Here is a 122153-nt window from a genome sequence, read left to right as displayed (position 1 = left end):
GAGCAGGTCACTCAGAGGTGGCCTGGCCAGAAGGAGGAGGACTATGCCTCCGTGGGACCCAGGTCCCTCCTGGGACGGCCTTTGAAGCCCAGTGTCACAGGATGGTCCGTTGTTACCTGGGCGTCTACATTTCACCTCAACGAACTCTTCTAAACACAGAACGTCAGGAAGTTTCCTGGGGCTTCCATAGCCGGGGCACAGGCCCCTTAGAGAGGATCCCGGTGCCCCTGGAGCACCGCTGACCCAGGAGCCTAAGACCAGAGTGGGCCTGCTGGGGACCGACCCTGCCCCTCAAAGCTGCAACCATGCAGGCTTCAGCCCAGGCTGGATCGTCCATCCTGGGAGAGGGCATCTGGGAGAGGCAGGCAAGGTCACTCTAGCTGGTCGGTCCTGTGGGGCAGGAGGAGGCACACTGCTGAGGGTGGGGGCACCAACCTGCTCTCCACACACCTCATGTACAGCTGGCCCTGGCCAGCCCCCCCGGGGCTCCCCAGCCTGGGCCCCCTGCCATGCCTTCCAGATGCCCAAGCATTGCCTGTCCTCAGGTGCCCCAGCCCCTGCTCCCCAATAGCTTCCTGCCTCCCCTTAGACCCCCTCCCCTTCGGACAGGAGGGAGGGGTGGCTGGGTCACCTTTGGAGAGAAGAGCAACTTTCTCCAAGGCCTCTGCCGTCTCTAGGCTGCGTGGGCCCTGCATGCGACTCAGACATTCTAGCTGCTCCCTGCAGTGCGGGAGGCCACAGAAAGCACCTCCTTGGGCAGAGGCACCGGCAACGTCCTCCCCCGCCTTGAACGTGGCCTGGCTCCTGGGCCACGTGGCATGGCAGAGAGCAGGGCACCGGCAACAGCCCGGTGTTCTCTGTGGAGTCTGTCCGTGTTCCGCCTCGACGTGGGGCGTGGGATCAAACGTGAGCAGTCCCAGGGCAGGACCTTGTGCTTGGCCAAGTGGGAGGGCAGTGGGAAAGAGGAAGGCCCTCCATGAGGCGGGTGGACAGAGTGGCCGCCACTATGGGCCCAAACATTAGCACAACACGGAGGCTGGCGTGGGACGGGCGGTGTTCCCTGCTGCCTGCGACTCGGGTGCTGGGCTCAGAGCTGACGGGGCCCCCAAAAAACGTCCTGGGGTGGACGGTTTATTACCGTCCAGTGGAAGCTGGCAGAGCAGATTCGGCTTCCGTCCCGTGGGCTGGGCGAGTTGTCTTTCTGGATGCAGGGCAGCAGCGCCCTTGCGGCTGCCCGAGGTCCCGTGTCCCTCGCACCTGCCCCGCAGGGCTCGGAGGTGGCGGTGGCGGCTTAGTGGTAGGTTCTCTCCTCCCATGTAGGAGATAAGCGCAGCCAGAGCGCTGCTTGGAGGCCAGGACGGTGACTTCATGTCGTGGACTTTGGGCTTCTGTCAGGAGAGGCCAGTCCCCGGAGCGGGACATCCTGCGTGGTAAAGTGGAGGGGCAGCAAAAAGAGGAAGGCCCTCGGGGAGATGCACGGACACCGTGGCTCCAACTACGAGCTCAGGCCTGGGAATGAGGGTGAGGCTGGCGCAGGGCCGGGCGGAGTCTCCTGCCGCTCTGGGTGGGAACTGACTTGGCACCTAGCAACGGCAGACAGAGACCCCAGGAGCCCTGCCTGGAGAACGCCTTGGACTGTTAGCCACAAGGTTGGCGGTTCAAAGACTCAACCCCGCCGACCGCCCCCTCCGAGGGAGAAAGAGGAGGCTGTCTGCACCCTTGAAAGACAGACAGCCTTGGTCTCCGGGCAGGGCTTGGCTGTGGGTGGGCTTTTCTGGTCTGTGCAGGAGACCCGAGTTTGCCTTCCACGGCCCACTCCCGGGTCAGGGGTGTTTTTCAACAGGCCTCCATGGGGCTGCGTGGGGGCCTGTGTCTGGCAGCAGGTGAGGGTGGGGCTGCTGTGGGCAGGGGGCAGTCCGTTCAGCAGCATAGTGTTAGTCCGTTTGGGCATTTCTTCACTGAAAAAAAATAAGCCAAGTCTTAGGAAAGACCTCTTTCCTGTGGACCAGCCAGGAGAAATCGGGGCTCACGGTAAGGGAGCTGGCATGGTGGGCAGGGCCCCTCACAGAGCCCCCCTCCCCCCCAGCAGGCCCCAGCCCCGCAGGGCTCTGGGGCTGGGATGAGACTGGGGACAGACTTTGGAGGAGCCAGGCCAGCGGCCGGCAGGGCGCCGAGCAGTTCTCTGCCTCCCCCTGCTGGCAGCAGCTGCCAGTGCCCCCATGCGCTCCTTCAGCGGGGTCCCTGCCAGGTAGCGCTCTCATTCCCCATGGGGCTCCTCCCGCTGTACAGAGCAGGAGCCTGGGCTCAAAGGCTGCACCTTCCCAACGCCAGAGCCCGATCCCACGGCACAGCCGCCATCAGGCAAGGTGGAAACCTCGCTCCTCCGCTGCAGAGGGCGGGTCATCGGTGGGCATCAGGAGACCAGCAAAGGAGGGCAGAGGGGACCCCAGATGGGGAAGGTCAAGGACTGTCCCCCAGGGTCTGCAGGAAATCTCAACCAGACACAACAACAATCCTGTCAAAAACGGGCAGGTGGCATGGACACATTGGTCGTCGAAGAGGACACGGGGCGGTCAGCAGGCCCAGGAAGAAATGCTCACCTTCAGTAGCCGTAGGAGAACCGCAGTGCAAAACAACCCCAGCCCACCTCACGGAGGACCACTGGCATAACTGGACCCCCCCATACATGCACATACACACGCACGCACAAACACGTGTACAACAGACATGCACACGCACACATGCACACAGACGCACACACAGAGACACGCACGCACACACAGAGACACGCACGCACAGGCACACATGCACGCACAGACACACAGACACACACACACAGTAAAAGGTAGAAAGGGTGTGGGGAGAGTGGGGTCCTCACACATTGCTAGGGAGGTGACGGTCGGGCCGTTGGGGGAAGCGGTGTGGAGCTTCCTCAACCAGCCAGGACCAGGAGCCTCTGGGCAGCCGTGTCTGCCCGCAGATGCCCTACAGCAGTGGTTCTCACCCTTTCATAGTTCCTCATGTGGTGCTGACCTCCCCCAACCATAACATTATTTTCGTTGCTACTTCATCACTGTCGATTTGCTACTGTGATGAATCGGGCGACCCCTGTGAAAGGGTCGTTTGACCCCCAAAGGGGTCAGGACCCACAGGTGGAGAACAGCTGCCCTACAGAAATAGGGAGCAAATAGGAGTGGGTGGGGCATGCCCCAGTGGGGGAGCCACGGGCGCACTCAGGATGCACCCACATCCCGTGGATGCGGGTGAAACAGTCAGGCAGCGTGTGACGTGGCAGTGTGTGACGTGGCTGCTGAGTGAAGGCAGCCACTGCCACAGGGACAGTGGCCGTAAAAGGAAGCCATCGAGAATGGTTTCCACCCCACAGGAGGCTGGTCTGCATGGTGGTGGGCGCAGTGGAGCGCGGGGCAGGGGAGTGGAGGGGAGGGAAGAAATGGGTAAGACTCGCACCCGGGTCCACGGAAGCACTGACACACAGGTGAACGGAGAGGTGACCACATCAACGGAAAGAAGCAAAGGCGATTTCTGCAAGCCCAGGGGTGGATTCACAGCCAGCGAGCCTAGGGCGGTACTGTGTGTGAGTGCGGGGCTGGGTGTGGGGAGAAGCCCTTTCTGACTCACGGCGACCCTATAGGACAGGGCAGAACTGCCTCCGTGGGCTCCCGAGACGGAGACTTCAGGCTGGGGCCCAAAGCCTCCTCTTTCTCTGGCTCAGAGCAGGTGGTGCTGGGACTGCAGGCCTGCAGGTAACAGTCCAATGTGTAGTCGGTAAAAACAGGCCGATAAGAAATGTATGAACAGACACGCAGATCATTAGCTGATACAGAAAAAATTTAATTAAAAAACCCAGAACTTTTCTGGGGGTTACGGGACTCTTAAACAACAGGTTTCCGCGCTTAGAGGGCAGGGAGCAGGCAGGGCAGGGCTCCCTCCACGGGCCCTGGGGGCTCCTTGCCTGGTGGCAGCCTGGCCCCCATCTCTGCCTGGGTGTGCCCTCTCTTTGAAAGTCTCCACTCCGATGGGATCAGAACCCAGCCCGCTCCAGGCTGATGACCCCTGCCGAAGCCGTGTCCACAGGAGGTCATGTTCATAGGTACTGGAGGCTAAGATGCCAACATATCTTTGGGGAGGATGCAGTTCAGCTCATAACAGCGCTACCCTACCTACTTCTCCCCTAAAATTCAAGTCCTTCCCACATATAAAACGGGGCCACCTTCATCCCAACACCCCCAAAGTCAGATCTATTCCCACATCATGAACTTCAAGTCCAAAGTCTCATCCAAGCAACAGCCTCGCATCCATCAAGCCCACGCTGACCCCGGGGCTGTCAGTCTCTGCGGGAGTAGACAGCCTCATCGTTCTCCCACCGAGCAGCTGGTGGGTTTGAACTGCCGGCCTGGAGGGCAGCAGCCCAAAGTCCAGCCCCTCTCCTTGTGGTAGGTGCCATCGAGTTGGTTCCAACCCACGGCCGCCCTAGGTGCCCCGCCTCCTCACAACTGTTCCTGTTTGGGCCTTCCTCTTTGCCCCTTTATGTAGACAAGCATGTTGTCCTCCCCCAGGGCCTGCTCCCGGCAGGCCACCTCGAAAGTGAGCTCTTCTAAACTGGGCTCCGTCCCTCATGGGACAAAGCGCTCGGGAGATGGGGCCACTCAAGAATGATGTCCCGTCTGGGCAGGGGAAGGGGCTTGGAGGTGGGCCCTGAGGACCAGGAGGTGTGTGTGCTCTGCCACCAGCTTCCCTCTGCCTACTCTCAGCTTGTCACACCATCCTTGCTGCCCTCCCAAGTCATGTGGGCCGGGAGCCGTGGCTGTCCAGGGGAAGACTGCCCAGCCAGGCCAAGGCCTCACATTGGCCAGCAGTGACAGGTATTCTCCACCAGACTGGGAGACCTGGACAGACTGGACAGACCAGACAGATGTGGTGCTGGCCCCCAGCCCCGGCACGGGGCCTCAGCACTAGCTGACCTGCTAGAGCAGTGGCCACGTGGTGGTGTCTGTCTGCGGGTGTGGCTGAAAGGCCAGTGGACAATGAGTGCCCGCCTCCTGCCCAGCAGGCCCCGGGCTGGCTAGTACACTCACCACTGGTACCCCAACCTGCAGGGGTGGGCTCCTCCCTTCCTCCACCCAGGGACCCTCTACAGCCCCACCACCCAGGGCCTCCCAAGGCCCCAGCTTCAGGGGCACAGCCCCCCTCTCCACTCGGGTCCGACTCCTCCCACCTCTTAACTCAGCTGACTGGCACTGTGCCTGAGGTGGGGTGGGTGGGTGCTCAGAGTTTCTCCCTCAACAGTCTGCAGGTTTCTGCTCCAACCCTGGTGGGACCCTCAACAGGACAGCATGCATCCTGCCTCTCCCCACGCCCAGAGCAGCAGTCCTCCTGCCCCTCCTCCCTCCGTCTGGGTCTCTCAGCCTGATTGCTGTGCCGAGGACGCCCCTCAGGTGTGGCTGCCCACGCGTGGCCTGCCACTTGGCAGGAGCATACTCGGGTGGCCTCAGTTCCTGACTTGAGGGGTGCCTAGGGTCCGCCGGCTCAGGGTCTCCAGTTAGACCGGTAGGTCAGGCTGGTCTTTTGCACGTTGTTGATGTGGGCACTGCATTTCCCTCCGCCCGCCCAGGCCCTGCTGTGCTCCCATCCGAGAGCTGGTGGGGCGCAGGGGAGTGAGGCGTGAGGCGCAGTCCAATCTGCAGGGTTTGTTCCCACCCCCTCCATCCCGTGCCCCAGTCCACAGCAGACCCTCAGGTCACAAGGCAATTCTAAGTGTCCTCCTGGTGGGGACAGCCCCCGCCCACCCACAGGGGTAACGGGGTGCAGGTGAGCCAGGGAGAACCATGGTGGCCTGTTGTAGCCTTGATCTCCGCCCCCCCAAAGTCCCACCCAGGGCCACAGACCACATGCCCATCAGGCGAAGTGAGCTCATGGGGAATCGTGTATTTTACTGACCCTAATGTCTCCCAGCCCCGGTGTCCTGCGGTTTACACACTGGGCTGTTAACTGCAAGGTCAGCAGTTGGAAACCACCAGTTGCTTCGAGGGAGAAAGACGGGGCTTTCTGCTCCTGTCGAGAGTGACCGTCTGGGGAACCCGCAGGGGCAGCTCCACTCTGTCCTGGAGGGGCACTGTGAGCCGGCATCGGCATGATTTTGAGTCGAATGTATCCAGCATATCACAACATGGGATTTAAAAAACCTAGCCTGTCCCGGGATGGTTGTGTATTGTTCTTTTGTGCGGAGGCTGGTCCGACGTGGGCTGCACATGGAGAATCTCCGTTCCTTGGAGAACCACCTCAAGGACAGAGCAGCACTGGCCATGGGCCCCGAGGCTGTCCGCTTGGCAGACACTGATCGCCCAGGCTTCCTCCCACGGGGCCGCTGTGGGCTGGAACCACCAACCTTCTAGTGGGCGTGGATGCTCCAGGCACCGAGTCAGCCGGCTCCTCCTCTCAAAACCCACCTCAGTGCCCCCGCCACACCCTACTCTCGAAGGCCTCGCCTTGCTCTGGTCCAGGGCTGCTCAGCCTCCTGCTCCAGCACTGACGTGGCTGGTGCCAGCACATGCACCCAGACTCCTCCCAAGTCTCGTGTCCCACAAGCTTTGGAAAACGTGACCACATGGCATCTGAGCCTCACTGCCCAGGACAGAGTCCCCTGGGGAAGACCTTCCCCACAGGCGTTCCAAGAGGGTCTCACCCTCTGCACCACCTGGGCTCCTTAAAGATAGGAGAGGGGAGGGGCAGTGAGGAACCAGCTCCTTCTAGGCAAAGGCCCTCTGATCCACGGTGGGCCCCACCCTGTGTCCCAGCATAGTCCCAGTCCATGTTTGTTGCTGGAGTATAGATCCATCTCCTAGCCTGCCACCCCCAGATAAGGGTCCCCAGCCGGAAACCCAGGGGGTGCCTCGTGTGTCTCACAGTGAGCCCTTGAGGCTCAGAGAGGTTGATGAAGCTCATGGGCACATAGCCCTGAGCTGCAGCTTCATAACCAAAGCCCTGAGCTCCAGGCACCCAGGACACCCCCCCACCCCTCCCCCTCCACACACACAGCCAGGGCACTGCTGAGAGGGCGGACTGGGCCTGGGGAATTGACGGGAGGTGGGAGAGGCAAAGGGAGAGTCCTCAGCCCCCCCACCCTCCCCTCCCGAAGGGGGTGTGTGGCTGGTCCATGCTTTCCCTGAGAGTCCCTCCAGTGGCATGGGACACAGAGTGCATGCTTCGCAACGCTGCCAGGCCTGCAAGGGGGCTGCGCCAGGCCTGTCTTGGGAGAGAAGAGGGACACCTACAGGTCACACCCAGGGCATGGCAGCAGGGCTCCTGGGCGGGAAGCCGAGGAAGGCCACCCTCCCTGCTCTTGGGCCCTGAGTACCTGGAGCAGAAAGGAGCTAGGTGGAGGCTGAGCGGGTCAGGCTTTGTCTCTGTTTCTCACCAAGCTCCCTGTCTGGACCAGGACACTTACTGGGACGAAGCCAGCGGACCCAGTGCCGACTGTTCACTAGGAGACATAGACCAGGGGCGGCCAGCTCGCCCCGATTGCTGCGGGAACAAGGGGGAACCGGTATCTGAAGGTGTCAGCTTAGCACTGGCCAGCTGCCATGCCACATGCCAAGGGCCGGAACTCCGGTCCCTCCTGGGGCTCTGACTGCGTGGCCGCAAACAGCAAGGCTTGCCCCTCCCTCTGCCCCTCTCCAGAGCCAGAGGCAGCCTGGGCTCAGACCTCCTTCTGGTCTCAACCCACATCAACTGCCCAGGGTTGGTTCCTGCAGATCCCCCTCTGCACGCTGACCATTCCTGAAAACCCTTTCTGCACCCCCTGGCCACTCCTGAAGACCCCACTCGGCACCCTGACTGCTCCTGCAGCCCCCTCTCCATAGCCCTCTGACTGCTTCTTACACCAATGGCCCAGCGGCCCCAGCTTTCACACCCTCTTTTCTGCTGGGTGAGAGATACAGATACCCGAACTATAGATACCCCAAACCAGGGGGTTATTTGTTAGGGAGGGGACAGGTTACAACCCACAGCCACGAATGGCTGGATATTCTCCTGTCAAAACAGCTCCCCAGCAGTGCCTGCATGACGGTCCCTGCTTGGTCCTTGGCCTCTGAGCCCTCAGCCCTGGCTTCTACCCTGCTCAGGCAAGTGCCACAACGCCCTGTAGCTCTGCCAGGGCATTCGTTTCTGGGGCCACCGCAGCCCGCCAGCAAGCCTCCTCCCCTAAAGGCTGGCCTCAGCTCTCTGACTCCATGAGCCGTCCTGCCCCTGCCCATCCCCACCTTGCTCCTCGTGGTGGGAAGCCCACGCTCTATCTCATGGGTCTCCTGGTTCCACCGCTCCCTGCTGCTGACTTGCTGGTGACAGCTCTCTGCCTCCTGGCCTAGGAGGTCCTCCAAGCAGGGGTCCCAGGCCTGACTCTGCTCCTGTCTCGTGTCTGGGTGGCTGTCAGGACCCCTCTGAGGTAGCTCCCTTAAGGGCTGGCTGGACAGCAGGACTGACCTCCCCCACCAGGGCATGGTTGTTGCTAGGGTCCATCCAGTCAGTTCCAGCTCACAGTGACCCGATGTCCAACGGAGCGACTGGCCTCACCATTGCCCTTGTGGGGGAGCCTGCGGCTGCAGCCACGTCATTGAGGCAGCTTGTGGAGGGCCTTCCTCTTTTCCGCTGACTTCCTACTGGATCAAGCACGATGCCCTTTTCCAGGGATTGGTCTGTCCTGCTCACATGTCGAAGTCTGTCGGACAAGCACTGGAGTCTCCCTGTCCGTGCCTTTAAGGGGCGCTGTCCACCACAGATTGGCATCTACTCTATCGCCAGTGTTCACATGCACCGATTCTTCTTCGGTCATGACTTGGTGCCTAACTTTCACACGCACATGCGGGAAACGAAAGGGCTGTGGCTCAGGTGGGGCACATCTCTCTGAGTCTACAAAGTAGCGTTTTCATACTTCTCGCACAACAGCACCCTTTGACCCCCTGGGCTTTGCTTCCGTGAGCAACGACTGGATCTCAGCGAGACAAGCTCCTAGGCAATCCAGCACAAGAACAGACGAGGAAGGAGGATTAGCCATAAGACCCCCACGAGCAGCAGCGGAGCCCCCGGTTAGGGCTCCCTCTACATTATTTACATGACGCCAAGACCACAGGGAGCCCTGGTGGCCCAGCAGTTACACGTTGGGCCAACAACCGCAGGCCAGCAGTTGGAAATCACCTGCCTCTCCTCGGAGAAAGACAGGGCTGACCACTCCTGCCAAGAGTGAGTCTCAGAGATGCACAGGGGCAGTGCTGCCCTGTCCTGCGGGGTCTCTAGGAATGGCATTGACTCGATGGCAGTAGGTGAGCTTTGAAAACACACCTTATTTGCATTACTTATTAGCCAACTACCCAATCCCCTTGATGGGTCACAAATGCCTCGTTTGCATGGTCCTACCCAATCACTCCATGGGCGTTCCCTCTGTGAGACAGGCCCTATAAGACAACCCGTCCGGCGCAGGGTGGTAGGTGTGGCACCTTCCCTGGGCATCACCTGAGGGGTCCTGTAGTACTTTCTAGCCTAGCTTCCACATCCAGCTGGGAGGGCTCATTGAGAAAGTTCCAGCAAGTCACCATCCATCCTCCCAGGATTCCCACCTCGGTCAGCGGGCCCTGGAGCAGTGGCCACAGAAGTATGCTGGGAATCTGGCAAAGGAAGTGGGGTGCAGTGGGGTAGGGTTGGCCTCTTCCTCACCTGCCACGGCTCTGTTTCCCCCTCTGGAAAACGAGGACACGCATGACAGTACCCTTCTGGAGTGTACAGAAGGGCACAGACGGTGGCCCGCTTGGCCGACCTGGGGATGCGGCAGCAGTGATGGGAGGGCCCCGGCCTGCTGATGTGTCCCACAGGGAGTCACTTGAGCCCTGCTTGCTCGTTTCACACAGTCACCAACCACCCTTTTGGGGATTCACCACTGAGTCCAGCTGAGCTAGGGAAGCCGCCTCGTCGGGCAGAGGGGCCCTGCGGCACAGAGGGCCAATCCAACCAAACAGAACCAAACCCAACTCATTGTCATTGAATTGATTCAGACCCATAGAACCCCTACAAGACAGAACAGAGTCAAACTGGCCTGTAGGATCTCTGAGGCTCTAAACCTGTATGGGAGCAGACAACCTCAACTCCCCACGGAGAGAACCACTGACCTTAGTTAGCAGCTCAGTGCTTCCCTCCCGATGCCAGCCAGCTGGGGAAGGGGGTAGAGGGGGCCAGGAAAGGCTATGGGGGAGTGCAAGTGCATGGAGTGCTGAGAGGGGGGGTCAGCCTCCATATCCGGCACTGTGGGGTGCCTAGAAGAGTACAGGAGGGAGGTGACAGCACAGCGTGGAGAGGTGGAGGGGGGGAAGACGAGAAAGTTGGAGGGACAGGCAGGGCAGTTTAGTGAGCACCAAGAGCCTGGTGACTTAGCGAGTTACACATTGGACTAACTACAAGGTCAGCTGTTCGAACCAGCAGCTACTCCGAGGGGGGAAGATGAGGCTGTCTTCCCTGTCCTGTCGGGTGGCTGTGAGCCGGAATTGGCTCCATGAATTTCAGGAGTGGGTGGGGTACACTGGAGCGCACGCTCAGCTGCTGCCCAAAAGGTTGGGGGTGCTAGGCCTGGCCACCTTGCTTCCGAAAACAGCACAGGCAGGTGTACTGGCGGGGCTTGGCTCTGACGTCAGGTGGACTCAACCCCACAGCAACTGTTTGGCGCAGTGGTTAAAGCGCTCGGCCGCTAACCTAAAGGCCGGCAGTCCTAACGCACCCGTCGCCGCGTGGGAGGGACGAGGGCGGCTGCTTTCCCCACGAAGGGCCCGGTTTCAGGAGAGTGCGGGCGGGCAGGGGCCCGGCGAGCGGAGCGGGTTCGCAGAGACTGGGGTTCGGGAGAGGATGTGTACATGGGGGTGAAACCCTCCCTCCTTCGCAGAGGCGCCAACGAAAGACTGAATGGGCGCTGCTTCACAAGAGCTCGCCCTTAATAAACGTAAACGGGAACCTGAAGCCCAAACTGCCGTAACCAGGTAACGCGCCGGCGCGCACGCGCAGGCGCCGCCTTCGCCCGACCCCCGCCGCGGAGTCGGAGGCCGACGGCGGGCTCGGCGCATGCGCGCTGGCCGCCAGCTGCAGGCCGGCGTTCGGTTCTAACGGAAGGGTCGAAGAAACGCGCCTGCGTCACGGCCTGCTCAGGTTCGCGGTTAGCTGAGCACGGACATCGCCTGTTCGAGACCGCACCTCCCACAGGGTCCTGCGTGAAGAACCCCCCCTCCCGCTCCCGGAGGAGAAGAAAAGGTCGAAAAAAGGGACGGTGCAACCGGGCCTGGGGCCACCCCGGCAGCTCAGGTGGGCAAGGGGCGGGGCGGGGCGGGGCGGGGCGGGGCGAAGGGACGGGGCGGCGGGGGATTGGACGGGCGGGTGGGCGGGGCGGGCGATACCAGGGGCGTGGCAAGCACGGGGCGGGGCAAGGCTGGGGGCGGGGCCATTGAGGCAGAGGGGCGGGGCCTGGGCGGGTGCGCGCTGACGCGGCGGCCGGACACGTCGGCGGCGCAGCACCGGAGCCGGATGTGCCAAGATGGCTGCTGCGGCCGCCGTTCCTCCGCTTGTGGCAACCGCCGGGTGGGCTTTCCCCCGCGGTTGCTGAGCAGCCGGCCGGCGTCGGCGTCGGCGTCGCTGCGGGCCGGCCTCGGGCGGTCAGCGCCGCTCTGGTGAGTCGACGGGCGCGGCCGGGGAGCGGGGCGGCCGGAGGGCTGGCCGGGGAGGCCGGGCGCCGCTCCTTCAGGGCCCCGAGCTCCGCAAACTCCGGTCAGGGCACGGGCGCGGCTGCCGCCCCGCCGCCCGCCCCTTACACCGACGTGGACCTCGGCGCCCTGACCAGTCCCCCTGGGCCACGGTGACCTCCTGCCCCGGGCGGCGTGAGGGTGGCCGGGGAGCCCGCGGGCGTCTCCTCCGCGTGCAAGTGTCTGAAGACGTTTGCTCTCGTCGCTGCTGGAGAGTTTTCCGCGAGCGAATCGAGCCCCCGCAGCCGGGCCTCCCAGACAGGGTGGCCGGGTGTTGCAAGAGGTGGCCGGACCTGTGTTTGATCTCAAGGGCCGGGGGTGTGGGGACAGCCCTCCAGGAGGCGGACGCTGCAGCCTGGCTTGCAAGAAGGCTTGTTCTCAGAGGTGGGGCTACAGGTGTGCCTGTCCCGATCCCCGCCCCCCCCCCAGCACTGGGAAGCCCCAGCAGGCAGTGACAGGCACACCGGTTTCAGCCCCCTGGGTTTCCACACCACACAGCTCTGCTGCTCTCCTGCCCGTGCCCTTCCTTAGGGTTCTGGGTGTGGGCATCTCACAGCGATAAGGCAAGAGTGACTCACTGACCTTAGCAGCCACTCCAGTGACCCGAGAGACCATGTGAACTCCATCCCTTCTCGGGTGTCCGGTGGACCCCTGGGGCCTTGTCATTTTCAGCCTCTTTTCTCCCTTACCCTGGAGGAGTGTCCTGGATCAGGACTCAGAACAGGCAAAGGTTGGAGCTGAGCTGTCTGTGTGTGTCCAGGCGGACAGGATTTCAGCTTGGCTTGTGTTGTCAGTTCAGACTGGTGACTGCTGGGGGCTTCAGTTGGTGTAGACCAGTCTTTCCCTGAGGGGGTGAGGCCACTCCCTCTCTGACAGGCGCGAAACAATCCAAGGTGGCCGCAGAAGCATGTAACCCACACCTTATCCTGGGCGGTGGTTTGTCATTGGCAAGGGCGCGCAGAGGGCCTTTTCCTGAAAAGAGAGTGGTAGGTCAGATCCGTTTGAGAACCTGGTATAGATACCACTTGGGGCTGGTGGTCCTGGAAGAGAGAGAGAGAGAGAGAGAGAGAGAGTGTGTGTGTGTGTGTGTGTGTGTGTGTGTGTATTTCACACAGGCACCAAGAAAACAAACCACACTCCCTGCCATCGAGTCAATGCCAACTCAGCGACCCTACAGGACAGGGTAGAACTGCCCTGTGGGCTTCTGAGACCTGGACTCTTTATGGGAGCAGAAAGCCTCTGTCCTCCCCCAGAGCAGCTGGGTGACCACAGGCCAGCATGTAAACACTACGCCGCCGAACCAAACTCAGTACCATCAAGTCAGTCCTGACTCACAGCGACCCTGTGGGGCGGGTCAACTGCCCCTGCGAGTGTCCGAGACTGCAGCTCTAGGAGCGTACAAAGACTTGTCTCTCTCCCGCAGAGCAGCTGGTGGTTTTGAACTGCTGACCTTGCGGTTAGCAGCCCAGCGTGTAACCGTGACACCACACCAGGGCTCCTCACAGGGGCACAGGACAGCTTGACTCAAGAGCTGGGGTCACGCCGTGTTTCTTGCAGGAGAGCAGCGGGTTTCCCAGGCTAAACTGACTGCCGCACAGAGTAGGGTCCCCGTGGTGTTGTAGATGACATGCCGTTGCATGGTTTTTCTGCGGCTGAATAGAGGGGACAGATCAAAAGGAAACAAAATTGTTCCAGTCAAGATGGACATCGTACTCAACAGCTGACAGCGGGCGGCCCCGTAGCTGAGCAGCCACGTGCCTTTGTGGGACAGCTCTTGGTCCAGGGGGTTGGGAAACCCGTTTTCAGAAGGGTCCTGCGAGGGAATGGGTGTTGGAGTATAAAACAAGGGCACTCCGATCCTGCTTCAACAGCCGTCCTAGCCAGCCTTTCCTCCTGGGGCCACTCCGCTTGACCCCAGACCTGCGTGTGGGCATGGTGGTCCGTGCCCAAGGACCCGTCCTCTAGGCCATGAGTGATTTAAGTTGGAACATTGCTGAGTGTGTGTGAACCGGGGAAAGAACTCCCTGTCCGCTCCTGGCGTGTGCTTTGTTTCTCCCGAGAGGGACGTGGGAGGCAGGGGAGGACTTGCAGCCCCAGACCACTCTCCCCAATCTCTGTGGAAGTACTGTGGGCCCAGCTGGAGCTGGACTGTGGGTGCCGGGGGGCTGTCCTGCCCAGTCAACTCCCAGGACATACAGAACCCAGCCGTAAGCAGTCTCTGTTGGCACAGATCCTGAGGACTGTCTTTAAGGCCGTTCTTCGAGTCCAGGGGGTGTCGGGTGCTGCCAGCGGGACTGTGTGAGTGTGTGCATGGAGGCACAGGGGCACCGTTGGGGGGGGGGGGTTGTCTGAGACTCTCTTGTCTTGGCTGGAGCAGCCGGCTTCATCTTTTCCCCCTTGGAGTTTGAACCCTTGACCTTTGGGTTGGTAGCCCAACACTTAGCCCACTGCCAGGACCAGGGCTCCGAGGGGCGGGGCGGGAGCTTACATTTGTAAGCAGCTTTACGTAAATACCTACTTAAATGTCTTCACTCACCTGCCTGTCCGGGAGCTTTCCTACAGCAAACAGAACACACACCTGTGCTGTTTGTTCTCATGGGGGCGGGAGGGGGATTGCGCTGTCAGGGGTGCGGCGCGCTAAAGACAGAGCTCTTGGAGTTTTGCTGCAGACCCGAAGTTAGCGATTGAGGCTCCGCCTCCACATCCCCGTCCTGGGACCTGTGTCCTTGGCTCCCTGGCTGGAGGTGCTCTGGTGTCTCAATGCCGGGACCAGCAGCCCTGCTCCACAGCAGTGCCCTGACTCAGATGGCTCCAGCCACAGAGCCTCCCATGGAGACAGTTCCACAGATGATCTGACGTCTTCATGTGCGCCCTGCCCCAGGGGGTCTTACCTCACTAGTGGGTGCATCTGTCTGAGGCCGGAGCCGATGTCACTGGGCCTGGTGAGACTCGATGGAGGTGGGCAGGCATGTGGTCACGGACACATGTGCCCTCGCCTGGCGTGGTGGGCGCCCATGTGACTGGCTAGCTGGAGGAGTAGCCCTGCCCACTGAGAGGCACAGGACAAGGCCCTGGCCCGTCCTCACTGGTCACACGGCTCTGTTCTGTCCCAAGTCCTGGTTGCGGCGAGAGCGCTGCAGGCCGCATTTCATGTTCCTTTCTCCTCCCCAGGTCAGAGGAAAGAGTGCCTGGGCTGGCTTCTCCCTGCAAGCAGCGTCTCCCTCTGCAGCCCCGCCATGCAACCCCCGCCCCCCACCACCCCAGCAGGTGTGGCTGGGCCACCTCCCGTGGGAACCCCGCGTGGCACTGTGTTCTGGTCCAGCAGTCCGTACAGAAGACGGGGCCCCGGGCCTGCACCAGCAGCACCTGTGACCTGCCCCCTGCAGCCTGTCACAGACCCTTTTGCATTCAGTAGGCAGGTGCCCCAGGAGGCATCCCTGGACCCTGGGCCAGGCCCTGCCCTGGGGCTACCTCAGCAGCCTGCTCTGTCTTCATCTCAGGGACCCTGTGAGCCAGGTCCCACCCTGTTCCCACAGTCCGGGATGGGCAGCAGTTCCTTCACTGCCTCCCTGACCTCTCCGGGACTGTCTGGTCCCGAGTCCAACAGGAGCCCAGCTAGGGGGCCTGCCTCCGTTGTTGACCTGCCTGGCCCGCCAGACCCTCCTCAGTTCGTTCCCAGAGTGAATTCTGATAGTTCACAGGGGGTGGCCCCTGGACCAGCCCGCCCCCTCAGCAGGCAGGACCCCCATGACAGGGCTGGGGCCCCCTCTACCATGTCCTTCCCTCAGCCATCCCAGCAAGTGCCGGGTTCCTGGGCCCCCGCCCAGGGCGGGCTGCAGACCCCACACCACGGGGCTGTCCGTCCACTTCTCACCCCTCAGCCCGGCGGGCACCAGGGCCTGAGCCATGAGCAGCAGTACCACTCGCCAGCCGGGGCCGAGAGGAGCGAGACAGCCTGCCTTCAGAGTGGGGGCCCCTCCGCCACTCCCTTTGACCCTGAGAACACGTTCCGCCAGAGCCCCAGGGTGGGCCCTGCCTGGGCCAGCCAGGGGTTTAGGCAGAGCCCAGGAGAGCCTGCTCTGGGCAGCCCACTTGCTCAGGGCCGCAGTGCTCACCACCGCCAACACTACCCGCAGTGGCTGGGGCCCAGCTCAGGGGCTGGCTCCCTGTTGCCCCATGGCGGGGAGGCGGAGAATGAGGAGGACCTGTCCAGGTCCACAGAGACTGCAGGCACAGCGGGGCCTTCATCATTTGATACCTTTGCCCCTGGCCAGCCTCCCCCTGCTGCACACTTGGGCCCAGGCAGCCTCAGCCAGCCTGCCCTCCAGGGTCCCAGCGGAGAGACCACCCAGCCAGCCACTGGGAACACATCCATGGAAATGTGGAGTGGCACTGTGGGTGGGGGAACCCACAGCACCCTTGGCTCACGGTGGGAGAATGTAGAGAACCTGGAATTTGTCCAGAACCAGGAAGTTCTGCCCAGCGAGCCCCTGCCTCTGCCCCCATCACCCCCGAGTGAGCCCTTCCGGTATAGTGCCCACTCCGGGCATCGTGTCACCAGCCATGCTGGGGCTGGGGGGCCACATTGGGATGGCCCCGACACAACCATGCTGCCCACCAGGCCCGAGGGCATACCCTCCAGCCATGGTCCCCCGGGTGGGAGCTCGCTCTGCCCCCAGGAGCTGGCACACACCTTCATCCAGCAGGAGGTCGGGAAACCTGAGGAGGAAGCTCCAGGCAGCTTCTTCCAGCAGATCGATTCATCCCCTGTGGGCACAGAGATAGAGGTGGCACCCGGGAGCCAGCCCTTCCGGCCCCGGCTTCCCCCACCCTCCACCCCCAGCCCCCCGAAGCCCACGGGGGTGTTCCAGACAAGCGCTAACAGCTCTTTTGAGCCTGTCAGCTCCCACGTGGTTGGGGTGAAGCTGGTGGAGGCCGATCGGGCCAATGTGGTTGGGGAGGTGCGGGGCAGCCATACCCGCCAGAGGAGGCCTCGGGGCCCCGCTGCCCCGGGAAACCTGGAGCAGCCACCCGACAACATGGAGACCCTCTTTATGCCGTTGAACCGCCCCCTGGCCCCCGGCAGCACTGCAGACGCCGGCCACGGGCTTCCTCCTGGGGGACGGCCATCTGTGGAGACCAGGCTTGCAACGCCTGAGAAGAGGCCCTCGGCCAGGGCCCACGGGACGGCAAAGTGTGAGAGCCCAGCCACCACCTTGTGGGCCCAGAACGAGCCCCCTGACTTCGGGGGCAATGTCCTCCTGGCCCCTGCCGCTCCTGTGCTCTACGTGCCCGTCAGGCCCCAGGCCCCAGAGGTGGTCCAGCCCCCCGACGAGGGCCTCTGTGGGCAGCAGTCCCATACACCAGGCCCTGCCCCCTCCAGCCAGGGCCAGGAAGGCATTGGTGCATCCGAAAACCTGGAGAACCCGCCCAAGGTGGGCGAGGAAGAGGCCGACCCACCGCAGGCCAGTTCCAGTTCCAGCCACACAGCTCTGCTGGCCTCTCCAGCCTTGGGGCCTGTGTGCAGCCTGCAGGCCTCAGCTGCCCTGCCCAGCAGTCTGTCTGTGTCCTCCTCAGGTTCTCATGAGAGGAGCCTGGCCCAGCTTGACTCTGTAGTGGGGGACAGGCCGGCCTCTGGGGAAGGCACCCCCTCCTTAAGAAGCCCACCTGGGGCCCATGTCAGCCCAACACTGCCTGGCCTCCTGGCCCCAAGTAGTTTTGCGCAGGCAGCTGGTCTTGATAGGCTGGCCGCTCAGCCTGCCGGCACGCCGGCCCAGCCACCTCCTGCAGGTGCTCAGAGGAGCTGCGATGCTGAGAATGCGCCTCACCCTGGGGCAGTGCCGGGGGACAGCAGCCGAGAAGTGGCTTCTGGAGCCCTGGACTTCACGGTAAGAGGGCCGTGGGGGACCCATGAGAGTGATCCCTCCTACCCCAATGCCTGGGCTGCTGAACTCAGACCTCCTGCCATCAGGTGACGAAGCCAGGTCCGGGCAAGAAGGGCACAGAATGGGCCCAGCCCGAGGTGGGGCCTCCACAGCAGCCGGCGGTAGCCCCACCACAGCCCCGAGCAGCGCTGCTGGAATCTCCCAGCCTAGGAAGCCCACCGGCACCAGACGAGGCCCACGGTGCCGCCCCCCAGCCAGCAGCGAGTCCCGCTCTGGTTGACCCTGGTCAGCAGACGCAGCCCTGCCCACCTCGGTCCTCCAGTGCGTCCGTCACCTCCACCAACTCAAGCCACGTGGCCGGGCGGTCAGAGGTGCCATGGCCTCCCCTGCCTGCGGACCTCTCGTCTTATTACTACTACAGACCTTTCTATGACGCCTACCCGCAGTACCCCCCACAGTATCCACTGGAGCCCGCAACAGCCCCCGCCTATTACCAGGTACGCCGAGGGTCCTCGCTCATGGGATGGGGGGGCCTGCTTTCTTGTGCAGCCCCTGTGGTGACTCTGAGTCACTGAGAAGTCACTGTGGGTCCTGTGCCTGCCCACCAACCCTGGCTCTTGGCAGCCTCGCTCCTGTGTCACCCCATGTCCCCGTCACCACCTGCCTTGCCTTGGGCCCGGCAGTGCACTGAGGGCGCTGGGTGACGATCCAGCACACTGTGTGGCCATGTGCTGCTGGGTTGGGGGTGTGGGGGTGTGGTGGGGGACGGGCAGCTCAAGGCTGAGGGGGTGATCAGAAAGGCCAGGGAAAGGGAGCTGGCACAAGTGTCACAGCGTCGGGGTGCGAGAGGGTCCCCTTCTCAGTACAGCTATGGTGAATGCTGCTCCAAACGGCCTGTACTGGGTGGGAGGACTGGGGACACAGAGACTGAAATGTGGGTGCCTGGGCCTCTTCCATCGCGGCCTCTGATTTCTGCCCATTGCGTCTGTGTGTGGGTGTCTGCTGCCAGCTTAGGACAGGGTGCCTGAGCAGGGCGAGCCCCCTCTGCCCTTCACACGGCTGTGCGCTGAGTCCCCAGCAACAGGCAGGAACGAGGGCGGTCTGCGTGCCCACCCCCACCTCAAGTGCAGAAGCTGTTGGTGTCCTGCAAGGGCCTGTGCTCTGGCTGCGCTCCGGGAGGAAAGGGGCCTGTCAGTGCAGATGGGCGCCTAGGCCCTGGGGAAACAGGAAGGAGAAGAGCTGGGAGGTCGGGCTCTGCCCCTTGCCTGTTGGGGTCGGGGTGAGCTCAGCGTGCCGGGCTGGCCATGGGGAAGGGCCCCGGGTGTGTGTGCGTGCCCTGACACTCCATGCCATGCTCTCCTCCAGGATGCCTACAGTGCCTACAGGCCCTTCGACAGCACCGACGGCTACCGCTGCCCCGAGCCTGAGCGACCCAGCTCCCGGGCCAGCCATTGCTCAGACCGCCCAGCCCCCAGGTGGGTGGCTGCCCTCCTCAGTCTGCGGGGAGGGACCTGCAGGGGGACAGGGCTCGTGTGTGGCTGCAGGCGGCTCCCTCCTGGCGTGTCCGGTACCTGGTTGTGTACTTCTCCTTATCAGTGCCCTTTGTCCCCTCGGCCTCTGGCTTTGCTGCCCCGTGCTCGGTTATCTCAGGGTGCTCCCTGCTGCCGCCACACGCATGTGCACACATCGGGCATGCATGTCATAAACGCCCGCTCTGGTGAAGCAGGCAGCAACCCCCCTGTGCGAGCTTCTGGGCCCACTGGTCACTCTGGGATGGGGACAGCCGCTCTAGTCGCTCCTCTCTGCCTCCTGGGTCCGCTGGCACCGTTTCCAGGCGACGGAATCCCAGAGGGAAAGTTGCATTGCTCTCTCCCTTAGGAAACTAGTGACACGCTCCTCTCCTTCCCTCAACACGTCTTCCCCTTCAAGCCACTCGGTCCTGACGTGTCACTCCTCTGTGACGTGTGGTCGGCATGGCTGCCCCTCCCCCGTCCTATGCCTCACCTATGCTGAAAGCATATGTGGGGCGTGTGCTCCCGTCACCCAGCCCTTTCCCGGGACCCCGGCGTGTGTCTCCCAGAATTCCTCCCAGCCTTGTCTGCCTCGTAACGTGGCCTCCTTGTCAGTAGGCCATGATGAGGCTTCTCCTATCTGTCACGCGTCGTCAGCTTGACCTGAGCACGCTCTCGGTCAGGGGTGGCCCCCGTGGAGCCTGCCCCTGTGGGTGCTTGCAGCATTCGCAGGTCCACCCAGCCCAGCTGGTCTGTGTAGCTGAGAGTGGGAGTTGGAGCCGGTGGATGGAAGCAGTCAAGTCTTCCCTTCCCCCAGGAGTCACCAGCCAGCTAGCTGGACGTGGGTCTGGGGTTTGAGCTGAGCAGTGGGTTCACCTGGGCGGCCCCGTGGGGGGGGCCACGCAGGCGAGTGGCTGCCTCTTCAGGGGCGTGTGCTCCTATTCGGCAGGAGGATGGCTGAGGCCTATGCTCTGGTGGGCCGAGCTTCACCTCATCGTGGACCATCTGAGTAGACTCTCCTTGGTGCCAGGCCCGGAACACTGGGCCAATGGGTGGGCAGGCATGAGAGAAGCTGCAGGTCACCCAGTCTCCTGGTAGAGACCATCAGCCAAAGGGCCCAGGGCCCAGAAGGAGTGGCCTGGGCTGAGGGAGGGCAGGGGCTTCCTGGAGCCCAGCAGAGGGTGCTGCCGTGGGAGCCCCCTCTGCAGACAAGGGTCACTGAGGGGCCGTTTGGGGGCGGTAGGAGGCCTGCTGCCCCTACTCTGGGAGCGAGACCCCTTGGGCTGTCGTGAGGGGCATGAGAACAGCCTGTGTATAGCTCAGACCCCAACAAGTGTAAAGGCTTTCTGTTCCCCACAGACCCAGCTGGGCTCACAGGTGCCACCAGCCCAGAACCGGGCTGTGGGACGGCCTCCTGGCCCTGCCCCCAGAGTGCGCAGCCAGCTCTGCCACCCACAGAGACCAGTGTCCCTGGGGTGGGGTGGGTGTGTGGCTCTTACAGGGCCACCAGCCTCCCAGCAGTCCCCCTGCCGAGCGAGTGCCCCTCTGGCTGGAACAGCAGTCAGCTAACTTCTTAGACGGAAGAGCCAGTCATCTTCCAAACCACAATTAAAAAACACTCAGGAGCCATGAATGTATTTTTACAAACAACGAAATCACCATTCTCCAAAGGTGAACCTGTGAATGTTTTATTTGCATTTCCAGGTCACATGCGCATGCCACAGAGCTGAGGTGGCCCTGCAGCCACAGTGCCCACCTCTGGGGCTGGGGCTGGCGTCCGTGGCCGCTGTCGTGGGTGTTGCTGACCAGCCTTTGTCTCGTAGGCCGGCCTACCCAGAAGGGTACGGCTCCTCCAAAGGAGGGTGGAGCAGCCAGAGTGACTACTATGCCAGTTACTACTCCGGCCAGTACGACTATGGAGGTGGGTTGGGAAGCTGACAGCGGGCCCCGGGTCCTTCCATTGGCCTGGGAGTGTGGTGGTGGCACTTTGGGTTGGACTGCGATCCACAAGGTCAGCAGTTTGAGACCAGCAGCCGCTCTCTGCAGAAAGGTTGAGCTTTCTACTCCTGTGCTCAGTCAGTCTCGGAAGCCCACAGGGCAGGCTGCCTTGTCCTTAGGGGTTGCCTGGGAGGCAGCGTGGGCTTGATGGCCAGTGAGGCACATGTTTTGTTTCTGATGAGCCCGGGCCACTGCGGAGCCGTCCTTCACTCCCCGCCAACCCCTCCCTCCCAGACCCTGCCCGCTGGGACCCCTATCACTACACCGCTCGGTTCAGGGATGCCCGTGCCTATGACCGGAAGTACTGGTACGACGCCCAGTACAGCCCCTACCGGAAGGAGCCCTATGCTTACGGGGACAGGTGGGTCGGCCAGCTCCCCTGTCTGTTTGTCCTTGGGCCTGGGTGGTGTACCCAGGAGGCCTCTCCCTCCGTGGGTTCTGCAGCCCAGACTGAGAGGTGCTCCCAGGGACCCGGGCCTGCCTGTCTGGGCTGCACGGGCAGAACCTTGGCTGGGACAGAAACGCTGGCCTGCCTGGCCGGGGTGGGGGGGCTGCTGGGATGGGGCCCTGTGGGTTGTGCTTCGAGTGGGAAGGGGAGGCTAGGTCATGAGGAAGCCAGTTACCGGTGGTCCTGAGCTGCTGCCCTGTGTCCTCTAGACTCGACAGGGACGAAGAACCCTGGAGGTATGACCCCCGCTTTGCGTCCAGCTTTGAGGAGGACGCGGAGCTGCACCGAGACCCCTATGGGGAGGAGGGGGACAGGCGCAGTGTCCACAGCGAGCACTCAGCCCAGAGCCTGCACAGCCGCCGCAGCAGCTTCAGTACCCACTCGCAGCAGGTGGGCGTGCCGCCAACACACACACACACACACACGGCCCCTTCCTAGCAGGTGTCAGGTGTCCTGGAACTCCAGCTCCACCCCCCCCCCCTCCAGCACATGCCCTCAGGGCCTTGGTGAGGGCTGGGTAGAAGCAAGCTCCTTGAGGCAGTGAGGAGCTGACGGGCTGTCTGAAGGAGCCCGTGTAACGCCTCTGTCTTGCTGGTTCGAGGACCACATGGGCACTGCCTCTTTACGAGAGCAGCCCTGGCCCCTCTCCCGGGGAATTGAACCCACCACACGGTGACCCAGCCCGGCGAGCGCCCCCCAAGTAGTGCCCCTCCCTCGTGTGTTTCAGAGTCAGATTCATAGAAACCACCACGTGGTGACTGGTCCCTGCGAGGCCCCGGCCGCATCCGGTTCCTTCCACGGGGACTACAGTTACGGGGCTTACGGCGGCAACTTCAACAGCCTGCAGGGCTTCCCCGAATATGGCTACCCTGCAGACGCCAGCTGGCCCACGGCCGAGTCAGGTGGGCCCAGAGGGAGAGACAGCAGGCCCCACGAGGCGCTGGCCTGGTAGGGTGGTTCGCATTTGTGGGGCCTGGCCTGGCTCTCCCTGCGGGTCTGAGCTTGTCTGGGTTCAGTGCCCCCAGACCCTGGCTGCCCTGCTCCTATACCCCGAGCCCAACCTCTTCTTGGCTGGCGCTTTCTTGTGCCCCAGGTGTAGGCCACCCTGGCACGTGGTTTGGGAGGAAGCAGCTCCTAGTCTGTGCACAGGTCCCCCCGGGGCCTGATGAAATGGTGTTTCCCAGCAAAGGGCTCACGCACAGGGCCCTGAAGCCTCTCGACCATCCCAGCGGGGTGCTCCCTGAGGCGCCCCTTCGGGCATGAGAGAAGAGACTTCCTACTTCTCTGGTGTCTTCCCAGGGCCTCTAGAACACAGCCCCAGAAGTTGGGGTTCTCTCAGAGGCTCTGTGGGCCGTTGGAATGTGTTCTGAGAGACTGGGGTTCTGGGTCTTCATGTGTGGTTGGCGTCCATGATTTCTGGGTGACAGGCAGGCCCTGATGGCAACATGCTTGGCCGCCATCCAGGGGACATCTTGGGGGGTACAGGTGATGCCAGCCTGAGTGCAGCGCAGGGTGACTGGTCTCTTGTCGGTTTGCGTCCCGCAGCCCCGTCAAGGCCCACATCGCCCGAGAAGTTCTCAGTGCCCCACGTCTGCGCTAGGTTTGGTCCTGGTGGGCAGCTCATCAAGGTGATCCCAAACCTGCCCTCGGAGGGACAGCCGGCACTGGTGGAGGTGCACAGCATGGAGGTGAGGCAGCCCCGCCCGCGGTGCCCTCCATGGGCCCAGCTGGCTGCTGGACCTGCTCCATCGGAGAGCCAGGCCTCCCTCCACAGCTGTGCCCATGCTGGCTCTGTTGTGGATTCGGTTTTGTCGGGTCTCGTCATCAGCCCTGGGACGGCTGAGCAGGCTGGCCCTTCGACCATGTAGATCGGGGCCCTTGCACGGTTTGTGGAGGGAGCGGGGGTCGCACGCGGGCGGCCACCATGTCACCTGCCCCCCTGCAGGTGCTGCTACAGCACAGCCCTGAGCAGGACGAGATACGCGCCTTCCCAGGCCCACTGGGCAAGTACGTGCCGCCTGCCTGTGGGTCCTCAGCTGGCCTGGGGGTGCAGCGATGCCGGCACTGAGAACCCTTGTCTCTGCAGAGGCGACACCCACAAAGTGGACGTCATCAACTTTGCGCAGAACAAAGCGACCAGGTGTCTGCAGAGTGACAGCATCGTTGACAGAGAATCGGCCAGCCTGCTCTGGAGCCTCATTGTCCTCCTGTGCAGGCAGAACGGGGTAGGCTGCTCACGGAGCCTGGGGAGCCGTGAGGATGATGCTCCCGGAGAGGTGCCTTCTGGGGTGCCGCCCTTGGTCTGACTGCCCACCCCTGCTGACCCACAGACGGTGGTGGGGACCGACATCGCAGAACTCCTGCTGCGGGACCACAAAACCGTGTGGCTTCCCGGGAAGTCGCCCAACGAGGCGAACCTCATCGATTTCAGCAGCGAGGCTGTGGAACAGGTGGAGGAAGAGGAATCGGGGGAGGCCCAGCTCTCCTTCCTGACCGACAGCCAGCCAGTGGGTGCCGAGCCCCTGGAGCAGGAGACAGAGCGCTTCCGGGAGCTGCTTCTCTACGGCCGCAGGAAGGTGAATGACTGTCCCTGGGGGGCCCACCTTCCTGTCTGGGCCCTGCCCCAGTCTCGGTACCGTGTAGTTGTGTGTGACACACACACCCACCCACACACCCTGCCACCACCACCCCCCGCTCCCTCCCTGCCCCGGGAGGCAGAGAAGGGTGTGTGAAGACTGACCCTGGAGACCTGAGCTCATGGGAGGCAGCATCTCAACCTTGCGGGCTGGAGATGGCTCATAGGCAGCTGGAGCTGGGGGACACACGAGGGTAGCAGTGGGCCCTGGTCTCTGCGGAGGGTCTGTGTCTGTGTCCCTGCCATGTGAAAAAAACGTACGTCTGAGAGCAGCTGTCACAGCTGGCCCCGATGCCCAGTGTGTTAGCCTCCCAAGTCCGTGCTCCTTGGGGTGAGAGGGGACTGCCCCCGTGAAGGTCCAGGGCAGGCAGGTGCCGGCAGAGCCCAGGGACTGTGGGGACCTGGGGTCTGAGGGTCGGGCTCCTTACCCAGTGAGGCTCTGGAAACACCTGTTGGCAATAGAACTTGGAGCAGGGGGAATACACCGAAGCCGAGGCTCCAGGTCCGAGAGTCCGGCCCTGGAGACAGGTCCTCCTGCTGTGAGCACACTGCAAGTCTGCACTGCTCGGGGGCCCTGGCCTCCGTAACCCCCAGGTACCTTGCAGGACGCGCTCGAGTCTGCGATGAAGAAAGGCTTGTGGGGTCACGCCCTGCTCCTGGCCAGTAAGATGGACAGCCGGACTCACGCCAGAGTCATGACCAGGTAGAGCTACCAGCTGGTCTGTGCTGGGGTTCTGCCCCGAGCTCCGGGCTGTGTGGTTGGTGGTCTCTGTGTCTGACAGCTGTGAAGATGAACTCACGCTGTTCCTGGCCACCTGCCATGTGCCCTTAAAACCTGGGCAGGCCCTGGCTGACCCTGCTGTCCGCCTACCCAGGTTCGCCAACAGCCTGCCCATCAATGACCCCCTGCAGACAGTCTACCAGCTCCTGTCCGGCCGCATGCCGGCGGCATCCACGGTGGGTGGCCCCAGGTCCTTGCTCCCACCCCCTGGCCGTCCTCAGGCAGCAGGACCAGCAGGTGGAGCGGGTGGCCGGAACGTTCTCTGCGCTCTGTGTTGCAGTGTTGCGGAGACGAGAAGTGGGGAGACTGGCGGCCGCACCTGGCGATGGTCTTGTCCAACCTGAATGACAACCTGGAGGTGGCATCTAGGACTATGGTCACCATGGGAGACACGTTGGGTAAGGCTCTGAGCCGCGGGCCTGCCTGTGCCCCTCGAGGGCGGGCTCTGCCTGTGCTGATGCTGGCCCTGCATGCCCCATAGCCTCCAAAGGTCTCCTGGGCGCGGCACACTTCTGCTACCTCATGGCCCAGGCTGCGTTTGGCGTCTACACAAAGAAATCAGCCAAGCTCGTCTTGATTGGCTCCAACCACAGGTGAGGCCCCGTGGCATGGTGGCAGCTCTTCAAGGGCCAAGTGGTGGGCAGGAGACCCATCCGGGTGGCCCTGCCAGACCCACACGCCACTCTCTCCAACAGTTTGCCATTTTCAAAGTTCGCCACCAACGAAGCCATTCAGAGAACGGAAGCGTACGAGTACGCGCAGTCCCTCGGGGCCCACGCCTGCGCCATGCCACACTTCCAGGTGCGCCAGGGCGGGGTGGGGCGGGCTGCCTCAGGGTCCACAGTTAGAGTGGACACCACAGCTGATCCCTGGGGTCTGGCGGCCATAGGTGTTCAAGTTTATCTACGCCTGCCGGCTTGCTGACATGGGACTGGCCACGCAAGCCTTCCACTACTGCGAGGTCATCGCCAAGAGTGTGCTGGCACAGCCCCAGGCCCACTCGGCCGTGCTCATCAGCCAGTTGATCCAGGTGCGTCCTTCGGGGAAGCCCGCAGGTGTGACTGGGTGCTGGCACTGGGAGCTTGCCAGTCCCTGTCCCCGTGTGAGCCCCCACCCTGACCCCCGGGTGAGACCAAGACAGTGGGCTCACTGCAGTGTCTGGGGCCTGGTCCTAGCCACAGGCCACACTCACATGTTAGTGAGGGTGGGACCTTCTGGAAAGGGCTGTTGCTCACAGTGACTGCTTGGTCCGTCTCCCCTCCCCTAATAGGGTTTTTCAGAACTGTGCTCCAAACTTACAGAATAGCCCCTGCTCCCACCACCAGCCTAGCAATGGGTGGTTCCCGCATGGTCCCGCTGGGTCCCTCGCCCGCCCAGTGCCGGACCTCAGCTCAGAGTGGGCATGGTGCCTGTGCCACCTGTCTGGCAGGGTCTCTGCCTGAGGAAGTGGGGGAAGGTGGGATCTGTTCCATACACCCCCTCTGACCCCCACCCAGGGAGCCGTGTCGGAAGCTGGTGCTGGCTTTCAGGGCACTGGTTGGGGGCCCAGCACTGCTGCTCAGGGCAAGTGCCTCGCTGGGGGGCACTTCCCCACCCATCATCACCCCTCGCGTCCTGCAGCCCTAGGCCCCAAGAGTAGACGAGGCTGAGGGAAGTGCAGCAGAGGCAGGCCCTCAGCCCCTGGGGGCTGCAGCTGGATCCAAGACTTGCCCTCTCCTCCGGCCTGACTGCTCACGCAGGCACAGCCCCAGGGAGGGCCGAGGCAGCCACTGCCACATGGGCACAGTTAGGGGCACACTCCAAGCCCAAGTCCGAGCCAACAGAGGCCTCATTCATGGTCCAGGCCCTGGTGAGTTTGGAGAGGACTGTGGCCTGCCGCTGTCCACGGTCACAGGCCTGCGTCTCTGCTCGTCCCAGGTGGCCTCCAAGCTACGCCTCTTCGACCCGCAGCTGAAGGAGAGGCCGGAAGAGGAGTCCTTTGTGGAGCCTGCCTGGCTGGTCCAGCTGCAGCAGGTGGAGAAGCAGGTGCAGGTGGGCTCCACAGGACGAGGAGCTGGGGCAAGGGAGCGCCACAGGCAGAGGTGGCTCTGATGGGCCTGGTTTGTCTCCCTAGGAAGGCACCGGGGCCTGGTGGCAGGACGGAGCTCTCTCCTCACAGGGCCCTGCCACGCCAAACTCGGAGGCAGAGACGTGCGAGGCTCCAGGCCCCCAGGCCCCGCTGCTGGCGCTGGCACTGCCCCTGCCGGGCATTGAGCTCTCTGGCCCTGGCGTGCATCTGCTGCCCTCAGGTAAGCACCAGGAGGGCTCCAGTGAGGCAGCGTGGACCTGACGTCCTGGCTCTGGCTGGTGATGCCCTCCCCTCTGCTGTCTTCTCAGCTCCTCAGACGCCCCCTGCCAGAGCGCCCATGCTCCCTGTGCCACCCCCGGGCCTGACCGAGTCGGGGCCTGGCTGCGCGCCCCCAGGCTCTGCAGTTGGCTTCCCGGAGTCCCCGTGGCTGGACCCCACAGCGCCGTGCCCAGGCCTGCCTCAAGATGCTTCCCGGTGGCAGGACCCAGGTGGGTGTCGGCGTCAGGCTTGGTCCCTTTCTGGGGGGAGGGGGAGCCTGGGAAAGTCACAGCCCGTCTGTCTAGAAGGGAGGGACGCTGGAGCCCAGCTCCCGCCACAGCAGGTGCCCAGGCTGACTGCTTGTGCTGGCTGGCGTGGGACTGAGACAGACCGGCGAGTGTGGACTAGGCATTGCGCTGGGCTGACCCTGCTCATCCGCCGGGATGGACAGAGGCGGCAGCCACTGGATGACATATGCCCTCAGATCCCACCTGGGCCTGCACGACGCCTGCCGCGGGCCCACCAGCTCCTGCTCCTGCGTGTTCATGGCTTGTTCTGGCTTCTGATAGGGACCCTGCCCCAGGAGCCGCCCCGGAGGGACGCGCACTCGGAGCTCAGAGAAGAGGGCTTTGGCGGGAACACAGCCCATCTGGTACGTGCGGGTGTTTTGGGTGTCTCAGCTGTTTGCTTCCGCAGGTGAAGTGCATCCCGCCCCCGTCCTCCATGAGCAGAGCACACAGGGCCACGGGGCTTCTGAAGGTGTTTGGGGGGTCCTTTCTGAAGCGCTGGTGAGGGGTGCGGCCTGGAGGGAGAGCCCGCCAGAGGCCCCAGGGCTGGGTGGAGACAGACTCGGCCCAGTGAACGGCATCGCTCTCTCCTGTGCCAGAACGCCAGAACCCTCCTGGACTGGGCCGTCATGTCGGGCCCGGGTCGGGGCCAGCACAGAGTGTGTTTGGAGGGTGGGCACATGGGCTTCGACTGGGCTTCTGGAACCTTCTCTGCGGAGCAGCAGCTGCTCGGGCCAGCAGTCGTTTGGAGCCTTCCTCGTGTTCCCGTGACTCGCTGGTGGGAGTGAGCGTTCGCCTTGGCGAGGACCAGCGCTCATGGCGTCTCACTGCCAGGCTGCAGCGCAGCTGGCGCTCCTCTGACCATGCCCCCTACCCTCCACCCCTGAACAAGACTGCCCCCTGCTGGGCTTTCCTCCCTGTGCCCATGGTGCCACAGGTGAGCCTGACCTGCTGCCCTTCTCCGGAACAGGACTCGGTTAGACCGCCGAAGGACCTGGAGCCCGCCCTGGGGTGGGAGCAAATGGACTCTGGTGGGGCAGCAGCAGCATCTGAGCCCAAGAGGCCTGTGAAGGGGGCCAGGAAAGAGGCCAGTGAACCTAAAAAGGTAACAGCCCCACCTCAGCCTGGGGACACACGCTGTAGGAGTCTGACTGACGTGCGGGCTCGTGTGTTCCCTGCATGTGTACACAGGTCCCTGCTGAGCCCCCAGGTGACCCCAGCCGAGCGAGCCCCACGCGGACTGTGGGCTACAGAGCTTGCTCTGTGCTCCCCGGGGCCAGAGCGCCCTCTGGATCTGGGGTTAACACCACTCGACTAGGATTAGCCGGCCATCACCCCAGGGGCTGCAGGACTGTGGGAGGCAGGCTTGCATTTCTCTGAAGGGGACAGGGTGGGGCAGGGACACATGGGAGAAAGAGCAGACCGCTGCACCCTGCCTCTGTCTGATGGTTTCTGTGCAGAGTGCCGAGTCCTGGTTCTCTCGGTGGCTGCCCGGGAAGAAGAGGACAGAGGCTTACCTGCCGGATGACAAGAACAAGTCGGTGAGCGGAGGGTCTGCCCGGGCTGCGGTGCTGCCTCACACATGGACGCCCCTGCTGAGGCTCCTCTCCTCTCCTCTCCTCTCTGCCGGCAGATTGTCTGGGACGAGCAGAAAAACCAGTGGGTGAATCTGAATGAACCCGAAGAGGAGGTGAGTCGGTGGGGGTGGGGTGTGTGTGTATGTGTGTTTTTCTCTCTGGAAACCCTTGCCTCCGTCGTGACACGGCAGGGCCCCGAGCTGCAGGATGTTTCTGAGGCTGTCTTCCTTTTGCAGAAGAAGGCTCCCCCCCCACCTCCAACAGCATTTCCCAAGGCTCCTCAGGCTGCACCTCCTGGCCCTGGTGGCCCCCCCAGAGCTGCGGTGAACGTGTTTTCTAGGAAAGCAGGTACCAGCCAGAAGGCGAGCATGTGCGATGCTGGGTTCATGGCGGGCATCTCCCACCTGTGAGAGCAGATGGGGATTTGCCCGCATGAGCCCATTGAGTGGCGATGTCAGTCCTGCTGGCACTGAGCTTGCCTCAGCAGCTCTCTCTGACGACCTGGTGGGCTGCAGGAGCCTGCCACAGTGCCTGAGCCCACCCAGTCTGCTCAGCAGGTGTCTCCTGTCATTGAGGCCATGGGGGTGGGAGGGTAGGTCTGTGGACTGAGCTCGTGCCTCTCCCTCTCCACAGGGGGGACCCGAGCTCGATACGTTGACGTTTTGAACCCAAGTGGGACCACGAGAGGTGACCCTGTCCTCGCTCCCGCAGAATTCTTTGCCCCCCTTGCCCCCCTCCCGATTCCTGCACACGTGTTCGCCCCAGGCTCAGGTGAGCAGCCCGGAGCCTAGCCCTGCAGCAGTCTTCCCCGAGGACCACACGTGACAACCCATTCCTTTCACAGACACTGAAGAGCCCCAGGCGGCAGGAGTGGGGGTCCCAGGTGGACAGGCCACAGCTGGGGGACAAACTAGGCCAGAGCCCACCTCGGAGACTAAGGTGAGTCTCGGCAGGGGCTCTGTCACCCGCCACCACCTGGTGGCCATCAGTTCAGCCTGTGCAGGCCTCTGGGACATGGCCGTGAGCATCACAGACTGTTGCCAACTCTGCACGGGGAAGTGTGGTGCCCACCCTGACCTCCAGCCTCGTTCTTCGCAAGAACCGCTGTCTGAAGTTCATCACGGAGGCTCCCCTGAAACGGGCAGGCTGCAGGGGCGCTCCGAGGAGAGCCCACTGGTCCGCCCCTGGTGAACAGCCTGCCCGCCCATTTCTCTCGGCAGATTGTGAATCCTGCAGCGAGGCCCCTTGGTTCCCAGCTCTCGCCCTGCAGCGTGGACACGTCCCGGGGAGGAGAGGTGAGCCTCGGCTACCTTGTCCCTGCTGCAGAGGGCTTGCTCTCTGTGGACGGACACGAACCAAGGGCCCAGGCCCCGTAGGGCTGGAATGGGGGTCTGGCCCTACTGGTGCTCACCAACCAGCTTTGGCCCTCGCTCTCCCTTCGTTCGGCAAGTGCAGCAGAGTCTGGGAGCCGTTCATGTCTTTGGTGTCACCAAGCTCCCTGACTTAAGCCAAGGGACACGCAGCCCCTGGCCCCAGCTCACAGTGACAGGAGCCTGAGGGGTGTCTCAGTTTCTAATGGCACCTTGGGGCTGTCGGGGTCTGACCCTGCCACTGGACACGCTGGCCTCTCACTGTTGTTTGCCTGTGTGGGTGTCGCTGCACTGACTTACCTCTGAGCGCCGTCTGTCCACCTGTCCCTCTGCTATCCATTCGTCTGTCCGTCTGTTTGCACGCGCTGCCTGAGGTTGGGCCTGCCGGGGCGCCCTGGCCTCTGACGCCGTCTGTCCGCCTGTGTTCTTGCTGTTTTGTAGCTCTCGCGCTGGAGCTCCCTGAGCTCGCTGTCGCGGGAAGTGAGCCAGCACTTTGACCAGGTACCTGCACGCTGGCTCTCTCCCTCCGTGCGGTCGGCCGTGAGCGAGCGCTGGGCAGCTGGGGCTGTACCAAGTGGGGCTCACAGTGGGAGGGGAGGCAGCTGCCCCCTGGCATGGGCGTCAGTGGGGGCCAGCGGCCAGGGCTCAGCGGCAGGCTCTGCCCCTGCTGGCAGCTCAGGTCCTCACTGGGAAGCAGGAGGGCTCCTGTGCACGCTGCCCACTGGTCTGATTTAGGTGTGGTTCACAGGTGCCCAGCGACCAGCCTCCTGCCGGGCTCCCCCCAGAGGGGGCCGTGCCCTTCTACAACCCCGCCCAGTTTGCACAGGTAAGTGACCACCAGTGGAGACCCAGGCCCAGCCCCACTCCCATCAGGCCCGTGGCTCAGCACGTGGGACGCTGCCTGCCATCCTATGCTCAGAGCCCGCAGCTCTCAAGGGCCTTGATGGGAGAGTGTCCCCGGGTTTTCTCTGGCTTCTTTCTCCTCCATCACCCCAGACTGACACGTTTTGGGGTGGGGCTAATGGAGGAAGGGGCTTGGGGGAAGGGCCGTGGTATTCAGAATACAAACCCTGGTGGTGAGCTGGCGGGCGTCGGGTCAGAGTGCTGTCTGTCTGTCTCTTGGACAGGTGTCTGCGGCCTCTGGAGGCTTGAGAGCGGGGAGGATGGGCCAGAGGAGACACCTCGCTCTGGACTGATTGCTCAGCTGCCCTCAGCATTGGAACCCCCCACTTCTCTGCCGAGGGCCGGTGGCCGTAGCGCGTGTGCGCCCTATGATTCAGATGCCACCACCCAGCAAGCCCACTGCAGGGTGCTACAGCTCGGCTAGGTGTAACTGTGTCCCGTGGTGCGGCTGGAGGGGCCCTCAAGAGGCCGCAGCTCTTGCCTCACTCTGCTTCCGGGCCACGGGAGCAGCACACACAGAGGCGACCCTCACTTGGCCAGCTTCTGGTCTGCCTGGTCGCGGAAGGCCTTTTCCCGACCAGGGTGGCTTGTCCAGCTCCACTTCCTCTGCTGTGGCCATTTGGGACCACCAGTGACTGATTCCATAGCAAGGGCGGGTGCTGGCCCTGCCCGACCACACCCTCGGTGCCCCCGCCGAGATGGAGCCGCACACAGGCTCACTCGGGGGTCCAGTGATCCGCGGGGACCCACAGTGCTGGCTGCGAGGCTGACGTAGGACGGGGTCACGGGCCAGGCCCCCAGGGAAGGCGTGCTCTCGGGCTGGTACACGTGAAGGGCAGGCAGGGGCAGAGGCAAAGCCTGAGCTCTCATTTTTGCCCCTGTGCCCACACCTGGATCTGAAGCAGCAAGGAGAGACCGACTCAGCTGTGTCCACGGGGAGTTTGAGGGGCTTCAGCAACTGCCTCAGACCTGCTGGAGTCGGTGTCTGCTCCTGAGGGTGGGGTGCAGTCAGTCAGCCAGGGGGGCTGCCCCTGCAGGCCCTGGGGCGGGCGCCTCTTTGCAGATGGAGGTCCCCATTCCCAGCCCTCCAAGAGACTGCAGCATCCTGTGGCCCTGCCCGGGTGACCACTGGGGCTGCCGAGTAGACTGCCAACCACTGTTGATTCAAGACGCTTCCTCGAGGCGGGAGCTGCTATTTTTCCTAAATGCAAATTGTTACACTGCAGATTGTTAAATAAAATATTTTGCGCGCCGGCGCTTTCTCCGTGGGTGGTTTCTTGGAAGCCGGGCGGGCCCACCTGGCCATAGGGTCTGGCCAGCACTGGGCTTTTCCCTCTGGGGGTTTGGGTCGGGCCAGCGCAGGGCATTTCCCGCGGGCCTGGGTCTATCGCTGACCCCCTCGGGCCGGGCCCTTCTGCCACCCCCCCATCCCCTCCGAGGGCCCCCGCTGGCCGGCGGCGGGCGCTGCACCGGGCCGCGGTCCTCCGGGCCGCCAGGGGCCGCTGCGGCGGGAGCGGGTCCGCCCTTCTACCCGCCAGTCCGCCCGCGGCGTCGGTTGCCAGGGAGCGCTGAGTCTCGGGCTGCGGGCGGCGCTCAGAGGCAGCGGGTACGGGGGCGGGGGGGGGGGTGCGCGGTCACGGGCGGGGCCTGGGGGCCGCGGAGGGGTGCGGGGTCACGGCTCGGGGGCAGGGACGCGGGCGAAGGGGCTCGGGGCCGCGGCGGCGGGCGGGAAGCGCGACTGGGCCTGGGAGTGGGGGCCGGGTCACAGGAGGGGCAGGGACATGGGCAGAGGGGTGCGGAGTCACGGTGGAGGGCAAGGACGCGGGCGCAGGGGCTCGGGGCCACCGAGGGGGGTGAGGGCGCCAGCGGAGTGCTTCGGTCACGGTGGGGGCAGGGCCGCGGGCGGACACAGGGGTGCGGAGTCACGGTGGAGGCCAAGGACGCGGGCGCAGAGGTTTGGGGTCACGGCGTGGGGGCGGGCTATGAAGATGCAGGCGGAGGAGCTCGGCGGTCCCAGCCGGGACGGGAAGGGGTGTTGGGCCGGAGAGGGGATGGGGTGATGGGCAGGCGGAAGGTGTGGGGCCTGGAAGGGGCGGAGACACGGACAGGGGGCTGGGCCCGGGTGGAAGCTTATTCTCCGCAGCCGCCTTTCGGGTCTGGGCTGGACCCCGCGGCCTTTCCTGCGACCGCACTTTGCCCAGGCTAATACCCAGGGTCGCCCTGCTAAGGGGGCAGGGAGGCCGAGATCTGCCAGGAGCCATGCTGTTGAGTGCGCAGGTGGAGGGTGCCAGCCCACCTGCCAGCAGGACCAGGCTCTCTGCCTGACCCCAAGGGGTCTGGTCCCTGGCCCCTCTGGTCCCAGGCCTCTGACCCTGACCCCTCTGGCCTCTCTGGTCCCTGCCTGGGCTGTGTCCACAATGCTGAGTGCACCTTCCTCTCTGACAGGTGTAAGGAAGCTGTGGCCAGGATCCACTTGTGTGGGCCCTTCCTGGGTCCTTTCTGCCCATCCCCGGGGGACAGTCACCTGCCCGTGTCCTCCTGGGACATGCTCCATGGAGCCCCGACCACGCACTCTCTCCTCAGACGTCTGTAGGTGACAGTGAGCTGGCACTTGAGGGCCCCCGGCCATGCAGCTGACCCTGAGCCTTAGGGACCGCTGCAGGTTGGAGAGGGAGTCCTGGGCCCACCCACCAAGGCGGCCCCACCTGGAGACTGGGCTGCCCAGGCACGTGGGTGTCTGACCATGCCGTCCACCTCGGTGTCCCTGCCCCCCGTGGAGGGGCCGCCCCCACCCGGAGGCACCATGCTCAAGGGGCAGCTGCTACCCAGAGACAAAGCCCGTGCCCCCATTGGGGGGCCTGAGAGGAGCCTGGAGCTCCCAACTAAGGACACACAGGTGGTGGCCAAGGCCCTCAACCCAATACCGCCCGCCAGACCCAGGCTGGAGCGTGCCCTATCCCTGGATGAGAAGGGCTGGAGGCGCCGCCGCTCCCGAGCCAGCCAGGAGGGCCTGGAGCAGGACCAGGGCGTGCCCCACAGCAGCGGCCCCAAGGACCCTGCCCGCAGCAGCTCACCGCCCTGCCTGAGCACTTCTTTGCAAGAGATCCCCAAGTCGCGCCGGGCCCCAGGCAGCCCTTCCTCGTGGGGCAACTGCCTGTCGGGCATGGTCAGCACGTCCCTGGACCTGTTGCACAGAGAGCCTGCCGCAGCGGTGAGCACCCCCAGGCTGGCCAGCATGCTGCCCCCCCGCCCTCTGCCCGCTGTGGACCTGAGCATCTCCGCAGACTCGCTGAGGACAGCCAGCACAGGGGGCCCCGACCATGAGGATTTCCGACATCGGGTGCAGAAGAAGCTGGTCCGAGCCCACAGCAGCCTGGGCCCCAGCTGGCCGCGCAGCCCCCTGGCCTGCGACAGCTGCTCCCTGCACTCGGCAAGGTCCACCTTCAGTCTCCTGGCGCCCATCCGTGCCAAGGATGTGCGCAGCAGGTAGGCCACCACGCCTCCACGAGGGCCACAGAGTCAGTCCACCCCAGTGTCTTTTCAGAATAACCTCCCCCTTCTGTGCTGGGCCCCAGGCCAAGAGAGAGTGTGAAGTGGCCACCAGGAGGGATTTTGAAAGTTTCGTGGAAAAATCCCTCTCCCTGCCCCCCGCCGCCCCGCACCTTGTCAGCAGCTTGAACCCACCAACTTCTCAGGGAGAAAGACGAGGCTGCAGGGCTCCCGCGAGGTTTCCAGTCTGGCCCGTAGGTGGGCCTGTAGGTGGGTCCGACGTAGGTGGGTCAGACGCCACTGGGTGCTGGCTTCCTGCAGCTGCAGCGAGACAGTGCAGCCACCAGGGGCCGCGTGTCCCAGGCTCCTCTGGAGGAGAAGGTCCAGGTGTGGGCAGGTGTGCCGGGCTGCCCCAGCCTTGTGCTTGTCACTTGGCTTTTCCCTGGCCTTGGGCCGCCTGGGGCTCACAGCCCACCACACTGCAGAGACTACCGCCCCCCCCCCCAACCCCGAGGTCCCGGAGTCAGGATGTGGCCAGGGGGCTCCCAGGAGCCCACTGACTTTCCAGTGAGTGCCACGCCCCGCTGACCCAGCGGTTGGACTACACCCTTGACATCCAGGCAGAGGACCCCCTCCACGCCTCCAGGGCCCCCCCGCCCCCCGAGAAGCCCCCACATTCCATCCGGTAGACTTCCTGACCGCTCAGCTCCGCCTGGGGATGCTGCAGGGAGGCTCTGCGTGCGCGGTGGGGCCGGGAGCAGTCGGGCAGACACTGAGACAGAGTGCATGGTGGTGCCACACCTCCTGCCTGCCTCTGGCCTGGAGCGGGCGTGGCCATGCCCACCCGCTCTGCCCTCAGCCCCTAGCACAGCTGACTGTGTGCCTGTGGGACACCGTGCTGAAAGAGTCACCGTCTCCGAATCCCACAAGGGGCAGTGCTGCCCTGCCCTCTGGGGGTGGCTGTGAGTTGGGAGGAGCGGGAGCAGGCCAGGAAGCCTCTCAGGTGAAGGGTGCGTCTGCACCTGACCCACGTGACAAGCAGCCGGGGTGGGGGCTCACTCTGGAGGCCTCGGGGTCCCAGCTTCACGGAGATCCCAGCGAATTGGGCTCTCAGCATGCTGGTGAGGGCAGACGCCGTGTCTCTCTCCACGTGACGGACAGGAGCCAGAGGAGGGCTGTGGGTTTCACATGCCTGCCCCGCAGCACAGAGAAAATCCTGGGCTCTGACTGGCTGAGGCAGGTGGACAGCAGAGCCCACCTGCTTCCCAGGCAGCACCTGCTCCGCTCCTCCTGACCATGCACACACTGCCCTTGGGCTGCCCTGGGGGTCCTGACTGGCTGGTGGCCCCAAGGTGTGCCTACCTCTCGCCCACTGGGCACCCTATTGTTTGGTTGAAAATCACGCTGCATGGCCACCTGGCCTGAAGGTGTGGGTGTGGGGAAGGACCCAGCCTTCGGGGTCCACCAGTTTCTATCTGACCAGTCCACGTGGTCACGTGTCGCGGTTTGAGTTTTGCCCCAGTTTCTCTGCCCAGCACCTGCTCCTTCTGGTCTCCTCTGGACAAGGGGTCACCAATGGTCCCCTTAGACGGCTGCTCATGAGTGAGCCCCAGACCCCAGTGCTTTTCGCCCAATTGTCTGTGAACGATGTCATGCCAGTCGGCCTTGGTGCCCCTGCCCCAGGCCCAGTGACTCGTCCCCTCGAGATGCCTGTCCATGCCTTGGGCAGTCGCCCTACCTTTGCCTGGCGTGCATGTGCGCCGCCACGTTCTTGGCTGTGCTCTGTCAAGCCTACTTGTGCGCCCCCACCCAGGCGACCTGGGGGTCTGTCCCCGACCCCCTCCTACTCCATGGTTGCGGGGTGGACATGTGGCTGTTAAGGCCAGCACGCCTCTCGGGCATTCTGGACCCGAGCGGAGAGCCTGGCCCTGCCCGTCTGCCCCTGTGGCTGCTGTGGATGCAGGCGAGGCCAAGGAAGGACAGGGGCCCTGGCTGGGGTGGTAGATGGAACCCCCCCACACACAACTCCGGGCGGCTCTGTGATGGGGAGGGTGCCGTGCACTGGAGACGGGGCCCTGACACCAGCCCTGCCCCCGACTCTGGGCACCCCCGGTTCACACAGCTTTGACATTACTAAGCATTGTGGGAGGTGCGGGATGACACACCAGACAGCCCTGGCAGCATGGTCCAGCGGGTGTGCTGGTCGCCAGGGACAAGCCCAGGAGTGCACCCTGTGGAGCGGGGCCGCCGACCGTGGCACATCTCGCCCCCTGACGACCCAGAGCTAGTGGGAACCATCTGGGGAGCGGGTCAGGGCGTCTGGGGGCAGGCCTGTGTGGGCAGCGCAGCACAGGCCCTGTGACCCGGCATCCCCACACCAGGAGGAAGTCAGCTGTAGCCTTGGGAGTAGGTGGCCCCCAGTACTGTGGCTCTGTGTCCCCTCCCCTCCCCCAGGTGGGTGGGGCTTCCGGGCACTCAGTCACCTGGCCTCCTCCCACAGAAGTTACCTGGAGGGCAGCCTCCTGGCCAGCGGGGCCCTGCTGGGGGCAGAGGAGCTGGCACGGTACTTCCCAGACCGCAGCGCGGCCATCTTCGTCGCCACCTGGAACATGCAAGGCCAGAAGGTAGGCCCGCCCGCCCTCCGCCTTCGGGGCCACCAGGACCCCTCAGGCAGCGCCACAGGCATCTCACCCCATCCCGCCACCCCACCCTGTGCCCCTCAGGAGCTCCCTGCGAACCTGGACGAGCTGCTGCTGCCCGCCGGGGCTGACCTCGCCCAGGACATGTACATCATCGGCGTGCAAGAAGGCTGCTCCGACAGGCAGGTTTCTGCCGCCCTGTGGTGGGCCTGGGGGCCGGAGGGCTGCTGTCTGAGACACCGTGGGTGGTGGACACGGGCCACCCCCAGTAAGAACCTTACCCCGTGATGGCCTGAGCAGGAGGTCGCCCTCGTCCCTCAGCCGGCCTGGCCTTCCGGTCCACCGGGGTTGCCCTGTGGGTCTCAGAGCAACGACCGTGCTTCCTCCGCAGGCGGGAGTGGGAGGCCTGCCTGCAGGAGACCCTGGGGCCCCACTACGTGCTGCTCCACTCGGCAGCCCACGGCGTGCTCTACCTGTCTGTCTTCCTCCGCAGGGACCTCATCTGGTTCTGCTCAGGTAGCACGGTTCAGGGCAGATGGCGGGCCTCGGGGCAGGGCGGGGCAAGTCGGGCTTGGTCCGGCAGCTCCAGGTGTCCCTCCCCCGCAGAGGTGGAGAGCGCCACGGTGACCACCCGAATTGTGTCCCACATCAAGACCAAGGGCGCCCTGGCTGCCAGCTTCACCTTCTTCGGCACCTCCTTCCTCTTCATCACATCCCACTTCACCTGTGAGTCCTGGCGGAGCTGTGAGGGCAGGGTTGCTGGGGGCGGGGGGGAGGTCTGCTCGCAGCCGAGGGGTGAGCGGGCTGATGGTGCCGTCCTGGGCTGGGAGTTGCGGGGGGCCACAGGCGCAGGACCCTATGGATTCTAGAGATGGGTGGGCCATGTGGCTGGGGGAAGGTCAGTGCAGGCAGCAGCAGCTGGACAGAGTTCAGAGGGTGGCTCGGGAGGACGCAGCTCCCTGAGGAATGTGCAGATGAGGAGCTGGGCAACCCAGAGGGAGAACGCACACACTGGGCGCCTCTGAGGAGTGGACAGTTGGGCCCTGGCTGCCGCGCGGAGGATCCAGGCAAACTGGAGCGATGCAGACACCCGCTGACGGAGCTGCCAGGCTGATGGCGTCAGGAGAAGCGGCTCCGATGTGGCATCCCCGGCTCAGATGTCTCAACAGGTGAGCCGAGCAGCTCACCGTCCATGTCGAGAACCAGGGAGACAGCTGCCCGCCGGCCGTCCGGGACATGCCCTGCCTAGGAAAGCCGGCCCAAAGACTGCAGCCGTGCCTGAACACCAGGAGCCCCCAGCCAGCCGCTCCGTGGGAGGAAGACGGAGCTCTCCGCTCCGGTGAACAGTGACAGTCTTGGAAGCCCACGGGGGCAGTGCTGCCCTGTCTCGGGGGGTCCCTGAGGCGGCATCAGCTCGACGGCCATCATCAGGGTCACAGCAAGTCAAGTCTCGTTGAAGATCCATCCGAAACCGTCTTTTTCCAAAACCACAGCCGGATGTCAACCAGGAGCCGCCAAGAAGACAAGCTGCACCCAGAAAGGAACCCAGAACGATGCCTGCCGGGCCCCTGCCGGAGAAAGGCCATCACACAGGAGGGCCAGCCTGGTGAGGAATGGGCCCTGTCTGCCCGCACAGACCTCCCTGTCCATGGACCAAAAGGGGCCGTGGGCGCGGGGCAAGCGGAGGCCGCGTGGTTCGGAGTCAGGAGACTGCGTCCAGTGCGGTCCTCCCATGTGTGCGCGGGAGCTGGCTGTCGGACAGTTCTCGTCAGTGCGCCGCGTCTGCAGCCTCTCCTCCTTCAGAGCGCTGCCCCTCAAGCGACGGCCGCCGTAGGCTCAGTGCCTTCCGGCCCCGTCGCGGACCACGTGGTGTCCAGGCTTTCCGTGGGTTCTCAGTGGCCAACTCTGCCAGCGTGGCCGGCTGTTCCTTTGTCGTCTGTAAGTCCTGCTGACACCTGGTCACTTGGGGGAGGGGCCCTGGGACTGAAAAGCCTCTGACCGCCTCCAACACGACAGCAGTGCACAGCAAGGACGTCCCGTGAGGCCGTGGGCACACCTGGCCTCAGGGCCCTGGCATTTCCCGATGCTGGGCACGGAATAAGGAGCCTGGCAGGCAGAGAATCGGTGCCCTTGAACTGTGGTCTCGGAGGCAGATGTTTGCTGGAAGTCCGTGGACAAGCCCAAGAGCAGCGTGTCTGTCCTGTGGGGAAGCAGGGCCAGCACGGCGAGGACGGCGGTGCTGTCAGGGGAGACGTCCCTGGGAAGTGACGGGAAAGCACTCAACAAGAAGGACGGACGGACACAGGCTCCGACGGAAGCACCAGAGGACCTGGCAGCGGACGGGCACTGTCTCCTCCTCCTGCGTCCGTTGCTAAGAGTCGGCCCCTCCCAGCAACGAGGCTGCTGTCAGACCGAGCGAGGCCGTCCCAGACGCTCCTGAGCGTGAGGTCCCGAGATGGACGGACACAAAGGCCGCAGCAACAGGGCCACCTGTAACTGAGACGGCACAGTGCCGACAAGAGCGAACGCACACATGCGTGTGCACAGGTGTGCATATCCACGTGCATGCACACATGCCCGTACATGCGTGTACACATGTGTGCACATATCAGGGGTCCCCCCTCCAAAAAAACAGAATTTTTTTGAAAGCTTTATATTTTTTTCACAGAACAAACCTTATCACCTTCAAAGTCTTCTCCGTTACCCTCAATACATTTGTCACATCTGCGATTCCGTTCTTGGAAACACTGTTCGAGCGCATCTGTTTGGGTGGCTGGCAGCACCTCCTTTTTTCCTTCACCTCCTCTACGTCGTCGCAAACAGTCAGACGGAGCGAGGTCGGGCGGGTCGGGTGCCTGGGGCCAGAGAGGCAGGCTGGTTTCCCCCAACTGGCGCCCTGAGACGCTGCGTGCGCTGGAGCTCCGTCCTGCCGGCAGAGCAATCGCTGTCTGCGCCCAGGCAGGCCTGCTTGGCCACACCGTGTCGCACCAGGTTTCAGAGCCTCTGGAGCGAAGGGAACGAACTCTGTTCAGCACGTGGCAGACGCCACAACGGGGTTTGTCACCAGTTGGCACTTCCTTCACCTTTGTAGAAATGAGGAAACCACTTGTACACTTGCGTTTCCCCGCAGTGCTGTCCGTGTGGCAGCTGCGTTCAGCGTCACGGCAGGAAACACAATTCCACGGCCACACGCTGTTCTCTTAAGTCGACCAGCGCACGAAAAAAGGTTCGAGCGAAATTGCTTTTATGAAAAAACTCACTGTGACCAGAGAGAACCTTCCGAGGTGATGTCACCGGGCGTGCTGGCTCACATGCTACGAGAGCTCCGCCCAGCAGAGCTTGTTTCCATTGGGGGGCACCCCTTGGATGCCCGCATGTGCACGCCCACACACATGTGCATGCACACGCGTGTGCATGTGCACAAGGAGCATCGGAAGCTGTGGAACTGTGGAAAGAGCCGTCGGGGAGCCTCCTGGGCGCGCAGCCCACCCTCCCTCCCTCTGTGCATGGGGCCGCTGCTGCCTTGCGAGCTTCAGAGAATCGCTTGGAAGAGGAAGCCCTTGCGTGGTCCTGTCCCGGCTGTTTTCTTTGTGAGGGGGGAGACTCATGCACCACCAGGTGTCCCCATTCGCCCCTGCTCCCATGCAATTGAGCCCCACTCCCTCACTCTGAGCCCGCCCTCAGCCCTCCCCCATGAGGGCCCCCAGGGCTGCAGGCGAGCCCTGACCTTGTCGCAGGGCAGTGAGCTGCCGAGGGAGGGCTGGCAGGGAGCCACCAGCAGGGTGCTGGCCTGACTGGGGACCCACGGCCCCGTCTGCGATTCTGCCCTGGGGCCCCGCCCCATCTGTCTCTCACTGCAGCCGGAGAAGGGAAGGTGGCAGAGCGGCTCCTGGACTACTCTCGGACCATCCAGGCCCTGGCCCTGCCCAAGAGCGTGCCAGACACCAACCCCTACCGCTCCAGCCCCGGTGAGCTGGGACCTACCGGTGGGGAGAGCCGTGTCCCGAGAAGCCATGGAGCACTGGCCAGAGGAGATCTGGTCACCCTGTGGCAGCATGGGGGTGGGCAGCGGGTGGGCAGATGTGCCCACAAGGCCGTGGGAGGCAGGGGGCCTGGGGAATGGGTGTTCTGTTTGGCACCCTGAGTCTGCGCCCTGGTGCTCTGGGGGGTGGGGTGGACGCCAGCACTCATGAGCCGCCCGCATCCCAGTGGACGTCACCACCCGCTTCGATGAGGTCTTCTGGTTCGGGGACTTCAACTTCCGGCTGAACAGCGGGCGGGCGGCTGTGGAGGCCCTGCTGGGCCAGAAGCCAGAGGTGGACACGTCGGCCCTGCTGGAGCATGACCAGCTGACCAGGGAGATGCGGCGAGGCCAGTGGGGGCACCTGGATGGGGGCGGGGATTGGGGCCTGGGGCAGGCGGGGTCCGAGCCCACGTCTGTGCTGCTGCAGGAGCCGTCTTTAAGGGCTTCCAGGAGCCTGCCATCCACTTCCTGCCCTCGTACAAGTTCGACGTGGGCAGGGACACCTACGACAGCAGCTCCAAGCAGAGGACACCCTCCTACACGGTGAGCACCCACCGCCAGGGCACCCCAGGCTGCACGGCGGACAGCCCAGTGTCCCTGGGAGGGAAAGGGGACAGCAGGTTACCACCAGGCCATCCCCTCCCCCACCCCCCAAGGCCCAGATGGGAGCCCAGCCAGGGACGCTGGGCACCTGGGGTGCAGCAGCCAGTCTGGGGGAACCTGCGAGGGCGGGGCAGAGATGGCTGGGCCTCCAGGGAGAGGTGGGTGGCGAGGGCAGGCTGGCAACCTCGCGACACGGTTGTCCTTCCGCAGGACCGGGTGGTGTACCGCAGCCGGCACAAGGACGACATCTGCCCGGTCAGGTACTCGTCCTGCGCCAGCATCAGGACGTCCGACCACCGCCCCGTGTATGGCCTGTTCCGCGTCAGAGTGCGGCCCGGCAGGGACAAGTCAGTGCCCAGCGCCGCTCTCGGGCTCCAGGGGAGGGCACAGGTGGTGGGGTCCCAGTGTGGGGTGCACCGTGGGGGGTGGGGGCAGGAAGGGAAGACCTGTGGCTCCAGGCTCGAGCTTGCAGGATTGGGAGCGGGTTAGCACTGGGGGCTGAGGGTGGACAGGACAGGCAGTGAGCGAGCGTCCTCTCTGTGCCCAGCATCCCGCTGGCCGCCGGCAGGTTTGACCGAGACCTGTACCTCCTGGGCATCCGGAGGCGCATCTCCAAGGAGACGCAGAGGCAGCAGGCGTTGAAGAACCAGAGCTCCAGTGCCGTCTGCACCGTTTCCTGAGCCGGGGTGGGGGGCTTGCTGAGCCCTCCCGTGGGTGTCCCTCCCCTCGCCAGCACCATGGGGGTGGCTGGCGTCCTGCAGAGGCACTGACGCCGTGGGGCCCTTCTCCAGCCCAGCATGGCTTATCATGGTGTCCCCAAGAGCAGGCCCCTGAAGCCCCTAGGTGCGTGTGTGGCCATGCCCCAGACATCAGCCCACGTTTTGAGAGTCAGGGTAGCCACACCCTGGCGGGGCCCCTTGCCCACTGTTTGTAGCCAGGGGCCTCCAGCCCCAAGCAGGGCACTGACTCCCCAGGCTTGGAAACCACCTGACCAGAGCGGGCATCGCAGGCCAGAGGCAGCCACCCTCCAAGGGCCTGGCCGGGCTCCCAGCGGGGCACCCCTCGGGCCTGTGGGAGACAGGAGCCTGCGTTGATGCCGGGAACCGTGGAGGTGCTCGTCCCGTCCCAAGCCGCCGTGCAGCTTGGCGTCACCCCGTGTCGGCCTGGCGCTCCTAACAGCCACCCAGCCCCTCCTGAAACGCCAGCCTTGATGGCCAAAACCTGTGTCCAACTTAGTCTTTCAATGTATTTATTTTTCCATATTTATATTTTTAAATAAAGGCATCTATTGAACCTGAACTCTTTCTGGCCAAGGACCGACTCTTAGAAATGAGCCTTGGGCGTACCCACCCCTCACCTGGCTCCCGAGGTCAGAGTGCTCATGGCAGCCCAAGCCAGGGCTCCAAGCCCAGCACCCATCAGTCCCCACTCTGGGCCTGGTGAGCAGGGCGAAGCAGTCACTGGGCATGGCCCTCTCCGACCATGTGGCTATTGGTGCTGCTCCGGGGGGGAGTGCTTTCGGCAGTTAACAGGTGGAAGGCGCTGGGCCCACCGAGGCCGGGCCTCCCGGAGCTGCGGGGCGGTGGGTGGGGGCCCGGTTCCAGTGACCGCTGCCAGCCCGTCTGTCAGTGGGAAATGTTTCTGGTTTCTTCAGTGAAGTAGGCCCTGCCGTGCAGGGGAGTGGCGGTCACTCTGGGCGCAGCAGGGCCCGGGTCAGAGGCAGGTCTTACCCGATGGACAGCAGCTTCTAGACAAGGGAATGGCACTCTGGCCAGTGGGCTGCAGCAAGAGCCCAGGGAGGCCAAGGTGACAGACAGGTGTGCAGGCTGGAGAGGCCCAAGGGTCAAGAGCAGGAGACTGCGTGGGGAGAGGCAGGCAGTGGCCCCAGGAGGATGAACGGGGGCTTCTGGAGAAAACCAGAGGGCTGCAGGGCCCGGTGAGACGGGAGCACGACGGGCAACGGTCTCACGTGGATGCATTGCACCCCGGTGGTGGCCAGTGAGGCGGTCAGCTGAAGTAGCTGGAACCCTGGACAACTCAGCAGGGCCTCAACCGAGCCAGGCTGAGTGGGCTCCCTGTCCCTGCAGTGCTCCCAACACAGACTGGTCTGGGTGGAGGCTGAGGGGCCCACAGGTCAGGCAGATGAGGAACAATCCCAGGTGCAACGACAGCGAGTTTATTCAGCACCCTTCCCCGCAGGCAGTGGTGAGCCCCGGCCCAGGTGCCCCACGTGGAGGCCTGCGGCTCAGGGGCTTGCCCCTCACCTGCTAACAACACACGGCTCCTGAGCCTACACACACCGCCGTGGGCCACCTTCGGCACTGCTGCCAGGGGGACGGCTGGGCCTCGCAGACGAGCTCCGTGCAGTAGGGGTGCCTGAGCAGCCCGTCCTCACACTGCCGCATACAGCCAAGTGGGCAGTCACCAGAGAGCTCGCCTCTGCAGCGTGCCAGGAGGGAGCAGCACAGCGCCTTCCTGCGCCCGGTGAGCACGGCCAGAGTGCGATGGAGGGCAGTCAGTGCTGGGGGCAAGAGCTAGGGGGTGTGGGCAGCGGGAGCCGGCTCCGGTTCTGGAGGCAGGGTGGCAGCGGGAGCCGGCGCTGATGTCTGGGCAGGGGTGGAACTCGGGCAGCCCCTTGGGGCCTGCCATGCGCTACCGGAAGAGGCGGTACGTCCTGGGCAGGCGCCCATCTCGGCTGGACAGGGCTTCCTGGATGTGCTCGTAGGGTGGCAGGTCACTCAGGTCGCCCAGCGCGGCCACAGCAGGCTTCCCTCGGAGCATCTTGGAAGCCACTCTCTGGATGTCATCTGCAGTCACGTGACCTGGCAGAGGGCAGAGGGGTCACTGGGGCACACTGGACGGCGGCCTGGCACACAGCCCGGCAGGAGTCCAGGGCACTCACTGATGAGGGCACACAGCTCGTGGGGCAGCTTCCTGGAGTGGGTCGCCAGCACCTGTCTGCCCACGTCCTCGAAGATGACCGGCCGCGCCTCCAGGTTCATCATGAGCATTGACGACAGCTGTGTCTTGGCCCTCGCCAGCTCCACCTGTGGGTAGCACAGGGACAGCGTCCTGGAAGCACCAGACCAGCGGGGGTGCAGGCCCAGCTCCCCCTGAAGCCGCCAACCGCCCATCTTCTTCTCTGGTGGGGCTGGGGCTGTGCCCCCTGGGCCATCACCAGGCCTGCCCACCAGGACCGCCCATGAGTCCCGCGGACCAGGGCCCACGGAGGGAGCTGCTGGCCGACACTGGACCAGCAGCACAGACCTGGAAAGAGGGACTGGGGACAGGACACCAATGGAGCCCAGGGCTCCTCAGGGAGCAGGCACTTCACCAGGGATCCATGTGTGTTAAACCTCCTCCTCCTCCTCCCAGAGATGAACACACACACACGCCACGGACCCGGGAGTCTCGAGGACACCCGGGAGCCGCCAGCTACACTGTCACGAATGGCACCCGCTCCCGCCAGGGCTCCGGCCTCCCGCTGCCCCCACGTGAGTACGTGGAGACCATAAGCGCTGAGAAAGGAGTCCCCGCCCTGCACGGGCGACTCACCCCGTCCACCACTCCGCCCATCAAGATGAACTCCTTCGTGACGATCTCCACCATCTCTCGGACCTGCAGGAGACCGTGGGGGCAGCAGGTGGGCACCATCCTCCCTGGGGCGTCCTGCCCCCTTGGGGCCCTGGCCACGAGGGCTCTCCCAGAGGCTAACAAGGTAGTGTAATGCCTGCCCTGGGGCTGCTCCCTACAAGGTCAGCCGTTAGGAACCCTGGCAGCGTAGCCTTGCCCACGGGGTCGGTCGCTGAGAGTCTGAGTGACTCACCTGCCGGGGGTCTGCGCTGGCGTGGATGCACAGGAGGCCCGTGTCCTCGTAGCTGTGATGGTAGGACGTGGCGCTGTACATCCAGTGGTGCCTGCGGGAGACAGGGTGCTGGCCACATGCACACGGCCCCCTGGTGCCCCTGCAGTGTGTGGCCTGTGGCCCTGGCGGCCCCCACCTGTTGAGCACGTTAAGGTAGAGCCTCGTGAACATGCCCTTCCCAGGGCCGCCGGCAGAGAAGGAGCCGCCCCCGCCCATCATCATGTTCAGCACGGCAAAGGGGATGAAGTCGTCTTCCTGCAGAGACCAGCGTGTGCTCGCTTGTGGGGCAGACGTGGGGGATGGGGCTGTCCCCTCTGCCTGACCCCCGCTGCGCTCACCAGGAAAGAGCAGCTCTCCAGGCCCACCATGACGTGTGTCAGCTCCGGCATCGGGCGGGGCCCCAGGCTAGTGCTGGACATGTCGCGTTCCAGCTGTGCCCAGCACAAACACACGGCCCAGTGAGTGGCAGCCAGCTATGACCCCGACCAGCCTGTGGCCAGCGTGCACCACCACCCACCGGTGCACGTCAGGGTGCAATATGGGTGGGTGGGTGGAGGCCACGGTGTCAGAGGGACCCAGAAGTGCTGAGAGGACCCGCCAGCCCTGTTACCTTGACAATGCCCCCGGTGTACTGCGCCACCGACCTGTCGGCCTCTACGTCCCCCACGTCCCCCCAGGCTGGCTGGGCCCCCAGGAGGTGCCTGTGCGCGCACTGGACCAGGCGCTCGTGCTCCACGCCCACGCCGGCCAGCACCATGCGCTCGGGCCTGTAGTAGGCGCCAAGGTAGGCGTGCAGCGCCTGCCGGTCGATCTTGGCGATGTTCTCAGGGGGGCAGAAGCGGTGCAGGCCCACAGTGTTCTCCCTGAAGGCAGCCTGCAGAGGTAGGAGGGTCACCTTGTATGCAATTCCCCATAGAAGGACTCCTAGTCACCCTGCCCCCTCCCTGGGGGTTGACCCGCAGACCCCACCCTTCCAGGAGTGCTCCACACTGGACAGTTAGCCCCCAGGTGGGCAGCCAGAGCCACGGGTGGGGCTGCAAAGGGAGGGCGGAAACCTAGGGGCGGCTCGACGCTGGGAGCCGGGCGTGGCTTCATGGCAACTCCAGGAGGCAGCACAGAGTGACCATGCCATCACCCCGCCGTGGGTTAGCATGGACTCACAGTGGCCGGTCCTCCTGGGCAGGGCGCCCCTCTAGACCTTTGGGGGCAGATAGCACCCCTTTCTCAGAGCGCCTGGCGAGTCCTAGCACTAGGGTTACTCTCTACCCAGAGAGCACACTTGTGTCCTGGCCCGCGGCCAGCATGAAGGACGAGGGTGATGACAGCTCGCAGCAGCAGGCAGCCCACTGACCACACCCCACCTGCCTCGGGTGGGCACTGGAGCAGTCCCCAGGGGCGGGAGAAGCTCTCACCTCGTGGACCATCTCGGTCAGCAGAGGCTCGGGGTCTGGCCTCATGTTGAGGTCCTCCAGCTCAAACTGCACAGCCATCCGTGTCATGTCCAGCTCCTCGTCTGCAAAGGGACATGGCCCCACCTGGTTGCTGGGCCCGGGCCCACACCGCCCCTTCCCCAGTCAGGAAGGCAGCAGAGGCGCCTGAGCCCCGTGCTGTGAGCGGGTGCCCCAGGATGCAGAGAACACCTCCTCCTAGGGCGGCGACACTGCCCTCACAGGTCATTGAGAGCCTGGTCTGCCAGGGCCAGGCCGAGTGCTCTGCGAGAGGGAAGGATGCTTCCGCCAACAGTCATAAACTGTCATCAGTGGCAAACCCAGGCCTCCAGCAGAGTGGTCGCCCACCAGCCCACCACAGCCCCCAGCCCCCGCCGCACCTGTCAGCCGGGGCTGCAGGACCACGTCTGCCAGCAGGCCCACCACTGTGTCCAAGCCCCTGGCGTCAGCAGACACGGCATACATGGTGGTGTCCCTGAAAGGTGAGGACAGCCAGCCTGCAGTCGCCATGGCGGCCCCAGCTCATGCTGGCCTCACACGGGGTGGCAGGAGGACGCACACAGCCTGGGCCTGTCTACAGGCCTGTGTGCCCCAGGTGCCCAGGTGCAGAGGTTACCTCCAGCACCCAGCGTTGTGGGAACACTCAGGTGATGACTCCCCCTCCCTGCACACAGGTCCTGGAGGGCCCAGCACTGTGAGGAGGAAGCTGGAACTGAGTTAGCCCAACTGGACGTTATGTGTGTGGGGGGGGGGGGGTGAGGTGCTGGAGCCAGAGGGTCTGTGCCAGGAGCTGGGAGCTAACGGTTCTGAATAGACCTCTCTACAACCTAAACACATCGCCCCGTTACGTACTGACCTGACGTTGACTCTGAGCACCTGCACTCAGGTCCTGGCCTCTACATGTGTCGGTTCCACTCCTTGAAAGCACTCCTCTGCCTGCCTGCCTGCCACCGTCCCCAGGACCAGCTTAGGGGCCCAGCACCCCGCCCCCTCCCGGTGGTGCCCTGCTGCACACTGCATATTCCTCCACCAGGGTTTGGCCTGCCCACCTCCCAGAAGCTGTGAGACTCTGACCCCGGCGCATGCGGGGGTGGGGGGTGGGGGGTGGGTGGGAGGGCTTCCGGGAGCTGGTACCTTGACGTCTGGCAGTCGCAGATGCCCCCGTGCTCTTCCAAGGTGAGCAGAATCTCATCTTTGCTGCCAAACCGGGCGGTTGACTATCGAAGGAACAAGACAGCCAGGTGAGCGTAAACCACAGCCCGCCACAGGGAGACATAGCCAGAGCTTCTGCTTGCTTCCAGGGTCCGTGAGAACAGGGCCTCTCCCAGGCAGGCACGACCTGAGCAGCCCTGCCATCCATCGGCACCCTAACCCAACCCACCCAACCTTCTCAAGGACCGGCTCACACATGGCACACTGGACACTGACCGAAAACGCCAACTTTTCCAGAAAGTGGGCAATTCCACTGAGGTACTTTGCTTCATATCTTGATCCCGAATTAATGAGAACTGGGGGGGAGGGCGGGGGGAGGAAGAGAACCCGGAGGGTGAGCCACGTATCCAACCAGCAGCGTACACCCGAGGGAGCTCCGCGGCAGCTCAGGGCTGACTGTGACTGTGGCAGTGGCTTCACAGAGGCAGCACGGCAACACTTGTCACTGTCCCCCTGCAGCACCTGCTGCACCCCAACAAGCATTGCTTTATCCTCCCCAGATACAACTGCCCGTTATTGGTGGGAGACTGCTAGAGACATAGAAAGGCAGGAAGGAGGGGGTGGGGTGAGGCGGCCACCTGGAATGGCAGCGCCCACCCCTGTTAAAGACTCATCACATGCCAATTGCCACCCAGAGGCCCCAGCGGGGCGGGCAGGCCACCCTTCAGACGGTACTTACTGCCCACGGTACAAAACTGCCCAAACTTATTTTGCGAAGCCACACGCAGCCCGTTGTCCAGGGTGGTAACTTTGGTCTCAAACTTCTCCTGGCCGTCAGCGGTGGCAAAGACAGGCTTGGGCACGCCGGGCAGGGGAGACGAGAGGGGGACGCTGGGATAGGTGCCGCTGCTGCTGAACTGCCTGCACGCAGCCGGTCCAAACCTACAGCCGGCCGAGAGAGGGGCCGCGTCAGGGCCAACTGCGAGAGGCAGCGGGGTGCAGGGGGCGCCGGATGATTCGGCTCTCAGGCTTCTCACTTCTCCGCAGCCCAGGGCCAAGGGCTGCACTTGGAAGAGGGGCGGCTGCCTGGCGGCCAGGACGGCATGGACCCGGCCGACACCTCCTGGAGGAGCTGGTCTGGAAGCCCCCCGGCTCGGAGGAGCGCACCGAGCTGCCCGGTGCGTGTACACGGGCCTTCGGTCCACTCCCCATCCAGCTCCACTGCGGCCCGGCTGCCCTCGCCCTTCTCACCTGGCTGCCCCTGCCCATCGGGCCGTCCTGAGGTTGGTCCTGCCTGTTACCCCCCAGCTCCCGGGCCTACAACGTGTGGGGGTGGCCTGAACGCCCTGCTCGCCGCCCTCGCCGTCGCGGCCCCCCGCCGGGTGCTCAACGCACGTGTGCGGCTGCCAGGCCGGCGGGAAGGGACCCCCAGGGGAGAAGAGCGCAGCGTCCGCGGCAGGGACGACTCGGGTCCCGAGCAAAGTCGTAGCTCTGCGGATCTCGGGCTGCCCCGGGCCGGGCCTCCCGGGGGGACGCGCGGCGGGAAGGGGCGCCGGACACATGGGGCGCGGGACCAGGACCCCGAGACTGGACCCCGGGAAGACGCGCACCGCCCTGGCCCCGGGCCGACCCCCGGGTCACCTCAGCCGCGAGCGGCCCCACGAGCCGGAGCGCCGCAGCAGGCGCGTCGCCGCCAGCACCGCCGCCGCCATCTTGCGTCTCCGCCCACCGCTTCTGGCGTCACTTCCGCCGCCGGCCCGGCGCCCCGCCCCCCGGCGCCCCGCCCCCCGGCGTGCGCTTCCGGCGGCGGTCGGAGCGGAAGCGGCGGCGAGCGGCTGGGAGGAGCGGCGGCGAGCGGGACGGCCGGGCCGGGCCATGGGGCCGCTGCTGCCCGGCTAGCGAGCGTCCACCCCGCGGGGCCCGCGGCATGGCGGGCTACGCGCGCCGCCCGGGCGCCACGCCGCTGTCCCGAGCCCGGAGCTTGGTCATTCCGGACGGTGAGCGGGGCCGGCGGGGCGGGGGGCGGGCGGCGGCCGCGGGACCGAGCCTGGCCGAGCCTCTCGTTGTCGCTTTCAGCTCCAGCGTTCTTTGAGCGCCGGTCTTGTCTCCCCCAGCTAGACTGTGAGCGCCCCCCTGGCGGGGCGCCGGACCCCCACTTCCTCGGCATTCGGCCGACGTTCATGTGTTACGTGCCCAGCCCGGTGCTGGCGTCCGTGGGAGACCCAGGTGAGAGACGCGGCGACCGCAGGGACCCTGCCAGTCCCCTCGGCGCCGCGCGGACCCCCGAGCAGCCGCGGCCCCGCTCGCACCAGCGCAGAGGCCGATGGTGGGGTGGCCAGCCCAGGTGGACGGACGGACGCACGCACGGACAGACAGACAATGCCGCTGCTGGGCGGTGAGTGCCCGCCCCTGCCAGCACGGGTGGAGGGATCTTCTTGCTCCCTCTCAGCACACCCACCTAGTCCCCCCTCCGCCCGGGCACCCAGGGTGACCCGGCCGCAGGTGTGCAGCAGGGGTAGGTGACATGAGGGTCAAACCTGGTTCCTAAGGAGGGGGTGTGGCACGCTGGGTCCCTCTCAGGCTGCGGCACGGACCGCCCAGTGCTCCGCAGATGGAGCAGCGAGGCCGGCAGTGCCCACAAAGCCCTACGGGCTAGCGTGGACTCCAGGGCCCTGGGTGAGGTGTGGTCTGGGGCTGAAGCCCACCAGCTGCTCTGCACCGGGAAGGTGAGGCTGCCTCCATACGCTGCTCTCCCGGAGGCCGGAAGAAAGGGCAAGTGTGGTTTTACAAGCCTGAGCGCCAGTGGGTCAAACCTGCCCCGGGTCCCAAGGAAGGTCAGAGCCAGGGAGACCCCAGAGGGGTGCGCTTCTGACACCCAGGGCTGAGATGAGATGACATATACTTGGACGGCAGAGGGGGGATGCTGGTGCAGCACTCCCTGCCCACCCCCCACCCCCTGATGGTGAGGACCCCTGCAGTAGAGTCCCTGAGCAATTGGGCGGGTGACATTGTGTCGTTGCAGATTTTGGCTGTGGAAAGGGGAAAGGTGCTGAGCGAGGCCTGCCCAGGGCCCATGGGACACGCTTTGGAGGTAGAGTAGTCTGTGCTCCAATGCCCCCTTCTCCCTCGCTGTGCCTGCCTGCTGGGCGCCAGCAAGGGCCTGGCGGCATCGTGGTGGTCGCAATCGTCTGCAGTTCAAAACCACCAGCCATGCCTGCCTCGGGGGAAGGGCAAGGCCTTCGACACCCAAAATAACTGCAGCCTTGGAGACAAGCAAGGGCAGCTCTGCTCTGTCCCACGGGCTCCTTGTCTCGGCTTCGACTCAAGGACCGTGAGTTTGGTGTGTTTTGAGGGGGAGGGGCACTGCAAAGGCAAGAGGACCTGAGGCAGAGGATGCAGGTCCAGAAGCAGTAGGGGGGTGGGCTTCCTAGAGGATCTGTTACGGTGGGGGTGGGAGGGGACAGGACCACAAGTGACTGAGCACAAGACTTGTCGAGGGGAGGATATTCGCTGTCTCCCTGAGTACAGGAGTCGTGAGGCTGATGGGGGATGCTGAGGCCCTCAGGGCATGTCCAGGGTCGGCATGTGCCCCCCACCCCCGGCAGCGCTCTGGGGATCTTGCAGCGCTCAGGCGGCCACATGCTGATGGGCTTGGAGGGCCTGGCGCCCCGTGTGGGCCCGGGGACTTGGGGAAGGGACAGGGCCCCTGGGGCCAGCGAGGGAGTGCTGCTGTCCACACTCCTGCTGGTCTGCTTCCTTCCAGCACCCCCACCCCACCCACACACACACAACAGCCTTGGTGGCGAAGTGGGTCACAAAATGCAAGGTCAGTGGCTCAAAACCTCCAGCCGCTCCATGGGAGAACCACACCGTACACCAGTCTCAGAAACTCACAGGGGCAGCTCTACCCCGCCCCAGAGTGTCACTGCGGGTCAGCTTCGGCTCTGGCTCCGGGCTAGGTTTCCTATCTCCCCGAGTGATCCTGGGCTCCGGGCTGGTGTGCCGGGAAGGGAGGCGAGGGCAGTCTCACAGGCCGGCCCTGTCTGCTGTGGTTTCAGATGACAAACTTGAAGAGCTTGAAGAGGTGAATCCGTTCTCCTTTAAGGAATTCCTGAAAGCCAAGAATTTCAGCCTGTCCAAAGAGGACCCCCCCAACAGTCGGGTTTATACGAAGGTAACTCAGCCAGCCAGCCTGAAGGACCCTGGGGGCAGGGTGGTAGGCAGGGGCCTGCCTTCCCGGTGCACCAGGTGGCAGCTGGGCGTCCTGCTTTCTCCCCAGGAGGCCCCGCGGCACTCCCTGGGGCTCGAACGCCGCTCCCCCAGCCCACAGACCGTGGGGTACAGCCTGGACTACTCCCAGCCATTCTTCGAAGACCCCACGGGGGCCGGCGAGCTCCTGGACGAGGACGAGGACGAGGACGAGACCTGGACGGGGGCCTACCTGCCGTCTTCAGTAGAGCAGACCCACCCCCTCAGGGCCGCCACCAGCACATCGCCCTGCAGCACCTACATGTCCTTCTTCTCCAGCCCGTCGGAGCTGGCTGGGCCCGAGTCTCTGCCCCCATGGACGCTGAGTGGCACGGGCTCCCGCGCCTCTCCAGAGCCCCCTTCCAGTAGCCCCAGCCCAGATTTTGCAGCCCACGGAGAGTCTCTGGGGGACCGCCACCTGCGGACGCTGCAGATAAGTTACGAAGCAGTAAGTGCGGCACCCTCCCCCAACAGCCTAGAAGCTGAGCTGTCACCCTGGGCCAGGACTTGAGCTCGAGACAGGCCATCTGCTGTCTGTCCCCGGTCCCCGTGACACCTGTGAGCATGACCCGCCTTGGCTTGGTCAGGGGTGTCCCGTAAAGAAGGGGGTGATCTGAAGCCAGCCAGCCCAAGGGACAGTTGGGGACGTGGTCTGAGTGAGGACGTCTGTGCTCACCACCACCGAGTCGAGGCTGACTCACAGCCACTCTGTATGGCGGGAGAACTGTCCTTGTGGGCATCTGAGACTGTAGCTCCGAGGGGGGGTGGGGGTTTAGAAGATCCCGTCTTCCAACTGCAGAGCGGCTGGTGGGCTTGAACTGGGGACCTTGGTGAGCAGCCCGGCTCATAGCCACTGTGCCACCAGCGCTCCCAAGACCAGTAGTAAGGGACATGTAAAAGGGTCCTCTCAGTGACCGCAGGCCCTGGCTTCCCCAGGCACCGCCTCGCTGGGCCCACAGCTGTGCTGCCCCAGGGCAGGCCCCTGCGAGCCAGTGAGGCGGCGTCAGACTTCCTAACGAGGGGCTTTCTCTCTCTACAGCTGAAAGAGGAAAACTCTAAGCTCAGAAGAAAGCTGAATGAGGTTCAGAGCTTCTCTGAAACTCAAACAGAAATGTATGTAAGGCCCAGGCAGGGGCTCAGGTCTAGGTTCCCACGCTCACTGCAGCACGCAGTGTCCTCGGCGTGTGCGATGGGGCCTGGGAGGCCCTCGGCCCCAAGCACACCGGCTGGCTCTGTGTCAAGGCTGCTTTTGAGCCCTCACGAGAGAGAGAGCCACTGAGCTCAGCCGGTCCCCTGTCCCCTCCCAATGCCCTGACCTGAGGGCCCCTCTGTAGCGAGGGGTGTGTGGTGGCAGACTCCTGCACCCCATGGGCACCCCTGTTAGAAATGGCTGCGGGTAACATCCGGTGACCTTTGCCAAGGGTGAGGACGCTAGAGCGGAGGCTGGAGGCGAAGATGGCCAAGGAGGAGCGAGACTACCGTGACCTGGAGTCCGTGGTCCAGCAGGTGGAGCAGAACCTGGAGCTGATGACCGTGAGAACCTGGAGCTCGGTGGACCGCAGGGGTGGGGGAGGGGCCTGCAGGGGGCCCCTGGTCCTGGGCCTGGGGGGGGCCTGCAGGGGGCCCCTGGTCCTTTGGGGGGGCACCACAGAGACAGCAGGTTCTCTTTCTGCGTCACAGAAACGGGCCGTGAAGGCAGAGAACCAGGTGGTGAAGCTGAAGCAGGACTTGGGGCTGCTCCAGGTGACCACCCAGGGGGCCCCCCCAAGCTCTTCCCCTCCGTGTCACTCCATCCCGGGACCCCACGAGACTCCTGCTCACATGGCCCGTGCCTTCCCCAGGCGCAGATCTCCACCTTCGAGCAGGAGAACGAGGCCCTGCGGTGCGGCCAGGGTGCCAGCCTGACTGTGGTGAAGCAGAACACCGACATGGCCCTGCAGAACCTCCGGATTGTCATGAGCAATGCACACGAGTCCATAAAGTATGTGTGGCTGCCACCTAGAGGTTTGGCCGCTGTCGCCTTGTCCCCGTCCCCTGGGAGGCATGAGCCTAGATCAGGCAGCGTGTGCCCCTGCTCCTCCACCTCAGGGATGCCTAGATGCTGTGCTGGGGGTGAGGGTCTCCTGTGCGAGAGCCCTGGTGCAGTGCAGAGCTGAGCAGAAACCAGCTCCGCAGGCGTGCACGGGGCCATCCCTGCCATGCCCACTGACCCCTCACACCCTGTGTGAGCACTCTGCTGTCCTGCACGGCCACTCAGGCTGGATCAGCGCAGCAGCCGAGGGCTCCCCACAGCCACGGAGGAAGGAAGCCCCTTAAAAGTCAACCCGCTGCTGTGGAGGCGGTGCCGACTCAGGACCCTGTAGGACAGACAGGGTGGAGCTGCCCAGGGCTTCCCAGACGCTGGTTCTTTCTCCAAAGGGCAGCTGGCCGCCTCCAGTGGCTGGTGTAGCTGTTAGCCTGCGTGTAAGGGGCTGCTCCACCAGACTGCGGAGCTCCTGGCCGAGAGCAGTTCTCCGGCGAGGTCGCCTCCCAGCGGGCAGGGCGCGCATCACTACTCTCGGACAGTTGCGGTGACGGCTGATGATGGCTTCCGTTTTAGGCAGCTGGTTTCTGGAGCGGAGACACTGAACCTTGTCGCCGAGATCCTCAAATCTATAGACAGAATTTCTGAGATTAAAGAGGAGCCGGAGGATGAGTCCTGAGAACCCTGGAAGCGCTCCCAGCTCCTCGCTCTCTGTTCACACCTGAGCCCCGGGCTGTGCATTGTCTCCACGCAGTAAAGCTATTTATCACTCACTCAGTCCCTGCCCGCAGCCGTCTGGTCAGGGGCGCTGTCTGGCGTGTGGTGAGGGTGCAGGCGCGGGTGCTGTGCTGGAGCAATTCTTACACAAGCCGAACCTTCTGCACCTGGTCCCCCATCCCCATAGATCGTAAGGGCGGCCAGTCGGTCGGCCCTGATGAATGAATCTCACAGCACCAAGTCAGGCTGCTCCCGGCAGTGGGCTGGCCCCGGCTCTGTGCCTCTTGGGCCCTCAGAGCGTGCGCCCCGGTCAGGCAGGCGCCCGTGGCTCTGGGCTGGGACTTCTCAGTGTGTGTCCCTGCCCCATCTCTGGTGTGGCCCCGAGTTGTGACAGGCTCTGTGGGCTGGGGGGGGGGGTGTCTCCGGTGTGGCCCCGAGTTGTGACAGGCTCTGTGGGCTGGGGGTGTGGACACACCAGGCACCATTTTGCACAGTGACCTCAGAGCTGAGGAGTGTGACCCAAGGCTCGAGCCCTGGGCCAGTGGCATCTAAGGATCCTTTCTCTCCCCCCGGGAGGGCATGGCTCCCGAAGGCCGCAGGCGATTTCCCTTCAGGTGCTCTTTATGCCAAATAAATTCCGTTCTCTTCCTGCTCAAGTGGACAACTGCCCTGTTAATAAACTGCACTCCTCTCCCCGACTCGGGCAGCTCCCCGGACTCAGGGTGGCACACGGGGCAGGCGCTGGCTGGTGGGTGGCCCCATCAGCTCCCCACATGTCAGGGTCAGGGCTCATCTTTTTGAGGTGTGGTCAGGTACTTTCTCAAACGATGTTTGCATTGTTGAGCCTGTGTCTCGTGGGTGAAGGTCAGGGGGCGCCCAGGTCACTGCCAGGGGTACAGGTGGGAGGGAGGCCCCTGCCTGGGCGTGCCCAGGCCAACGGTGCTGTCATCAACTGCACATTAGCATGGCAGCTGCTGTTGTGCCAATTGAGATTTGCGTAATGTACCTGCCAAGTCACTTTAACCCTGGGCACACCTGTGAGTACACCAGTACCACTTACTAGGCCTGGCCAGCGCGCCCACACGTACCAGGGCCAGGTGGGGCTGAGGCCCAAGTTCTGCCACACCAGCTGAGCAACGGAGGTGGGGATGGGGGTCTGAGGGGCGCGGGGCACCATCCACTGATGGCCTTGCCCCAGCTGGTGATGGGGGCTGAGGGTGCTCCCGCCCTGGCTGGCCGTACCCTCCAGATGCCCCAGGAGACCCATCCCTAGTGCTCCACTGAGTCTGACATGGGGTTCCTGTGATGTGGAAACGGGTGGAAGGAGGTGGGCTCCCAGGGGCCAACAGCCCACTGCCAAGAATCACCTCCGGCTCTGACGGAGACAGTCCTGTGGGCCTTCCAGGTGCACACTTGTCTTCCAAGGGTGCAGCTCAGTGAGGGGTTCCTGATGGACAACTTGCACCGCCGCCTCCCCAGGAGATCCCACCCTGCCAGTAATAGGCTATCGAGCAGCGGCTTGCAACCTGCCCAAAACAACAGTAGCAAAGTCAGTCACAAAGTAGCAATGAAAATACTTTTGTGGGGAGCTGTATCAAAGGGTCACAGCATCAGGAAGGTTGAGAACCACTGCTAGAAAGACTCCCAGGGGGAGGGAGGGATGAGGTCGGCAGGAGTCAAGCCAGGGGACTCGGCAGCACCCCCCCCCTCCAAGCTGGATGCAGACCCTGGCCCAGCTCCAGGCCGGCCCCTGGGGAGTCACAGGTTTGGCCAAGTAGCAGCGAGCTGAGGTCCTGGACAAGGGCTCCTCCCATCCCCGCCCCAATGGCCTGAAATAAGGACCCTCCTCGTCGGTGGCCACTGGTGGGGACCCGCGGGCCAGCACCAACTCGCCAGCTCGCCCCGAGCGCGCGGAGCCCCGGCGGCCGCCAGGAGGCAGCACGTGCTCACTCGCTTTCTGCGAACGTCCCGGCGTGCCCTGCGCCGCGGGGAGGCGGGACTTCCGGCCTCGGCACTCCAGTCGCGGGGCCGCCGGAAGCGCCCGGTCCGGGTCGCCCGGGCGACGGAGCGAGCGGCGCGTCAGGTGAACTGCGCAGGTAGCGTCGGGGCGTGGGGGGCGGCGGTGCTGGGTACCGGGGAACAGGCCGCGTGGCCGCTGCCCGGGGGTCGAGCGCGCCGGGCGCTGTCTGCCGGGCGTCTTCCACCTCCGCGCCGACCCGCAGTGCAGACGGGTCGGAATCAGCTTGCACGGAGGGAGCCCACTGTCCGGATGGGGCCGGGACCGGATGTGCTCCGCGGTGGGTCCTGGGCTCTGGGGATCCCAGGAGGACCCCCGCCCCCGCGCGGCCATAGGAGGGCGGCTGCCACCGTGGTCCCGCCGGCCCTGCTACGGGGTGGGGGGATCCCCGTCACCCATCGTGGCGCCTCGCGTGCGGCTCTGAGGCAGCTTCTGTGGGGCCCGGAGGAGGCTCAGCCCTTGCGTGTGCGCCCTGGTCCCGGACTTGCCCTGGGGAATGCCTTGCCCACCCTGCTCGCAGCTCTCTGCCCCTTGAGACTTCCCACCCCAGCACTCCTGGTAACGGTTTCCCATCCCTTGGGATCCACTGTCCCACGGGGATGCTACACAAGGTCCTTAGGCTGCCCAGGCAGGACACCGCCTTGTTCTTGAGTCTGTGACCACTCAGAACCGCAACTGCCCCCACACTCCTCCAGCTCCTCACCCTGGGTCCACCACCACCCCTGTTGGCCATATTGCTTGCTCTTTCTGCACTGGGGGATGGGCTGGTGTGGCCCAGAGAAGAGCCACTAGGTGGGGCATAGACGCCCACCCCCCTCTTGAATTGTACCTCTTCCCTGCCACAGACGCCGTGGAGTGGGTGGGAGGCACCATGGACTCCGACTCGGAGCGGGCGAAGATCACGCAGGAGATCTGGGAGCTGGAGAGGATCCTGGAGCCCGGCTCCTCTGGCGTCAGCCTGGATCTCTCTGAGTCCAGTCTCGACTCAGGTTCTGACGATGGTGAGCTCTTGCCATGGAAGGCACAGCCCTGGGGGAGAGGGCACTTCTGCAGCTCTGGCTGCTGCGCCCCTGCTGGCACAGCTGCGGCCCTGTGACCCAGGCCCTTCTTGAGCGCACCAGGGCCCGGTACTCCAGGCAGGCAGGCTGCGTGTGTGCCCAGTGCAGGCCTGGCACTACTGAGGCCCCTTTCTGAACAGCCCGTGAGTGTCACCAGCTCTGTGCTTGTGTTTCTACAGATTCACTGCGCAGTGAGGACTCAGACGCCCCTGCCCCCCCCATCATGGTAAGCAGGGGTTCTCTGCTCTGCCGACGGGGCTGCCGGTCCGGCGCTGCACGAGCAGGCGGGCTTGGCATTAAAGCGCAGGTGGGACAGGGGCTGTCATGAGCAGGAGAGTGTGCCAGGAAGGAACACACAGGCTGCCCCCCCCCACCCGTGAGCTTGTGTCCTGGCCAGGGTGATTGTCCATGGTGGCAGCTAGGTACCAGCCCAAGAAGCAGGCGAGCAGAGCTGCATGCCATCCGTCGGTGCCCTGCTTGCCACACCAGTACCCGCAGAGAGTCGCTGTGCCTCTGCTGCCGAGCAAGGGGAAGGTGCCTTGGGAGGAGGGCCTGGCGAATTCCTCCTCCTGGGAGAGCAGACCTGGAAGACCCCTGGATGTGCTCTCCTTGGCAACACCTGGGGGGGGGGGGGCAGCCTGGCGAGGCCACGCACTGACCTATGTTTCCTCCACTGAGTCAGAGGGCACAGGCTGGCTGCATGCCTGGGGAACTGAGTGGACCCCCAGGTGCCAACATGCCAGAGCCCTGTTGGCTGGTGACCGCCCAACAGGCTCTGGGAGCCTGTCCTCCAGGGCAGGGCTGCGGGGCCTTGGCTTGTCTCCTGCACATTTGATAAGCGCATGTACCACTGAGTGACGACGCCCCTCCACGTCCCCTTGAAAAGACCAGCATTGCTGGCTGGGGGGGTCATCTCGGGAGGACGTGAACCCTGCTGGCTGAGGAAGGGGACAAGCCTCAGGCTAGCTCCTGAGGCCCAAGCACAGCGGGCCGGGGGCCTCAGGGAGCAGCCAGGCCTGGAGGGCAAAGGTTGCACCCCACCAAGTTGCCTGTGGGGTCTGGCTCTGACCTAGGAGGAAGACAGATGGGATGAGGCCAGCAACGAGGAAGAAGAAGAGGAGGAGCCCAGGGACAGAAATCTCCCCGAGGACCCAGAGACCTGCCTGCAACTGAACATGGTCTATCAGGAGGTGGTGCAGGAGAAGATGGCTGAAGTGAACCTGCTACTGGCCCAGAACCGTGCACAGCAGGTGGGCCAGGGGCACCTCTGACCGGCTGCCAGCCTTGGGACACGCCCCCTCACCTGACCCTCCTTGGTGTCTGTCGCAGGAGGAGATCATGTGGGATCTGGCCGGCGCAAAGGGCCCCAAGGTGAAGGGCAGGAAGAGCCTGCCCCCTCACATGTACATCGGGCACTTCATGAAACCATACTTCAAGGACAAGGTCACCGGCGTGGTGAGTGTCGGGGCGGCGGGGGCCGGTGGGGCTGTCTGTGCCTGTCTGACACTGTAGTCTCGGCAGGGCCCCCCGGCCAACGAGGACACGCGGGAGAAGGCGGCCCAGGGCGTCAAGTCCTTCGAGCAACTCCTGGTCACCAAGTGTAAGTGCCAGCGGGGCCAGGCCGGTGCCCATACACCCTGGCAGCTCTGTGCCTCCTGCTGGCCGCCGGGTGAGACGGTAGGTGTCTGGCCCTGACAGCTTGCTGTGTCGTGTCCACAGGGAAGAGCTGGGAGAAGGTCCTGTTGCGCAAAGCTGTGGTCAGCGACCGCCTGCAGCGCCTGCTTCAGCCCAAGCTCCTCAAGTGAGTCGGGGCACCAAGTGACATATCATGTCCATGACCACCACGTGGGGCCCTGGGGGAGGACAGCAGGCCCTGCTGTGAACTGGCCGCCTCTAGGGGCCGCGTGGGTCCGGGTGTGTCCTGGGTCCTTGGCCCCTGCTCCCCTCGAGTGAGCTCCTGTCCAGTGGGGTAACTGGTCCAGCAGACAGGCTTGGCTGCTCCAGGGACACTTGTGGGTAACATGGTTGAAGGGGCTGGGTGACAGTGAGAGCCCCCCCCTGCCCTCTGCTGCAGGGGTGGGGGGCAAGCCAGGACCCAGGGCTTGAGCCACCAGGTCTGCCAACAGCAGTGCATCATGGAGGGTCCTGTGACCTATGTGCCCCCTGCTCATCCCCAGACTTGAGTACCTGCAGCAGAAGCAGAGCCGAGCCCCGAGCGAGCCAGAGAAGCAGCTCCTGGAGAAGCAGGTCCAGGACGCAGAGAAGGACATCGCGGACATCCAGTGAGACGGGGCTGCGGGATGGGGCCAGGTGGGTGGGGCATCGGGGGCAGGGAATGGGAAAGTCCACCTGGTCTCTCATGCCTCCTTCCTTCAGCCAGCTCCCAGAAGAGGCCCTCCTGGGGAGCAGACTGGACAACCACGACTGGGAGAAGATTTCCAACGTGAACGTGAGTGCAGGGCAGAGAGGGGCCCCAACAGCTCCCCGCCTGCAGCCCTGGTACCTGGTGCTGACCCTCCCCCCAGCCAGGGCTCAAGTGCAGTTTGTGTCCAGTTGTCCACCAGGGGCTTTGCGGGGTGGGGGGTATGTGGAGCTAGGCACTGAGCACTGAGGTTGGGACAGGCTGCTCGGCCCAAGCCAGCCCTGGGGGTGTGCCCAGGATGCCGGCCATGGGCCCAGCAGGGGTCTGCTATGCAGTTTGAAGGCGGCCGCAGCGCGGAGGAGATCCAGAAGTTCTGGCAGAACTGCGAGCACCCAAGCATCAACCAGCAGGCCTGGAGCGTGGAGGAGGTGGAGCGGCTGCAGGTGCTGTCCGCCCAGCATGGCCACCTGCAGTGGCAGCAGATAGCCGAGGAGCTGGGGGTAAGGCTGCGGCCCGGGCCCTCTGGGTTCCCCCTCACAGTGCAGCTGGACCCCTCCCCTCCAGTTCCCACCACAGGCAGCTGTGGGCCAGCGGCCAGAGTGGCTCCAGGTGTGCCGAGCGGCTCTGTCCTGAGAGGTCCCAAAGATTGGCTTTTGACCGCCAGAGTGCAGCATGGAAGGCAGGCCCGGTTCAGGGTGTTGCGTTTTCAGACTCGGCAGTGGTTGTACCCCCAGCGCTGCTCTCTTAAGAAAGCACCGCCTGCCTGTGTGCCTGCGTGCATGTGCTGCACTGCGCGAGCTAGGAGGGGTAGGCGGTCTCTTCCTCCCACCTCCCGAGTGCTGACCCCTCTCCTGCATGGCCGGCCGGGCAGACGCGGCGCAGCCCATTCCAGTGCCTGCAGAAGTACCAGCAGCACAACAGGGCCCTGAAGCGCCGTGAGTGGACAGAGGAGGAAGACTGCATGCTCACCCAGCTGGTGCAGGAGATGCGGGTCGGCAGCCACATCCCCTACCGCAGAAGTAGGCCAGTGGGCCGGGTGGGTGGGCAGGTGGGGGCGCCGCCCTGGCCTGCTCTGATGGGCCCTGCCTGCAGTCGTCTACTACATGGAGGGCCGGGACTCCATGCAGCTCATCTACCGTTGGACCAAGAGCCTGGACCCCAGCCTGAGGAGGGGCTGCTGGACCCCCGAGGAGGACGCTGTGAGTGGGGCCGGGTGGCCCGCGGCTAGGCGCGCCCTGGGCCAGGAGGTGAGACCCAGTGTCTGCACGCGTCCCTCCCCTCACAGAAGCTGCTGCAGGCTGTCGCCAAGCACGGTGAACACGACTGGTTTAAAATCCGGGAGGAGGTGCCGGGCCGGAGCGATGCCCAGTGCCGGGACCGGTGAGCTCAGCCAGGGGTCTTTCTGCCCAAGGGAGGGGTTCCTGCCATGGGAGTTCTGTGGCTCTCAGAGAGGGTCTTTTCTGGCTCTGTGTGATGTCAGAGCAGGGTACCCTCCGAGCATAGCTTCAGGTGGGACCCCCGCTCAACTGATGCAAAAGGGCCACCCAGGTGCTTGGCCAGGGGGCTTCTGGGGACGGGTGTTAGGTTTTGGGTCCGAGGACTCCTGTGGGAGGGGTACGTCTGCCTCACTCACTCCCACTGGCTCGTGGGGCCTCCCATCTCAGCTGCCGTCTGTCTGTCTGTATCCACGCTGATGCCAGGTATCTCAGGAGACTGCGTTTCAACCTGAGGAAGGGGCGCTGGAACCCCAAGGAAGAGGAGAAGCTGGTGGAGCTGATCGAGAAGCACGGGGCAGGTGTGCCCGACCCTCCCACCCCACCCCCTCATGTGCTCTGGCCTTGCAGACACTGGTCCCCACGCTCCCCTCTGTGGGTGGAGCAGCTGTTCCACGTGCCGGTTGCTGGCTCACAGGTGCCAGTCAACGTCCGGGGGCCCACACACTGCCTCCTCAGCCACTCTACCTGCGTGTCAAGGTGCCCTGCGTGTCCCCCTTCGCCCCCCACCCGCCCCACCAGCCTTTGAGAATGTGTCCTCGTGTCTGCGGGGTTCCTCACGAGGAGCTGATGTCCCGCCCCTTGCCTTGCTAGCAGCCCGCTGGGTTGAAGGCCAGGGTGATGTGTGTGGGAAGATAGGTGAAGGATCCCGGGCCCTGGACCGTGGAAGCAGGCTTGACCCAGAGAGCAGTGCCTGGGCTGGCACCCTCCCAACATGCCTTGCCAGGACCCCCAGGAGGGGCTGTAGCCCCATGCTGCAGGGTCTGGGGTCGGGGGTGGGGGAGGCAGGCAGGGACCTGGGCGGGGCAGGCCGTGTGCCCTAGCCCCTGGGCTCTGTGTCCTGTTGCTTCCCTAGGCCACTGGGCAAAGATTGCAGCAGAGCTGCCCCACCGGACGGGCTCCCAGTGTCTCAGCAAATGGAAGGTCATGCTTAGGGTAAGGGAGGTGGCACAGGGCCTCTGGTCACGACCCTTCTCCCAGAGGCTGGCGGGCACGGTGGAAACCCCAAAGGGTCCCCTTGTTGCCGTGGTCTCAGGCACACGCCCTCCTGGCTGTCCACAGAAGAAGCGAAGGGGCCGGCGAGGGCGGAGGCAGCCGCGGCGGAGCATGAGGTGGAGCTCCAGTAGCTCAGACAGCACGGAGGGCGAGGACCTGGGCAGCAGCAGCAGCAACAGCGAGGACACAGAGGCTGAGCCGGACCACAGGCCGGGGCCCCGCGGCAGTGGCCAGACAGCCTCTTACACGGTGCCCAGCATGGACCTGTGGGTTCCTGCAAGGCAGAGCGGCCCAGCGCCGAGGGAAGGGCGCTCCCGGGATCGGTCGCGCCGGCCGCTGGCCCTCACCGGCATCCCCCGGGAGGCCGAGGCTGCCTGCCAAAGCAAGAAAGTGCCCGCCTCAGGGACCCACAGCGGCATCCCAGGCTCCACAGACACTTGCCCGTCCCGAGACCAGGAGCCAGGGGATGAGGTAGGCTGCAACGCGGGGCCATGCTCAGGCCATGGGTACAGCATCACCTCCTCTCGGTGCTGACCCGAAGCCTCACCACTACCCCAGTGCCCACTGCAGCCCTGCCCACTGAGGGCAGCCCCGGTGAGCCAGGCCACGAGGATGGGTCCTACACCTGCAAGGTGGCCCCTGCTTGGGCAGCCCCAGTGCCCATGCCTCCCACAGCCGCTGGACAGGTGGCCTCCCCTGGTGGGGTTGGGGGCACAGTCAGGCAGTGGGAAATGGCATCTGGGGCGCTCGGTGATGGGGGTCCGTGCTGCGGTCTGGCCCATCTGCGGGTGCCAGGACTGCGGTGTCTTCCTTGACTGCCGGGCAGGCTGAGAAGAGCCAGCCCCAGCCCCACCCCCCCTCTCCTCAGACCAGGACCCACCTGCAGAAGGCGCCCCTGGAAACAGTACAGCGGGCTCACGAGCTGGTGAGCCTGCCCTCTGCACACTGGGGAACACAGGTCATGTGTGCGTGTGAGGTCGTAGAACACGGGAGTGCCCCCGTGTAAACACGTGTGTCATACCTGTGCACGTCCAACCCCCACCCTCACCATCCTCCACTTCCCTCCTGCAGAAGGAGCAGCTGCCCCAGCCAGACCTGGCGGGCCCCCCGGTGCGGCGCCTGTGGCCCAGCTCCATCCTGGACAGGCAGCAGCGCCGCAGACAGAGGCACGCCCTGCAGAGAAGGCTGCTCACCCGCCACCTCCTGATGGCCGTGGGCCCCTGGGTGGACAGAGTGGTCCTGCCCCACACTCAGACACCTCAGAGGCCTGCCGTGCCCACCAAAGGTGCTGGTGGCCGCGTGTGGGATGGGTGGAGTGGCCTGTGGTGGGAGCTGGGGGCGGTGTGGACAGTTTGCAGGCATAGATGCGGTGGTCCTGGGCAGCTGTGCCCACCCTCGTGGGCCTCGTGCGTGGCCTGGGGCCTGTGTGGAGGAGCTGCCCCTCCCCAGAGCATGTCCTGCTGTCGGGTGCCTTGGGGTGGGGAGAGGTGCCCGGCCAGAACCCCATCCCTGACAGCCCCCCATCCTCAGCCGATGGTGTCCAGAAGCAGCTACAGAGTGTGCAGCTGACCAGCACGCCGGTGTTTGCGCTGCTGATCCAGGTGCGGGCCTCGGGCGGGGCTGCCCTGCTGGGCGGTTTTCTATAGGCTTGTCCACCACGGTGGGGGTGGGGGCGGTGGGGAGCAAGAGCAGGGCCTGTGCAGGGCAGGTGTTGGCCTCGTGCACCCCAAGACCTAGTCTGTGAGCACAATTGGCCTCAGCCTGTAGGAAGGCGGGGTCTCAGGCAGGATCTCCATGCTGCTCCCCTTCAGCTGCTGCAGATTGACACTGATGGCTGCCTGGAGGTCATCGGGGAGCGGAAGAACCCGCCACCCAGCCCCGCCGCACCACGCTGCCTGCAGGTGGGCTATGGGTGCCCTTCCCTCTGCAGCCCAGCATGAGCAGCTCTGGGCACAGCTGCCAGGACCCAGTGTTTCCCAGGCTACTGTGGGCAGGGCCAGATGCTGGTGACTGAACCCCCCCTCCCCCTACTGTGTCCTCTGACCTAGAGAGCATCAAGCCTAGCCTGTCACCCCTGATAGCCTGAGAAGCTGGGTCACCGGTCAGAGGCTTAGGTCTAGCCCCATTGTGCTCTCCAGATGGTGAGCCCCTAGACGCCCCCACCATGCAAGTGTCGGGGCAAAGCCAGGGTCTTCTAGGCAGAGGCCCCGGGTTCTGCATGTAGGGATTCCTGGTGCGGTGGGCTGCGGGAGGGCGGAGTGGATGCTGAGAGCTGCCCCCCTCTCTCTCCAGGCCAGGCCCAGCCCAGGTACGGCCCTGTACATCTCTGCCCAGGCACATGGCCCAGCAGGGAGGCTGGCGGATCTCTTCTGAGTCCCAAGCAGGGACTGGGCGGGAGAGGTTGACCCGGTACCCAGTCCCAGGAGGGAGGAGGCAGAGGTGGTGCCCACTCCCTTTTGAGGTGGTCAGGGATGGGGCGGAGGCAGCCCACGGGACAGGCCAGGGCTGCCCAGACATTGCTGCTGCCTGGGGCTGGCGGGCCGGGGGTGGGCATGCCTGGCATGAAACTGGTGGCAGGTCCCTGGGTGGCCTTGCTCCCTACAGGAGGCCTCTTCCCAGCCAGGCCAGCTCAAGACACGACAAAGCAGAGTGCTGGCCACAAGGACCGTGGGGCCCAGGGATCCTGCCAGCCCCAGCCCACCCCGCAGCTGGGCCCCTCGGGCCCCCGGCCCAAGCCTAAGACTGTGTCGGAGCTGCTTCGGGAGAAGAGGCTGAGGGAGGCCCGGGCCAGGAGGGCCACCCAACACATGCAGCCACCCGCTGTTCAGATGCTGCTCCCTGCACGTGGGACGCCCCTGCCCGCCCTGCAGACCACCCCCCGAGGCCTGACAACCGCAGGCCCTGCTGTCTGCAACCAGCCACTCCCAGGACTTGGGATCTGTGCTGGGTCCTCACAGGGGTCACAGACCCCAGCCAGCACAGGGGGGACCACGGGGGCCAGGACCTCTGTCCACCAGGCCTCCAGACATCATGTCCCTGTCCCCGGCACGACCCGGAAGCAGGGCCCGCCCGAACTACCACCCCTCCTCCCTGCAGCCCCCAGCCCTGCGAGGTGGCCTGCCCTTCGCCTGCTGACGCCTCCTGTGGCAGCCAACACCTCCTTGCCTGTCACCTGGGTGCTCACCACCCAGGGGCTGCTGCCCATGTCTGTGCCAGCTGTGGTGCACCTGCCTGGGCCCACAGTAGCGCACCTGCCTAGGCCCACAGTAGCCTCGGCCTCAGGGCTCTCGCTGACCCTGCTGCCCTCAGCCTCGGCCCCCGGGACGCTCTCTGCCCCTCATAGCCCTGCAGGGACCCCTGCAGACCCAGTCTCAGCCCCTGCAACATCCCCTATCTCTCTCAGCCCTGCGGGGGCTTCTGCAGACCCAGTCTCAGCCCCTGGGACACCCTCTGCCCCTCACAGCCCTGCAGTCTTAGCTCCTGGGACACCCCCTGCCCCTCACAGCCCTGCAGGGACCGCTGCAGTCTCAGCCCCTGGGACACCCCCTGCCCCTCAAGGGCCTGCAGGGACCCCTGCAGTCTTAGCTCCTGGGACACCCCCTGCCCCTCACAGCCCTGCAGGGACCCCTGCAGTCTTAGCCCCTGGGACACCCCCTGCCCCTCAAGGGCCTGGAGGAGCACCTGAAGTCTTAGCCCCTGCGACACCCCCTGCCCTTCAAGGGCCTGCAGGGGTCCCTGCAGTCTCGGCCCCTGGGGTGTCCCCTGCCTCTCTCAGCCCTACAGGGACCTCTGCAGACCCAGCCTTGGCCCCCAGGCCTCCATCTCCCAGAAATAGTGCTCTGCCCCCTCCGCCCCATGAAACACCCTCCCAGGCCACATTCCCATCGGGCCCCTCTGAAGCAGAGCTGCCCCCCCACAGTGGGGCTGGCCGAAGTGGTCCCAAGGGGATACCTGGCGCCCCCTCAGAGACAGGAGGCCTTCTGGTCCCAGAGCAGCCACCCCCACCTGGCCCCAAGAAGGGTGCCTTGGACACTAGCCTCATCTCCTTGGAGGGCCCAGGGCCCACCCAGGCCTGGCTGAGAAGCCAGCAGGGGGTATGTGTGCCACCCCTAGGGAGCAGGCTGCCCTACCAGCCCCCCACGCTGTGTACCCTGCGGACCCTGGCCAGCCTCCTGCTCCACAAGGACTCCTTGGCACAGGAGGCGGCCACCCTGGTGCCCGGCTACCAGGAGCTGCCCCCTGCCGGAGCCGTAGTGGCTACCCGGGAGATGGTGCATGCCCAGCTTGGGGACAGCCCAGCCTACCTGCTGCTCAAGGCCCGCTTCCTGGCCACTTTCTCCCTGTCTGCGCTCCTGGCCACCCTCCCCCCACATGGCATCCCCACCACCCTGTCGGTCACCCCCAGGCTGGACTCCGACAGTGAGTGTGAGGACCTGGAGGATCCCACACTTCCTGATGGGACGGTGCCTCAGGTAGGTGGCCTTGGAGAGGGAGGGGTCCTGGTTGGTGGGTGCAAGGGAGAAAGGAACCTTGGGGGTGGGGGGGTGCTCCTAGGGGAGGACTCCTTCCCTCAGGACCCACCCCATGAGGCAGCTCACATCTGCAGCTGTCCCTGGCTGGGGCAGGGCAGGTTGTGGTCCAGCTGGGGCCTGGCTTGTGCATGTCCACAGACCTTTGGTGGCCTATAGGACCATCCTCTCCAGGCTAGTGCCTCAGTCCTGCCTCAGACAGCTCCCCTGGGGCTCAGGTCAGCCTGACTTCATCCAGGCCTGAGGATCACCCATCTCCTTGGCCAGGTGTCTGCATCTTGCTGCTCAGATATCCCAGATGACCTCTGGTCCCTGAGGACAAGGCACAGCCGGAAGCGGAGGCGGTTGTCCTGAGCAGTGAGCCCAGGGAGGGGCTCCCCTAGTTCTGGGGGCAGAGGCGGCCTCCAGAGCTGCCTCCTGCCTGGACGCAGGCCCCACGTTGGAGGGCATATGTGAACCAGGTGCCTCCATCTTCAGGTCTCCGCGGCCACTTGGGATGCCTGTGCCAGGACCCGTCTGTAGTGCCACGTCCCTGTCACCGGAGCAGCCGTCCAGCCACGTGCTGTCGGCCCAGGCTGGGAGAGGCCCTGCAGACGAATGCGCAGACACGCCGTCCGGGAGCGAGCCCGCCGTCAGCCTCTCCCCCAGCGCCCTGGTGCCCCGCCCCCCGCCCCGCCCCCCACGGGTCCCTAGGGCTCAGCAAGCCACTGTGGCAAGTGCACCGTGAACGTTGTAGAGAATAAAGGCAGGCCTGTCTCCTCACCGAGAAGCAGCGCCCTCTGTGCTGGGGAGGGTGAGGGGCGGGAGGGCGAGGGGCGGCCCTCCTGGCTCCTCCCACTGCCCCTGCAGGCAGCAGGGAGCTCGGCCTCCCAGGGAGACACTTCCAATGGGCAGAGGGAAACCACGCTGCGAGCCACACCCCCTCCAGGGTCTCCAGTCCACGTAGCAGGGCTGGTGTCCAGGACACGCATGCGCGCGCGCACACTGCCGTCTGCCCAACACTGCGCACAATGACTGCCGGCCCTGTGCTCCTCGCTCGTTGCCCAGTGCTTGATGTGCCTGTGTCCCAGCCCTTGGGGGCTTGACTGGTGAGGCACAGTGGCTTGTCCTGGTCCACATGGTGGGACACCAGTCTGCCCCGCCACGCACACCCCAACCACGTCACGGTTCCTCATCAGCTGGTGTCCAGCTCGCCGCAGGCGGGTGCAGGGCCCAGAGAATCTAGGCAGAGGGGTGTGTGCACCAGGAGGTGTCTCCGCCCCTTTCCAACAAGTGTTGCGACAGCCTGACCCGGGGACCTGGCCAACAGGTTGTGCTGGCCAAGGACGCTGAGGATCCCCCTCCTGGGGCAGAGGCGTGGCCAGCCAGCTGCCCCCTGAGACTTGTCTGTCCCTGCCCCCTCATGTGCATGGGGACAGGGGAGTCTGGGTGAGGCTTTAGGCCCCGGAACAGCCTTTTGTAGTGAGTCCCCCACTGGGGAAGCCTCCAGAAACCGGTGTCTGGGCCAGAGTGGCGAGACTGACCGCCCCCAGTCCAGCCCTGGGGAGGCCTTGGTTCCCGCTCGAGCACCGGTCATTGCTGTGCTGGGGAGGCGGGGGCTCCAGTGCTTTCCTGAGGTTTCCCTCAGAGTACACTCCCACTTCCCCTGTGGGCCACAGGAAGTGCCAGGGCCCTAGCTCCACCCTCCTGAGTACCAGGCTAGGGCAGCAGCCCAGCGCAGCCGGCCAGCAGCACTCAGCGGTGGCACCTGAGGTAGGCTCCCCGGGGACTCCACTCCCTGGGCACAGGCACCCAAGGGTGGGCTGAGGCCAGTGGATCTCAGCTGGAAAGGCCAGGGCATCTGCTCAGCTCCTACCTGACCCCACTTGCGTGCCCCCACTCAGTGGGGTCTCAGGGCCCCCCTGGGGCTAGCCAGATGGGGATGTGGCCTCTGCTAGGGGATCTGGGGGCATTGGGGGCTCTGAGGGGGAACTCGGACATCTGTCCTTTTACCCAGGGGCGCTGTCTGCTGGGACTGGGTGTTCTGCTGGGACTGGGGGCTCTGAGGGAGGGGGCTGCGAAGCTGACAGCCTATCTCATGGGGGGCTGGCTCTGTCCCCACACGGGGAGTCTGCAGAGGGTGGGCAGAGTATGTGTGTCTCCAGCAGCGTCACCTGGGAGGGAACCTGGGGACGGACGGGAATGGGGACAGTGCCAGGACCGGAGAAGTTGGTGAAGCAGCATTCCGGGTTGCCTGTGGGTGCGCCGAGGCCCTCCCAGGGTGCCAGCACCAGGCAGACGCCCTGGGGCCCCTTCCCACCTTGCAGCAACTCATTGTGTCACCAGCTCCTGGCAGGAAGGGGGGGCCAGGACGGAGGCTGGTGTGCGTGACACACGGCCGCTGCCACTCCCGGGAAGGAGGAAGTCCCCTGTGGCCAGGCTCCCACAGGGCTGCAGAGGCGAGAGGCCACGTTCCAACACGTGCCCCACTTCCCTCTGGCCCAGGGCCACCAGGGGAGGCTGGTCCCCGGTCCGAGTCAGGGCTCTGGGAGTGTGTGTGCGTGCCCACCTGCCCCTTGCTCGTGGACAGGGCGAGGCCGCAGTCCCGCCGCCATGTCCGACTACGAGAACGAGGACGAATGCTGGAACGCCCTGGAGAGCTTCCGCGTGAAGCTCATCTCCATCATCGACCCAGCGCGCATCACGCCCTACCTGCGCCAGTGCAAGGTGCTGCACCCGGACGACGAGGAGCAGGTGCTCAGCGACCCCAGCCTGGTCATCCGAAAGCGCAAAGTGGGTCAGTGTCCCTGCCCCCACCGCTCGCGCCCGCCTGACACCCACCAGGCTGCCCTGAGTCCCCTGGTCCCCCGGCCCGTGCCCTTGCCCACCGCGCGGCCTGGTTGCAGGGGTCCTGCTGGACATCCTGCAGCGCACGGGCCACAAGGGCTACGTGGCCTTCCTGGAGAGCCTGGAGCTCTACTACCCCCAGCTATACAGGAAGGTCACGGGCAAGGAGCCAGCCCGAGTCTTCTCCATGATCATCGGTGAGTGGGGGCCCGGGGTTGGGGGTGCACCGGCTGGTCCAGGGGGATGTAGGCCGGGGCGATGGCCGGGCCAGCCGGTGGGGAGCGGGGCCCTCAGTGCGCTGCTGGCTGCCGCAGACGCCTCTGGGGAGTCGGGGCTGACACAGCTGCTGATGAGTGAGGTGCAGAAGCTGCAGAAGAAGGTGCAGGACCTGACGGCGCTGCTGAGCTCCAAGGACGACTTCATCAAGGAGCTGCGGCTCAAAGACAGCCTGCTGCGGAAGCACCAGGAGCGCGTGCGCCGGCTCAAGGAGGAGGCCGAGGCGGGCACCCGCGAGCTCACGCGCTGCAAGGCGGAGAACTATGAGCTGGCCCTGCGCCTGGCGCGCCTCAGCGAGGAGAAGGGCGCCGCGCTCATGCGCAACCGAGACCTGCAGCTGGAGGTGTGTCTGGGCGGGGCTCCGCGTGCCAGGGGGTCTCGACCGCGTTGGGGGGTCCCTTTCACGGGGGTCGCCCGATTCATCACAGTAGCAAAATGACAGTGATGAAGTAGAAACGAAAATAATGTTATTTTTGGGCGCCACTACCACATGAGGAGCTGTTGAAAGGGTCGCAGCGGGAGGAAGGTTGAGAACCGCTGGTCTGGAGTCAGGGTCTAACTTCGAGGTCTGGTCTCGGGCTGGAGTCGGGCTGTGCGGGGCCTGGGTGGAGGCTAGCCTCAGCCGGGGTCGGGAGTCGGGGCCCTGGCGTGGCCTGGCGCAACCGTGGGCTGACGGGCGTGTGCAGGTGGACCGGCTCAAGCACAGCCTGATGAAGGCGGAGGATGACTGCAAGGTGGAGCGGAAGCACACGCTGAAGCTGCGGCACGCTATGGAGCAGTGGCCCAGCCAGGAGCTGCTCTGGGAGCTGCAGCAGGAGAAGGCGCTGCTGCAGGCACGCGTGCAGGAGCTGGAGGCCGCCGCCCAGGTGGGGAGTCTGTGGAGGCAGAGGGGTCGGGGGGCACTGGGGGGGCAAGGGCCCCTGCCAGATGCACCCCGTTGCCCCCACACACAGGACGGGAAGCGGGACAAGAGCAGCACCTACATCCAGGTGCTGGAGGAGGACTGGCGGCAAGCTCTGCGCGGGCACCAGGAGCAGGCCAGCACCATCTTCTCCCTGCGCAAGGACCTTCGGCAGGCCGAGGCCCAGCGAGTCCGGGTACGGGCAGGGCCGAGGAACAGGCAGAGCCAAGGCACTCAGGGACCCTGCGGGGCCAGTGGGCAGGGGCAGGAGCAGGGGCTGAGTGGCGTGTCCCGCAGAGCATGGAGGAAAAGGAGATGTTTGAGCTGCAGTGCCGGTCACTGCGCAAAGACTCCAAGATGTACAAGGAGCGCATGGAGGCCGTGCTGCAGCAGATGGAGGAAGTGGCCATCGAGAGGGACCAGGTAGGACACGGCCACCGGGTCTGGGCATCCGAGCCCCTGTGTCCCGCCCCATGCCCAGCCGGCCCCTGACCTCCCTGCCCCCCCCCCCCCCCCCCCCGCCAGAGGTTCTGGTGGCCCCTGGCATTCCTGGCTCCCTCTGGGGCTCTCCCAGGGACTCTGTGTTTGCGTCTCTGTGCCAGTGCTCCTCCTGTCTCCCTCTGTCTCTCTCCTGTGTCTCTCTGTCTCTGTCGCTTCCCCATGCCTGCGTCTCTCCTCTTCTCACAAGACCACCGCTCTCACAGATCAGGACCAACTTCCCAGGGAGCCTCTGCAGAGACCCTCCTTCCTCAAGCGGTCATGGCCACAGGGTCAAGGGCCAGGACTTCAGCATGTCTTTGTGTGGGGGGGCAGATCTCCCTCCCCTCCTTCACTCCATCCACTGTCCACGCCCCACCGCGAGCCCTGACCAAAGGGTAAGTGCATCCCAGCCCTCCTGCTCCAGCTGGACTTGACTCCAGGGACTGTGCCCCCCTGCCCACAGGCCATTGCAACTCGGGAGGTGCTGCACACGCAGCAGGCGCAGGGCCTGCAAGAGAAGGACGGGCTGCGGAAGCGGGTGCGAGAGCTGAGCGAGAAGGCCGACGAGCTGCAGCTCCAGCTGTTCCAGAGGGAGGGTCAGCTGCTGGCCACCGAGGGGCGGCTGAAGCAACAGCAGCTGGACATGCTTGTCCTGGTGAGCCTGAGGCGGAGGTGGGGGGAGGAGGCCCAGCACAGGCCTGGGGGGCTAGGGAGCTGGGAGCCCAGGGCCCGGGGAGGAGCCGGACTAGCCTGACCCTGGTCTGCTCGTTCGCCACTATTCCCTTGGACTTGAACTGGCATCTTGGGCGACGCTGGGTCACCCTCACTAAGCCCTCAGCTCAGACACGGGGCTCAGGGCCAGCTCAGCAGTGAGCCAGACATGGTTTTAACCAAGGTGATGTCCACTGGGGGAGGGGCCAGCGTGGTCCAGGGCTGGCTTGGGGACAGCTTTGCCATAGCTACCGAGCCCTTCCTGCACCCACAGAGCTCCGACCTGGAGGACAGCTCCCCCCGCAGCTCCCAGGAGGTAAGTGGTCACCCTCTGGCCAGACAGCTGCCCTCCCACCCTCCGAGCCAGCAGGGTGAACACCCCCCCCCCACTTATCTGGGGGAAGATATGCTCAAGACCAGGGGTCCTGGGGCCACAGTGGTCACGCATTGAGCTGCTAACCGAAAGGTCAGCAGTTTGAAACCACCAGCAGCTCCCTAGGAGAAAGAGGAGGCTTTCCACTCCTGCAAAGAGCTACAGTCTCCGAACCCACAGAGCAGTTGTACCCTGTCATATGGGGTCACCCTGAGTCAGAACCCACACAATGGCCGGCAGCGAGAGAGCTCGGTGTACCTCCCCACCCCACCCCACCTGCCAGAGGCTGCAGAGCATATGCCCCGGGGCCTGTGGGGTGTGGGACCGGTGATCCTGGGCATGGCACAGGGAAGTGACCAGTAACCCCTGTCCTGCAGCTCTCACTGCCCCGGGCCCTGGAGGAGGAAGCCCAGCTCTCTGACACAGGTGAGGACATGAGCTCAGTGCCTGGCCAGAACACAGGGCCCGGGGAGGCCTGGTTTTGGGGGCTCGGGGCTATGCCCTCACCAGCAGTGAGCCTCCGCTCACGAGGAGGAGACCGAGTCCAGTGCCTGCTCAAGTGCAGGAGTCCCTGGTATGTGGGATCTCCAGACACTCGCTCCCCGGGAGCTGGGGAGCAAGGGGTCCATGCAGTCAGAGCTGGGGCGGGGTGAGGCTCCTGCGCCTGGCTGGGGGCCGTGCTGGCCCAGGGACAAGGTGGACAGAATGGGGTGAAGTGGCTGTAGGCTGGGGCAGGAGGCGCTGACAGGTAGGGAACCCTGGAACCTCGTGGTCTGGGAGGCCCGGTGCTCTGGGAGGCTCTGGGAGGGCCAGCCCAGGAGATTTCTTGGGGAGCCAGACTTCCTCATGGACAGGCCTGACCCCACCTCTTGTGCAGGAAGGGGAAGAACTGCAGAATGGAGAAGTGGGGGGTTGTCTGTCCACTGCTGCCTGAAAGACATGAACTTGAGGTCACAAAGTCCCACGTTGGGGCAGAACTGGGAGGGGCCCAGGAGAAGTGGGCACAGCATGCAGACTCCCTGTGACCCAGGCCTGGTCAGCAGGAGGGGCTTGCTGGGGCCAGCCTATTCCCAGCAGCCCCTGCTCTGGCCCGTCTCAGGGTCCACTGGGCCGAGGTCCCCAGGAGCTGGGGGTGCTGACACCAGGACTCTGCATGCAGGTAGCCAGGTGGAGAGCCAGAGCCTGGAGAAGGAGCCGCACTCACTGACCCCCAATGTAAGGACCCCCCGTGGGACTGCACAATGGTTTGGCATTGGGTGGCCACAGGGTCTCTGTCTCCAGGTCAGGGAATGGTTGGCAGGGGTGCATCCTTCTGGCTAGGGGGTGGGGGTGCGTGGCCCCCTAGGGGCCTGTGTATCGACAACAGCCCATGTGGGCAGGCAGAGCTCTGTCTGGGGAAGGGCTTGCCACAGCTGGACACTGCCCTCCCAGACTGCTAAAAAGCGGTGGCGCTGGACAGAGCCGAGGGCCCTGGCCTCTCACAGCCGGGTGGCAGCGGCCTGAGTCTCACACCCTACAGGACACAGGCCTGAGCGGCGGGGAGCCCCCGGAGAAGGAGCGGCGGCGCCTGAAGGAGAGCTTCGAGAACTACCGCAGGTGCGCGCGCCCGGGCGGGGCGGGGCCAAGGGCAGGGGCGGCCGTGTGGGCGTGGCCAACGGCAGGGCGGGGCCAACGGAAGGGCGGGGGCAGCGGCAGGGCGGGGCCGTGCTGTGGGCGTGCCCGTGCTGTGGGCGCGCCGCCACACCTGCCGACACCTGCCGCGTGCGGTGCCTGCAGGAAGCGCGCCCTCCGCAAGGTGCAGAACGGCTCCCGGCAGGGGGAGGTGGACTGGGGGAACACGACCGGCAGCGACAACACGGACACCGAGGGCTCTTAGCGCCGGGAGGCTGCCGGCCCAGCGAGGCCCGTCGGCGCGGGGACAGCGGCCGCCCCGTCGCCGCCAACCTGCTCGCCGGAAACGCGCGACACCGCACGCACACCTTTGTGACTTGAAGCCATCCTTACTGTATTACACGCATTCTTGTAAAATCGGGAAGGCACATCTAAGTAAATAAAAAGTAACCTCGGAGCCGCAGGTCTCCCCACGCTCCCCACGCGCGCCCGCTCCGCGGAGCTCCGCGCGTCACCCGGGCGAAGCCCCGCGGCGGGAGCGCGCATTGGGGCGCGCCCGCCCGCCCGCCCGCCAGGGGGCAGCAGGCCGCGCCCGGCTCCCGGAAGTGCCGTCTCCTGGATCGGGGCGGGGCGGGGCGGGCGGGCGGGCGGCATGCTGCGGGCCGCTCTGGGCCGTGCGCCCGCGCTGCTGAGCCGCGCGCGGCCCCGGGGCCCCGGCCTGAGGCAGCTGTGGGCGCGCGGGGCCCGCCCGGCGGCCGCGCGGAGACGGAGGGCCTGGAGCTGCGCCTGCAGCTGGCGGCGCTGGAGTTCGGAGCCGAGGCCTGGGGCCCCGCTGGGGCGCGTGGAGGCAGCGCACTACCAGCTGCTCTACACCTGCAAGGTGAGCGGGGGGGCGGCCTTCCGCGGCGGCGTCGAGCCCGCAGGGGGCGGGGCTGAGCCTGGGGAAGGTGGGGCCGCCGCTCAGTGTGGCGAGCGGGGCCCCTGGAAAGGGACGGAGCTGGACAGCGGGGAGGGGGGGAACTCCACTCGGCAAGGGGGTGTCTTCCATAGAAGGGAGGGCCTTCTGCGGCACCGGGCGGGGCTGGGGCTGAGGCTGAGGAAGGTGGAGCTAGCCCGTGGAAAGGTGGGCCTTCCTGGGAGAGGCGGGCCAGAGGGTGCCCATGTGGGTACTGTTGTGGGTGGGGCCAGCGTGCTGGAAGGGCGGGGCCTCACCACCACCCGCGCGGTCAGGTATGCGGGACCCGGTCCTCCAAGCGCATCTCCAAGCTGGCCTACCATCAGGGCGTAGTTATTGTGACCTGCCCCGGCTGCCAGAACCACCACATCATCGCGGACAACCTGGGCTGGTTTTCAGATCTGGATGGGAAGAGGTGAGGCAGGCGGGCGCAGGTGCCCATGGGGAGTCTCGGCCAGGACCCCACCCCCACCCCTGCCTCACTGGCCTCTCAGGGGTCCCCCATGTGCAGGCCGTCGCTCCCACCTCCTGCAGCCCAGCCCTGGTCTTGCTACACAAGCATGTGACTAATGCCCGCACCTCGGCGTGAGCCCTCCTTTCCTTTCCCAGATCTGCCCCTGAACCAGCCCAGGGGCTTGCCTCCGGCCACCCTGTGCTCAGGGAGCCAGGATACGCCTACCCCCTCTCCATATTTGGAGGTGCCTCTCTGCACCCTTTTTTCCGGGTATGCAGAGCCTGGGTAGGCTGGCAGCCGGCTGATAAGATTCTTCACTGGGCCTGTGACTGCCATCACTGACCCTACTGGCCCTGGCTGTGGCCCCTGCTCTCCTGCCCTGTGATGGGGTCTCTGTCCCCCACCCCTCCCGAGCTAGTGTTCCTGGTTCCCCTTGCTCCAAGGTAGGCCCTCCATTTGGCAGTCCCTGGTGTGGCTGCCATGCACCCAATCACCTGGGGGTGGCGAGGGTGTGCGCTGATGTCACCCCGTGGATCCTCAGGAATGTGGAGGAGATCCTGGCGGCCCGAGGGGAGTCTGTGTACCGCGTGGCCACCGATGGGGCCCTGGAAGTGGTGTTGGACCCCACAGCATCCCCCCCTTCTGCAGCAGCCCGGGAAGAGGGTGAGGACAAGGATGTCACCCCCTCTGTGGCCGCCCCCCCATCCACTGCTGCCCAGGATGGGGATGCCACAGACAAGCCCGCCGACCATCCTGGCAAGGCTGAGCCTAGCTGACCCCACCTGCTTTGACCCTGCTTGGGCAACCTGGCTTTGGTCAGTAAACACACTTCCAGAGGCTGGGCTGCCTGCTTCCTTTCACATCTTCTCCTGGCGCCACTTTCCCCCCGCGAACTGCCCAGCACCCCAAAGCTCCCAGGGGTGGCTGGGGATGGGGAAGGGCGGGGTCCCAGACCTGCTCCTTCCTCCCTAACACCCCATCCTCCAACAGCATGGGGGAGGGAGGATTTCCCCACCTTAAGGCACTATCTCTCCTCAGCCCTGACCCTTGGCCTCTCAGAGGTCAGTGCCGTGGCCATGGTGGGCAAGCCTTGGGAGTGTGGGCGAGGGGCTGGTTCAGCTTAGGGCGGTGGGCAGGTGACTCGGCGGGAGTGTTTTCCTGCCCTGTGACGGCGCACGTGTGACAATGTGCTCAGGGTGTAGCAAATTTCTTCCTAGAGGGTGCCCTTCACCGAAACAGTTCGGGCTCCGGGGCGGCGGGGGAGGGCTGGGGTGCAGCTGGTGCAGGGCGGGGGCAGCTGGTTATTACCGGGTAAGTGCATTGTTCTTGCCGCCCTTAGAATCGGGGCTGCAACTCAATTACCCCCTGTCCTTCCCTCAGGGGCACCCTGCTATTATCTCCACCCAAGCCTCTGCCATTCCAGAGCTTGCCGCCTGGGAGGGGCCCCACGGCCTTCCCCGTTCAGGGCCACTGGGGCCACGGCCACCGGCTGGCCGTCTCTTTGGAGACCCCATGGCCATTCTGGGAGCCTGCCATCCCCGAGCTGGGCCCCCAAGGCCCTCCTCTCTGGCCGTATTGGTGAGCTGGGCAGATTCCTGGGAACCTGGAGACAGAGGCCTGGAAGCTGAGTGAACCCAACTGAGGAGGGCTAGCAGCCCCTCACCCACTTTGTGGATTGGGGAAACCGGTCCAGAGCACGGGGGTGCCCACTCCCAGGCTCCTGGTCCTGTGACAGCGCCCAAGCCCACTGGAATGGGCCTGCCTTCTCGTGGTCTGCGTTCCCCAGTCGCGCCTGCGCACAGAGACCCTCCACCCAGGGCTTGTCTGAGCCTCAGAGGGCTCAGCACAGTGCTCACCAAGCACACAGGCTGCAGAACCCACCTTTCAGGGCCAGGGCCAGGGCCAGGCAGAGACCACTCTAGAAGCCTCTCAGCCCTCTGCTCCGACAGGCCCCCACCCACCTCCCCTTTTCCATCTGACCACTCATGAGCCCACAGCTGACCACCCTGGTGCCGCACTCTGTAGAAGGGCTCTGTGAGGTCCTCCCACTGCCTCTTCAGTCTGTGGTCTGCTGGGCTCCTCCCTGCCTGTTCCCTGCCATCCCAGCTCAGGGGCTGCAGGGCCTCTGTCAGTCCCATCCCCCCACTCCCCAGGAGTCCCCATTGCTGACAAGTGGGCTACACTGTTCGAGTCCTGCTGGGTACACCTTTCTCTTCCCTTTCCGCTCCAACCTCGTTCTGTGCGGACCCTTCCCTTGGGATGACCTGTCCTTCTGAGCACCTAGGCTGAGCTGTCCCCAGCACCCTAGGGATGGGAGACCTTGCCTTGTCTGTCTATGGACCCCCTTGCAGGGCGTCAGGGTAAAGTCAGTGTGCCTGGGGTGCAAGGGGGCAGGCCGGGCGGGAATTCCCGGACTCCATCCTCAGGCCTAGGCAGTGCTGAGTCCTGGCAGGGCAAGTGTTCAGGGAGGGCCAGGGGCACCAGCTGGCTTCTGCTCCACCCTGGCACTGCAATATGTGGATGTCTGCCCCTGGTCTTTGAGCCCTGACCACCCACCCACCACTCCCCGTGCTTAGGGCCAGCCCTGGGCAGCCACCCTGTCTTTCAGCCTTCCCTGGGGGTCAGACTGCCCGACAGCCAAGGGGGCGGGTACGCCCTGCCCAGGCTGCCCCTCACCACAGCGCAGCCCTGCTTGTTCCGTCTGCAGGCGAGGGCAGACACCCCTGCTCCTTTCCCCACAGCAGCTGACAGGGCAGCCATGTCCCTGAGGGCTGATAGGATGGTCCCCACCCGCAGCCCCCGCACCATGGTTCACAGAACATCCTGCGCGCACACACACCCGCCTACCGAAGCTGACAGGATACTCCCCTCACCTCCCCACCTCCCCCCCACTAGCTAACGGGATAGTCATCCCTGTGACTGGGTGGCCCGCATTCCCAAGCTGACAGGACACCTCCCATATCTGTCAGGACAGCCTGCCCCACAAGAGCTCACAGGATGGTCTGCCCCCCATAGCTATCAGGACGGCCTACCCCCCATAGCTGTCAGGATGGTCTGCCCCCCCATAGCTGTCAGGATGTCCCATACCCCCAGAGCTCAGAGGACGGCCTGCTCCCCAGAGCTCACAGGATGGTATGCCCCCCCCCATAGCTGTCAGGATAGCCCGCACCCCAGGTCCACTGCCCATCACATTCTGAGGCAGCAGTTTCATCAGCAGACTTTTATTTTTCAGGAAAAACAACGTACCTACTGGGTTGGGGCCCCACACACTACCGGGGCACCTGAGCTGCAATAACCACAGACACGTGCCTTTTGTCCAGCCTACCCTGCCCTCAGCCCCTCCAGGCACAGGGGTCCCCAGGCTGTGAGCAGGGACAGACCTACTGCAGGGCAACCAGTGTCTGCCAGTCAGACTGGGGGGCGGGGGCTCTTGTACACCCACCCCACAACTAGATGCACCAGCTGGGCCATGCCCACAGAGGCCATGGCAGTCTGGGTGACACCCGTTACTACCCACTGGGGTCAGATCCTGTACCCCCTGCTGCTGGTTCCCCAGCTCCACTGCCGAAAGCAGCTCCTCCCACCCCCACCCCTGATACGGGGGGGGGGGCAGCAATGTGGCCTTCACATTTCCCAGGTGACCTGGGGCGGGCCAAGGGGCAGGGGGTGGCCAGCACCAGAGCAGGGGACCCGACATGCTGGGCCCGGCAGGGGAGGTGGGTGTCCCTGGAGGAGGCAATTCCAGGCTGGGGCCCTTTGGGTCTGCTTGTCCCCGCGCCCCCCCGCACCCCCCCCCTCCCGGCAGCCCTGGCCTCAGCTGCAGGGGAAGCTGGTTTCTCAAGGGCTGAGTTGGGGCATTGGCAATGGGGGGAGAGCCCCTGGGAGTTCAGGGTTGGCTGAGTGGGCTTGGCTGGGATGGGCCCTGCTGCGGCCCGGCGGGTTCCTGCTCAGGGCTGGTAGCGAGGTCTACCCGCTGCTCGTCCATGCGCTTGGCCTGCACCCGCTGGATGAGGCTGAAGAAGTCCTCGTCGGGCATGGTGGGGCCTCGGGGCAGCACAGTGGGCGGCGGACAGCGCTGGTCATCGATCCTGGAGGACTGGCACAGGTGGGGCTGTGGGCCTGGCCCTCACCCGGCCCAGTGGGCAGAGGACTGCAGAGGGGCCGACCCTGTGGAGGCTCGCCCGGCTCTTGGGGTGCATGTGACCCTGAGAACACCCTCCTGGGCTGGGTCCAGGGGCCTCCGTGCACTCGGGCAGCCTTTCGGGTCAGGCGGCGCGGGAGCTGGCGCAGCCACTGGACGGTGCGTGCAAGTGCAGGGCCCCTCTGTGGGAAGGAGAGCCCTCTGCAGACCTGCAGTGCCGGACAGAGCCGCCGGGCCCTCCCCCAGTGTTGGGGTGCAGTGATAGGGTGCCAGGGACCCACAGTGTCAGGGTGCAGTGATGGGGTGCCAGGGACCCAGTGTCAGGGTACAGTGACAGGGTATGAGAGTGCAGTGACGGGGTGCTGGGGCCTGTGGTGATAAGGGCCAGGGGCTCAGCTGTCCATGGTCTCCTACCCTCACACCTGACCTTGTCCCCTCCATTCTCTTCCTGTGTTGTCCACAGGCCCCTCCACTCTGACCACACTACCAGTCTTGGCAGTAACCCAGGCCTGTCCCTTTCAGGACACCCCCTGCTTCTCCGCACCTGGGGTCACCGCCCTTCCCACAGGGACCCTATACCCCAGGAGACAGTGCTGGGCCTGTCCGGGGACTCTGGGGCTCCCCAGGATAGACAGCCACCTTCCCAGTCTGTGGTCTGCAGGGGCAGGGTGTGCGTCCACCCCCGCGCTGCCACCTACCTGGCATTTGATGAGCATGTTAAAGAAGTCGTCTCCCGGCTCCGGGGGGTCACCTTCCCCACACAGGCGGCCCAGGTTGTTGTGGGTGATGCGCAGCCCGGGCAGGCTGCCCACGCTGGCCCGCTGGTCATCCAGCCGGCGGCTCTGCGAGCTGGCGATGAGGTCAAACAGCTCCTCTGTCTGCGGGGAGGCCGTCAGCGAGGACTGGGCTGCGGGGTGGAGGGCGGTCAGGCCGGTGGGGGGGGGGGTGTTGTAGCACAGACACCAGGAGGGCATGGTCCCTCCCCAGGCAGGGGTCCCGGGGGTTGTCCAAGGGCGGCCTTCCAGGCGGCTGGGGTGCTGGGGAGGGGGCTCACCGACACCGCCCTCCACTGTGGGGGCGTCACTGCCCAGGCCTCCCTCCAGTGGGCAGCGCTGGTCGTCCATGCGGCTGCCCTGAGCCTTGCTGAGCAGGTCGAAGAAGCACTCCTCGTCGGACGAAGGGGCCCTGGGGAGGTTCTGGGGGGTGGGGGAGGGGCAAGTCAGTGCCCTGGACCCTGGCCTGGGGCCTCAGACCGACCCTCCTCCACCCACGAGCCCCTCCCCCTACAGGCCGTCCACCTCCCTGGCCATTCTGGCCAAGGAAGGAGAGAACAGAGGCCACAGCAGCCTACGGCCTGCAGGAGCCCTCCTGACGGCCTCAGGGGCTTATTCCCAGCGGTTTGGGAGGGGGTCTGCTGTCGCCAAACTTGGCCCCCACGCGGGGACATATGTAGCATGTGGGCTTCCTGAGGGGGTCCCAACGAGCGCTGGGCCCGGGCAAGGAGGGGTGGGCTGTCATGCCTTCGCCCACCAGCAGGTGGCAGCTGGGGTGAGGGCCACCCAGCTCCGCGCTCTCAGGAGGCCCTCCCTGGGGCAGGCCCGGGTTGTCCCTTAGCCCTCACAGCTGCGAAGTGGGCTGTGGGGCCCTCTCCCTGAGCACCGGGGGACAGGGGAGGACATCCGCAAAAGGGGAAACTTGTGGTCCAGAAAGTGCCTAGGGCCTACACCTGTGCCCCCCCCCCCCCCGAAGGACCATCCTAGTCTGGCGCAGGGTGACCCCAGGTGGCCCGTGGACCCAATTAGCTAGCTGTGCCAGGCTCCTCCTGGGAAGGTGCGACCTCGGGGAGCTAACCTCATAGTACTCACACGCCTGTCCCCCAGTTCTTCCTGCTCTCCTGCCCCCTGACCCCAGTATTTCCTGCTGCTGAAGAGGCCCTACACCGTGAGAAAGGGTTGGGTCCCCTGCCGAAGCCCACCCCCCACACCTGCCCTGCTGAAGTGGCAGGAGCTGCCCACCCCTGACCTCTCACCAGCAGCTGGCTGCTCACCCCACCTCCATTTGCCCTTCTGCCCCCACCCCCAGCTCACCCCCTCAGTGAGGTCAGGCACCCCAGGAGGGAGCCCTGTGGAGCTCCAAGTGCCCAGGACTCTCCGTGGGACCCACACTCACGCTGGGGTGCAGGGTGTCAGCACAGAGGTGGCCAGGCCAGGAGTTCATACGGGATGCCAGCAACACGCCAGGAGGCCACCCTGCCCCAGCCCGCTCGTGCCTGTCTCCCTCCAGGGCCGCCAGTGCTTAAATAGGCAAGATCCCCAAAGGGGCCCTCCCAGCCCCTCCCTCAGGCTCATGCACGCGTGCGCGTACGCACTCAACACACACGCACACACTCTCACACACTAGCAGGCGCCTTCTTTAAACAGAGGCAGAACTCCACCCCAGCCCCCGCTCCTCCAGCTCAGTCTGTGGACGGATGGTAGATGGGGTTCAATTTGAAATGCCCTTTCATGCCCCCACCCCGCTTTCTTCCCAAGGCTGCCAACCCCTACGCCCTGAGCCAGAATCCTCCCCATTCAGGGGGTGGCCTGTGTGGCCCGAGCTGCCCCTTGACTGCAGCCCAAGCGAGAGGAGAGGAGAAGCGGGCTGGCCCGGGACGAGTATAGGTGCCCCCTCCTTGCCTCCGAGGAGCAGGCATGGTGGGGAGGTGCCCCGTGGTGTTGCCTGTCTTTTAGGAGATGTTAAAATTAGCCCTCCTGTGCCGTGCTGGTAGGGCTGCGGGGTGCACTGAGTCACAGAGAAACAAAAGGCCCCCAGGCAGCTCTGCCCCTCCTCGCTCAGCCCGGTGGCCCCCTCTAGCGTGGGGTGCAGGCTGCCTAAGTCTGCACCCTGCCCCCGGGCCCAGAGCTGCCCTGAGCCCTCCTCCCAGGGGTGGGTGTGGGTATGGTGGAGGTTGTGAAGTTTCCTGCCCTCCGTGGCTCCCTGGTGTCACTGTGCTCACACAGCTCCCACTGCATCCTCCCCAGTGTCCACTCCAGAACCCTGACCCTGCCCAGGCTTGTCCCCACCCTGAGAGCCAGCCTGCATGCCCCAACGCTGCCAATGGGCAGGGCTCCAAGCCCTTTACGCTATGCTGCCCTGGTCCTCGCCCTGCCCTGGTCCTCGGACCACCAGGGCAGAGCCAGGTCTCAGGGCTGCAGAGGCGGCTCGAGGAGGCAGGGGGGGGAGGGGCACCAATCTGGCAGAGGTGCACTGTCGGCTTTCCTGTCTCCATGTCCCCCCGGCTGGGCTTGCCAGCCCAGCTGCACGGTGAGGGAACCTGGGCCCGGTCATGCCCCCCATCCCCACCCATCCTGTGGACTCCACGCACCACACGAGACACCTGCACCCGGACATCTGCGCTGTCCAGCGGGGAGAGACTGCCCTCCTGGGCCCTCCACTCCGCAGTGTCCAGTCTCTCAGGGTACCTCCTGCTCCTTCCCGGCAGGGGGAGCGAGTCTCGGCCTGGCCCCCGCCAGTCCCCCACCTGGTGGCTGTCTCCGTTCTGCTCCTGGGGGGAAATGGGGGTGGGGGCTGATCCGGGGGCCACTAGAGCATGTTACGCCCCAGGGGTGGACCATGGTCAGGGCTCCAGGCCATGGAGAGGTGGGTGGGCCAGGAGGTTGGTGGGGCTGCAGGGGAGCATCTGGGATGAGAGTAGCCCCCTTATAGTCAGTGAACCAGCCATCCCCGGGGCTCAGAAAGGGCAGCCCACCTGGACTCAGGACACCGTCTTCCCGAGCCCTGCCGCAAGCCTGGCTGCCCTCCTTGTGTGACACCTTTGAGTGCCGCCCCCGTCCCTGGGCCCACCGGAAACTGGCCACACAGGAGCCTGGGGGGCCAGCCAAGTGTACTGAAGGAGGAGGCCAGAGGGGGTGGTGGCAGCAGATGGGCACTGTGGCTTCAGGCCAGGGGGGTACCCATTTATCTCTTGGCCACAGCAGGAGTGGACAGAGGGCAACCGGCCAGCCCCGCTCCCGGCCCATTACCCTGGCCCCCACAGCTTTGCCTCTAACCTGTCTCCAGGTGACGCCAGCCCCGCTCACCTGTTCCAGGGGGGGCCTCAGCAGGTCCCAGGCCTCTGAACTCAGCCTCTGTGTCCTCTTGGGCCTGGCCCCTGGAAGACAACAGGCCTGGTCAGCCTGCCTGCCTCTGTGTGCATTGTCCTCTGCATGGGATGCCCTTCCTGGGGCTGTGAGACCAGAGCCTGAGGAGCTGTCTAATTGGCACTGCCTCCAGGAAGCTTCCTGGTGCCCCCGCCCAGACCCACTGGACAGGTCCCCTGAGTTCCACAGGAATGGGTGGGGGAGTTCAGTGGGGACAATGGTGTCCTCAGGACCCACCTCTAAATGCTGAGGGAGGGAGTCTGTCCTTAGTCCCAGGGCGCAGGGAGCCACCCAGGCTACCTAATGCCTCCCTGATTGCTGCTTGGCCTGTACCCCAATACCCCGTCTGCCCCCACGGGGGTGTCCCCACACAGGAGGGAAAAGGGGCACAGGAGAGTCCCCTCTGAGGGCACAAGGCAGGGGACAGGTGGCGCATGACAGTTGAGAGGTGACATGACCCAGGGAGGGAGACTGAGGGGTGAGGAGACCAAAGGAGAGATGGGGGGGGGCAGGGGGTACAGGTAAAGAAGAAAACAGGGCAGAGGCGCAAGGGGCTCTGGATTGAAGAAGACCCGCAGGTGGGCCTAGTTGGGGTTCAGCAAAGGCAGCCAGCTCCCAGAGCCAGTGCTAAGGGGTTAGTGTGGGCGACTTGGGGTACAGGCACTCTGTGGGGGGCCCGCACAGCTGGAAGGAGGCGCTGGCAGGCTATGCCTTCTTCCTGTTTGGCCTCGTCCTCTGGGCTCAAGTAGCCAGAAATGAAACTGCCGCGGGGAGGGGGGTGCGCGTCAGGGCCTGCCCGCATCAAGACCAGCTGTATGCTGTCTGTCCATTCCCAACCAGGTCGGGCACCGCCCTGCCTGTGCCCTGAGATCCCCACCTCAGGTCCAACAGCTGGGCACTGGTGGGAGATGGGGTCGCCTCAAGTCGCCGCCCCCCACCCCAGGGCCATGCACCACCCCAGCAAACTCAGGACCCTGCTGGCCGGCTGCTTGCGACCCACCTGAGCCTCCAGACCCAGCCCAGAGTGTCCTGCTGGAGACGGTGCTGGTGAGGGCCTGGCTCTGGGAGCCCTGGTCGGGTGAGGGCAGGCAGGAGCCTCAGCCAGCTAAATGACCCCTCTGTGTGGGACGAGGACTGAGGTGTGCCAAGCTGGCCAGTCCCAACAGCCCAGGCTGGGTCCGCCTGCCCACCTCCCAGGGCCAGGTCTGGCCGACACACTGTAATCTCTGTGTCCACCTCGGGCCCAGCCCGGTCCCCGTCATCAGAGGCCAGCAGGACGTAACCCCACGAGCCTTGTCCCGGCCACAGAACCCAGCTCTGTCCCGGTCATGTCCTGGGGGAAGGACGAGGGTAGCCCAGCTCGGACCAGACCCTTGGGCAAAGATGCCCTGCTCAGCCCCCTTCTCCCCTCTGCGTGTCTGAGCCAGGACCAGAGCAGACTGCTTCTCTGCCCACACTACCAGGCCCCCAAACCCCAAGTGAGACCCTTCCTGAGCTGCCCTGCCCACCTCCTGCTCAGAGGGCCCCAGGCCTGCCAGCACCCCCACCCAACACAGCAAGCAGCCCTGGTCCAGGGGGTGGGGGCTCGGAGGGAGGCTAGAAGCCCCTCAACCCCTGCAGCCTTGCTGGGTCACTGGGGGAGGGGAAGCCTACATCTCTGTCCCCCCCAAGGGGTCGAGCCCAAGGGGGCAGTGTAGGGGGTGCCCTTCACCCACCCAGACCCCTAGGGAGCTGGGGGACTCAAGCCAGGGGTTAACAGCAAAGCTAATCACTGGCGCACTTTATCCCCCTCAGCCTGAGACAGGACCCCAAAACAGGGAAGTTTGAGACCTCCTCCAGGGCCAGTCTAGCCACACCCACTGGCAGCCCACCTGGCCCTGGGCCCCCAAGGTCTCCCTCCTCCTGACTCAGTGGGCACCTCCCCCAGGGAACCCTCCTCAGCCACCTCAGCCTGTGCGCCCTCCACCCACCCCGAGCCCAGCCACACGGACAGGCTCTGGGTGACCCCCGCCCCCACTAGACAGTCCTCACAAGGGCAAGCTGAGTGAGAGTGACCCTCCAGCAGCCCCTGAGCTCCCAGCAGCCCATCCCCAGACACTCACTTGAGCAGGGACCCCCTCCAGGGTCCCCAGATGTTTGGGGTCCGCCCTCTGCCAGCAGCCGCATCTCTGCTGACCCCAGGGTCCAGCCCTCAGGGCTGCCCAGCCCCTCCTGAGACCCCTCTCCTCAGTGTGCAGTGGTGGCCAGCAGCTGGCAGCCACTTGGGGAGAAGGCTTCATCCAGAGCACCCCAGGCCAGGAAGGGTCCAGGCAGGCCGGCAGAGCAGAGCAGAGGCGGTGGCAGGGGAGGACAGAGCGGCCTTGTCTCAGCGTGGCAGGACGTCACTGCCTGGCCCCCCTTTCCTTGGCTCAGAGAAGGGAACGCCAGTGTCCGGGGCAGGCAGCCCATGGCTCCTGTCCAGACGCCAGCCTAGCCCTGCCCCCACTGTCTGTGGGGCTCCCAGAGGGTGGCCAGCAGGTCGGTGGGGACACCAGGCTGGGACTCAGGCTAGGGCACCTTGAGGGGCTGCAGAGTCACCCCCTGGAAAGCCCACTGGTGGGAGGGCCTGCCCCACACGCCATGGTGTATGCCCCCCTCCCCCCAGCCCCAGCCAGAAAGTTCATGGGGAAGCATCCTGCTCCCTGGTCTTATGCTCAGTGACCTGGGGCCTCAAAGAGAAAATTCCAACCTCGAGCTGCAGTGGCCCCTGCTCATGAAGCGGCCCACCCACCTGCATGCAGGGTCCATGGCCCGGGCACACGCTCCCTCCCCCGAGATGCCGCTGGGACACAGGGCTTCCCTCCACTGCAGTACCCCCACCCTTGTAACCTCTCCCTGCCCCCCACACTCAGCTGGGAGGGAAGGGGCAGTGCCTTGGTGGGGTGGGGGTTGAGGCTCCACCTTGCTCCCTGCATCCAACAGTGCTCAGTGCCCCCAGGGAGGTGGGGGCTGTGCCCCCACATCCCTTTTCCGGTCCTGCCCCTAACCCTGCGGATGGTGGCACTCTGGTCCTGAGGCAGGGCTGGGGCTCCCTGACCTCAGATGCACCCCTGTTGCAGAACATTCCTCCCGCCACTGATGTCCCAACTGGAGTCCGCCCACCCCCAGACCCACCTTGGGCCTCGTAGCCGGCCAGGTCTGGTTTCTCAGCCATGGCGGTGGCGGTGGCAGGGCTGCCCAGCCGGCCCAGGATGAGCTGCAGCTGCGCCACATTCGTGCAGGCCGTGAGCTCTCCGTTTCGGTCCCCGATCTGCAACGAGAGGGCAAGTGGGGCCAGAGTGGAAGACCCTGCTGGGGGCTCCCTGGGACAACCCCCCCCCCCCGGTCCCATAGTCTCACTGGGATCACAGGCCATTCAGCCTGTAGTATCAGGAGCCCCTCAGTGGACAGCGTGGACCATCCCACACCTCTCTCTGCCCAGAGCACTCCCCATGAGGAGGAGGGGGCTCAGGCCCCAAAGCAGCAGCACCCCCTAGACAAGCACCCCCAGGTGCCTCTGCCCAGAGCCTGGGGCACTTCAGCATGGGGGCTGGGCTTGTTTCCAGGGCTGCTTCCAAGGAGTGGAAGAATCAGGGTGAAGGGGTGGACGAGAGGCTCTCCCACCACTGGCTGCCTGAGCAGCCTCAGAAGTGGTCAGGCCCTCGGCATGCCTGGAGGCCCCCTCTGGGGAAGGTGGAAGTCTGGGTGTCCCTTGAAGGAGGGCCCTGGCTGCCTGGTGGAGGAGCCTGTTTCCAGCCTGGGTGTCTGGCAGGCACAGGCAGCTCCTGCCCTGGTCAGCCTGGTGCCACTGTTGCTTCCATGGGGACAGAGAATCAGCTGATAGGAATGGGGGTCACTAGGGCTCAGGGGTAGGTGACTCACCCATACAGACTCAGGGAGACAGCACCCCACCCCACAGGCTCAGGGGGACAGCCCCCACCCATGAACTCAGGGGACAGCCCCTGCAGGCACACAGGCTCTGAGTGTCAGGTGCAGCGGCAGTCTTGCACAGCGTGCTGTCCAGCCCGGGGCAGCCTAGGGAGGGGCTTGGCTGGGCTGGGGGTTCACCTCCTTGGAGATTTCCAGGTGCTTCTTGACGAAGGTCAGGGCCTGCGCAGGGCTCCCCATGGACACGTAGGCGTTCCCCAGGCTCCAGCATGCCCGGCCCTCGCCCACTCTGAGGGGGACAGGGAGCTTGTCTATACCTGCCCTACGCCCCTCAGCCACACCTGCCTCAGGATGGACCATGGGTGGGGCAGGGCCTCAGGTGCCACATGTGTGGCCCAGCGGTCACCAAGGGGCCTCCAGCCCTGAGGGACAGGCAGGGCAATGCTTTCATGCAAGGTCAGGACGCCCACAAACTGTCCCCACAGGCGGGCCCTCCAGCAGGCTCTGGGACCCATGCTCTCAGTCAGGGATGGAGCCTGCCCTGTGACACCCCTCCCTGGGGTGGGGCTGCTCGGGACCTCCCCTCCCCCAACGAGCAAGAGTGGTCTGGTCGGGGCAGAGTGGGCACCTCCGCCCCAGGCCTCGCTCGCCCCCTAATGACTGGCATGGCTCATCCCACCCAGGCCCTAGGCCCTCAGTCCCTGCAGGGCAGCCTGGGCAGGGGAGACTCCTGAAGGGCACTCCCCTGGCCAGAGCTTCTAGACACAAGGCACTCTCACCCCGCTCTGGCCACTGCCCACAGGCAGACCTGGGACCAGACCTGCAGCCATCCGTCTCTCCCTAAGGCAGCAATTCTCAACCTGTGGGTCGTGATCCCTTTGGGGGTCGAACGACCCTTTCACAGGGGTCACCCGACTGACTTATCACAGTAGCAAAATGACAGTGATGAAGGAGCAACTACAGTCATGCTATGGTCGGGGGTCCCCACCACGAGGAGCTGTGAGAAAGGGGCTCAGCGTGAGGGAGGGAGAGGGACCCGGGAACTGTGTACACAGTGGGCTACAGGCCCAGCTGCTAACCGTCCAAAACCACCAGCCGCTCCTTGGGAGAGACGGGGCTTTGGGATCCTGTCATGGGCGACAGTCTCAGGATCCCGCGGGGCAGCTCGACCCTGTCCTGGAGGGTCGCCGTGGGTAGGCTAAAACCAGAGGGCAGGAGAGAGGTGAGGGAGGCCCCGGGAGCCCTAAGGAGGGTCTCGGTGAGTAGAATGGACTCTGGCCGCGGCCCCGGGCAGGCGCACCTGTCGGCCAGCTCCTGGGCGATGAGCAGGTGGCGCAGGTGGAAGTCGGCGGCCCGCTCGTGGTCCTGCAGCAGCGTGTACGTGTTGCCCAGGCTGTAGCACGCCTGCGCCTCCACTGCCTGGTCCTGCAGCTGGCGGGACAGCTGCAGTGTCTTCCTGCAGGGCAGCGGAGCAGGGGTCAGGCCAGGAGCACCACTGCTCACGACCCCCACCGGCGCAGTGCCCAACAGCCGGGACCAGACCGACACGCCCTCCCCTACCCTGGGGCATCTCTAACGTCCCCCGAGCCTCGGTGCCCATGGGGGACCCCGGGGAAGCACCCACCTCCGGGGCCTGAGAGGGAGCAAGGGGCACACAATCCCAGTGCCCACCATCCCAGAGCTCCTGTGCCTCAGTTTCCCCACCTGCTAGGGAGGTGCTCACAGCCCAGAGCTGCGTGAGGAGCTGGCCAGAAGGGTTTGACCCACTGGCTGGCCAGAGCTCTGTCCGCCTGGGGCCGTCGCCCCACAGGAGGGGTTCTGTCCCAGGGCTGGGCTGGGGGCTGCCTACTTGTAATACTCTGCCGCCACGTGGAGCTGCCCCAGGAAGATGTGGGTGTTCCCCAGGTTGCTGTAGGCCCTCCTCTCGGCCACTTTGTCACCAAACTCCTTGGCGATGGCAAGACGCTGGGGAAAGTGACCGATCAGAGGCCCAGGCAGGTGCCTGGTGGGCGCACGTCCAGAGGGGCCCCAGGTCCCAGCACTGCCCCCGTGCCCCGACCGCTCACCTCCTTGTGGAAGGCGGCAGCCTCCGTGAAGTCGCCCAGCAGGTAGTGGGTGTTGCCCAGGTTGCCGCAGGCCCTGCCCTGGGCTGCCCGGTCTCCCAGCTCCTTCACCAGGGACAAGTTCCTCCTGGGGGCAGATTGGTCTGAGAACTAGGCTGCCCACCTTCCATGCGGGCAGGCCTGGGGCATGGCCTCTGTCCCCCTCCCACCTGGCTCACCCAGTGCCCCACCCCCTTCCAGCCAAGAACCCACTGGAAAAGGAGCCCTGATTCTGGGGAGATGCAGGGCTGGGGGTGGGGGAAGGCTGCAGGGTCCGTTATGCCCCTTCCTGGGGACAGGAGCAGGAGTGAGGGACCAGGCTAGCCTGCGGTGGCCCACAGATGCTCAAGGATGCCCGCCCCCCTGCAGCCCAGCTGCCCACTCACTCGTAGAAGTCAGAGGCCTTGCCCAGTATCTCCCGCACGTCCAGTGGCAGGTGTCCGGGGTCCTGGGCGGCGCTCCAGGACAGCTGCTTGCCCTTGGCGTGGTACACGTTCCCCATGTTGTAGAGGGCTCTGGCCTGTGCGACCTGCGGTGGGGGGGCATGGCGGGGAGGGGGGTGAGCCCGGCAGCACAGGACACGGCTTGGCCACTCCAGCCACAGCTGACCTCACACGCCTGCAGCCAGGTGCTCAGGCCCTTACTGTCCGAGTCTGTTAGGCAGAAAGGACGTGTTTGGAGAGTGATAGGCGACACACGAACAACTGTGCCTGACACAACTGAAGTCTGCATCCTTGTGAGAGCCCCCAGAAGGACTCCTTAACGAAGCAAAGAGCACGCACGCACGGGAGAAGTCAACAGGCTTGGTGTGGGGGGTGGTCAGTCCTGAGTGAGGCTCCTGGGATGATGGCTTGGTCCCCAAGCCTCCCCCCGCCCAGGGCAGCCCAACACCCACCTTGTCCCCCTGCTCCTGGGCGATGTCCAGGTGTCGCTGGCAGCAGACAATGGCCTCAGAGAAGCGGCCAAGGGCCTTGAGTGTGTTGCCCAGGTTTCCACTGGCCTTGGCCTCCCCCATGCGGTCACCGATGGTCCTGCAGGGTGGGAACGGGGCATCCATAGGCTCCCACAGCCCTACCCTGACGGCCTGTACCCTGCTCCCAGTGCAGGGCTGCTGCGGGCTTCCCATGGGACCCTGGGGCCTAGATCAGAAGCCCTGCCAGGGCACCAGCTCTACCACAATCACTGCAGTGACCAGGGTGGGGCTTGTCACTGGAGGTGGGAGACAGCATGGTCTGCCTGGGGCTCGGGCCTGCGAGAGCCTGGTCAGGGCCTGGTCAGGGCCTGGTGCAGGCCAGCAGGCCGAGGCTTGAAGAAGGTGGGAGCTGGGGGCAGGAGCTGGTGCGAGAGGCAGGCCCATGCTGCCTGGGGGGCAGGGAGAGCCCCAGAGAGAAGCCCACCACCTCCACAGGCACAGCTGTGACGGGCTGTCACATAGAGCACTCTCACACAATCAGAGGGCCACATATGTATGACACGTGTGTGCTCACATAGGCACATAGAAAGCAATCAACCAACGTGGAGACACACATGCTCCCAGACACGCAGAGACACATGACACACTACCACATGGGGTCACACACAAGTGCTCACAGACCCAGAGCTCGTCACACATGTGCTCACACCGACATCCCCTGGGCCCAGCACACACACGCCCTCTGGGGCCCCCCACACCCCTGACCCCGTGGCCGCCCCACCTGGCCAGCAGGAGGTCGTGCTTGTGGTAGGCCAGGGCCTGGGTGTACTCCTTCAGGTAGAAGTAGGCGTTGCCCAGTTGGCTGTAGATGGCGCTGAGGGTCTTCAGGTCCTCAGTGCCCACCTGCACGGCCGCCTCGAACAAGCCCGCGCCGGCCTTGAAGTCGCCGGCCTTGCACAGCCGCTCCCCCTCCAGGGCCAGCTCCAGGCACGAGGCCTCCATCCTGGGGCGGGACATGGCATTGGCCAGGGCTCTGTGGGCCGTGTCCCCTTCCAGCCCTGGGGTCCCACATCTCCGCTGTCTCTGGGGCAGCATCTCCAATTGGTGTGCCCGTGCATGCCACGGTCACCCAGGCCCTCAGCTCTGGCCCCACACAGACCTCAGTGCCGGCCAAGCTCCGGGGTGCAAGGGCCGGCCCCCACACGCTATCCCAGACACCTTGGGCCTGGGCACCGTCTGAGAGCCACCAGGCTGGAGAAGCCAGTGAGGGACTCCGCTCCCACCTCTACACACGCGACCCTGCCCCCAAACTCTCCACTGACTGTGGTCCACCCCTCTGAGCTGTTCCCGCCATAGCTCTGCGCCCTCCCTTCCCCCGAGCCCCAGCACTGTGTGGGGAGGGAGTGGACATGACACGTGTTGAGGTGGACTTGGCCCTAGAAGCCGACTGGCTCCTATCCCATAGGAGGTGGCAGCTGCACCTCCCTCTAGGGGAACCCCCACAGTCCCCGACCTTGAGCAAGCTTTCCCCAGGAGACAGCAGTCCAGAGTCCACACGCTGGGGGTCACCCAGGCCACTGGCCCTGCTGTTCCCACTTCATGCCCCGACACCCTCCTTTTCCGGCCCCGGCACAGGAGCTGGGCGGGAGCACGGCCTCTCACAGCTGCTTCCAGGGCAGGAGGGGATCCCTTGCTTGGGAGGTGCTGTGGATGGTCAGCACCTGGACGAGCGCACCACCTGGGGCTTTGGCAAACCGACCCCAGAAACTTCAGTGTCTGAGTGGACAGGCAGGTCCCCGTCTCCGGATCACTGGGTACTGGGCAGTGACCAGGAGAGCTCTGACGTCCCCTCAGAAGGCTCTCCAACTCAGCAGCCCTGACAGTCTGTTGGCAGCGCCCCTCACCTGCTCAGGAAGCACACTGCCCTGCACCCGTGGCCTCTGTGGGCACTGCCTGTGAAGTCCGTGCCCTCACAGGCTCCAGGACCCGCAATGAGCCCCGCTTCTCAGGCGATGAGGGGGCACAATCGACAGTGGGAGAGGTTTGGTGGGGCACGAAGGAAGCTGGGATCTGGGTGGGCCCAGGGCTCAGATGCCATGTCCTTGTCCCAGCCAGGCAGCCTTCTGAGAGACCCCGTGGTGGCAGAGGGTGGTGCCCACTGCCTCTGTCTGTGCCCTGGGCCAAGAGAGGCTGCTGCCTTGTCTGCCCCGTGTCACGGGCTATGCTCCAGGCCTACAGCATCGAGGCTGGGCCTCAGGTGGGCAGCCTCTGACCACTAGCAGGTGGCAGGCACCCACCCCAGCTGCAGGGTCTGGCCCTGCTGCTCCTCTGTGCAGACGCCTCAAGCTCAGAAGCTGGGCACTGCGGCCACGGTGTCTCAGGGCTCCCCAACTCCAGTCAAGCAGGGCACAAGTCAGCGAGCGCCTGCAGGGCTGGCCCCCAGCTTCCTCTGAGGCAGCTTTCCTCCCTCCCAACTAGGAGGCCTGCAGGGCGGGGGCCATCCCAGACAATGCCATGTCCAGTCACCATGGCAACCACCCACGCAACCACCACCACTGCCATGCACCCGGCTCCTTAATTAAGCCCTGCTTGTCCTATGTCAGTGGCGGCTGGGCCATTGATGGCCTCGTGGCCAAGGTCCTTCCAGGTGACGGTGGCGGGGAGGACCTGCAGCACCCGGCCAGTCTGCACCCCTCCCCGCGCCCTGGTCATCTGTGCTTGGCACTGGGGACTCCCTGACCAGCAGCCCCAATCCTATAAGGTGGCTCCCACTCGTGCCACGCCCACCCCACCCTGAGTCAGGGCCAGGCTGGCTCTGTGGGGTCTCTCTCAGGGGCTGCTTTCCCAGAAGTCTGTGCCCTTTGCTCCTCAGTGGCCTCCAGCCTCCCCCCTCCCTCAGGGACCATGATACCCCTAGTCCCACTGCCATCCTCCTACCCCCACCCCACCATGGCACTCAAGTCCTCTCCTCCATGCTGCTGTGGGCCCCCAAGTTCCCCCCACCCCACCTGTGCCTACACCTGCCACCCACACCCACTCGACCCCCCAACTGTGGTGCTGATACCTGCTCCCCACCACCCCGCAGGGAGCCCACCCTCACCCCAGCACTGCACCATGGCACCCACTTGGTGCCCCCCCACCTCTACTCCAGTGCTCGGTGCTCACACCTGCCCTGCTGCGGTCCTGCACTCTGCATGGATAGCCACGGGCATGGCTGCGGTGCCCCACACCACTTTACACTGGGCCTTCTCTGCCAGGCTCAGGGCCACTGTGCCCAGGCCCACACTGCAGCTCAGGGTCTCCATGGGCCAGGCAGCCCCAACTCTCCGCGGCTGCAGCCCAGCAGACCACCTGTCCACTTGGGGTGGACAGTCTGGGGCTCTGAGCCTTCACCCCCACCCCACCTCTGCAGCCTATCTCCCTGTTCCCTTCACTGTCCCTACGGGCCACACCACCCCAAGCCTGGGAGGGGCAGGCCCCAGGGAGGGAAGCACGACTAACCAGGTATTCACCCAGAGCTGACCCCCAGCAGTGCCAGGACAGAGGCCCCTGCCCAGGCCCGTAAAGGACACCATGGAGCAGAGCCCCACATCCAATCAGGCCCTGCCCTCCAGTGCCCACCCACTCCGATTCACTCCTCAATACTACCTGCACTCACCTCTGCCCTTTAAAAAGCCACCAGGTGGCTGTCCCGTGGCCAGACCACGCTGCCCAGGAGTCCGGTGCTGTGCCCGAGCTCCTCGGTGGGTCGGTCAGTGCTGCGGCTGTGGTCTCGCCGGGACAACCTTCCGCTGGGCACCCGGGCAGCACTCAGCCCTGCTGGACCTTGCCACCTGCCTCCTGGCCACGCCCCAGCACCCTCAGCTCACCATCTCACGAGGCTGTACCCCCACCCCACCGCTGGCTCTTCTCCCTCTACAGACCGTCTGGGCTCCCCGTGAATGCTTACAGGCTGTCATGGGAGCAGGGATCTCAGAGTGGCGGGTCTGGCTGACACCCGGTTTGGAGGAGAGCTCCTGAAGTCAGGGGGCTGCGGTTCCTACAGCCAGCTGGTGACCTGGGGCCTCAGGAGGGGCGTGGCCACATGGCCCAGACTCATCTGAGGATGCCCTTCCTCTGCCAGGGGCTGCCACCTGTGACGAACCTCTCAGGTCCAGCCCACCGAGCGGTGTACACACGTGCCCAAACACACTCACTCCCGGGCCCAGGTGCCTGATGGTGCCAACAGCCAGCTAACACCTGGCTCCCCTGCCCCACGCCTGCAGGAGGGAACCCTCTGGCCTGTCCCCAGCAAGCATTGGCCCCAGATACTGGATGTCACCCTTTTACGAATGTGGGGCCCAGAGGACCCCGAGGCCACGGCCAGTGACACGGACACACACACACACACACAGCTCTTTCCCAGGCCACCTGCCAGGCCTAGATTTTTGGCGGCCTGTCGGCCAGGCTGAATCTCAGACTCCGGAGGGAGCTGAGCAGACAGCCTCTGGGTCCAGGCTTCAGGTTCAATCAAGGAGCCAGGTCACCCAGCACTGGACACCGCTGCCAGCGCGAAGCCACGGCCCAGCCCCCGCCGGATCCATGCTGGCCAGCTAGGAGGGACGCGGCATCACCCTGGGCAGCAGGGCCTCTCGGGCAGGCATCCCAGGATCACTGGACCCAGCCGGGATCCAGGCAGCCAGCGCCCAGTCGCACACGCCGACTGCCCGGTGCCCAGGTGGCTGGAGGCCCCAGTTCCGGTGGCCCGTTGCCAGGGGAACCGCGGGAGGCGGCCCGTCTCCCCCACATCCCTACCGGAGACGACACCCCGGCCACCCCCTCGGGCCGGCCTGGTCTCGCGGGGAGCCTCGGGTCCCCGGGGCGGAGGCGCGCGCCCGCCCGCCCGCCCGCCCGCCGGCCACGTTGCACGCCGCCTTTGTCCCCGCGCGGCCCGGCCCGGCCCGCGTGCAGCCCACCTGGAGTGGAGGCGCCGCGCCGCGGGGCCCGGCAGATCGTCGGCGGCGGGCGGGGCCGGGTGCGCCATGGGGCCGGACGCGGGGACGCGGGGACGCCGGAGCCAGGGCCGCGTCCGCGCCGCGGGAGGCGCCGAGGAAGTGATGGGCGCCGGCCGGCCGCCGCTCCCGCCACCGTCTCGTGATGTCACCGCCGCCCGCGCGCGGGGCGCGGGGAGGGGGCGCCGGGGCCGCGGGAGGGCGGGGAGGGGGCGGGGCCGCGGGAGGGGCGGGGCCGTTGGTAGCGGAGCAGAAGGGGAGGGGCGGTCCGCGGGGGCGGGGCAGCTGGCCGGAGCGGCGGGGTGGTACGAGGGGGAGGGGGTCGGCTAGGAAGCGTCCGGCCGCCCGGCTTCCTGAGCTTCGGTGGGAAGATCTTAGGGGTCTCGAAGCCGCCTGACGCTAGGGGTCATGCGGTCCCACCAGCCCAGCCGGCCCCGTGCGAGGGCAGGGGCCGGGGTGGGCATCGCCGCTGGTCAGGAAGGACTCTGGGCCTCCCTGCACCCATGCCCCCTGAGCCCTTGCTGCGCCCCTCACAGACTCCTCCAAGCTTCCTCCCTTGGCACGGGGGGGGGGGGGGGCTGTCTGCCCCCAGCATACATGACTGAGTGCATCTGTGAGGCCCAGGGGCCTGAACCCCAAGCCCGGCCGGAGCTCCTGGGGGGCAGCTGTGATGGAGAGACCCTGCCCTGCACCATTCAGCTGGCGCCCAGGAGGACACTGCCCTTCCCACCTCAGTTTCCTCATCTGTGGGCTGGGCCTGTGATGGCCCCTTGGATGGGAGGGGCAGGGACAGCAGCCTCACCGTGCCGCCCACCTCCCCTCCTCTCCCGCAGTGCCATTCCCTGGTTTACTCTAGGGGCTGCTTCACCAGATCCGGGAACAGGATGGCCTGTGGGTCTGGGTCCCCACTCAGCCAGATCCGAGCCAGCCCTCTGGCTGAGATGGGAGAACTTCCCAGGAGCTGGGTTTGGAAAGTGGCTGCATTCCTGAGGGTGGGGCGCTGGAATGCTGGAGAGGGAGGGAGGGGGAAGGCACCCTTCCCGGGAAAGGCCACCCCCTCACCACCACCACCACCACCACCCCCAACAAAGAGAAGCCCACACCCTCCACAGACCCAGGCTGGCCTGTCAGAGAAGCACAGAGGAGACCCGGCTCTGGGCCTGGAAGGAAGGACTCCGGACCAGAGCCAGGGCTTCTGGGACGACTGGCAGCTGCTCTTTCAAGGCCTCCCACTGACCGCAGGAGCCTGGCCCCTCCGCCTAAGCTGAGACCACTGGCGGCAGAGTGGCCACTGGGCTGAGTGGGCGGTATGGCCCTCAGCCAGGTTCCAGCAGAGCAAAGCCCCTACCTCTGCCTTCCCAACCCCACCCCTGTCTGCCTGTGGGGAGGGAGTGGGGGGGAGTGCTTCACCTGGAACCCAGCACTGTCGGGCACTGGGTGCCTACACCCACAGAGCCCGGCCCACCCTCTGAGCCCTGTCTGAGTCCCTTGCAGCTGTGCCCAAAGCAAGAGGGTCCCCTAAAGTGACCCCTAGTAAATGGAGGAGGGGCAGAGTGAGCAGTGTCTTCAGGCCTCCTCCTGGCAGCAGGGAGAGGGGGTGGGGGGTGAGGGGGCTTGCTCTCCCCACTTTAGGCGGAAGCTCCCGGGAGTCCTGAGGAAGCCTGGTTCCCATGGGGCCATGTCATGGCGAGAGTGACGTGAAGACACCCCACCCACTGTTGAGTGACTAGCCCTTACATCTGTCACCTGCACCGTATCCATAGGGGTCAGGGGCCAGTGGGGGCCTGGCCTGGCCCTGCAGGGCCCTGAAAAGGGTCTTGACCAGGCATGGGTCCTCTGTCCCTTGGCCTGCACGGATGGTGTCTCATGAGAGGACCCTGGAGGGGCACTCTGAGCAGGGTCTCCCCCACGTGACCATCCAACCACCAGAAGGCAAGCGCTTCAGGTCCCATGGAGAAGGGGTGCTCCTGGGTCACAGTAGGCAGGTCAGGGGGTGGGGAAGGGCTCCCCTATGGTGCCCACACACCCACCCATGTCTGTAGACATGCACCTACATGTGCAGCACCTCACATGTATGCATACATTGCACACACATGTCCCCCTACACATATACATGCATGTGCCCACTCAGCCACGTGCACACACACGCTTACACACCCATGCATGCACACACACACCCCTCCCCCCCACACACACACACATGGTGAGAAAGACCTTTGCTCCTTCTCTGGTTCTCCTAAATCTCCTGAGACGTTTTCTGCCTCGCTGTCCTGGCAGAGGCAGAGTTGTGGGGCTGGGACTCCGCCATTCCCCAAGCCCCCCATGGCAGCATCACTTCTGCCAGCTCCTCTCCTTGGGGATCCCTGGGTCAGTGCCTGCCTATCTCACAGGTGGCCAGGCTGTGGGATTCCTGGAAGGAAATGGCCCCAGGGGACAGGGCCTCCTGCCCGCTGAGGCAGACACACGCCCAGGAAATAGCAGGAGGTTTACGAGGAGAGGCTGTGAGGCTGGGCATCACCCAAGATGGCATGGCACCTGGCCCTGCGGCATTCCTGGGCCTTCCAGAATCTGTGCCTGCCTGGTCACCGGACATGTCCTGGGGCCTGGCCTCACCCCAGAAGCAGGCATCCCTGCCCCGTCCCTGCAAAGTGGTTTAGGGGGCTATGTCCTTGGCCCTGTTGCTCGCCAGGCCTGGCAGGTGGACACCTGTGGGTGCCAGGGTGGAGCAGGACAGGGTGGAGGCATGATGAGAGAGATGCAGGGCCCTGGCTGTGGGTTGGGAGAGAGGGGAGGTGAGTCTTTGCCCAGAGGCTCCTAGAAGACACCCTAAGACGCAGCCTCGACAGGCCCCCCCTCATTCAGGGCCTCCCGCAAGGCCTCGTTCCTCATTCCCATCGAAGCACAGGGGACAGATGGGGGACATCTGCAGTTGCCCCCAGACATGGCTCTCGCCTTGTTTGGGTGTCTTGGATGACCACAGGAGGACGCTGGGAGATGTTGCCACTCCGTTGAGGGCAGGGAGGCTGTGCAGGGCACCTGTGGGTGGTTTGGGTTTGCTGAATGACCTGGAGGGTCCATCAGGAGACAGGTGAGCCTCAGCAGGGGGAGCAGCTGGCCAGGGCAGATGGTCTCAGGCCCCCTCACACTGGCTTCCTCTAGGGAGGTCACGGCAGTGTGTGTGCACTGTTCTGTATGTCTGTCCTCCCAACAGAGTCCTGATGGAGCTATGCATAGCTCCTCCTGGACCCTGACCACACAGAGTCTCCAGGGCTCTGCCTGTGACCAGCTGCTGGTTTCCATGGAGACTACATCCACTCTCACTCCTGGCTTCCCCTGCCCCTCATCTTCCTCACTCCCACCCCCACGGGCAGCCACCGGGGCCTCAGCGATGGCCATGGGCTCGAGCCCCCGCCCCACCTCACTCTGAGTGCCCCTAGTTACAGAGCTGGTGGGACTCAGTGTCAGCCTGCCACAGGGCTGAGCTCGGGCAGGGCAACCAGATGAACCAGCCAGTGCCCCTGTTGTGCAGCCCATGTCCCTCCACCCCACCCACTCCGGCCCCAGGTGTCCTTGCCCCGCTGCACACTGGGCTGCAGCTGCCCTCCAACTGGGGGGTCCTGCCTATTGCATTGCTTGGTATCTGGCCACGTAGCACGGGGCGGGGCGGGCGGGCGGCTGCACACAGGGGTCCTGCCCGAGCCGCGCCTTGGGCACCAGGACTTGTTTTGTGGAAGATGTGTGATTCTGTGTCTGCTCCCACCCCAGGCTGTCAGGGGACCCGCCTGAGGGGCTGACTCATGCCCCCAAGGACCGACCAGTGGAAACCTTCTCTGGTTTTGTTGGGGGGTGGGCATTGGTCTTCCGGTGAGGAGGTGGTCCTTCTGGATCTAGGGGGCAGTGCCCGAACCCAGCTTGGAGTCACCGTCTCAGAAGAGACACCACCCGGTCAGGGAAGCCATCGCAGGACCACAGAGATTGGTGTGGTGCAACCACCAGCTAGGGACCACCGGCCACTGCCAGAAGCTAGGACAGAGGCCAGGGCAGACACTCCCTTCACACTCAGTCTCAGGGTGTCTGGGCAGGTGCCTGATAAGTCTCGGGCTCCCAGTCCCCAACTGAGGGGGGACAGACGTCTGAGGGGTAAGCCTCCTCGAGATGCTGGGTGTGGCCCCGCAAACACGGGTCCCTGGCTGCACAGACAGCATGCCCTCACCGACGCCCCCAACAGTGTGTGCCTCGGAGGAGAGGCCTGATGACCCCGTGGAGCTCAGCTCCCTGGGGAGTGCTCAGGGGTTACCCCTGACTCACTGTGCCATGGCTGCCTGCTCTGCACTTGGGCACCTGTTACGGAGCCCCTCCTTGCCTTGGGCCCACCGGAGCAGAGCTGGCCGTCCAGGTCCCCGGGGCCCAGACAGAGCCCAGCCCAGTGTGAGAGAAGCCCACCCGGGTGTGAGCTTCCTTTGTGGTGGGGGGAGGTGTGAGGGGAGAGCTGGAAGTGCCCTGCCCCCAGTCTTCCCCAGCAGCACAGTGCGGTGAGGGAGGGAGGCCAGGCTGACCGCCACCCTGGTGAATGCGATGCCACCTCACCGAGGCCTCTAGCTGGCCCAGCTCGCCCACCCGGTGTCCGTGACACAGCGCAGCCTTTGGTCCTCGTGCAGGGAAGCCTGCCCAGGTGACACAGGTGAGACACGTGGCCCCGGGGCCAGGTGTGAGCGGATGTCTGTGCACACATGCCCAGTGAGACATACACCCCTGGGGACTGCCTCATCCGACGGGCAGGAGGGGAACGCGGCAGTGAGGCTCCAGTTGGGTGCCTGGGGCCGTAGTCAGCCGCTGTCAGTCACCCTCATCATCCCGCCCCCTCTGGGCAGCTAGACCAGAAACCCACTGGAAGTGGCTGTAACACAATATGTATGTTCTCACGGTCTGGGCGGCCAGCAGCTGGATTCAGGGCTCTGCTTCAGGGGCAGCTTTGGCCCTCTGTGGGCTCCAGGGGAGGGGCTGCCGCTGGATCATCTTCACAGGGCGGGCGGGCATCCCTCTTCTTCCGTCTCCGCTCTCGCCTCTGCGATGGTGTTCTGGTGTTCGCTCTTCCATCTCTGCAGGGTGCCCTGGCATCGCGGAGGTTCCGTGTTGAGGGCCTAACTCTAAGGTCAGTGGTTCGAAACCACCAGTCACTCCCCAGGAGAAGGATGAGGCTTCTTATGTTCATAGAGTGTGGAGGTCTCAGAAACCGGGCGGTTCTGCCCGTCCTATAGGCCCTTTTGAGCCCAAATTGGACCACAATGTGTGTGGTTTGGTTTTCGACTCAAAATGGAGTCCAGGGGGTGGGGTGTGGTCTGTGTGGGCAGTGAGTTATTCGTTGGCCTGCTCACGGCAGAGCCCAAAGTTCAAGACCACCAGCGGGGAGAAAGATGAAGCTTTTTGCCCCCGTAAAGACTGACTGCCTCAGAAACCCACAGGGGCAGTTCTGCCCTGTCCTGCAAGGTCGCTGTGACCTGGAATGGCCTAATTGGCAGTGAGTTCGGGCTTTGGCAGACCTCGAGACCAAGAATTACACACTCATAGTGTCTCCAAGAAAGCTTGTCCCCCACTGGGATGATGCCCCAGGGCTCGGGAGTAGGCGGTGAGCACATACTTGCGGATCGTGACTGTGACAGGCAGCCCTGGCTGGTGGGAGACACACAGGTGGGAGGGCTCCCAGGCCGAGGTGGAATCCTCTCCTTGCACGTGGCGGGAGACTCATGTCCCAGCACAGCCTCCACCCACCCGTCCAACAAGATCGGGGGTTGCGGGGGTTCAGAGTAAGGCAGCTTAGGAAGAAGACCCTGGTGACCTACTTCCAGAGAATCGGCCCACAAAGGCTCACAGGCTCTGACCCCACTGGGCACGGGTCACTCCAAGCAGGCCGTCCTGCCCGGACAGCAGCTGGCAATGATGATCATGATGAAAACAGAGGGCTCAGCTTCGAGCCTCCACCTCCACCCCTTCCAGCCCCCCAACATGATGTTAACCTTGATCAGCTGGTTCAGCCAGGGAGGCGGGACATTTCAGGCCAGGTAGCAGGGCCCGTTTGGGATAGACCAGTACCAGCCGCCAGTGGTCAACTCCAGGGATGCCTTCAGGCTCCGGGCAGATGCCGCCAGTGGGCCTGCCCTCGGCAGGAGCATGGTGACTGTTCCCTGTGCGCTGTGCCGACAGGGCAGCCGTGATGGCGTTGCGGGAGCCTGGGCACCAGTACCGTCCCTCTGGGGAAGGACTGAGTGGCCCATTGCCTTGCCCCTTTGTCCGAGGTCCAGGGCCTTCCTTCTGGCCACCTGACCTCCACGGCAGTCCGAGCCTGGCACCCGGTCTGAACTCTGGCTGCATCCGCAGACCACAGCAAGGGGCTGGGCTTTTTCCTGGGGCGGCCGGCCTGGCCTCTGGGCCATTGGTCCTTCCTTTACTTGGCAGGCCCAGGCTGGGTTGTAGCCGTGGCAGCTGCCCTTCCAGTCCACCTCAGAGGCACCATGTTCTAGAATCATCTCCAGATGCTCTGTGGGCCAGGCTGGCTTTGGGCGGTTCCCGGTCACCCATATTCTTCCTGGTTGATCGGTCATCATGTACCATCGAGTCAGTAGCGACCCCCACGTACAACCCACGGGAGGGAACCCCGCCTGGTCCTGTTCCTGTGCCTGAGTCTCTCGTTACGGTCCACTGTGTCCGTCCACCCAGTCCAGGGCCTTCCTCCACTTTACCAAGCATGGCGTCTTCTCCCAGGGACGGACAACGCGTCCAGAGGATGTGAGACACGTCGAGCCATCCTCGCTGTGGGCTGGGCTTCCTCCAAGAGAGAGGTGCGTGTTCGCCCGCCTGCCCACGGCACCTCAAATAGTCCCGGCCAATGCCCTCATTGGAAGGCGTCACCGTTGGCCTAGACTGTTCTGAGGTCCTGTCCTTCCCGCTGAGGGGCCTCGGTGGACTGCTAATGACCCACCAGCTACTCTCCTGGACAAAGGGGGGCCCTCAGCCACCACAGAGATCTACAGCCTCAGAAATGCTACAGGGCAGGCCGACAGTGTCCAGTCGGGTCCCTGCGAGTTGGGACTGGCACCAGGCAAGCCGTGTGTGCTTTGCCGGTCTGGTTAGCAGCCCCGTGGCTATCCGGGAGCCATGGTCCCTCACCGACAGGCTGTCCCCCATGAAGGCTTTCAGTGACACTGGCCACAGTCTCTCTCACCCATGCCAGCCAAAGCCACCCCAAGGCAGGTGTTCTTTCTCACTGTGCGTGCATGGTGGTCTTAGGGCCGCAGAGGACACCGCAAGACCTCCAGCCGTCTGAAGGGAAAGCACCTGAGCCTCAGGGCGAGCGAGACCAAGCCATCCACTCCCCTTGAAGGGGCTGGGGGAGATTAGCTACCAGGAGATCTTCCTCATGAGGCCCCTGAGATGCCCCCCCCCCCAAAGAAAACCCAAGATGTGAGCCGAGAGAGGAAAGAGTGTGAAGGGCAGGTCAGTCCCCCGAGGGTGGGAGTGCCGGGAACCTAGGGTGGTCGAGATGGGGAGTGCATTGGGAAGGCAGCCACCCCCCAGATGCGCAGGGCAGCCATCTAGCCAGGTGGACAGAGCCCTGGGGAGCTTTCTTCCAGAGGTCTAAACCCTCGCAGCTGCCCAGAGCTGGCGACTGGACGATTGACTGGCAGCAAACGAGTGTGAATCAGACATGTGTGTCCTAAATGAAACAGCATAATCCAGGAAAAGCCAGCCAGCCGGAACATAAATGGGGGAGGCTTTGCTTCTGGGCGGAGACGTGGCCCCACCAGGAGCGGCTCCTCGAGGAACCTCAGGTGCAGATTATGAGGGAGAAGCCCCCAGCTGTGCTCGGCGCGGGGCGAGGACCTCTCACGGCTGGGACGGTGGAGGCTGATGCTGGTGCCCGTCCGTTCTCCAACTGGCTCCTGCGTACCAATCGAAGGAAACGCCGCCCAGTCCTGGGTCACCCTCCCCACCACCCACTCATGGCCACTGGCTATTTCAAGGGCTCCTGAGGTGGGGGCTCCCTCTAAGGAACCCAGGGCAGTGGGGGTGGGCGAGGGGCCTCCAGGAGAGAGGAATGCATTCTAGAGAGCCTCAATGCCAGCCAGTGCTGGGAACACCTGCCTCCCCACACCAGCTCCTGCTGGACTCCTGTCACCCCCCAAGTCCCACCTCTGGGGGCCCTGACAGGGCTTCTTGCCTCCAGGGTTGTCCCAGTGGGGCGTCCCCAGACCAAGCCCCAGGACAGGGCTCATAGCCCTTGACCTTCTTGGGGAAAACCCCCAGCTAAAGATGTTCCTTCATGTTCTGGTGCCATCCAGGTCCTCCGGCATCCCGGGCACAGGCCAGCCAGCACAGTGGACATGCAGCCGGCCCTGGCGATGTCGTGGGTCCGAGGTCAGCAGTGTGAACCCACCAGCCCCTCCGTGGGAGAGGGGCTTCCTACTCCGTGGAGTTAGTCTCAGCGACCCTACGGGCAATCCCTGTGTCCTCCAGGGGCCCCATGAGTCAGCGTGCCTTCTCGGGCAGCGAGGGAGGTTTGGGCAGGGGCTCACTCAGAGTGAGCCTGAGAGGGCTGAACTGTTCCAGCTGGTTCGGAAGGTGGAAGCTCACTTCCAGCTCTCTCGGCCGGCCACATGCCTCCTCAGGCCCGTCCCTCAGGAGAGGCGGCGGGGGCCCGGCCTGCTGGCTGCCGAGCCCTCGAGGAGCATGCTTTATGCAGTGGTTACTATGTCAGGCTGCCAATGGTGAGGTTGGCAGTTCCAAACCACGGATGAGGCTCTCTGCTGCACCCTGGGAAACCCACAGGGGCGCCTCCACCCTGTCCAGAGGGTGCCTGCGAGTCAGCGTCCACTCGCTGGTGGTGAGTCAGCCCTTCCCTCGCCCCCTGAGAAACACAGCCAGGGAGGGGCGAAGGTGCTGGGGCCCCACCCTCCATGAACGGGACTGAGCAACCCCAGGGGCCAAAGGGCTGCTGGCTCCCACAGAGGGGCCAGGAGCCAGGCCGCCCATCTGCCCAGGCCCCTCTCCTGACCACGGGGACAGTGCTCCTGGGCAGAGGTTGCACTTTGGAGCTAGCTGCCCACCAGCTTGCAGGATGGTAGCAGGCCAGGCCCAGAGGACTTGGCAGGCTCCCTCTCTCCCCACCCCCACCTTTCCAGGGCCAGGCGGCTCCCCTTAGGTGACAGGGCCATGGTGCCACCTGCTGGCACTCTCCCTGCAGTGGGCCCAGGATTCCTAAGGTGTCCAGGGGGGGCCTTCTAGATCCCCAAGGCTGCTGGGTGGGACCCTCATATGGATCGGCATGGTCGATTAGCATACTGGCCCCTTTTCGGAAGTTGACACAGATGGGAGAAAGTGCTGGAAGCCTGGTGAGCTGCCCCATGGACCCCTGCCCCCAGCCGGCTAGACTGAAGGGGCCGGAGCCACGGTCAGCTTGGAGGTTTACTGCAGAAGCCGCTGCAAGCAGCACTTTGTGGGGTCCTGCACCCCTGCATCCCTCCCCCGCCCTCTCTCTCTGTGGTCCTTCGTACCAGTGCCAGTCGCCTGCCTGCCTTGTGTCGCTGTGCTTGGGGGCTGTGGAGAGTCGGCAAGAAGGGGAGGTGCAGCGAAATGGGAGTCACCACGTGTGTGAAGCTGGGCGCAGGGCCCAGGTGTGCCCACCTGCCAGGTGTGGGCGGGGCGCGGGCCGGGCGGGGCCCTGGTTCCCGCGGAGCCGCCTGGAGGCGGAGCCGCCCCGACGCCGGTTTCTGCAGCAACGCGGGCGTCCCCAGAGCGCGTGCAGTGCCTGGCTCTGCACCGCTGCGCTCTCCCCATGGCCGCCCCCCGCAGCTCGCGCGCCCAGAACCAGGCTGGTGAGTACCTGGCCTGGGGAGGCGGCGAGCAGGGTGCCCTGGGCTGGGCCTCGCCAACCCCCTCCCTCCCAGCCCCTCTTCTTCTGCCCGGCTCCCCTGGGGACCCTCTGAGACCAGAGCCGCACCCTGCCCACCTGAGTCCTGCTTGGAGACTGGGCGATCATTTGTTTGTCTGTAGATGGGAATGAACAGGTCGCGGGCTGGGGGTCCTAGCCCTGAGACAGGTCCTTGTGGCAGTGGGTGCTCCCATCAGGAGGGTGCCCCTCCATGCAACCCCCCAGTGGGCCCAACAAGTGGTCCAGGGGCCTGAGAGTCCATGGGGCGGCGTGGTCCTGGGGCAGGGATCTGTGTCCAGGGGGAGGACAGGAGGGTCAGCCTGCCTGTGCCGTGTGACCAAGGCCAAGGCGACCGCTCTGTGCTTGGGGCTGCGGTGAAGCCCAGGGTTGGCCAGGAAGCCGGCTGCAGCAGGGCCAGGCCTGGAGGGGCTCCCTCAGCCACGGGAAGCTTGGGCGGTGGCGTTGCCACTAGCCACAGCAGGTGGCATGGAATTTAGCCTGCTGGTCAGGGCTCTTGTTGGCCTTGGTCACCAAGGAGACTGGCCAGCCCAGGCCTAAGGTGGGGGAGGGTGGAGTGGACCAAAGCAGGTTGTGGGCAAGCCCCTGCCGTTCTGAATGCACCCTTCACTGGCATGGCCGGGCTCTCCCTGTGGCCTGGGTGGACAGTGCCCCCCTTGGTCCCTGGGAGCCCCAGTGTGCAGTGGGCCAGGGGCCATTTGAAGGTGGGTGCGCTGCGGGTGGGCCGGCTGGGGCTCTCCAGTGGAGCTGGGAGCCTGAGGCTTGTTTCCATTGCATGGGTGCACTGGGGAGGCCCCGGGAGGGCTCCAACCAGCTGTCCCTGTTTATCCCACCCGTCACCTTGCTCAGAGGCACCATCTGGTCTCCCCGACGCACCCTCCGCAGAACGGTTGCCCCAAATCACTGGCTTTGATGGGCGCCCGCCCTCGAATCTGTCCCTGGCTGTGTACTCCGTGCCCCCTCGGGGCCCAACCAGCCTGGTAGCATCAGCTGGGAGTCCTGGGGGGATGCCACTCCCAGGCCAGCGTGGGTCAGAGAGCTCCCTGCCCCGTTCAGGGCTGTCCCCAAAGTGGGGAGTGGTGCCCCCCTCCCCCCGCTCTGCAGACATGTGTGTCTCCAGTCTGGACAGTTGTTGGTTTTCTGGGAGCTAGCAGCCCAGCCGGGCTGTGTGTGTTGTCGTCGGAGGGCACGGCCTTCCTCACCTCTCAGTTCTCTCCCGGGGCGGCTCTGGCACAGCCAGCCTCTGGGAACCTCCTCTAGGGACTCCCGGAAGGTCACAGGGCACTCCTCTGGTCAGGGTCGGGGCCAGTTGTCCTCTGATGCTGTGGGATGGCCACTGGGTCTGAGGTTGGCTGTGAGCGGGTGGTTAGTGCCCCCCTCCCCCCTCAGCTGAGCCAGCTGCCACAGCCGTTACTTCTTTGTGGTCTCAAAGCCCCGCTCCCCACCCCTACCCCACAGGGAGCAGTGGGCGTGGCCGGTCCTTCTCTCCTTCACGGTCCACTGACAGGCCTCTCCCCGCCCCACCCCTCAGCAAAGATGATGCACCCCAACCTGCCCACACCCCAGCCTGCCCACCACCCCTGTAGCTTGTCCAAACTCCCCCACCTGCCCACCCCAGCCTGCCCTCTCCCCAGCCTGCCCACCACCCTGGTGGCCTGTCCACCCCTCCCTACACCTGCCCACCCCAGCCTGCGCACCTGCAGCCTGCTCCTCGCGGTTCCTGCCCAGGTGGTGAGAAGCACCTCATTGAGGTGAGCTGCAGACACTCAGCCCAACCCTGGGGCAGCACGCACAAGTGCCCACGGGGTAGGACCTGCTCATGACAGGGTGGAGGCTGTGCCCCACTCAGCGCCTGTGGTTAGAGCCCGGCGTGGTCTGGCATGTGGTTGCTGGGGCTGGCTGTGCGACCTGGCGTGGGCCTGCTTTTGTTTCGCTGTCTGTGCCTGGCCGAGGGTGAGCAAGTGCCTCTGCCCCATAGGTACCCAGGAGAACGACTGTTTCCCTGAGGGCGGAGGTGGCTCGGGGTCGGGCACAGGGCCCCTCGTGCCTGGAGAGACCTGTGACGCTGGGCCCGTTTTGCGGAGCTGGCTGGCTAAGACAGGAAGGGAGGCCCGGAGATCTGCTCGTGAGAATCAGTCACAAGGTCTGACTGTGAGGAGGCTGCAGGGCCAGGCAGTGCTGAGTTCCTGGGGCTTGGGTCACCCTGGGGCAGTTGCTTTGCTTCACAGTGGGGACTGCACATGTCTCCTGCCCTTCCCTGGCCTGGGGGTTGGTACTGCACCCTTCTGACCTGTAAGTCCCAGGACAAGTGACTTGAGCTGAGCCTCCCGACTCGGGGATGCTAAGTTACTGTCCCTCAGCAGGGTCTCCTTCCTTCCAGGTGGCCCACCAGGCAGGCAGAGTGAGGTGGAGACCCCGCTGAGGCAGTGAGCGGGAGAGGAGGCGCCTTGGGCCCCCAGGACGAGAAGCATCTGGTGTTGGGTTGAACCTCTGCCTCCCCAATGGGAGCAGCCCCCATGGTGGGCCTGGGGTCTGGCAGGGGTCCCTGGGAAAAGGGGCTAGCTCCCAGCAGAGGGTGCGGATGAGTGGGACAAGAAGTCCTCTGCAAGAGGTGGGCAGGTCAGAGATCCCATTCAGGTGAGAGGTCCCTGCAGCAGGATGTGGGCAGGCCAGGGGCTCTCTGTAAGGGTGCAGAGAGCAGGTCAGGTGTAATTCAGGCATGGGAGTGGGAGGGGCAGGGGTCTCTGTAGGGGTGCAGGGAGCAGGTCAGGTGTAATTCAGGCATGGGAGTGGGAGGGGCAGGGGTCCCTGCAGGAGGTGCAGGGAGCAGGTCAGGTGTAATTCAGGCATGGGAGTGGGAGGGGCAGGGGTCCCTGCAGGAGGTGCAGGGAGCAGGTCAGGTGTAATTCAGGCATGGGAGTGGGAGGGGCAGGGGTCCCTGCAGGAGGTGCAGGGAGCAGGTCAGGTGTAATTCAGGCATGGGAGTGGGAGGGGCAGGGGTCCCTGCAGGAGGTGCAGGGAGCAGGTCAGGTGTAATTCAGGCATGGGGGTGGGAGGAGCAGGGATCTCTGCAGGGTGACTTTCACATCTGTGGGGGCACGGGGCCTCTGGAGGGCAGTCTCTTTGGGGTGAACAGAAACTTAAAACATCCCTCTGAGATCCACTAGTAGTTATCTGGGTATGAAGATGGTCTGGGGGCTCCAGGGTCACCCCTAGTCTTCCATCAAGGGGGAGCCTGAGTGAGCTTCCAGCGGCTCTCACAGACACCAGGCAAGGTTACCCCCTGCAGCACGTATGGGACCCTAGAAAGACCTAGGCCATGCCTGCTACCCCGGGGCTCCCTGTGCTGCATCCTGGCCTGACCCACCCCCTGTGTCCTGACCTACAACGCCTCATCTCTGACCCTTCCCTCAGCCATCCCCACGACACCCTTTCTCCAACCCCCAGCCCTCACTCACCATGTCCACACTGCTTCCCCCCCCCCACCCCGGGACCCTGGCCCCCCTCCCAGCCTTTTCCTCGGCGTCCCATCCCTGGGCCCACTGGTCTCCCTCAGAGTCAGGAAGAACCTCACTGGTGGGTCTGATCCCTCCCAGCCTTGTCGAGGGACACCCCCAGTAGACGACGCGACTGCAAGCTGGGAGACACCTCGGGCCACGTGCACGAGGGAGAGCCAGACAACCGTGACAGCGACAGGGGGACGCTGCTGCCGAGGTAGGTTGTCCTCGGGCCACGGGTGGTCATGGGCCCTGGGGCTGGAGCTGGGTTTGCCCCACTAGGTTGCGGGTCAGGCTGCTAGCCGGAGGGCCAGGGGTTCAAACCCTGCCCCTGCTGCCTGAGAGCCAGGGGGGGCTGTCTGCTGCCAGGAAGGTTTACAGCTGCGGGTTCCACGGGGCTGTCTGTGCGTCCTGCTGTGTCTGCCTCTAGGAGTGGCATCAACGCAGCGTCCCTGACTATGGGAGGGGCAGCACCCCCACAGGGGCCTCTGCATGAAGTTGCTGGACTCTGTGGCTGCAGGCGGGCCCTGGGCAACCGGTTCAGACTATATACCACCACCCCAACACCCCTCCACCCCTGCTCAGACCAGAGATTCCTACTCCTGCTCTGTGTCTGGAGGGACTGGCATGGTGGCCTCTCAGCATCCTAGGAAGGCCACCTGGACATGCCTGGAGGGCAGCCCGGTGTCCTCACCTGCTGAGGAAGGAGGCATCCCCTTGATCCAGAGGGTAAAGCGCGGGGCTGACAGCCTCAAAGAAGAGGCTGGCTGATGTCTGGAGCTCGGTCTCAGTCTCAGGCACAGGGCCCGGCCAGGGCAGGGCAGCAGGCTTGACAGCTGCTGGCGTGAATCTCAAGAGTCATGGGGTCCTGAGGACGTCAGGAGTGACTCGCCCAGTCGCCATGATGGGGGCGCCTTGCCCTCCCCACCCCCGCTGTCTTACTGTCACTGAGGTCTGTGGCTCGGGATTAAAGCAGGCTGAGTCCACATTCTCCCCACTCTGCTGTCCTGCGGGGTCCCCTCCAATGGAGCCCCTGGGGGTGCCTGCCAGGTACCAGGACCCAGCAGGGCTTCTCCCGGCTAGGGAGAGTGTCGGAGCACAGCCAGTGAGAATCCCCTGTCCGGCCTCGCAGGGGTGGGGTATGTCAGGGTGCAGGCTCTCTCTGCACAAAGTACTGAGCCCTGAGCTGCCCCTGCCCCTCCTGCAGCCCCTCCCCAGGTGTTCTGGGCCCCAGCAGCCCAAGTCCTGGCTGACAGCTCCCTTACCTCAAGCGCTGGGCAGCCTGGGGGGTGGGGGTCCACTTAGAGCCTCCAGTGTGAGGGCCTGCGTGACCCGGGTCATTATGCTGTCACGGGCCCTGGGATTCTCTGTCCCTGGGGCGGCCCAGCAGCAGGGCTCGAGACTGTGGCTGGCTTAGGCCCATCTCCATGACGGTCCCGAGGGCGTGCAACCTGGGCCCGGGCTCCCACACAGGTGGCACCCAGAGCAGGGCAGCGGCCGGTGGGCCTGAGCCGGCATGGGGGCTGGGCTATGGAGCCCCGGGCTGCCATGAGACAGCAGCAGCGGAGCCCCGGGGCAGGGGTGGTGACCGAGGCACCCGGCTATGGGGAGGCTGCCTGCTGGCCTGGAGGACATGACACTGCCTTGCCCCAGAGGTGGAGCTGTGGAGGGACCTGCTGGCCGGAGGCCCAGCCCCAAGGCTCGGGTGTGTGCAAGTGGACTGAGGCAAGAGCCGTGGGTTGGCAGGGCGAGGCAGGGGCCAGGGGCGAGGATCCAGAAGCCAGAGCCCATGTCTGTCCCTCTGAGATGTGCCCTTGGGCCAGAAGCCTCAGTTTCCCCATCTGGAAAGCGGGGTAGTGGCAGGGTAACCTCAAGGGGGTGTGCTGATGATTCAAGAGGACAGGGTTCAGAGGCCACCATGCAGGAGGCCAGCTGAGGCTGTGACCCTCAGCCGAACTCATGTCTGTGAGGCTGTGAGCGCACCCCAGCCTGGGCAGGGGCAGAGTGGGCCGGGGGCCATGGCGCCCATCAGGAGATCTCCCTGCAGTGCCACACCTGACAGCTGCATCTGTTCCTCTCTCCCAAGGGACGAGGCTTGCTGCCCCGCTGCATCCAGGGATGACCTCTGGGCGGCCCCACGCCGGTCCAGACAGCCCCCACTGCCAGGTGACCCCAGGAGGGTGCCCCGCCAGGCCCGGCCAGAGCCCAGCAAGTCCTTGGGTGTCCAGGGGCAAGCCTGCAGCTGCCCCGTGTGGTCGGGAGGCGAGGAGTCAGGGACCGGAAGGGACAGAAGCAATTCGGTGTCCTCTGGCCGCCTGTCTGGCTCCTCGGGGGGCCACGAGTACACACCACCACCCCGGCTCTGGAAGGAGCTGCTCCCCCAGGGGCTGGGTGCCCACCGGCAGCCCCAGGGCAGCGACCTCCGGCTGGAGCGGTTACGGGACAAGATCCGGGCCCAGGCAGCCTGCCAGGCCAGCAGCGGCTCCCTGGGGACCTCAGCGCCCTCCAGCGCCTCGCGTCTCTGCAAGGGACCCAAGCCGGCTTCCCGGAAGAAGGTCCGCAAGGTGGCCCGCCTCCCTGCTGCCCAGCCCAGCCTAGGTCAGTGACAGGGCCAGGGGATGAGGGCTGGGCGGGTGGCCCTGGGGCAGGGGAGGTCAGTGCTCAGGGTGGACTGGGGGTTTGGGTCGATGGGGGATGGTGTACTTGCAGGATCTCAGGAAGGAGTGAGGAGGTGGAGGAGCCAGGAGCTTAGGCTGGAGTGGGACCAGAGAGAGAGCCCTCAGAGCCCTTGGTGTCTAGGTGGGAGGGAGGCCAAGCCAGGGGCCTCGTCTTTGGGCGACGTTGGCAGGTGGTTCTGACCTGTAGCCACCCTGGGCCCTGGGGACAGTGAAGGAAGCCCAACCTGGCCCTGGCCGCCCTCACATAGGCGTCACAGCCCCTGTGTCCCTGCCCCTCACTGAGGGCCGCCTCTTTCCCCACTGGCTTTGTGTGCCAGGCTGTCCCTGGGCGGTCTCAGGGTGGGGTGGTAAGCTAGAGCAGGGTGCCACCAAGTGGACGCTCAGCAGAACAGCAAGTGAGTCCCGTGCCCTGGCTCCTGGGGCCAGCAGGGCCCTGGAAGGGACAGAGGTGACAGAATCGAGCCATGGACTAGGGAGACAGGAGCAGCAATTGGATGAGATGCATGTTTGAACAGAGGGCAGGCCCTGTGTCCCTGGGATTCACAATGAGGACAGCCAGCCAAGCACACGCTGGGACCCCCAGGCCCCTTCCCCCTCACACACACACCAGGATGACCCCAACTGTGCCCAAGCGTGCGCCCTCCTGGCTGTGCCCTGCATGCCCCTTCTTTCTGCTCTGGTGGGACCCCAGGGTGGAACCAGGCACCAGCAGGCAGCAGGGTGCTGATATTGGGGCCCTTTCTGGCCCAGAAGCTGCCTTGAGACCCAACGTTGTACTCTATGACCCCAATGTTCCCCAGGCTGACCCCCACCCCACGCCACTGCCCATCTCTCCTTCTGCCCCAGGGTCCGGTGTCCAGCACCCTGAGGAGAGCCCAGCAGAAGAGAAGGCGTCTTCCAGCCAGGGGCGTGAGTCTGCCAGGTTTGGTCAGCGCCAGGCCTCCGGTGAGTGGGCGGCAGGCCCTCAGGGTGAGCCTAACAGTGCTGCACCTCGCCCCCACTCACAGAGGAGGCTACTGAGGGTCAGAGAGGCCCCCAGCCAGCCTGGCTAACCCAGGCTGTCTCCACCATTCTCAGGCTGTCCACCATTCTCCAGCCATTCTCAGGCTGTCCCCACTCTCAACCCCCGGAAGGACTCCAGGGTAGGGGCTGGGCAGGAGAAGAGAGGAGGTCTTCTTGCGTGGTCGTGTGTCAGGAGGAGAGGCAACTGGAGCTGGGTGGACGCTCCATCCGGGAGTGGTCACGGGCAGTGAACCAGGGTGTCCCATGGCTGCTGCGGGAGGTGACAGCGCAGGCTCCAGACTGATCCAGGATGGCCTGACAGATGGATTGCCAGGGCCCTGTCCTCAGCAGCCGGCCTTCCGGCCCAGGATAGGTTCAAATAACAACTGGTTCGCTGCCCCCTGGCCGTGTACACAGGGAAGGCAGTCTATGATCCCACAGTTAAGACTTGAGTCTAGTGATCGAGGAACAGGATAAAAACGGGCAACAAAAACTTAGGTATCAGTTCTGCCAGACCGGTGCGAGCCAGCTGAATCCCACCCTGCTCAGGGCCCCCCACCCAGTCCATCCCCTCTGCCAGCATCCTGGGTGCTGTGGGCTGGGCCAGCGCTCCCATGGGGTTACAGAGGTGAGAGGCCAGGTCTTGGGGAGCCGGCTCCCCAAAACCCGCTTACAGTACAGCACGTGCTGAAGGCCTGGCACCGCCATGTCACACAGGCCAATGCCACGACTCACTACGTGTCCCCGCTTCGCTCCTTAAGCTTCTAGAGAAAAAGCCAAGAGGACCAGAAGTTGTTCTTGTCGGCGGCGCGAGAAGACATCCCAGTCGCCATCCCTAGGAAGAGACCCCAAAGGCCAAGGTCAGAGCTGCTCCCCTCTGGCCACTAGGGGTCAGTGGGCACAGGGAGACACTCAGTGGGCGTGGGGCTAGACCGCTGCCTGGAGGAGGGGCAGTGCGGGAGCAGGGCGGCCCCAAGGTCCCGTGAGCCACTTGTAATGCCACAGCTGGAGGAGCAGGGAGGCCTGGTGGCATGGTGTGCTACGGCATCGGGCTGCTAATCAGACGGTCAGCAGTTTGAGACCACCAGTCACTCCATGGGAGAAAGATCCTTCCATACAGCATGATAGTCTCAGAAACCCACAGGGGCAGTTGGACCCCATCCTACAGTATAGGGTCACTATGGGTCAGAGTCCATGGCCACTGTAGTGGGCTGAGACCCAGGGGAAGCCCCTGCCCTTGGGCAGTGAGTTTGGTCTGTGCTTTGTGGAGGTGAAGTAGCAGGCACCTGGCTCGCTGCCCCCAGCGTGAAGATGACTTTTAGCGAAATACACAGATATTCTGCTAAGTGACCACCTGTGGTGGGCCGGGGGTCACCAGGCGAGTTCAAGCTCAGAGGTCTGCTACCCAGGAGCTGGGCGTGGGGTCTGGTTGATAAACACAGCCCCCACCACATGGCCTGGGCTGTTTGGGGCACCCTGGACTGAGCGGGCTGCAGTGTGTCCAGGTGTCAAGGCTGCTAACTGCAAAGGTCAGCAGTTTGAAACCACCAGCCGTCCCCCGGGAGAAAGATGAGGTTTTCTGCTCCTGTAATGACTTGGGGCCCCAGAAGCCGACAGGCAGTGCTGCCCTGCCCTGGAGGGTCACTGTGAGTCAGGATCAACTCTGTATAAGTGAGCTTGGTTTGGGTTTAGTGGACTGAGTCTTATAGGAAGCTTCTGCCACTGGCCCAAGCAGCCTACCCCAGGGCAGGTGCATGGGGGAACAGAGAGAGGCATCCCTTCTAGAACATTCTGGGTGGTCAGGGGAGTGAGTGGCTGTGCCCGGTGCCTGCTGGCCAGGTGCCCAGTTCACCGAGTCAACTGTCCTGTCTCTCCTGTCAGCTGGGCCACTCTGCTCCCGTTGCACATGCAGGGACCGAGGTGACAGGTGTACCCTTCCCCCCCTTCAAGGCCCAGGCACTCAACGTGACCTCAACGTGACCGAGGCCAGCAGCTTGCAGGACAGCTCATGTTCTACACTGTACCTCAGTTTCCCTGAGAGCTCAGTGCAGGGGTGACTTGGTAGACAGAGGGCGCTGTGTCCTGTTTCTGTGAGGGAGAGCTTTGGGCCCCAGCAGGACAATCTTCCCCTGCCCACATGCACACTCAGCAGAGCAGAGCAGGGGACTGAGGGGAGCGGACACGGGTGTGGGGTGCTGGGAGGGGCCCTGGAAGGTCCCAGAGGGTTTCTGTGAGTGCATACTATCATCCCAGTCTTCCGCCGCGTCCCCTGCCCGCCCCCTCCCCACCAGCGTTTTGGTTAGTTTTATTCTAATGGCTCCCTTGAAAAATGGCCTGCTTTCTGTGCGACACAAGGGCAGAAGGTCGTGCCACGTCCGCATCCATCATCGTAACCACCGTGTCTCCCCGTCGCGCTGACCATTAATTCCTGTCAGGAGGGAAGTCTCGGCCCTGCTAAGACGAGATGAGTTGGGGTCCTGGGGTCAGAGTCAGAGGACAGGAGTGGGATGAATTAGAAATTTGCTGTAGTTAACAAAAAATTAAATCTCAATAGTTATAAAATATTCATCCATCTGGGCCGCAGGAAAATGAAGGCAGATATTTAATTTCGGATTACTTCACCTCACTTTGCATTTTTTATCATAGATTATGCTGGGCCCGGAACTTGGACAGGGCTCTGTGGGGCTTAATCCATTTCCACAGATTAAAAATCCTCTCGTAAAAAAATTAATTGCCATTAAACCGCTCAGCGGAAGAAAAAGATGTGTCCTTTAGGACACATTTGTTCAACTGGTCCCCCCCGGGTGTTAATGGGAAGCTGAGCTGCCTGCGCGGAGCTGCTGCCCCCACCTGCCCACCTCCCATTGCCCACAGGGAGGGGGGTCACAGCGCTGGCCGCGAAGGCAGGCCCGGTTTGCTCAGCTGAGCGTCTCCAGGGCCCGAGGGCGGACCGAGGGCAGACTCCCCCGCCCAGCTCCGCAGCACCCCTGCTCAGCCTTGCCCCCCAGGCCCTCCCCTCCAGGAGGGTGGGGTGGGGTGGGGTGGCAGCCACTGAGCCTCAGCCTCGCTGCCCTAGCCCGGGAGCAAGTCTGAGGTGGGGGACTGGAGCCCAGTGGCTCCGTTCTTCAACTGCTGGGGGTTCAGTCCCAGCTTCACCCATCCTGTGGGTGCGGCTGCTAGGTGCGCGCCCCTTTTACAGCTAGGGGCACCGAGGCACTGAGAAGGAAATCTCTAGCTAAGGAGTCTGAGACTGGGGCGGTACCAACCTCCGGGAGGGCCTCGAGGGGGCGTGGCCTGGCGTCCCGCGGTGGGAGGGCGTGTCTAGGTGTGTATCCTGGACTAGGGGCGGGGCATGGGGGGTCCTCACTGTGGGAAGGCGTGGCCTCAGAGGGTTCTGGATTAGGGGTGTGGCCAGGGTGTGAATTAGGGGCATGAGGGACGAGATGGGGTTGGTTGTGGAGGGAAGAAGGGTGTGGACCCTCGGGGGCGGGGCCTGGATTCTAGAGGTGGTGGCCTTACGGTTCTGTCCCCCCAGAGGGTGTGGCTTGGTGAGGGTGGTGCCTCAGTGTCTAGGTGAGGGGCGTGGCTTCGGGCTGAGGGAGGGCGTGGCTTTGGTGGGAGGGCGTGGCTCTTCCTGGAGCAGTCCTTCCAGTCCCGGGAGCCCCGTCTCTGTCATGTCCCTCCCTTAAGGTGCCCTCATTAGGTTTCTCTCCCGAGGTGGAGTCACAGGGGGGTCTTTAGCTGGGACCCCCATAGACACGATCCCGGGACATGTGACGTTCGTTCCACATCATCTCAGAGGCCATGTTTGTGGACCGGGCAGCAGGCAGCGAGGGGTGGGCAGCGGACCCGGAGCAGCTGGTGTGTCCGCCGGGCGCCCACAGCGGGTGGGTGTGCGTGGGACTGTGAAGGTGTTCCTATTGGCATGTGGTAAACGTGACGTGTGGTTACAAAGTAAAGCCGCCATACGTGGAGTTTCCTATGTCGCAGCTGTGTTTGCAAGGCGATGGACGCCACCGCGTGCGTGCGTGCATGTGTGCATGGAACCCCGCCTACCTTTGGGGACCTCCAAGGGGACCCCCCCTGCTGCTGCAGACAGCCTCCACCCTGAGAACAAACTCACTCCCTGCAGCTCTGGGCAGCCACCCTCCTATGGTTGTCTATCTGGCCCCGCCCCCGCCCCCCACCGCCAGGTGCCTGGCCAGGGGGGCGTGTCTCTTGGTGAGCTGTGTCATCTGTGTTTAAGATGCGGACGCAGTGGGTGTGTATGCCTGGAGGAAAGGCCAAGGCCTGGCGAAGCTGCTGCTCGGACCTCCTCCCACCCTCCCTGGGCGCCGAAGACGGGCACCCACCAGAGAGCCAGCCACCACAGAGGAATTAGGTACCTCACCAGGGCGGGAGCCAGAGGCAGCAGTGCCTGGGGCAGAGGTGGTGTTCAGGGCTTCCACATATGTCCTAGTGGGGGACTGGCGCACACCTCAAGCAAGCGGGCCTTGGAGATCATGGGCTCTGCAGCCCTGCAGCCCCTGGGGAGCATGGCTGGCTGGGCGCCACATGATGGGATGTCCCCCGCCCCCAGGCTTTTCCGGCTTCAGCCGCCTGAGTCATGCAGACCTTCCACCTGTCCCAGAGGCCCCTAAGTGCTTGTGACCAGGGCAGGGGTCAAAGGGAAGCTCCGAGGGAGTGCCTGCTGCTCTGCTGACCCCTCCTGGGTACCACCCTCCCAAGGGCCATGCCCTGCCCCATGGCCCCATTACTCTTTGCAGAAGACAGCAAGAAGGTCCCCTCTGGCTCTATCCTGGTGCCCACCCAAGCCCACAGTGATCAGCAGGTATCTGCCATCACCCCCAGCCTGGCCTCCCGGGACCAGCCAGCCAACATCCAGACCGCCATGGCCATCCTGCAAGACCTCCGCCAGCAGATCCAGGCCAGGCTGGACATGGCCCAGCACCCCCCGTGGGGGCGGGGGGCACAGCGTGGGAGGCCACGGCCAGGGCTGCAGGACTCAGCAGAGAGGAGGCATCTGCCCCCCTGGGACTCCCTGAGCACGCCAAGGACCTTCTCCAAGAGGCCCTGGGCTGTGGACAAAGACGGCCCCTCTGAGCGGGCTCAGAGCTTTCCTGGGCCGCAGCCCTACAGGGTCTCAGCCAGGAGGGAGCCCTGCCCACAGAAGGCCCAGGTAGCCAGAGCATGGGACCCCCTCTTCCAGAGACCCGGGAGCCCTCCTGAAGAGCAGGTCTCCACACAGCGGCCCTGGAGCGCATCAGCCGGCGGGGTCTGTGAAGACACCCGGGCCCACAGGCTGTGGAACCTTCCAGAAAAGCCCCGGATCATCTCACTTGTGCATCCAGTGGACACCCTGGGCACAGGGAGCCTCCCTGGGCTGGACGCCGCCTGTGAGGAGCTGCCCTCTGGCCACAGGGCTCGGGGCATCCCAGGCTCACCTCACAGCTCCGAGTCCCTGCGGGACTTCATGCGGCAGAGAGCGCAGGCCCGGCGGCGGCAGGCGCTGGAGGAGAAGGCCTTAACCTCTCGGGCCAGGGAGCTGCGTGGCCAGCGGCTGCGGGACTTGTACCGCAAGCAGAAGGAGGCGGTGCTGGGGCGGCCCGCCCCTGTGGTCTCCCAGCACAGCTCGGGGATCGTCACTTTCGTGCCCCACGCCTCGCAGCCCAGGGTATGCATGCCAGCTGGTGGCCAGGCAGCCAGCAGCTGCTCTGGGTAGAGCCGAGGTTCTAGTGAGGGGCAGGGCGGGCCTCGGGCTCCCTGCCCTTGGTTCTGCTCCCCAAGTGTCTGCTGGCCGGGCAATGGGATCAGGAGGGACCCCGCCACTAGTCACGCCTCCCAAGGGGGGGCCCTGTTTCCTGGGCAAGGCTCTGAGGGGGTCCAGCCAAGTGTTGGATCGTCCAGCCGGCCTGGGTGCTGATGATGACCCTCCTCTGCCCTAGGACCTGGACACCCCGGGGAGCCTGAGTGCCCCTGTGCTTCAGTGGAGCAAGGTGACGTCAGGCCTGGTGCTGGGCGACCAGGAGGCCCCGGGAAGGTGGGTATATAGGTGGCAGGGGCAGCGGGGGCTGAGGGCAGGAGCTTGGTGAGCCTGCGAGGGTGGGGGTGGGGGACCATGGGGCAATAGTTCTCTCTTAGCGGGCTCCCGGCAGGCATCTGAGATCCCAGACGCTGCTCACTCGGATTTGTGCCAGGTGACCGAGCTGCCCCAGGGGACAGTGGTCCTAAGCCTTCACCTTCAGAAAACCGAACTCCTGAGATGGGTTGGCTGTGTCTGAGAAGTCTCCACCCCCACCCCACCCCTGTGATACACTGTGCAGGGAATGCACACACATACAATTCACTGCCCTCGAGTCAGTGCCGATTCATAGCGGCCCCTGTGGGCTTCCAAGGCTGTCACTGTTTAGGGAGTAGAAAGCCCAGTCTTTTACAACTTGGAGCTGCAGGTGGTCTCGAACCGCTGACCATGCAGCCCAGCGCGTGACCACTACCCCACCAGGGCGCCCTATACAAGACGTTCTCCTACACAAGAGGACCTCAGAGAGCTCTCTTGCCTCCGTTACCGTCCTGTCTGCCCACGTCCCCACGAGCTTTCCAGGCTCCCGCGTCTGTCTCGGTTCTCTGGCTGAGCTGCTGCACAGACACCCCACATGCCACGCACGAGGGTGCCATCAGCAAGCACACGTGCTTCCCATCAGGGAGGCGGGGCCTGGAGTCTGAGCCTCTGCCTGAGGAAAGGTTTTCTCCAGCCCTTTGGGGAAGGTCCCGTCTCCTCAGCTTCCTTGGGGGAACTCCCTGCGCCCGGCATCTCTCTCCACCCTTCTCTGCCCAAGACATTCCCCACCCGGCCCTGCTCATGAATGTGGCAGGGGCAGCCTGTTCCCACATGAGATTCTCACCAGACCCCTTCGTCGAGCTGATGGGCAGGGTTAGGGCTCGCACGTTGGGGTTTTCGGGGCTACCATTCAGACCATGACAATTGTGAGCGGGGCCTCAGAGCGGGTTCCAGCTCGGTGACCCCAGGTCCAGCCAAAGGAAGCACAGCCCCGCCCCGCGGGCCGCCCATCCTCACTGATGCCCACTGGGTCCTCCATTCATCTCCAGAGGGTCTTCCTCGTCACCGGCCCTCTTCCAGACAGGAGGTTCTCCTGGGACGGGTCACACCCGGGAGCGTGTGGTGAAGGTCCCATGGCTCTGAGTCTAAGGAGCCTTCTGGTCATGCCTCTTCAAAGCAGACTGGGTCTCTGCTGACAATCTGCGCACGGCGGTGGTAGGCTTGGGGGTCTGGAGAGGCAAGTCCAATGGCAGAGGAGAACTTCATGTCAAGAGTCAGGATCCTGTGGAGGAGGCAGCCCAGCCCCGTCCACGTTAATAAGTCCACAGGTCCCGTGCCAGCCAGGCCCTCGTTGGACGCAGGGGCTGCACGCCGCTGATGCAGAAATGGGCAGTGGGAAGCAGGGAGGCCACAGGCCGGCGGGTGCAGGGTCACATGGATCCAACGTCGGTGGGAACATGGCCCAGCACCGACAGCTCTCAGAGCCGGGGTGGCCCACATGGAGCTGTCCCTGGAGGCAGGCACAGAGTCCCAGCAAGCAGGAGGGGGTGAAGGGGCAGAGAGAGGGCAAGACGTGCCCATGATCTCTCATTAAAAGGCCACGCCTCCCAGGATGAATGGCAGGTCCAACTCCACTCCTACACAAATACCAGCGGCATGAAACCTAGCTGCCACAACGGTCTCACCAGTAGTCTTGCCGACACCTTAACTGAGGGCACGGGCCCTCCTCTGGCCTTCCGCATGTGGGTGTGAGGTCGCCACACACACCGCAGCTGGGCCAGGCCCGCCTTAGTCTTCAAAGTGGCATCTTGGCTTCTCGTCACTGGAGTTTCCCAGCACGCCCACAGTCTCTCTTCCTGCCCGCCCCTCCCTGGGCACGGGCCGAGGACCCTAGTGGGATGGAAACAGTGGCCGCCTCCACGTTCGCTCTCCGTGCACTGCCTGCCGGGCACGCTGGGGCGGGCTGTCTGTGCTCTTCCTGCGGGAGTGGAGTCTACAACCCTCGTTATCTGCCGCATGGATAGAT

General features: G+C 64.7%; 8 protein-coding genes across 22 annotated transcripts; 6 read left to right on the top strand and 2 right to left on the bottom strand.

The window, feature by feature from the left end:
- Positions 1 to 11160: 11160 nt before the first annotated feature.
- Positions 11161 to 32769, top strand: SEC16A (SEC16 homolog A, endoplasmic reticulum export factor). Of its 3 annotated transcripts, none has more exons than XM_075559822.1 (32): positions 11161 to 11352; positions 14958 to 17674; positions 17758 to 18168; positions 19037 to 19146; positions 21006 to 21103; positions 21415 to 21541; positions 21838 to 22018; positions 22356 to 22530; positions 23174 to 23316; positions 23574 to 23635; positions 23715 to 23853; positions 23959 to 24204; positions 24869 to 24966; positions 25139 to 25220; positions 25325 to 25442; positions 25526 to 25637; positions 25740 to 25845; positions 25934 to 26074; positions 26962 to 27075; positions 27158 to 27332; positions 27421 to 27600; positions 27940 to 28022; positions 28628 to 28762; positions 29118 to 29198; positions 29291 to 29347; positions 29471 to 29582; positions 29868 to 30005; positions 30079 to 30173; positions 30455 to 30529; positions 31046 to 31105; positions 31353 to 31430; positions 31732 to 32769. In XM_075559822.1, the coding sequence occupies exons 2-32, from the start codon at positions 15023 to 15025 to the stop codon at positions 31798 to 31800; spliced, it is 6453 nt and encodes a 2150-aa protein (XP_075415937.1). In that variant the 5' UTR covers positions 11161 to 11352; positions 14958 to 15022; the 3' UTR covers positions 31801 to 32769. The 3 variants fall into 3 exon arrangements, with proteins under 3 accessions (XP_075415937.1, XP_075415936.1, XP_075415938.1); XM_075559821.1 differs by lacking the exon at positions 11161 to 11352 and adding an exon at positions 11545 to 11714; XM_075559823.1 differs by lacking the exons at positions 11161 to 11352; positions 31046 to 31105 and adding an exon at positions 11545 to 11714.
- A 267-nt stretch (positions 32770 to 33036) lies between these two features.
- INPP5E (inositol polyphosphate-5-phosphatase E) lies at positions 33037 to 43561 on the top strand. Its single transcript, XM_075559818.1, has 11 exons — positions 33037 to 33113; positions 33953 to 34993; positions 37497 to 37620; positions 37720 to 37817; positions 38027 to 38151; positions 38242 to 38361; positions 41496 to 41603; positions 41845 to 42006; positions 42087 to 42202; positions 42473 to 42609; positions 42810 to 43561. Exons 2-11 carry the CDS (start codon positions 34251 to 34253, stop codon positions 42940 to 42942), a joined length of 1866 nt encoding a protein of 621 aa, XP_075415933.1. The 5' UTR covers positions 33037 to 33113; positions 33953 to 34250; the 3' UTR covers positions 42943 to 43561.
- An 861-nt stretch (positions 43562 to 44422) lies between these two features.
- On the bottom strand, positions 44423 to 50465 carry PMPCA (peptidase, mitochondrial processing subunit alpha). The gene is made up of 13 exons (XM_075559819.1): positions 50369 to 50465; positions 49467 to 49669; positions 49004 to 49083; positions 48710 to 48792; positions 47956 to 48050; positions 47540 to 47640; positions 46738 to 47001; positions 46466 to 46558; positions 46264 to 46382; positions 46089 to 46179; positions 45818 to 45880; positions 45165 to 45309; positions 44423 to 45084 (listed from the first exon to the last, which is right to left on the bottom strand). The coding sequence occupies exons 1-13, from the start codon at positions 50437 to 50439 to the stop codon at positions 44915 to 44917; spliced, it is 1578 nt and encodes a 525-aa protein (XP_075415934.1). The 5' UTR covers positions 50440 to 50465; the 3' UTR covers positions 44423 to 44914.
- Positions 50466 to 50535: 70 nt separating this feature from the next.
- ENTR1 (endosome associated trafficking regulator 1) lies at positions 50536 to 56379 on the top strand. 7 transcript variants are annotated; one of them, XM_075559815.1, is made up of 10 exons: positions 50536 to 50724; positions 50842 to 50953; positions 51750 to 51818; positions 52786 to 52901; positions 53007 to 53423; positions 54015 to 54088; positions 54397 to 54508; positions 54656 to 54718; positions 54817 to 54956; positions 55575 to 56379. In XM_075559815.1, the coding sequence occupies exons 2-10, from the start codon at positions 50908 to 50910 to the stop codon at positions 55675 to 55677; spliced, it is 1140 nt and encodes a 379-aa protein (XP_075415930.1). In that variant the 5' UTR covers positions 50536 to 50724; positions 50842 to 50907; the 3' UTR covers positions 55678 to 56379. The 7 variants fall into 7 exon arrangements, with proteins under 7 accessions (XP_075415930.1, XP_075415931.1, XP_075415925.1 ...); XM_075559816.1 differs by having other exon boundaries at positions 50804 to 50953; XM_075559810.1 differs by lacking the exon at positions 50842 to 50953.
- Positions 56380 to 57715: 1336 nt separating this feature from the next.
- Positions 57716 to 69487, top strand: SNAPC4 (small nuclear RNA activating complex polypeptide 4). Of its 4 annotated transcripts, none has more exons than XM_075559808.1 (24): positions 57716 to 57798; positions 58578 to 58733; positions 58970 to 59016; positions 59864 to 60040; positions 60120 to 60245; positions 60312 to 60390; positions 60510 to 60591; positions 60968 to 61072; positions 61167 to 61239; positions 61488 to 61652; positions 62024 to 62171; positions 62245 to 62351; positions 62438 to 62532; positions 62853 to 62947; positions 63502 to 63581; positions 63708 to 64112; positions 64510 to 64566; positions 64713 to 64926; positions 65172 to 65242; positions 65453 to 65542; positions 65934 to 65949; positions 66246 to 68113; positions 68438 to 68527; positions 68648 to 69486. In XM_075559808.1, exons 2-23 carry the CDS (start codon positions 58604 to 58606, stop codon positions 68522 to 68524), a joined length of 4317 nt encoding a protein of 1438 aa, XP_075415923.1. In that variant the 5' UTR covers positions 57716 to 57798; positions 58578 to 58603; the 3' UTR covers positions 68525 to 68527; positions 68648 to 69486. The 4 variants fall into 4 exon arrangements, with proteins under 4 accessions (XP_075415923.1, XP_075415922.1, XP_075415921.1 ...); XM_075559807.1 differs by having other exon boundaries at positions 57730 to 57811; XM_075559806.1 differs by lacking the exon at positions 57716 to 57798 and adding an exon at positions 57819 to 58012.
- A 752-nt stretch (positions 69488 to 70239) lies between these two features.
- CARD9 (caspase recruitment domain family member 9) lies at positions 70240 to 75793 on the top strand. The gene is made up of 12 exons (XM_075558895.1): positions 70240 to 70946; positions 71056 to 71193; positions 71311 to 71615; positions 71959 to 72138; positions 72226 to 72369; positions 72471 to 72596; positions 73117 to 73308; positions 73639 to 73680; positions 74115 to 74163; positions 74897 to 74952; positions 75257 to 75333; positions 75514 to 75793. The coding sequence occupies exons 1-12, from the start codon at positions 70763 to 70765 to the stop codon at positions 75611 to 75613; spliced, it is 1593 nt and encodes a 530-aa protein (XP_075415010.1). The 5' UTR covers positions 70240 to 70762; the 3' UTR covers positions 75614 to 75793.
- A 202-nt stretch (positions 75794 to 75995) lies between these two features.
- Positions 75996 to 77617, top strand: DNLZ (DNL-type zinc finger). Its single transcript, XM_075558894.1, has 3 exons — positions 75996 to 76228; positions 76579 to 76718; positions 77299 to 77617. The coding sequence occupies exons 1-3, from the start codon at positions 76001 to 76003 to the stop codon at positions 77531 to 77533; spliced, it is 603 nt and encodes a 200-aa protein (XP_075415009.1). The 5' UTR covers positions 75996 to 76000; the 3' UTR covers positions 77534 to 77617.
- A 2345-nt stretch (positions 77618 to 79962) lies between these two features.
- On the bottom strand, positions 79963 to 97119 carry GPSM1 (G protein signaling modulator 1). 4 transcript variants are annotated; one of them, XM_075559802.1, is made up of 14 exons: positions 96914 to 97119; positions 92740 to 92961; positions 91941 to 92076; positions 91432 to 91574; positions 91010 to 91133; positions 90793 to 90908; positions 90244 to 90399; positions 89124 to 89232; positions 88191 to 88326; positions 84978 to 85048; positions 84263 to 84442; positions 81953 to 82094; positions 81597 to 81805; positions 79963 to 81080 (listed from the first exon to the last, which is right to left on the bottom strand). In XM_075559802.1, the coding sequence occupies exons 1-14, from the start codon at positions 96979 to 96981 to the stop codon at positions 80724 to 80726; spliced, it is 2169 nt and encodes a 722-aa protein (XP_075415917.1). In that variant the 5' UTR covers positions 96982 to 97119; the 3' UTR covers positions 79963 to 80723. The 4 variants fall into 4 exon arrangements, with proteins under 4 accessions (XP_075415917.1, XP_075415918.1, XP_075415920.1 ...); XM_075559803.1 differs by having other exon boundaries at positions 79963 to 80853; positions 96914 to 97114; XM_075559805.1 differs by lacking the exon at positions 96914 to 97119 and adding an exon at positions 95617 to 95765.
- Positions 97120 to 122153: the final 25034 nt, after the last annotated feature.

This window comes from Tenrec ecaudatus, chromosome 10 (assembly GCF_050624435.1).
Source record: "Tenrec ecaudatus isolate mTenEca1 chromosome 10, mTenEca1.hap1, whole genome shotgun sequence".
NCBI classification, from domain to species: domain Eukaryota; kingdom Metazoa; phylum Chordata; class Mammalia; order Afrosoricida; family Tenrecidae; genus Tenrec; species Tenrec ecaudatus.
This window is presented reverse-complemented; position numbering and strand designations above follow the sequence as displayed.

What these genes read in the sequence shown, in the direction of transcription:
- ENTR1 (XM_075559816.1), top strand. Translation starts at nt 50,655, where the DNA reads ATGGCGGGCTACGCGCGCCGCCCGGGCGCCACGCCGCTGTCCCGAGCC. An exon ending in CCATGGGACACGCTTTGGAG is followed by an intron (nt 51,819 to 52,785) that starts GTAGAGTAGTCT and finishes CTGTGGTTTCAG; the next exon opens with ATGACAAACTTGAAGAGCTT. An exon ending in AGAACCTGGAGCTGATGACC is followed by an intron (nt 54,509 to 54,655) that starts GTGAGAACCTGG and finishes TCTGCGTCACAG; the next exon opens with AAACGGGCCGTGAAGGCAGA.
- INPP5E (XM_075559818.1), top strand. Translation starts at nt 34,251, where the DNA reads ATGCCGTCCACCTCGGTGTCCCTGCCCCCCGTGGAGGGGCCGCCCCCA. An exon ending in GACCAGGGAGATGCGGCGAG is followed by an intron (nt 42,007 to 42,086) that starts GCCAGTGGGGGC and finishes GTGCTGCTGCAG; the next exon opens with GAGCCGTCTTTAAGGGCTTC. An exon ending in GTGCGGCCCGGCAGGGACAA is followed by an intron (nt 42,610 to 42,809) that starts GTCAGTGCCCAG and finishes CTCTGTGCCCAG; the next exon opens with CATCCCGCTGGCCGCCGGCA.
- CARD9 (XM_075558895.1), top strand. Translation starts at nt 70,763, where the DNA reads ATGTCCGACTACGAGAACGAGGACGAATGCTGGAACGCCCTGGAGAGC. An exon ending in ACCGAGACCTGCAGCTGGAG is followed by an intron (nt 71,616 to 71,958) that starts GTGTGTCTGGGC and finishes GGGCGTGTGCAG; the next exon opens with GTGGACCGGCTCAAGCACAG. An exon ending in AGCCCAGCTCTCTGACACAG is followed by an intron (nt 74,164 to 74,896) that starts GTGAGGACATGA and finishes CTCTGCATGCAG; the next exon opens with GTAGCCAGGTGGAGAGCCAG.
- SNAPC4 (XM_075559806.1), top strand. Translation starts at nt 57,985, where the DNA reads ATGGGGCCGGGACCGGATGTGCTCCGCG. An exon ending in CGACTCAGGTTCTGACGATG is followed by an intron (nt 58,734 to 58,969) that starts GTGAGCTCTTGC and finishes GTGTTTCTACAG; the next exon opens with ATTCACTGCGCAGTGAGGAC. An exon ending in GCAACTCCTGGTCACCAAGT is followed by an intron (nt 60,391 to 60,509) that starts GTAAGTGCCAGC and finishes TCGTGTCCACAG; the next exon opens with GGAAGAGCTGGGAGAAGGTC.
- PMPCA (XM_075559819.1), bottom strand. Translation starts at nt 50,439, where the DNA reads ATGGCGGCGGCGGTGCTGGCGGCGACGCGCCTGCTGCGGCGCTCCGGC. An exon ending in CCTGCAGCCCCGGCTGACAG is followed by an intron (nt 47,641 to 47,955) that starts GTGCGGCGGGGG and finishes GTCCCTTTGCAG; the next exon opens with ACGAGGAGCTGGACATGACA. An exon ending in TGGGCGGAGTGGTGGACGGG is followed by an intron (nt 45,310 to 45,817) that starts GTGAGTCGCCCG and finishes TGCTACCCACAG; the next exon opens with GTGGAGCTGGCGAGGGCCAA.
- DNLZ (XM_075558894.1), top strand. Translation starts at nt 76,001, where the DNA reads ATGCTGCGGGCCGCTCTGGGCCGTGCGCCCGCGCTGCTGAGCCGCGCG. An exon ending in AGCTGCTCTACACCTGCAAG is followed by an intron (nt 76,229 to 76,578) that starts GTGAGCGGGGGG and finishes CCGCGCGGTCAG; the next exon opens with GTATGCGGGACCCGGTCCTC. An exon ending in TCAGATCTGGATGGGAAGAG is followed by an intron (nt 76,719 to 77,298) that starts GTGAGGCAGGCG and finishes GTGGATCCTCAG; the next exon opens with GAATGTGGAGGAGATCCTGG.
- SEC16A (XM_075559822.1), top strand. Translation starts at nt 15,023, where the DNA reads ATGCAACCCCCGCCCCCCACCACCCCAGCAGGTGTGGCTGGGCCACCT. An exon ending in TTCCCAGGCCCACTGGGCAA is followed by an intron (nt 23,636 to 23,714) that starts GTACGTGCCGCC and finishes TTGTCTCTGCAG; the next exon opens with AGGCGACACCCACAAAGTGG. An exon ending in TTGATTGGCTCCAACCACAG is followed by an intron (nt 25,638 to 25,739) that starts GTGAGGCCCCGT and finishes TCTCTCCAACAG; the next exon opens with TTTGCCATTTTCAAAGTTCG.
- GPSM1 (XM_075559802.1), bottom strand. Translation starts at nt 96,981, where the DNA reads ATGGCGCACCCGGCCCCGCCCGCCGCCGACGATCTGCCGGGCCCCGCG. An exon ending in CTGCCGCCTTCCACAAGGAG is followed by an intron (nt 90,909 to 91,009) that starts GTGAGCGGTCGG and finishes CACTTTCCCCAG; the next exon opens with CGTCTTGCCATCGCCAAGGA. An exon ending in ACATGCTCATCAAATGCCAG is followed by an intron (nt 81,081 to 81,596) that starts GTAGGTGGCAGC and finishes TCCTTCCCACAG; the next exon opens with AGGGGCCCTGCACTTGCACG.